Raw genomic sequence first — 144,179 nt, 5'->3', positions numbered from 1 at the left:
TGCAGAAAAATACATAAGGTTCTTTGTAGCTATAAGCAAGAGTTAATTATCAAAGTCCATTAGGTGCAAAAGTGTGGGCAAAATCAAGGCTACATTTATCACAGAGAGATAGCTGGATGGAATCCAATGGGTTTTTTGTATTCGTTAAACTTAGTGAAAATATTTTGTTGTGGTTCTGTCTAATCATTATCATAAGATCATGACTGCAATTATCATAATCCTTTGAAATGATTCTAAGATTTAGGGCAGGGTCCTAATTTGTACTGCTGTGACTGTTTTTTAAAAAAACACCACTAAATAAGGTTTGCAAAAATGAGACTTCTTTTGAAATTCACTATGCATCACACTAAAAAGTAGATTTTGTTATTTTTTTTTTTTTACATTGACAGGCAGGGGGGAAAGAAAGTGAATAAATACCTTGACTACAACTTCCCAGGATTTTATAATATTATGTTAAATTTTCCCAATAGTTAACATATATGTATTTGTGTGGTCTGATATAAAAAGAAATGTCAAAATCCACACTTCTTTGTCTTGCAACTGGGTGCCTCTATCTTAGCTTCTTGTCAATCATTCTTAGAATCTCTGTCTTTTGCACCTAATAGTCAGTATAGTATACAGTATACAGAGAAGAGGGGAAATTATGTTTCTATTGATCCTCGTCATTCCTTGTCTGAACTGGATTATGAGGGTATTTGCTAAATCTTAAATATGAATTAAAATGAAAACAGAGTATTTTATGAAAAATAAGTTAGCACAAGTTATAGTTAATGTTCAAAGTTATATTCAGCTATGTAAATTCTAGAGAGGTGTCAGCTCCCCTTTAATTCTGGAACAAAATTAAGACAAAAAAAAAAAAAAATAACACAAGAAAATAAATACACCATAAATACATATGCTTACAAATATACACACTAAAACACAATTCTGTTTATGATGGGATCAAAATGGTATTGTTTCATAACGCCTTTGCCTGGAAGCATATTGAAGCAGATACCACTGTAGGCACCCCCATGGTTATTCAATACAATTGTCACGAACTGAGAGTTAATTTTTAAATTAATTACAAAATTGCCAAATTAGAAAAATTCTCCAAGTCAACTATGCTGCCAGTTTGGCTACTTTGACCTTGAGTTTAAAGTTCACTTTGTATTCCTGGCAATGTATTGATTAGTCTTTTAAGATGCCCTCCTTTAAATGGCTAGCTAGTAAGCAGCCAGCTATCTGGACATAAATAAAACAGATAAAAAAGGAAACAAAATTGTGATTTTGAGTTAACATCTGGACTTTATATAAAACAGTAATTTGTTGTGTGCAAATATATATTAATATTTGCATGTTTTGGAGGGGAGACGGGGGCATTATCATCCAGGACCCAGCTGTCCTAGACAGCCATCAAAATAGTTTTCTGTTTGACAGATGAAACAAAGAAATAGGGAGCAGCCGGACCAAATAAAATAGTAGAGCTGCAGATTAAATTTATTCTCGTTCCAAGCATTTTTGATGATGGTCCTGCAACCAGCTGTGAAGTGCTATATACAGACAATGCAGATAGAGCTTTAGGTAATTTCCTGGTTTAGTCTCACTGAAAAGCCTGGCTGATGTTTATTGCATCAACTGCACGCTTTTAGATATAGTTTTATCCAGTTGAAGACTGATTAGAGTCTCTCTATTCTACCATATTAAATCTCCAGGGGTTTATCCACAAACCATACTGTATTTTAAGGATTTCTTCTTTAAATATTATGCTGCTTCCTACATTCAGCAATTGTATAAACAAGAATAAACATAGAAAGAACATTGGCATTTCTTTTTTTTTCCTGCAGTGTTTCAGCCGTGCCTAATGGTTATATTGCCATACTTTACAAGGGTGTAAAAATGATCTTTCTACTATACAACCTCATCAATTAGGGACATTTGAGCTGATGTAGGAACTGGGCTGAATAATATACATGCCTCACTTTCATCATCTCATCCAACATTCACCCAAATCATGGAATAACAGTGTTTAGTAAAATAAAAATAAAAAATCTAAATGGTTTATTCACTAAACTCTAAATTGGGGGGGAGTGGAAAGGGAATGGAAAATTGAGACATAAAGTGAAAACCAAAATTGTCGATCTGTGATGTAGCCTTGGAGAATTTGTCCAACTCAGCTATTTTAGACTACATTTTACAAGATGACTTTGAATTGACTACAATTCACAGTTTAAGGAATAAACCAACCTGTCTCATATTAAATATGTGTGTGCAGGAGTAGACCTGCATAATTTGCCTATTTGTTTAACTCACTTGATATTCTGACAGGTTTCTTCCCGTATATCCCATATTTCTAGACCCTAGGAGTCTATTAGGAGAGAGAAAGACACCTCCCTGGACTGACAAGGAAGGGGGGACATGACTGCGGCTAGGATAAGGAGTCTTAAAGGAAGAGGAGATGGGAGGGGGATATATGGATACATAGTTGCTAAGATGGAAGACAGTTATAAGGACAGTGAGGGGAGGGGACTTACCAGTCAGCTCTTGGAAGTGCAGGGATCCTGACTTTCAGATTTTCAGTTTTGCATCTGTCTTTCTTTGCTGACCCCTTTAAAAAAAAAAAAAAAAAAAAAATATTATAGACATTATTCTTAAAAAGTCTTATACTTACCTGTTCCTGAATTTTGAGAGTGATGGACGTTTCCCAGGAATCGTTGGTGGCCCTGTTGCAGGCTTACCGGGCTGCACATGGTGCAGGCTCGTTAGCAGAGGTGTTGGCCGGCATGGATGGCGTCCCCGGGGGAAGAGGCTCGACCTGTGGAAGGTGGGCGGCGGGCCAGGCGTTCAAGGCCGCCGTCGCGACTGTCTCCCAGCCCGGTGAGAGGAGGTCGTGAAGGCCGAAGAAGCCGGCGAGCTGGAGTGGCTGGGAATGTGGAGCCGAGCCTGGTGTCGTCCCCCCGAGCGATCCGGTCCCAGGTGAGAGCTGCGGCTGCGTCCGGCAGCCATTTCCAAGATGGCGATTCGGCGGGAAGATCCAGGAGCCCTCCACCTTCTCTTCCGGCGCGGCCGGAAGTGACGTCACGACGCCGGTCGCGCACGGCCGGCGCGCCGGATATGACGACAGCAGCCGGCGACGGGCAAAACCCGGAAGTGGGTGCCCGCGCCGGAAATAGGACGCCGGGCACCCGGAGACCACAAGCGCCGGCGGAAGAAGGCAGCAATAGGGGTGCTGTGAGCCGGACAGCAGCCCCAAGGAGATGGGAGTCCCCAGGACCGGCCGGTTCATGGGGTGCCGCGGATCAGGCGGCAGCCCCAAGGTTGCAGTACTGCCAGGATGCCGGCGGTCGGGAGGCCGTGTCGGCTGCAGCCCCTCTGGGAGCGGGGAGGCTCCAGGGGGAGTCCGGTGAGGAGGAGGAGTCTGAGGAGGAGCGAGAAGGTGATGGAGGACGGCCCCTGCGCCTCCCCTCATTTGGTGAGTCAGCATGCGCAGGCGCCTGGGGTGCTGCAGGGGGTTCAGGTCAGGATAGCGAGGTGTTGCGCCTGCTGAGGATGTTAGTGGAGGGGCAAGCCAGGGGTACTGGTCTAGGGGCTCAGGGTCCCGGTAGTGCGGATAGTTTGAGGGGTCATGGGGTTGGGGTTGGTTCCTTTCTCCCAGGGTGTGAACTGGCTCCCCTAGGTTTACATGTGCCAGCGGAGGTGCAAGAGAAGATTATTCGTGGTGAGTATGTGGATCTCCTTTCTCTCGTTCCGCCAGACAAGGAGTCCGTGGACAGACCGCAACGTGGCGAACAATTGGAGGGAGAAAAGGGTAAGGCTATCCCGCGTACGTTCGGTAATTGGCTGCAAGGATTTAATATCTTTGCCAGCGTACTAGTGTGCCGTTTCCCTGAGAGGGCCCCCTCTTTATTTGGTTATTTGGACTTAATTTGGGGCGCCTACAAGGTTTATGGAGGGCAATGCTGGTTCAAATACGACCAGCAATTCCGCCAGAAGATGGCGGCGTGTCCGGGTATGGGTTTTGGGGTGCAGGACGGCAGCCTGTGGCTGCTACTTATGACCCCGTGTAGACCCTCTCCCTTTTCGGGGGCGGCCGGCGTCCCCACGGGTACGTCGGCAGGTCAGAGGAAGGGAGTCTGTTGGCTCTTCAACGAGAGCCACTGTAAGTGGTTTAGCTCCTGCAGATTCCGGCACGAGTGTGCCCACTGTGGAGGAGCCCACCCGGCTCTCCGTTGTTTCAAGAAGGGCAGAACAATTGTCTTCAAGGGCTCTGGTAGGGACAACGTTCCTCGCAGAGAGGACTCCAGTGAGCGTGGAAAAGATGCGTCGATGGCTCGTCCAGTATCCTAAGAGGGACGTTGCTAGCCTCTTGTTCGACGGTTTCACAACGGGTTTCTGGATTCCCTTTGTGCTGTCGGACGAGGGCCAGTTCGCGGACAATCTTCGGTCCACGCGGGGAAAAGAGGTTTTGTTACAAGAAAAGTTGGAGGCGGAGATTCAACGGGGCCGCATGGCCGGCCCCTTTGATTCCCCCCCATTCCACAACCTGAGGGTGTCTCCGCTGGGTCTGGTACCCAAAAAGGATCCGGGAGTTTTTCGATTGATTCACCATCTCTCGTACCCTTCGGGGTCGTCGGTCAATGATGACATTGACAGGGATGCGTGCAGGGTACGTTATGCGTCCTTCGACTCGGCATTGCTCCTCCTGCGGCGGGCCGGTCGTGGGGCGTTATTAGCAAAATCGGACATTGAATCGGCCTTTCGTTTGTTGCCGGTTCATCCGGATTGCTTTCACTTGTTGGGGTGTTTCGCTAACGGTTGCTTCTATTATGATATGTGTATGCCCATGGGCTGCGCTATCTCTTGTTATCATTTCAAACTGTTTTCTTCTTTTTTGGAGTGGGTCACGTCCAGAGTTGCGGGTTTGTGTTCGTTGACACATTACCTGGATGATTTTTTGTTTGTTGGTCCGTCGGGTTCCCAGGATTGTACAGCGTTGCTTCAGGCATTCCGGCGGGTGGCGTCTGAGTTCGGGGTTCCTGTGTCCGAACAAAAAACGGTTGGCCCGGTGTTGGTCCTTTCATTCTTGGGTATCGAAATTGATACCGAGAGCATGGTTTTCCGGCTTCCGGAAGAGAAGTTGGAGGGGTTGCTGCGGTTGGTGGACTTAGTCAAAGGTTCCAAGAAGGTTCAGTTGCGTCAGATGCAGGGCCTGTTGGGGCACTTGGTTTTTGCATGTCGGGTGTTACCGATGGGTCGGGCATTTTGTCGTAGATTGTCCTTGTCCACGGTGGGGGTGAAGGAACCTTTCCATTACATTCGGATCACGAGGCGCCTTCGGGCGGATCTGGCAGTGTGGAGCTCCTTCCTCAGACGTTACAACGGGCACTCTTGCTGGTTGAGGGAGGCCACCACCAATGCTGCCTTGGATCTGTTTACCGATGCCTCGGGGTCCGTTGGTTTTGGAGCGTATTTTCGGGGTCAGTGGTGCGCGGGGGAGTGGCCGGAGGAATGGCAGTCTTCCCCATTTCGAAGGAATTTGACCTTTTTGGAACTGTTTCCGATAGTGGTCGCGCTGGAACTGTGGGGTGAGGAGCTGAGAAATCACACGGTGGTCTTTCACACGGACAACATGAGTGTGGTCCATGTGATTGCCCGATCGTCCTCCTCGTCCCCACCAGTTTTGGCTCTTCTCCGTCACCTCGTGCTCCTTAGTCTTCAGTTTAATGTTTGGGTGCGGGCGCAACATGTCCCGGGTGTGCAAAATGTGGTGGCTGATGCATTGTCTCGCTTGCAGTGGGAACGGTTTCGCTAGGCAGCGCCGGAGGCGCGGCGGACCGGTCTGCAGTGTCCGGACTCCTTATGGAAGCTCGATTTCGAGGCCTGATGGGCTTGGTATCGGACTCCTTGGCGGAGGCTTCCTGGAAGGCATACCGGGCAGTGTGGAAACAGTGGCTGTCGGCAGCACGGGACGGGGATGTATCCACGGAAATGGGACGTACGGAGGCGACTCTTGTGTTGCTGGATGACTTGGTCAGGAGAGGTAGGTCTTGCGCAGTAGCGGAGAAGGCGCTGGCTGCCCTGTCTTTCTTGTTTCGATTTATGGGCTGGCGGGATGTTACTAAGGAATTTGGGATCCAGAGGGTGGTGAAGGGGTGGCGACTGCGGCGTCGCCCGGATCGTCGTCGTCCGATTTCGGTGGAAATGTTGCGGCGGATTCTTTTAGTCTTGCCGCGGGTCTGTGGCTCGGATTATGTATCGAAGTTGTTTCGCGTAGCCTTCTCGGTCTGCTTTTTTGGAGCCTTTCGCATCGGCGAGTTGGTAGCCCCGAGCAAGGGGAAGGCCTCGCCTTTGGCATTGTCGGATGTGCGGTGGTCTACTTCCTCCGTTGACATTTTTGTGCGGCGCTCTAAGACGGACCAGGCGGCCCGGGGTGCCTGGGTTCGTTTAGGGGCCACGAGGGATGTCGTCTGTCCTGTCGGGGCTTTTCACGATTTTCTGGAGGTGCGCCCGGAGCGGGGAGGCCCTTTGTTGGCTCACGCGGATGGGTCTCCCCTAACACGCTATCAGTTCTCGGCAATGCTGAAGAGAGCATTGGCCGCGGGTGGTATGGAAAGTCAAGGGTTTTCGGCCCATTCCTTTCGGATTGGGGCGGCTACCCAGGCAAGTGTTTTGGGTTACTCGGCTGCGGGCATTAAACGCATTGGAAGATGGGAGTCGGGGCGTTTTAAGTCTTATGTCCGACCTCATATGCTGTAACCCTCTTCTCGTTGTAGGTGGGCGGCCCCGGTACGTGTGGATACTAGGGCATTCCTACGTGTACTGGGCAGCTAGGCGAGCTGAAGACCGGGCCTATGGACGAAATTTGGGGTTCTCAGTGGACTTGGCCCGAGTCAGGTGGAAGGGCATTAGGGGCCTCCGATGGCAGCAAGTATATCCTGAGTTCGTGGAGCTCCGTAAGTTTGTGTCAGGGCCGGTGGTGGTGGTGGTTCATGCGGGCGGGAACGACTTGGGGGTATCCAGGACTGTGGACCTTCTCCACGCGATTCGGCACGACTTGGCGAGGTGCATGGCGCTGTTTCCGGACATGACCTTGGTTTGGTCGTAGGTGGTTTCCAGGCCATGCTGGCGCGCGCTGCCGCACTCGCGCGGTTTGGAGAAGAGCCGGCGCAAGCTGAACATTGCAGTGGGGAAATTTGTCCGGCGGCTAGGTGGGGTGGTCGTTTGACACGTGGAGCTGGAAGGAGAGAACCAGAACTTAATGAGGAGGGATGGGGTCCACTTAAATGAGATAGGGTTGGACATCCTGAACACGGGTTTGCAGAGTGGGATTGAGGTTGCGCTGTCGGCGGGGGGCGCGATGACGGCAGGAGGCGTGAGGGGAAGTCGTCATCGCGGTGGCGGGAGTCCTGGCCAGCGCAGGCAGAAGTGATGGAGTTGCCGAGGAGGCTTGGGGAGTCGCAGCCTGTTGGGAGCTGATGGCGGAGGCAGGCTGCTCATGGACTCATGGTTTGTGGGGATAGACCTGTCTGTTGGGCAATCACCCCAACAGCTGACAGTATTTATGTTGCTGGCATGGAAAAATTAAATAAAGCTGTGGCCGATGCCCTTACCCAACTTTATACGGTCTCTGTGTGTCATTGGGAAAGGGGGGCACCGGGTGGGTGGTACAGTCATCTAGACAGCAGTCAAGACACCTCCCTGGACTGACAAGGAAGGGGGGACATGACTGCGGCTAGGATAAGGAGTCTTAAAGGAAGAGGAGATGGGAGGGGGATATATGGATACATAGTTGCTAAGATGGAAGACAGTTATAAGGACAGTGAGGGGAGGGGACTTACCAGTCAGCTCTTGGAAGTGCAGGGATCCTGACTTTCCCACCCTCCCGCCCTTAGGACATTTGGTTATTGAAGGAATGTGGGTTTTGTTTCTGGTGCTTGTTGTTGGTTGTCTTTTCTTGTTTTGTCACAGCATGCGGGAGTCCTGGCCAGCGCAGGCAGAAGTGATGGAGTTGCCGAGGAGGCTTGGGGAGTCGCAGCCTGTTGGGAGCTGATGGCGGAGGCAGGCTGCTCATGGACTCATGGTTTGTGGGGATAGACCTGTCTGTTGGGCAATCACCCCAACAGCTGACAGTATTTATGTTGCTGGCATGGAAAAATTAAATAAAGCTGTGGGCGATGCCCTTACCCAACTTTATACGGTCTCTGTGTGTCATTGGGAAAGGGGGGCACCGGGTGGGTGGTACAGTCATCTAGACAGCAGTCAAGAGATGTTTTCTCAGCAGGGTGGACTCATTTATGGAACCGTCTACCAGAACAGTAGATTGAGAAGAAAATATGAGTTATTTATAAAGGGACATTCTAGGGAAGAGTTCTAAGAATGGAGCAATCACTATGGAAACCACAGGAACGTTTTTGTTGATTGCTATCCATTTATTTTTGCAATTGCGCTTTATAAATGTGTTACATTTTTAAAACATATTTCTAAATGTTTGTGTATAATAAGAACGTACTCAGCTAACACCTCCACCTACTTGATGACATGAGCAAACAATATTAACATGATATGATCAACACCAAAACGTATTTAGCTTGAAAGGTTACCTTTAATGAATATTGTGAATAATGCCCTATTAAGTCTCCCCTTCATGATCATTGCAAAATAGATTAAATTCAAATTTTACTCACCTAGAATCCACTTCCCCTACATGATGTCACAATGCAAGGTCTAATAATCGGCTTCTCTTAGAGCATGCACACACTTTGAGTCTTCTAGCTGAGAGAGAAAGTGAGGGAGGGAGGAGGGAAGTATTCAAAAATTCTCGTGTCGGGAGGGCTGCACAAAAGAAGGGAGTAAGAAGACATTCAGGCTTCCCCTTGCAGTCTCTGCCTGCTAAGGGAAGTACTATACATGTGTTTTCAGTGTGCTGTGTGTGCTGATGATGGACATATATTATGCACAGAATTGATATTTTTCAGTCTGGAACTGAATTCTAGACTGCCAAAGTCACATGTGTCAGGGGTGTAACTAGCCCCAAGGACACAAGTGCCAATACCTCAGTATGTGCAGTGTTTCAGGCTAAAACACTGCACATATTAACTCCTACCACCATGACCATTTCTAAAAGCAGAAGTAACTCCTTAATGACGTAGTTATGGTGTATAGATCATGACGCAGTTATGGTGTATAGATCATGCCCCTGCAGTCTCACTGCTGACAGGAGCTGCAGGACAGGTAAGTTACAGCTCTGCAGCCCCCCTCTCCCCCCCACTGAACTACCAATGCCACTGGACCACCAGGGAAGGAGAGCCCCCCTCCCTGCCATATATCAAGCAGGGAGGGGGGACGAAAAAAAAAAATAATAATAAAAAAAATAATAATAATAATAATTAAAAATAAAATAATAATAATAAAAAATAAAATAATAATTAATCAAATAATTAATAGTATAACAATCAAAATGCCCACCCCCCACCAACACATACACAAACACACACTGCATCACACACACTCACACTTCATTCATATACACACACTGCACTCACACACTGCATTCATACACACACTGCATTCATACACACACTGCACTCATACACACACACTGCACTCATACACACACTGCACTCATACACACACTGCACTCATACACACACACACACTGCACTCATACACACACACACTGCATTCATACATACACGCACTGCACTCATACACACTGCACTCATACGCACACACTGCATTCATACGCACACACTGCATTCATTATATACACACACTGTAAATAAATATTCAATTAATATATACACACACACTGCACTCATACACACACACAATGCACTCATACACACTGCACTCATACGCACACTGCATTCATACGCACACACTGCATTCATTATATACACACACTGTAAATAAATATTCAATTAATATAATTTTTTTTTAGGATCTAATTTTATTTAGAAATTTACCAGTAGCTGCTGCATTTCCCACCCTAGTCTTATACTCGAGTCAATACGTTTTCCCGTTTTTTTGGGGTAAAATTAGGGGCCTCGGCTTATATTCGGGTCGGCTTATACTCGAGTATATACGGGTACATTTCCTAATTTCTCATACTTTTTTTTAGATTGTATTCATATTAAAATATGTTTCATATATCAATGGATGTGACATGAAGGCCCTATTTCTGCTATTTTAGGCACCTAATATGAAAAAGGTGAATTATGGTTGAACCATATATAGCGCGAATTCCAGGTTTTGTTTACGTTTTGTTTTGATACTTCTGCGGCACATAAATTACTTACCTGATCACCGCCATTCTCCCGCCAGAGATCGTGTTGCTCCCGGCCTGGGGGACTGCCTGACAGCCCAGACAGTCCCCTCTTGGACAATTAGGCCCCTTTGGGCAATGTGATCGCACTAAAAGAGCGATCACATGGCCACAATAGGCGTCCATAGTGAGGCCTGCAGGTGGACTGCCTAAACTGACAGTCAGTCTCCCTGCATCTGTAAAAAAAATAATAATAATAAATGATAATAATATATGCATATATAAAATGTATACATCTATTATATCTATATATAATATGTATATATATATATATATAGTTCAAAATGATGGTCCGCACTCCCGATTTCAATAAAATAACTTTTATTAGTTACATTTAAAAAAGGTGCCAATAATTAATTGACGTTTCAGTCCCGATTTGGAACTTTCCTCAGGGCAGCATGCTGTCAATGCTACATGCTACAATGTCACTATTGATACATTTTAAAAATATATATATATTTTAAAACAGAAATGTCTTACTTGTACTTATAGCCCTATAACTTGCAAAAAAAAATCTAAAAACATGTTAACATTGGGTATTTCTAAACTCAGGCCAAAATTTAGAAACTATTTAGCACGGGTGTTTTTTGGCGCTTGTAGATGCTTAACAGATTTTGGGGGTAAAAGTTAGAAAAAGTGTGTTTTTAAAATAAATTCAGCATATTAATTTTGTTTATAGTAAATTATATGATATGATGAAAACAATGGTATCTTTAGAAAGACCATTTAATGGTGAGAAAAATTGTATATAATATGGGTTGGGTACAGTAAATGAGTAAGAGGAAAATTACGGCTAAACACAAACACCGCAGAAATGTAAAAACAGCCCTGGTCCTTAACAGTAAGAAAATTGAAAAACGGTCTGGTTGCATAAACAGAAACAAAATGATTTCACTCCTGAATGGCAGCAAATTGAGCAGTGAGACTACAGTGCATAATATATACACCCAAACTGCTTCATTAAGCTACACTTGTTTTGATGCCTATAGTACCCCTTTAACTAATGGTTAATCAATTAAACTCATTTAAGGAGAAATAAATCTGTAACTAAGAGAAAAGTAGCTAAATTGATAATGTAATAAATATCTGAAACAACAAATTAGAGTTACCTTAGAAAAAAACATACATACTGCAAATTACATGTGTAATATGATAGGTCAAAGACATACCTGTCACGTTTTAGCATCATCAATATTATTGGTTGTCTGTAAACTTCAACCTATGATGTTATTGAAAACCACTTAAAGGTGCCATTATTTTTGCTTGTTAACCTGTCAATATCGGATTATCAAGCTCAGCACTGCAAATTTATTGATGAAATCATGGTTTAAGCCTAGTTTTAAGAAGATATAAATTTCAGATTTTGACATTGTTACTGGAAATAAACAGGTTGTGAAAATATTGTGCACATGTCTACCTCTTTTGACTAATTGTTTCCCCACTGCCAACGTGGAAGTAGACATGCCAGTCTAGCTTGTTTAACCCCTTAAGGACCAAACTTCTGAAATAAAAGGGAATAATGACATGTCACACTTGTCATGTGTCCTTAAGGGGTTAAACATAATAACAACATAAAAATGTGCAGTCTATATGTGCCCAGTCGAAATCTTTGTTGTTTAACTTCTGTGTGCTGTTGTGGCACTTCACTTATGCCTGTAATCTACTTGCACAGAAAAATAAAGAATAATTAAAAAAAAATTAAAAAGGTTGTGAAATTTTTAGTAATTTGTAGCTTTGATAACTGTGATGCAAAATTGATCGGTTACCAATGCGGCATCGTAATGAAGATCATAGTGTGATAATGTATTATGCATACCTAACTTCCATTTAGAACCATCACTACTATTTAAATATGTGAGGGTTATATCTCTAGCATGCATTGCTCACTCAGTACAAATACAACACATAATACAATATAGATTACCCTGAGGTCGTATGAGTCCCCAATATCTAAACATCCACTCCTGGTTAGTTCCTCAAGCTACAGAGTCTTGCATGATTCCCAGGGTCGGATGATGTTTACACAATTAACCACACTAATATATTACACTTTGCTCATGGGCTGAAGATAAAGTTAGCATGTGATCAGTCTCTTATATAATGTGAATTCTTAAAAAAAAAAAGACAAAAAAAACTAAACAATGTAACTTGCTTTTTTTTTTGGTCTTAATTTCTTTACATTTTTACTTTGTGTTTTGCTATACATCTCATGTTTTTCTTTTACTGTTTTGTTTTGATATTTAACTAAACCATTCTTTGAATCCCAGAGAACTGCTACTACAGAAGTCTATCTCTGAGGACTGGAAATATGCTTTTACCACAGCCTGTAATATACATCTAGTGCTGGTTACAATATTTGGCACAGGCTTCACTACAAGAGAAATCAAAGTATTGGTACTGTGCCAACTACCATTTTCTTTCACAGTGGTTAGATTTGCAATACAATTACATCTGAGTTGTGAAACATACAATGTGCTCTGTGTTTCATTGTCTGGAGCCAATTTATTATGGCACAATATGAGCCAATTCAAAACAAAGTCATATGCCCCATATTTAGCAGCTAAATATGTTTGCCTGTTGTGAAATATCAGAAAGATTTCACTTTTTTTGCCCCAATAGCTTTATGTACATCACCAGTACTTGTATGGTGAGTACGGAAGATGGGTGCACATCATGAAAGTGTCTACCCTACATTACTACTTATTTAATAGATTTGTCAAGCTTCAGCTTCAGTGTTTCAGCCACATTCTTGGAAAAAAAACATGAATGGGACTATCGGTAAGGTCATTAAAGACTCTACTTCTATTGCATTGTACAAAGCTGAATTTATGTTTTTATGTTAATTAAATTACTGCTGAGTGGCAAAAACATATTTTTTGTACAGCATGTTTTATGAGATATCCTTACCACTTATTATTTTTATTATTATTAATATTATTTATATAAAGCCATCGTTTTTAGCAGTGCTTTACAATTATAGATACTTTTTTTTTTTTTTTAATTATTGTAGAAGCAATTTTTGTCAGACATAAGGGCAGAAGAAGGGCCTGCTCAAATTAGCTTACAATGTAGGAAAAAGGAAACTGCAGATGTTGGCAACAAACATCATGGACATTAAAGATATGTATTAATTTATATATTTAATTATTTAATTTATATATTTTATTGTATTTTTGAAATGTATTTTTTGTCTTTTTTTAAAAATATATATATATTTATTAAAAGAAAAATCAGCAATACACAGTTTCATATCTCACCATCAAATAGACATGGATAATTTAAGACCAAACAACTGCCAATCAATGTAGTCCTGCACATGAGAACAAAACAAAATGTGAAACGTATTTTAATAGTGTAAATGCATTAAATAATTGCATGAAAAAAAAATATGGTATTTCAATAAAATATATGAGAATACGCTGTTGTAGGAAATAATGCAATAACAGTCATCATCATATGCATTAACAAAATATAAGATTTTCATCTTTGATTTACTTTATGAATATAGTCGTAAAAACGGAACCCGGTCGGTAAGTAATGACTGCCTGTATTTAAAATTCATTTAGAATTCACTTTGAATTCTGACTTTAGTAAAATAGCTCTGTTAGGCATACTTCATGATCTATCAACTTCCCTGTTTGTTTTAACTTGGCAACAGAGGTAGGTACCAACGTTTCTTTGGTTACATTGTAAACACTTAAAAGACGGCCTAGGTAGCAGGAATTTTCTTATATTATATTGCTGACCCGTTAATTTCTAAAACTGCTTTTATATTTTCATAAATCAAATGTATGCTGTATAAATAACTGTCACAATGAATAAAATACATATAAAAAAAAAAATATAACACATGTACTATAACAAACAGAACAAAGGTCTCTGCAATATTGTGTTTAAAGTGAGATAGCAATGTCTTTCTCAGTAATTCTGTACTCCACCCAAAACACTGTGAGCTGCAGACACTTGTCACAGAACAGATTTAACTGTCTTTAATTATCACTTACAACTCCGACCCTCTGATCGCAGCTTGCAATTAATACTCTCTGTAGATTGCTCATTACTACAGCCCAAGTGCTCCATCATACTGTTTCATTTATTAAACATCTGCTTCATGTTTTCCGAGACAAGTTCTTGTACGATTCAAGAGCTTCTACAATGGTTTTTATTAAATCTATTATCCTGTCATTGTAGTGAACCAGGCTTTCTAAAGACATTATTCAAACAGAAATGGCTGCAAGACACACGTTTATATTTTTCTATACTGCACCTTTAAGGATCTATCCAAAATGTGTCTAAAGTAGGTATTCCAATGTTAGCTTAGTATGAATTAAAGAAGTACAGCTGACATGAAAATCAATGTTTTAATATTCAATTTATTTAACGCATATAATAAGAAAACTGTTTCTGAAAAATTTTCTTTGTAGGACAAACATAAGGAAAACAATGAAGATTGTCTTCCTTAGTGATATATCAGCGTCTTGAGTGGATTTATGCCAGTAACTATTTATCAGAGGCATGTTCAGCATATTACATTATAATTTTGCATCTAATCTATATGTAAAAAAAAAAAAAAAAAACTAGGTATAGAAAGAGGTAAAAATATACATTTTTGTTCTAGTGATATCTATTTTTTGTCAAAAACTCAACACACTTACCTGAATGAATGAATTAGAACACTGAGACCTAAAGAGGGTGCAGGGAAAAAACCGTGTGAGTCGCACATAATTTTCTAAAGCATTACTCTCTATAGGAGGCCCTCACAGTTTATCATTGCTGCTCAAGCGAATGCTTCCACATTTGTGAGGATGGCAGGAGAAAAAAAATCACACTGGAGCCTGGTAGACTGCACTTAAATGATAAACCATTTAACATTTAACCCCTTAAGGACAGATGACGGATATATTCCGTCATGATTCCCTTTTATTCCAGAAGTTGTGTCCTTAAGGGGTTAAAGGTAAGACAGTGCTGGTGGATTCCAGGTACCATAACCACGAATGAACTGAAGGCATAGCTGACAAAGAAGTTTTCTGGATTGGCTACTTTGGCCTGGACTTTGAAATTTACCTTGAATTGTCTTTGAATTTGCACTTTAGTGAATAACCTTGTGGGTGTGCATTTATGTTTACAAATGATCAGGCCAGCATGACAGTTTGGTCTCCTAAATTTCCACTGCTATCTAGTGCACTGGTTGATAATTCAGTAAGCGTTACTTTGTGCATGGGCCTCTGTCAATACAGTTCTGGAGAGCAGTGCATAAATGTGATTATGCAAAGAATGGATGTGAGCTACTCCTGTGCCCTCACACAGCAGAGATTCACACTATGAGCCAGAACTGGATTAACAGAGGTCATCCCAGGAAGCAGTGTGGGCCTCTAGTCCATACAATCATCATGGCTCTCAACCGTAACATTGTAAAGTGGAAATGGGAAAATAATGAAGCAGCAGATGGCTAGTGTTATAACCCAACATCCTACCAGGGATCTCCAGGCACAGATTTATTATATATTAAAATATTTGTGTATTATTGCTTAACCCAGAATCCCTTTAGGGTGGAAGCAAGGAGGCACAATAAAATTATCCTAGACTAAACAACAAACATATATATTTAACATACAGGTCTTTGCAAGCCTGTTCATCAGGGACTTCACCCCACAGTTTCCACAAAGGTGCTGTTTTATGCAAACAATATAAACAGTAGTAATAATAATGGTGAGAATTTGTACTTTTGAGATGTCATTTCAATCCAAACAATGACAACTATATATCATTCACATTTATTGTTCTTTGTTGGTCTCAGGGTTATTAGATGGGATTCACCACAAAGAGTGTAACAGTTACGAAATATGTTGATTCGGCTCCAGGCCCCAATTGTTTAACACGTCTGGTGACAATTAGTGTCAGAAATAAATTTAAGCCCAATTATGACTTGGAACAGGAATAATCAGGACTCGTAGAAAGAATAACTGGATACACTGGCTCATTAACGACTTACTGAAATAAAATGAAATCTTAAGCAGTAGGGTGGAATCCTTCGTACGTGGTAGCACTACTTTAATCTTTTTACAATAAAACATAGGAAATTATAATTTTATATAAAGCATTAACTCCTCTATTAACACTGCATCATCATATTGTTGATTTCTTTTCCCACTGCTATGTGATAAATAACCAAATATAAATTATAATCCCTGTCCTTATCTCTACCACAGAGTCACACTTATTCTTGTGGAGAAACTCATTTATGTACTGGAGGTCTGGTAAGTTCTTTTGTCTCCCCATCATCATCTACTGTACTGGAGCCTACATGGCTCTCAAAGTACTGTGCTGGCGAATAACACCCTCAGGGAAGGGTCAGTGAATATTCCAAGGGCATACAGTAGGTGCTGTCAAATCGCCCATTATGCAGCAGAGATTAGTTTGACCAGGTCATTATATTCACTGTATCTGGCCATTACGTCTACTGGCAGTGAAAATGTTTCTATTGGGCTGGCATTTTGGTAATAACATTATAAATACTCACAAGCATGCATTTGATCATCTTTATATATTTTACTTCCCCAACTAATTTGGTTCCCTCTGTGCTCCTCTGCTAGAACTTTGCTCTAGTTAATGGGACACTGTTCCCTTGTAACTGTAACTCTAGTCCCCTTGTAACTGGTTCATCTCATTAAAGTGGTTATTGTGTCTTAAACCATTTTTCATGTTTCAATGATTATCAGGAGTTATCAACAGAACACCCCTCTGTGGTGCCTGGGCTATTGATGAAGCTTTAGCGTAAGCAGCAATGGGTGGATGTGACTGGCTAACAGTGTCAGCATACTGCTATCAGCCTATCGCAGTGCCCATCGCTGGTATGGATTGGTGTAGATAGAAAGAAGTACAATGGGGCTCAAAAGTTTGCATACCTTGGCAGAAATTGTGAAATTTTGGCATTGATTTTGAAAATATTACTGATCATGCAAAAATGCAACAAGGCCCTTTAGTGAAAATAATACCAACCCCACTGTGAAGCATGGTGGTGGCTCACTGATGTTTTTTGGGGGGATGAGTTCTAAAGGAATGGGGTATCTTGTAAAAAGTGTTGGCAGGATGAATGCAGCATGTTGACAGAAAATACTGGGGCAGACAATTTGCATTCTTCTGCACGAAGGCTGCACAGTGGCAATCACGGTCTCCTGAACCTAATATAATTGAGCCACTCTGGGGAGATCTCAAACGTGCAGTTCATGCAAGACGACCAAAAATGTTGCATAACCTGGAGGCATTTTGCCAAAATGAATGCCCAGCTATACTACATGCAAGGATTAGGGGCCTCATAGACAACTATTACAAAAGACCGCATGCTGTCTCTTGATGCTAAAGGGGGCAATACACAGTATTAAGATCTAAGGGCATGCAGACTTTTGAACAGGGGTAATTTCATTGTTTTCTTTGTTGCCATTTTTGTTTCATGATTGAGCCAACCTGTTATAACCTACAGTTGAATATGAATCCTATAAGAAATAAAACAAATATGTTAATGTGTTTTGCCTGCTCACTTATGTTTTCTTTAAAAATGGTATATGTATATATATATATATATATATATATATATATATATATATATATATATATATATATATATATATATTACCAATTATCCAAGGGCATGCAAACTTTTGAGAACAACTGTATGTAATCTCTGCCTTAGCCATAACTTCAGTAACGGCTGGGGTGTGGGTGGACAAGAACACCTTTTTAGTGTTAAACTGCTCAAAATGGTTCAACGCTTAATGGAGAGATAGTGCTAGGGGACTTCAGACACTATAACTAATTCAATGGGATGAAATAGTTATCGTGTCTACTGTGTCCATTTAATTTACAAGGAATACCTTATAATCTATCACTACAAAGGAGTTGTGGTGGGGAAAAAGTGTGGATGAAAACCACTTCCACCTGTAGTAAGTGGATAGTTAATACATTGCTAAACACAAATACACACACTAGTAAAGCCATAAGACTTGCTTTTCCCACAGAAATCTCACTTTAACAGTGCTCTCACTATTGCAAGGGATTCTGGGTAGACTTTCAACTTATTTTTATGTACACTTGAACAGCATTCTACAAAAATAAAATACTATACTTGTCAATAATTGTTACTTTTACATTTTGTTTTTCAAAAAGAATATAATGGGAAACTACTGTCATGGCCAAGTATTTTAATATAATGTTTACATATCCATGTATTTAATAAATATGTACCTGTGAGCAGTAAAATATAAAATTAAATGTAGAAATCTACAGCTCTTTATCTTAGTCATTCATTTGTATAAAATCTCTCCCTTGCAACTGCCAATCAGCATTGAGAAAGTTTGCAGAGAAGAGGAGAAATTAGACATTGCTCATATTTCTGCTCTTCGTTGTAATGTTTGCCCTTGTCTGAACTGGACTAGAATATGATTTTATACATTTTTAAATTAAAGAAACTGAAAAATTTTATGAAAAATTGTTACCATAAGTTATTGTTGATTTTCAAATTGTTACTTAATTATGTAAATTCCAGAGAAGTGACAGCTCCCCTATAATATTATGGGGTATCTTCACTCCATAGCATCTTGTAGGCTTGTACCCAGGACCCTAAGTCTCCTTACCTTAAAGGGACACTATAGTCACCTGAACAAGTTTAGCTTAATGAAGCAGTTTTGGTGTATAGAACATGCCCCTGCAGCCTCACTGCTCAATCCTCTGCCATTTAGGAGTTAAATGCCTTTGTTTATGAACCCTAGTCACACCTCCGTGCATGTGACTTGCACAGCCTTCCATAAACACTTCATGTAAAGAGAGCCCTATTAAGGCTTTCCTTATTGCATGTTCTGTTTAATTAAGATTTTCTTATCCCCTGCTATGTTAATAGCTCGCTAGACCCTGCAAGAGCCTCCTGTATGTGAGTAAAGTTCAATTTAGAGATTGAGATACAATTATGTAAGGTAAATTACATCTATTTGAAAGTGAAACCAGTTTTTTTTTTCATGCAGGCTCTGTCAATCATAGCCAGGGGAGGTGTGGCTAGGGCTGCATAAACAGAAACAAAGTGATTTAACTCCTAAATGACAGTGAATTGAGCAGTGAAATTGCAGGGGAATGATCTATACACTAAAACTGCTTTATTTAGCTAAAGCAATTTAGGTTACTATAGTGTTCCTTTAATTCACCCTAACACTAAACACCCTTCAACCTATTCTTTTGAATGCAGTGATATTTCATATATCAATTAACGCTCAGTTTTTTAAATGCTCAGTTTTTTTTAAAAATGTGGCATTTCATTGGCAGTATTTTTGATAAACTAGTCTTTTCTTTACCTGCATGATTCAGCATGACTTCTTTTTAATAAAACCAATTCACCTAGAGGTCTAGTCACCAAAACATTTACAAAAAAATATGTAAAATGAATGGGGCTTTTAATGCTAAACCTGCAAAAATATTCAAAGGGAACTGTGCTATCTAAATGGTTCCAACCTATGCTACTGTAATAAGAGCCTTGAAACCATTCCTTTGGGGGTGCCACATTTTTAGCAGTGTTCAATGACTGGAAAACACTTGGCCAGTGCAGTGTCTCTACTACAATAATGAACATAACCACATAATTTAAGCATTTGTCAATCACCTGCTAATATAAACATGCATATTATTGACTTGCCCTGGATCCAACTTCTGTCTCTACCATTAATGATTTGGTTCTCAGAACAGAGTCAATCACATCCCAGGGGACAAATCTGAGTACACAAAACAGAGAGACAAGGCAATTCATTTCTCCCTCGTCCTTAATTCAAATTACTTGAATGTACATATTCAATAAATCAAACTGACTTGGGGGCTACAGAAAGGCCCAAACAATTTAGCCTAAAATGGCCTAAAGCAGGCTTCTACACAGTCCCAACAAAATGATATATAGTCAGTATTGTGATGCCTTGATGACCTTTAAAAATATAAAATATAGTTTAATTAAAAGAAGCAGGACCATTGGAAGTACGTAAAATCATACCAAATCAAACTTTAGATGTTCAATTGTAAGTAGCTGGAATAATTTAATAGTACAGCACTACGGAATTTGCTGGTGCTATATAAATAATAAAATAATAATAATATAATGGTCATCAACAAGGCCGATCCTGGGGTCACCGATGCCTGGGTGGAAGAATATTTTTGGTGCCCCTTGATGGGTGTGGCTATATTGCTACCCCCTCCCCTTTACAAACATAACACTTCTAACCACATCCAATTTCTATGGAAACCACACACCCTCAACCCAGGTCACATGTCACCCACTTCCTACAGTGCCAGCAATGCCATCAAAAAGCTTATTAGTACCATATTTGTTCCCAGCTTCCCAGTGCCGCCTCTGTCCACATACAGTTCCCCAGTGCCATCTTTCTCTCAAAATAGCTAATCAGTGCCATCTCTCTGTCCCAATATAGCTAATCAATGCCATCTTAGTCTCAAAATATTTTTGTCCCCATCTTATCAGTGCCACTTTTGTGTCCAAATAGCCATTTTTGTGGCCAAATCGCTGACCAGTGTCATTGTTGTCTCAAAATTGCTAATCAGTGACATTTCTTTTTCAAAACAGCTTACCAGTGCCATCTTATCAGCTGTTAGTGTTTTTGTATGAGCTGTGTGTAAGCTGGGTGTATTTTGCAGAAATATATACAGAAATATATTTACAGATGTATGTGAATTCAAATGAATATTTGTGTATAATATCAATGTGTGCAAATGCAGTTATTGAATATTTGTATGGAATGTATTTGTAAATGCAAGAATCTATTTTTAAGACGCGTGCGTGTATGTGTGTGTATGTTTGTATGTATGAGTGTCCTTCACTTTACTGTGACGTTACTGTGTGTGCATGCATTGTTGTTTTCAGCAGTATGTTTGTTTATTTTTCTGAATGTCTCTGTGTGACTTATCTCACTATTCTCTTTCACTTTTGGCTTTATCCCATCCCTAGGGGTACTGCTCTGTGGACTAGGGACTTCAGCCCAAAAAATACATTTGATAACCCCTCCTATAGTTGACATGAAGCTTGCCCAATAATCCACCTCAGCTGCACATCCTCAACAAAAGCATGCACACCAAAGCACGACCACATCTATTATTCCATGCAGTGTGTGTAGTGTCTGAGTCTGGGGATGCAGTGTGTGTCTGTGTCTTTGAAGGGAATGCAGTGTGATTTTGTGTGTGTGCAGGGAATGCAGGGGGTGTGGTGTGTGTCTCTCTGTGTGTGTGTGCACGGGATGCAGTGTGTTTAAAAAAAAAATATATATATATATATAAAAAACACCCACAATTTTTTTTTTCAAGAATATTCATTCCGCAAATATGTAACCTGTATGTTAAAAATAGTCCCCTCAAGGCAGAGTGTTTCTCTAAAATGCTGGCCCCCATTCACTATATAGTGCTATAATAAAGCTCTGTGATACCCAGCTCAAGCTGTCTATTCTCACCTTAACTACTGTTGCTGGTTGGCTTCTGTGACTGGCAGGCTGCTTTGGCCAGTTGGCTGCTGTGGCCAACTGACAGGCTGCTGTGGCTGGATGGCAGGCAGGCTGGCTGCTGCTGGCAACTGTGGCAGCTGGCCCCTTTTTCCACCAGCAGGCATTTATTTGTACCACCATTCACTTTGTCTCTTTTTTCCCCCTCCCTTCTGTGTGTCTCACCCCCAAGCCCTTCTGTGTTTCTGTTCATCCCTGCAGCCCTTCTGTGTGCCTCTTTGTCTCTCCCACCCCCATTGTGTGTCTCTTTCTCCCCCAGCCAATTTGTGCATCTGTTTGTCCTCAACTCCGTTGTGTGTCCTCTTTTCCCCCTTCCCCAGCCCCTCTGTGTCTCTTTGCCCCAAGTGTTTTTTGTCCCATCACCCCTTCTGTGTGTCTATGTACCCCCAGCCTCCTTGTGTGTGTCTCTATGTGCCCCCAACATTTTAGCCACCTCCCCTCCTGGAGACTTGTTAGCCACACTTCCCTCCTGTGTCCTCTTTAGCCCCTCTCCCCTCCTGTCTGCTTATGCAGCCCCCCTCTCTTTATGTGCCCTCTTTAGCCACTTTCCCCTCCTGACCCCTTATGTAGCCCCCTTCCCTCCTGTACACTATTTAGCCCCATCCCCTTCTGTACCCTCTTTAGCCCCCTTCCCTCCTGTCTAATTATGTAGTCCCCCTTCTGTGCCCTCTTTCGCTGCTTTCCCCTCCTGACCCCTTATGTAGCCATCTTTCTCTCCTGTGCACTCTTTAACCCCCCTCCACTTCTGTACCCTCTTTAGTCCCTTGCCCCTCCTTTCCCCTTTTGTAGCCCCCTCCCTTCCTGTGCTCTTCTTTTGGCCCCTTCCCTTCTTGTGCCCTCTTAGCCGCCTTCCCTCCTGTGCCCTTATGTAACCCCTCCTCTGCCCTTATGTAACCCCCTTTCTTTGCCATCTTTAGCCCCTACCCCACCAGTGCCCCTATGTAACCCCTTTCTGTGCCATATTTATCCCCTTCCCCTCCTGTGCTTTCATCTAGCCCCCCTCCCCTTCTTCCCGGGGGGGGGGGGGGGGGGGGGGGGGCTCACCTTGCACTCACCCATAATTGGCTATGGTCATCAAACTGTACATTCAGAAATTCCATTGTGCGTACTAGAGGCAAAATGTAGAACCCAGGTTTTTAAGAAGTACAACATCCCTGGTTATGTGCCAGCCTTAATGTTGAAAAGTTTAATTATTTTCATATTAAGTTGGCATTTTAGAAGGGACTTACTGTTAACCTGGGCTAGCTATGGGTGCGTGCAGGAGGAGCTCTTCAACTGGCCCCATGGAGAATCCTCACAGGATGCAGGGCTGGCATTGCTTGAGCTACCACTGTCCCTTAAATAACTTTGTTTGCTTCCTACGACCAAAGATGTCAAACAGTTTGCACAGTAATGTCCTATTTTTGCCAAGATTCAAGTTCCACATCAGTCGCCCTTTGTTATGCTTACTATATTGTTTAAGCCTAACCATCGTTGGACTTGCATTGACATTATTGTGGAACTACTTCTCCAGAGACAATAGATGTTCTACTCATAGTAGTAGACAAGTTTATGAAAACCGAGGGATCCAAGTAACGGTTAAACAATTAAATTAAAATTCCTTGCAATGGGATGCTGCCAGGGGTTTTCAATCACCATAACCACTGCACATTCCTCTATTGAGTTTTGGATATAATAAAAGAAACAATTTCAAAATCTGAGTGGTTTATTCACTAAATACATAATGTAATGAATTGAGAGAAAACGTGCAATTTAGGCTATAATAGTCAATCTTTGACTATAGCCATGTTTAAGAAATCTAATAATAAGAATTGTTGCATATATTTTTAATTCACTACATTGCAGTATCTAATGAATAAACCCTTCTAACTGTTTCATAGCTTGATTTAAATAAAACATATGCCAGTGTTAAATGTTCTCACTTTGTAGTGGTATTATTTAACACATTCTTAAATTAACAAAAGCACACAATTTTAATGGCTGGTAAATTTTGGCTAATGCTCTTTCCATGTTTTTCTTGACAGACACAAAATGTACAGCAGAAAATAAATATGTTAGTCTTCAAATTAATATGGACAAATCTCTCCATTAGCACTTCCAGCTTTTTACTTCCTTCAAGGACCCTTCGCTCCCGTTCTGATTCCCTGACCTCCGGTATGCCTCAAGTTAATTGTTTTTATTGACAAATTAAATGTTTTCCTTTAGTCTGAGTGCATCTTAACCTGCAATAAAGTGTTGTAATTCCACGCTTTTCACACTTCCAAGCACATCCTTTAAATAGCAACTATTAATCCAAATGCATCTTCCTACTGAATCCTAATGTAACAGGTTTTTAATATGGAACAATACTCTCAGAGCTCTTCACAACATTTTGTTTATGTAGATATGTAGTGGGGGTCTTCCTATCCATGGAAAGTCGACTTCTGCCTTAACATTCTCTGCTGTGGTTGAGACTGATAGAAGTGGTGAGTGCTGCTGTAGCTCTGATTAAATGGAAGACATGTTTATCTTTTTTTTTTATATTGCAAGTTTTTATTGGTGGAATCGTAGATAAGACATCCAACATATAATGCACTCACGATACATTGTGGATGCGGTACATTCTACATTGACGTTATAACATAAAACTGATTCACAGAGCAGAAGCAGACGAACAGGTAAAATGGTGTTAATTAACTTTGTGTGTTTTAAATGCACCACCATTTTTAAGTAAATGCTTTAGATTAGGTTCATTTTTGGTGGCATCAAAATTGATGCATCCAGCATTTAGTGTTTTGTTACCTTGTCAGACTGTGTGCATGGAGACATGTTTATCTTAATATACTAGCTGTAAATACGCAAATACAAAACAACCCATTATTTCTTAGGTTATATACTAAACAACTTGGATGCTAAGATTAGTGATGCCTGGTATTGGAGCTGAATACTGACTCCCACATTTACTCTTATGATAGTATCTGTGTTTATTGTCATACCAAAGTACAAAGGGTACATAAATCAAGGACTTCTTCCTTTCTGGACTGCTTGATGGTATCCAATAATTCCATTCCAGAACTATCTCAGATGGCTGTGTCTTGACAAAAACTGTAGAAGGTCACAAATGTAGCACGTACACGGGAGTTGTTTGCAGAATTATCTTATACTTTTCCTTTGTTTTACAGTAATTTAAAAATACATTTTATTCGATTTAGTAGACCGTCCAATGCAAGACGTTATTGTATGTCCTTCTCCCACTTGCTCCTACATTTGTACAAGGCACATTCTCTTAATTCTGTCCTACATCCACATTTCCATTGGTTTTGCATTGCCTGCATGGGGTTTCAACCTCCAAGGTTGTTAATGAATTGATGTGTGCTTCCTTTTCTTCTTGAAACATTTCTTACACAAAACAATTTTACTGCCCACTGTATATCTTTTTCTTTATTATGACTCCACGCACACTAGAACAAACAGTTAAAGTCATAGCAGTATTTCAATTCAACATTTGATGCCCTCGACTGTTTTCTTATGGAGAAGTCATTGGCCTGCACAGCAGTTTGTCGCAAAAAGAGAATCAGACAAAGAGTCTCATCACAGGATAACATTCCACAATCAGGGACTGATTATTGGGAGAGAACCCCCTACACAGCACATCTTCACTTTGAACAAGCATCACTCAGAACCTCATTATCAGAAATGCATTATGTGTAAAGAATAGCATACTGAGTTAGGGAAGTGATAGAAATTATGACACATAATACCCAAGTCAAAGTCCAAGAAACGTTCCCTACAAAGTGCAGACAATTGAATATGAACTATAGGAGCTTCTGAATAAACTGTCCTTATGAATATATAAGTTATGAGACTTGGTTGAAATACTGACAGCTAAAAGCATGCACGTGCTTTACTTGTTGTTCTCTGTGTTTCTCATTTAGGTCCCCAACTTTATTCTTGCATGCAGGGCTTCTAGAAACATTGTAGAATTGGGCCTGCAACTGGTTTGTCAAAATAAGTGTGCGGAGAGAGACACGTTCATAGCTTACAATATATTGGCCATCTCTCTGGAAACAAACAGTTACAGGACCACTATAGACACCCAGACCACTTCAGCTCAATGAAGTGGTCTGGGTGCCAGGTCCATCTAGGGTTAACCCTGCAGCTGTAAACTGTTTACACTAGGGTTAATCCAGCCTCTAGTGGATGTCTCCCTGTGGCTCTTGCCACGCATGCGCATTCAGCCCTGACGTCAGAAGAGGAAGGAGATTTCCCCAGCGCCGAGGGAGCACGGCGCTGGAGAAAGGTAAGTGATTAACCCCCTCCTGCCCCTTCAGCCCGGCGGGAGTGGGACCCTGAGGGTGGGGCGAACCTAAAGATCCTATGGTGCCAGGAAAACGAGTTTGTTTTCCTGGTACTATAGTGGTCCTTAAATATGATGCACTAACTGGGAAGGCTCTAAATAGGAGATAGGAGACAGGGGGAACAGGTGGAAAGTGAAAGAGGCAATGAGCTGTGACATGGTCAGAGAACCACAAGAGGGACAAAGGAATGCGAGTTAGCAAATAACAGGTAAAAAGAATATGAGAAGTATGGGACAAACAAATAGCATGAAATATAACAAGCCACAAAACGTACAGGGGACACGTGTTTTAGAGATGGTGAGAGTAACAAACTAGACAGGAAATCACAAAAGAGATAGAGGAAAAGAAGTCATAAATTGGACAGGGAATGTTGAAAGAGGCTGAATGATAAAGAAAACAGGTGCCGCCTAAAATTTTGCATTCCTTAAGGATCACTCCAAGAACCATAGTTAAAGTTTGCTTAAGTGGTTATGGTGTAGCTTGAAATGCTGCCAGTTTTGATATATTTTTCCTTCGTTCATGTGGTATAGTTTCATTGCTCCTATCAGTCAGTGAGCTGGAAACTTTGTGACCAAGCTGGCTGAGCCAGTTGTAGCTATGTTGTGCATGCAGAACTTGGGCTGAACTGTCTCATCTCCCAGGAGAGAAAGGGCCATGCTGCGGTTCATGCATGCTGAGAGCTTAATAAATCTCTCAGTGCAGTGCTGGGTATTAGTGGATAACAGTTTGTGAGGGGACTGCCTGGCCCACTAAACAGTGTACAAGGCTAACTTTAATGGTGAGTATTTTATGTTATTTTATGTTATTTTTTTTACATTTTTTTTTGCAGTATTTTAAAGCGTTATCTTAATAATGCATTTTGAAAATTGTGGGTAGATTATATCTTTCCTTTAATGCGAGTTGTTGATTGGAGGACTTTAAGGCTTGGTACCATGGGTCTAATTCAGCAATGCTACAGATCCCTGATGTCCAGATCTCTGATAGAAGGAGCACTAGGAGCTCTGAGAAGGAGCATTGGGGTTATTTAGAAGCAATGAGGCTGTGAAAATGCAGGTAGTGAGAATGAGCAGTGTGGTGAGAAGCACTGAGTGTTGTGAGAAGAAGCATTGGACAATGACAAGTAGCAGTTGGCAGAGGGAAGCAATTGGGGTAGTGAGATGGAATTGCAGACAGTTAGAAGGAGCATTGGGGAGAAGTTTTGTATAAATGTGTCCAATACACAAGAGTTTGTATAATTGCATTATTCATGTACAAATGCAGGCTTATGTTTCCAATGGTCAATGTCTGGTAAAAGACCAAGGAGGTAGAGGCCATTGGGGATTCTGAGGGATCAAAAGACAGTTTGAATAAGAAAATGGGACAAAGGGGTCCTAAAGTTTTGTTATGGGTCAAGCCTCAGGTTTTTTTTTTGTACATAGCAACACCCTCGCTTTTAACAAAAATACACCCACACACATCTTACGATTGAGCATTCAATAAAAGGCATATAATACACATTTTTATATTGGATACTTTTAAATACATATTTTTATACGTTTTAAATATATTGCAATGACATGTAGTTCCCCCTTGGAACAGTTTCAAAAAGACATGTTTTGTTCTTGTTAAAATTTTGATCTATAATTCAATACAGATACATGTGTTGTCTGCTTAATGGTCATTGTCTTGTATCCTCCCCATTGAACTATTTTATGAGGTTCCATCTTAATATTCCTTTGCCAAAAGAGATTAAATTAAATCTAAATATAGAATTTTTACTGCTCCTCCTTCTTTTCATTCTGTTGGTCACTTCCGACTTGATCTGTGAACAAAATCAACATTTAGTGGCTATCCCCTAACCATCAATCAGCTTTTTGTTTTTGATCCGCTCATAATGCGATTCAGACAAATCGCAATACCCTTGCTGATCTATATCTAATTATTCCTCCATGTCCAATGCAAGGATTTTGTATGTAATCAAATTCCTGCACCCTCTTCCCCTACACGTAATTTTTGTTTTGCTGTTAAATTGTCTGATGTTCTACGAGAAACTAAAGTTACAAACTTACTATATGTCTTGGGAACTGTCTTGATGCAAGCATTTAACTATTGTGAGCTAACATTCTAATCTTCTAACATTGTTTAATTTATTCATTATGTTAAAGTATTTACTTGGTTTTTTTTTCTACAAACATTAAAATGAACTCTTTTTTACATGTATTTTTCTTTGTCTGTTAAAAATGGCAAAATTTATAAAAAAAATCCCTATTAATCAAAACCATTATCTTGATAAATAATGAGATACTCTATTTACACATATGCTTGAGAATGTCAATACTTGCTCACCTTACAGTCAATACATAATCAATACTTTGTTTTATTCTCACAGAAATACCTGCCGTTTATAACACTGCCCCACCGTACACACTAAAAAGATATTGTGTAGAATAACTATTAGAGAACGTGTAGTATCTCAAACACCTATCTTTCACCCATCCATCCTATATTACATATTCTATGTTCATATTCATATTAGCCTTGGATGCCTAATGGGTTAAGAAGAACAGATGGTAATTTGCTATGCTGGGCCATGAGGAGTCTGGATTGTACATTTAAATAACTGGAGGCTTTTAAATGAGGATTTGGGATAGTGTCCATGTAGCTTTTTTTTTTTAATTGTATGGATTGGGTCTATTGTCATTGCTGCTGCCCAGGAGTAAGGGGGGTTTGAGTGCAGGGCTTAGTTTTGTATGTTTGTATCACGCAGGGATTGTTTGCGGAATATTAGTTTATGTTGTATGCTTGAATCATAGGCAGTAACTGGGCAAATGTGCGTTATCTTCTAAAAAAAAAAAAAATCATTTATTTTAACCCTTCACTCTCCAAAATGTGTAGACAGGGTGTACATTCGGAAAATAAAATTTAGTAGATTATGTTCCAACCACATTCCCGCTGCTCCAGCACTACTTTTTTTATAAACGTTTTTTTTTCTTTTTTTATAACTAGGTAGTATATGGGGTTAATCGTTATTGAGTTTTTAAAATAGAATTTATTATGCTCGTTTGTTGGTAGAATTTACAGTTTCAAGAAAAAGTATATATGTTCCTGTCATCGCAATAAAATAACAAAAAAAACATTGCTACATCAAAGACAAATTGTTATACCTATATATTAAGTTGTGAAAGTGTAATTTAATTGCTAACCTTATTAAAATTTGCCTTAGTGTGAGAAAATAATATACCATTGATATATCTGTCTAAACCCACAACCCCTTGGGAATTGCACATAGATGTATGACCGTATACATATAAATCAAGTCTCTCTGTGAGCATAGTTCGTCTTCACCCGCATAAGTTTCCTTGTGTTTATCTGTGGCATTGTTAATTTCTTTGGTCTTGTGTCAGTGTCATCTGGGTTATTGCTGCCCTTTTTAGGTAAGCAGATCGAACACGGTTTGTGATTTATTGACTGCTAAACATAATAGTTACTTACAACTGCAAATAGATAAGATATAGTCAATAGATTTGGTTACGAAAGGGCAGGGAATTGAAAAAAAAAACATAAAACAGTCTTCAGCTCTCCAAATTGACAGTAGGAACTGTATTACTAATTATAACTATGAATTGTTAATGATAGCTATAACTGCAATGTATAGAGCAGTCATAATGTAATGTTAGAATAAAACGTTAGTTGTTTATGTTGTTGGGCAATGTTGGTGCCCCAAAGGCACAATACAGTTGCAAGAAAAAGTATGTGAACCCTTTGGAATGATATGGATTTCAGTGAAGACACTCAGTGAAGACTTAAGCACTGGACATGACCTGTACACGGTGTGTGTAACGGATTGTAATCTTGAGGTTTCATATCTTTCTTTACCCTGCCGTGATATATTTTAGATATGAACACATCTGATTTAGAACAAACTAATTGAATGTCTTAAATGTTATATTATCTGTTTCTTTTTGTACTTTCATCTTGTGCTTCAAAACCTTGCCTCACTTGTGCCAAAGGTTGTGCTATGTGGTGGTACACATGTGTAATATGTGTTACATTACAATCTTTTGCAAGAAATGGTTTCGCTATCAATTATGTACAGCATAGTTTCTTTACGGATTTAGCCCCAAAACTGGACTTTATAATTAATAATTAACCCATTAATGACCGAGACACCGATTGTCAGAGCTATTAACCCCTTAATGACTGTGATACTGAGAGTCAGAGCCTTTTATTAACTCCCTAATGACCGAGAGTCAGAGCTATTAACCCCTTAAGGACTGAGACACAGAGTCAGAGCTATTAAATAAAATCAATAAAAAAAATGTAATAAAATAAATGTATTAATCCTTCACCCAGTCATGTGGCTTCCAGTATTGCGCTGCGTTTCTAAAGGCTGTGCATCATGGGTCTTCTGGGGGTGTCAATAGCCTGCCTCATCATAGAGGCAGACTAGGGTCATCCAATCAGAGCTTGCCCCTCTAATAATATTTATTATTACTATGATCCCCATTTGTCTGGTCAAGTCAATATTAGTAAATATTGACTCTGATTAGTGTGGATCTCCCTCCCTCTCTTCACTTGTGTTTTAGTGAGAGAGAGTGATCGGTGTTTAGGTAGAGATATTTAGGTAGTTTTTGGTAGGGATTTGAAAAATTGTGAGACCCAACTTTTTTGCTGTCTGTGCATTTTTTTTAGGGGTTAATTTTTTTACTGATTTTTTTTTGGGATACCCAAAGGCTCTTTTCAGAGCTATTTACCCCTATCCTGACAGTGATCACTGTATAGATCACTGGCTCTTGCACAGCAACATTTATTTTGCGGTCTGTGCATTTTTTCAGGGGTTCATTTTTTTTAGTGATTTTTGTTTCTGACAGATCACTAAATAAAGTGATTGTGATCATGTCACAGAGGTCACAGGGGTTGTATAGCGCTGAGGAGGCGTATGCCATCCTTGCGTTAGAGTCTGACGCGTCTAAGTCTGACTCCTACTCTGATTTTGACCCTGCCAGGTGCTCAGATACATCACTAGTTACAGTGTCTGCTGCTAGTGATGTATCTAGTGATGTATCTGTGGCTGCTAGGCTCCCTGCCAGAAGGAGACGTGCTGCTCTAGCTGGCAGTACTGCTGAGGAGTGGGTAGTGCCTCATCGCCAGAGGCCAGATATCCCATCATTTACTGCAAATCCTGGCATCAATGTGAATGTCGCAGGATTTAGCCCCCAACTGTTTCTGGAGGTGTTTCTGGGTGATGATGTATTGGGGAACATGATCGCCCAAACAAATTTATATGCCCATCAGTTCTGTGCTTCAAAGCCTGACTCTTTTTTGGCAAAGCATCAATGCCCTCCCCCCCATCAATGTGCCAGAATTAAAAAAATTCTGGGCATTGACTATGCTGATGGGCATCATAAAGAAGCCCCTCATCTGCTCCTACTGGAGTACAGTGACTCACTAAGGGACTTGAATATCTATTAAGCTGCAACAGCGATAAAATATAGATAGGTAGAACAAAAAGAACCTTCAAAACTAGAGTAGGGGAACACATCCGCAACAATAAGAAAGGCCTCAATTTGCATAATCTTTCCAATCATTTCCAAACATTTTGACATAGCACATGGAAGAAACCCCAATGGATTAAAATTCTTTGAAATCCATAAAATGAATACTCCATGAAGGGGAGGTGATCTAGAAAAAGAACTTGATAAAGCAGAAGCCAAGTGGATATTCCAACTAGACACTCTGGCACCTATTGGTCTCAACGTAGACTCTGAGTTGAATGCATTTCTCTAACCATCATTTGTAACATCTACATCTATATTCTAGAGCCCTTCACAATATATTTATCGCAGCTATATATTCAGTTGTCAAAGCCTTTTTATTTAGTTCTCCAACTAAAAACTACCAGTTGCACTTACTGTCTTGCATTTTCAATATCTAAATGTATATTTTATCAATTGTCACTTTTTTCCTCATTTTTATCTCCCTTTTTTCATACATGAATTAGCACCCCACAATGTTGCATCCATTACATCTATTATTGCCTTGGTTTCTCTATAATGTATTGTTTTATTTATTTATTTTTGACTGCTTTGTATGTACACATTTTTAATGATTTATTATCACTGTATTTATGTACGAAAATGCCCAATCATCATTAACCTTTATTCTGATTTGTATGTAGATTTTTCAGAGACTCTCTGGACCATCAAGAGTTAACTGTTTTCTATAACGGCTATTTATATGAACAGACAGACCTCAGATGCCAGCCTCTGATGAAGTGAACCGACAGTTCATGAAACGCGTAAGGCTTTACGGCATCTGTCGCACATCATCCCGGTATCGGGTCTTAGTGGAACACAGGCACGGGATAAACTGGAAAGCACGCGAATACTTCTTATCTAATAACTCATCACGACACCATTTCCGAGCCGGCCGGAGGAGGACAATCATTGATCCACTTCAACATTCCATCCCGGAGATCTTGCTTATCCGATTTACACCCGATACCATTTCACTCATGTGAGTGTTTTTAATCCTTGTATCAATAAATTTCCAAGTTTTTATGGAGAGCACTATGGATGTTTTTTTCTATTTCAGATCGCAGTGAAGATCCTGCCACTGTAGATCTATCACTGTGATCTAATAGTGATTTTTTTTACATTTTGTACATTTGGATTTGACAGTACTATATTATCTGAGCCTGTCAGAGATATAACAGCTGTATATCTAGCTGTGATCCTCCTATACAGGCAAACAGATTACATTGTGACTTTTAATTGTATCCAATTATCAAGCAATATTTATACTGCATGTCTATTTTATTGCAAACTTCATATTTTGATTTCTATATATGTTGTGTATTGTAGCTGCCTTCACTCCATTTATCTCCAGATTTTAGTTGCCTGCAATATACCGTGCATGTTTTAGCTGCTTTTTACCTTATTTAACCCATTCAGTACTCAGGGCCGTCTATAATATGATTAGGACCCTGGGCAATGCATTTTCTTGGGCCCCCTGGGCCCTGCCCTACCCATCCGATCCCCCCAATTACGCCCAATGCACAATCACACTGACAGACGTAGTGTCACATACAGACACAGACAGACATTAAAACATTCACAGATACATACTGACACACAAATATATACTGGCAGACATACTGACACACACACAGACATACATACACACACAGACAGATACACTGACTGATATACTGACACACACACAAACACATACACTGACAGACGTATTGACACAAACACACACGCACACACACAGGCATACTGACATACACACAGACACATTGACACACATACAGGCATACTGACATACACAGACAGACGTACTGACACATACACACAGACAGACATTAAAACATTCACAGATACATACTGACACACACATACACTGACACACACATATATACTGACACACACACAGACATACACACACAGGCACATACACTGACAGATATACTGACACACACACAAACACATACACTGACAGATATACTGACACACACAGACATATACTGACAGACGTATTGACACACACACACAGACATGCTGACACACACACAGGCATACTGACATACACATAGACAGACGTACTGGCACATACACACAGACAGACATTAAAACATTCACAGATCAAGCTGAAGGCCCAGGTCCGAAACACCACAACTACCTTTCAAAAAGTATGGGAGCCATGGGAGCAATTCGACATATGATGCCCACTTACCAGGAGGGACAAACACAACAAAACTGACCAGACGATTTAGCCTCCCAGAGGACGAGCAGGCGGCAGAGACCTGAAACCGGACAAGGAAACGCTAGCACACGACAACAAAGGGTAATATAAAACAGAGCTCAGCTCACACATACCAACAACCACTATGAAACAAATATCACTTGTACTTATGTTATGATGTTTTTTCCTTTCTTTCTATATATGTTATGATATACTTGTTTATAGAAACAAAAAACAGACAGTTACAACACGGGGCTTCTGCGTAAGCCAAGAAAAGAATCACTACCGCAATGTAACTGTTGATGCAAAAATAAAGAATTATTAAAAAAACGAAAAACATTCACAGATACATACTGACACACACACATACTGACACACACACAGACATACATGCACAGACACATACACTGACAGATATACTGACACACACACAGACACATACACTGACAGATATACTGACACAAACAGACACACACACACTGACAGACGTATTGACACACACACACAGACACACACACACAGGCATACTGACACACACAGGCCTACTGACATACACACACACATACATACACAGACAGACATACTGACACACACACAGGCCTACTGACACACACATACTGACACACACAGACATACTTACACACAAGCATACATTTAGCCACCCTCCAGATTCTAACCTTTTTCTGGAGGGTGGTTTCCCTGGTCCAGTGGCAAACTGAGGCAGATGGGAGTCCTCCTCTGGAACTCCCCTCTTCCTGCCATTCTCCTCCCGCGCGGCTGTGATCTACGTCGGGAAGAAGTGACGTAACTTCCTCCCAGCCGGTTCAGGAAGGGGCCCGGTCGCGCTGTTTAAGCGTCACAGCGCACAGTGCATGGGCCACCCGGGGGGCCTCCTTAGTGTGCGGGCCAGTGCGGCTCTGTGCAGCCACACCGCCCGGTCCATAGGGGCAGTGCAAATTGCGGGGCCCACGGGGCAGCTGCTCTGGGGCCCCCCAGGAGCAACTGGGCCCGGGGCAGCTGCCCCGTTTGCCCCGCGTTAAAGACGGCCCTACTAGTTTAATCTAGTTTATTTTCATTGTTTCTACTTCATCTGGGCTTTTAGTGGGAGCCCTTGGATTTCAGGAGAGTGTTGTCTGGAGATTCCATTTGGTTTGCATACTTGAGAACATCTTAATAGTTTCTATTAGACATTATCTCTCTTTTTATATTATTCAAAAATATATGGTTTGATGGGGGTAAATTACATTGGCCAGCTTCAAAAGTGTCCCAAATAGGACATGGGTGCATGATGACCAGCTGTGAAAATTCCAAGTTGGATAACTGAACCCGGCACACCTGTACATGGTTGGTATCACTGTACTCAGGAGATGTTGCTGAACACATATTGGGGTGTTTTGTGGCAGTAACCCTTAAAGTTCTCAGTACATGTATTCTTACATTGCTATGTGTGTTAAAAAAAAATCACCTTTAAAAAAAATAAATAAAAAATTGGCATAGATTGGTGGTAAAATTATTGCATGAAAAGAGTCAAAATCCCCACGTTTAATACCTTAGGTTGTCTTCTTTTAAAAAATATATACATGTGAAGGGTTATTCAGTTATTCCTGACAGATATCAGTGTTACAGCTTTTGTTAATTTTGAAAAAAAAAGAAATGGTTTGGAAATAGCAAAGTGCTACTTGTACTTATTGCCTTATAACTTGCAGAAACAAGCTAAGAACATGTTAACATTGGGTATTTTTAAACTCAGGACAAAATTTTGAAACTATTTAGCATGGGTGTTTTTTGGCGGTTACAGATGCGTTACAGATTTTGGGTGTCAAAGGTAGAAAAAGTGTGTTTTCACATTTCAACATTGTATAAAAAAGTTTATAGTAAATTATATGATATGATGAAAATAATGGTATCTTTAGAAAGAGAAAAACGGTATATAATATGTCAGGTAAAGAGATAAATAACCCCTGAACCTTCCAGTGATGTTTTAGTGCAGCGCTGTATATTTAAAATTGGAACTCACCCTTCCAATTGTAAATATACATCGCCACACTAAAACATCACTGGAAGGTTCAGGGGTTATTTATCTCTATACCTGACTTTGTGTGTATTCTTTATATTCCGACTAGTGGGTGGTTTTGGAGTACCCACACAGTGTTCAAGCTGCTATAATACATATTACTTTAATACAAGCGCCTATATCTCACACATCTATTTTTTGTATTGTATATAATATGTGTGGGTACAGAAAATTAATAAGAGGAAAATTACAGCTAAATACAAACACCGCAGAAATGTAAAAACAGCCCTGGTCCTTAACAGTAAGAAAATTTAAAAACAGTCTGGTCACTAAGGTGTTAATACACTGCCCTCCACACAATTTAACACACTGTCCCCTCCCTCCCCCAATTTAATACACTGCTGCTCTTCCCCTACTTTAAGATGAGCCACACATCTTCCAGATCCAGCCCTGCTTTACTCTGCTCAAGCAGGCCAGTTCCTCCTCTGGCACTGCGAGCATGAAGGAAGGGCGAGCCACTCTGCACACTGTACCGCAGCCGCTGGATATGACTTTACATGCTGTTTGTGCATATCTGGTGGCTGGCGTGGACTAATGCTTAGCGCTCTTCGTCCGTCGGAGCACGCAAACGGCCATGGTAGGGCAGACAAAAAACAGACAGGAAAGATCTTTCCTGTCTTGTGGCTGGCCACAGCCACATCTCAATGCGGACTCTAGGCAGGCTGGCCGCGAATATGGTCATTGTGGGCTGCATGCTTGTTTTAGAGGGATTGAACATAATTTTAAAAGAAACATTTTTTTTCTGTTTTTGTTATTTTTTTTAAATCTGCAAAGACAAAGCACTGCCATGGGTATGTGGGTAGCTCCCAGTTATGCCAGCCTTTTTATGGCAGACTGGGAGGAATCTTTTATCTGGTCAATTAAAAAATTGTCAGAAAACCTTGTTTTATATTGAAGATACGTAGATGACATGTTTTTTTAATTGGGAAGGCTCAGAGGAAGATCTTAATTAATTTTTATTATTGTTAAACAATAATTAGAGAGGAATTAATTTAAGCACGGAAATCAGTACTACTAAAGTCAATTTATTTAGATATATATATTGAAAATAATGAAATAAATATAAAACTTTTTTGTTAAAAAAGTCCACACTAACACTTTCATGGACTCCACTAGTTGTCACCATCCCCCTTTGCTTAAATGTATACCAAAAAGCCAACTTAAAAGGCAAATACGCAATTGTACTAATCTGGATGTGTTCCATGAACAAGCTTGCCACCTCAGAGAACTTAACAAAAAAAAAACTACAATGTGAACAATATTGATGCTCTTATTATGGAAATAAAGCTAGTAGACAGAAACCACTTAATAGGATATATAATTCCTAAAATAATAAAAGTTTTTCCATTTTAATGATAAAAGTTTTAAAATGAAAACCTTTATGGCATCTATTGCATCCTATCAAATTTATCAGAATACCGGGGTTATCTTTTAAGATACACCAACAAAATTGGGGTATCTTAAAAGAAGATGACATTTAAAAAAAAAAAAACATTTCACCAGACAAGCGCCATATTGTTTTTAGAGGTGCCCCCAACCTAAAAAACTGGCTTACTAAAAATTACACAAAACTTACTACCAGTAATATTTTGGTGAACAAAAAGTTTTTTTTCATGGCAAATGCTAATGCTGCATAACATGTAAATGCGCAAATAAAGAAGATACCAAAACCTTAACTTTTAAATTTAAATATTCCCTGCAAACATAACATAAACAGCCTGATCACGTGTCATTACAAAAACTTTATGACAGTTGTCTCTTTTCCATGAGGATGGAGAATGGAGTATCTGGGTAGATAGCTATCTTGTGGCCTTCAATTGATACTGTCCCCATTTCTCTGGATCAGCACGATTACATCTCTAGGTGCTGAGTCTGGTGCCGCCGCTGACTTCCGCACTCTGAACGCCGAAGTGATCTGTGGTAGGTCGGGTTTGTCGGCAATGCCCATGGCTGTCAGGAGGCTGTGGGCGTAGGTCAAGTGCTGCGTGTTGTCGACTTTTTCGGGGATGCCTCTGAGGCGTAAGTTTTTCCGCCTGTGTCTGACCTCCATTGTGGTGAGTGTGCATTTCATTTGCTTTACCTGTGAGGCAAGCTCTTGTATGTCTCGGCCTGCGGTGCATATTTTTTCATCTCTGGAGGTTTCTCTAGTTTCTAGGGTGTTGACTTTCTGTCGTACCCCCTCCACCTCTGTCTGCATTTTCTGGAGGTCGCCCCTCCATATCTGTCTCATCTCTACCAGAAGCCGTTTTATATCGCCTCTTGCGGCAGGTACCTCATCTTCCTCAGATTCTGTGGCAAAGGATCTAGGAGAAGGCATTGAGTCTTCCTCTTCCAGGGAGGCTTCAGATGCCTCGGGTGTGCAGCAGGCCTCAGGCGCCATCTTAGGTCCCTGTGAGTTCGCCGGCCTGTTGGGGTTTGGCTGGACCTTGGTGCCTCTTATTTTTCTTCCCCATTGTCTCTGCTTTGGGGGGTGTCTGTCTCTCGGGTGAAAATTCCACAATATTGTGTTTTTTTCCCGTGTTTTGCTCTGGGTCTGAGCGGAGCTCCGTGAGAAGACGTCCGCTCTGTTTCGCTGTCAGCCACGCGCCCCCGTCATTCTTTTTATAGTGTATTAAATAAATAATGCATCAAAAACAAATATTAATTCTTCCTTTCCTGTTGTTACCTAGATCGGAGAGGTGCATGCTGATCTAAATCTGGTCTGCCCCTCCACTGGGTGCAGACCATGAGTAACTGTCTCGCAAGCTCATGACTTGCAGTGTTCTGTGGTAATCTGCGGCAGTGTTTTGATTGTCACATGCACACAGTCCCACAGTCAGATGCACACAGTTATACATATGCAATGTCAAATACACAGGATCAGGCAGTTACACAGATTAACAGTTACAGGCAGATAAACACACACACAGGTACAGGCAGACAGTCACACGCACACACAATTACAATCAGACAGTAACACACACATACACACACAGTTACAGGCAGACAATGACAAACACACACGTATAGACAGTGACATACATATAGCCACACATACAGTCACACACACACACACACACACACACACAGTTACGTGCTGACAGTCACACCCACACAGAGGCAGACAGTCAAACACACACACACACACACACATACACACAGTCACACAAAGACAGTCACACACACAGGCAGACAGTCACACACACACACACACACACACACACAGGCTAATACACACACACACACACGCAGACAGACACACAGGCAGACAGTCACACACACACACACACACACTCAGACAGACAGCAGCACACAGGCACACACAGGCAGACAGCCAGACACACAGGCAGACAGTCACACACACACAGGAAGACAGTCACCCAGGCAGACAGTCACACGGGCAGACAGTGACACACACACACACAAACAAAGAGCAGACAGCCCCACACAGGCAGACAGCCACACACACAGGCATATAGTCACACACACAGGCAGACAGCCACACACACACAGACAGCCACACACACACACAGGCAGACAGTCACACACACACACACACACACACACACAGGCAGACAGCCACACACATACACACAGGCAGACAGCCGCACACACAGGTACTCACACACACACACACACACACACACACACTAACACACACTCAAAAACAGGCAGTCATACATGGTTACCTCTGTCATTATGGTCTGGGAGGAGTGGAGGCAGTGCAGCTCCTGGGGTCTGGTTGTTGGGGAAGCAGGGACTCCTTCCTGCTTCTCGTGCAGCCGGCACTTTTAGCTCCGCCCCCGCCGCCATTTTAGCTCTGCCCCACCATCATTTAGCTCTGCCCCTACCCCGAGAGTTATTGGGAGAGAGAAGAAGAGAAGAGTAGAGGCAGTATGCTGGGCCCCCTCTGCTAATACAGGGAGCCGGGGGGTCCCCCATGCCACCGGACCACCAGGGATGGAATCTCCCTCCTCCCTGGACACAGCAGGGAGGGGGGAGAAACATTTAATTAATGAATGTGAAATGCCCCTTCATCCCCCCTCTGCCCCCCCAGATTGCACATTTAAACACACTGCATACACTAATACAACACACACACACACACACACACTGCATACACTAATACAACACACACACTGCACACACTAACACAACACACACACTAAATACACTAATAAAACACACACACTGCATACACTAACACAACACACACACTGCATACACTAACACAACACACACTCTGCATACACTAATACAACACACACACTGCATACACTAACACAACACACTCTGCATACACTAACACAACATACACTGCATACACTAATACAACACACACTCTGCATACACTAACACAACACACACACACACACACACTGCATACACTAACACAACACACTCTGCATACACTAACACAACACACACACTGCATACACTAATACAACACACACTCTGCATACACTAACACAACACACACTGCATACACTAATACAACACACACATTGCATTCACTAATACAACACACACACTGCATACACTAATACAATACACACTAATACAACACACACACTGCATACACTAATACAACACACACTCTGCATACACTAATGCAACACACACTGCATACACTAATACAACACACACTGCATACACTAATACAATACACACTAATACAACACACACTCTGCATACACTAATACAACACACACTGCATACACTAACACAACACACACACTGCATACACTAATACAACACACACTCTGCATACACTAACACAACACACACACTGCATACACTAACACAACACACACACTGCATACACTAATACAACACACACATTGCATTCACTAATACAACACACACACTGCATACACTAATACAATACACACTAATACAACACACACACTGCATACACTAATACAACACACACTCTGCATACACTAATGCAACACACACTGCATACACTAATACAACACACACTGCATACACTAATACAATACACACTAATACAACACACACTGCATACACTAATACAACACACATTGCATACACTAATACAACACACAATGCATTCACTAATAAAACACACACTACATACACTAATACAACACACACTCTGCATACACTAATACAACACACACTGCATACACTAATACAACACACACTCTGCTTACACTAATACAACACACACTCTGCATACACTACTCTGACACACACTCTGCATACACTAGTACAACACACTCTCTGCATTCACTACACATTAACACGCACTCTGCATTCACTACACATTTACATACACTCTGCATTAACTGTACACACATGATCCACTACACAAACATCCTGTATTCATAGTACACACACTACATCCACCACAATTTGAAACACTCTGCATTCACTATACACAGACACTGCGTCTAATACACCCACTACATCCACTGCAGACACTGCATCCACTAAACACATTTCATCTAGTGCACACAAACACTACATCCACTACACAAATACACACTACATCACTGTACACACACTATATCCACTACTCAAACACACTCTGCGTTCACTATACACACTGCATGCGCTACACAAACACACACTCTGCATTCACTACACAAACAGTATCTAATACACACAAACACTACATCCATTACACACATTCTAATTCACTTCCACTATACACACCACATTCAGTCCTGCATCATTGTCAGCGGACTAGGTAGGGCATGGGCGGGTCCGGGGGGGTGGGCGGCTTGGGTGGCAGACCTTGTGCTTTGTCAGGGCCCCCAAAATTTCTGATGGTGGCCCTGTCCCTTTGTCCCTTTTCCACACCATCCACGACCAGAAAGAAGAGACTCTGGTTTGGGTTGTTCACGCTGCCTACAAACAAGCTCTAGAGACCTTAGCTTTTGTACTATTAAATAGGTAATATCTATTGTCTTTTTTCTTAAGTTACAATATAAGCCCTGCATGAGAAAATATAGGAATATTTCTACTTATTCTGGACTGAAGAGTTTATGTGTGTGTGTGAAATGTATACTCATACTATTATATTATGTTATGTAATGGTCACTGCATTTTTCTAACTGTCAGTTGTGCAAATTCTATCAGAAACTCAAAAATAACACTTAAGGGCTTCTTCTACATTCACAGTACAAGAGAGATAATAAAAAAGATTTGACATATAGGAGACACCAAGTAATGCGTATGTACATTTATAATGCCTTTTTGTCAATTGGAACCCAGTAATGGGCTGACACTCTCAGATGATCACCGACACACAAATCTTGTATTAAGCACACAAAAGGGCTTACACACACCTACACAACAATGCACCACTTCACTTGCTCCCACGAATTTGATCAGCAAAAGTCCAAGAATTCAGCAAATTCAAAGAAAGGTCCAGGCACAAACAATGGCTTCAAGCAAACTTTAATTGGATCGCAGTAGTGACAACGTTTCAACCCTACTGTATTCTTAACAAAGGCTTTATAGTAGAGCTGAAACTTTGTCACTACTGCAATCTTCTTAAAGTCTGCTTGAGGCCAACATTTGTGTCCTGACCCTTCTTTGAATATCATTGGCGCCAAGTCCAAGGCTTCCTCATTGAAGCTGGGCACAGAGACCAGGAGTACGGGTGCCATCTAGACAACTGGGATTTTCACTATTGATAAATTATTAAACCCCTTAAGGTAAGTCAGTTCCCAGGCCCTCCATGCACCATAACCTAATTGATATGAAGTTGCTATGGTAGCCAGATTATTTAATGAACTATATATAAATTCACTAGTTACTATTCCATTCCATGGTTCAGTGAATAGATATTTTAACTTACTTTGCTGTAAATAGAAATTCCCTTTAAAATACAAATTATAATTACATTATTAAGTACATTCTATTGCAATAATTGGACAGAAAATAATGTTTAATCTCTTGAAAACACCCTGTTTAAAACTATTTTAAACCTGACTCATGCAACTATTCAACTGTAGCTTTAAGCACTTGTCAGTGATTGCTAAGGTAGGAGGTCAACTCATTAGCCTTAGATTATATTATAAAAACATAAGATTAATACAATTAGAGCAGTTTGCATGCATTGCACAAGAAACTCATTTTTCTTCCAGATGGGAAAATGCATTGTCTAAAACAACCCATTCAATCAACTTTGATTAGAGGTGAGGCTCTAATGTTTCTGTGAAAAAAATATAATACAGTAGATTGGAATTTCTTCTCCAGGTTTAGTAATGAGGGCGCACCGCCCGAGCGCAGCATGAGGAGAGGGGCTGACAGGAGGGAAGCGCTCAGCGCTCCCTCCTGTCACTCCCTCACTGTAGCGTGGCCGAGCCCTGTATGGTCCACCGGTACAGGGAGCTTTTGTTTCCTGTACCTGGCCGGACTAACAGGAAGTGCACACTCAGTGTGCACTTCCTGTTAGTCCGGCCAGGTACAGGAGACAGATGCTCCCTGTACCGGCGGACCATTCAGGGCTCAGCCACGCTACAGTGAGGGAGTGACAGGAGGGAGCGCTGAGCGCTTCCCTCCTGTCAGCCCCTCTGAGGATCTAGAGATTACCATGTGATTTCTGGTATCCTAACCTGGCTTAGTATTTGACTTGTGATGTCTGGTATCCTGGCCTGGCTGCGTATTTGACTCATGAATTTCTGGTATCCTGACCTGGCGTGTTTATACTCTGTGTATTTTTTTATTCCTGACCTTGGCTTATCCTGACCTTGTTTCTCGCTATATTAACACGTTAAGTTCGGCCACTCTAAGGCTTGGTAATACTTCTTTTGGTTCAACCTTTTGTGGGTTTCCACTTTTCCTTAGTGTTGGGGTACAACTCCCATGACAGAAGTGCTCTGTACAAGAAGCACATGTATACCCAGGATGCCAAGTTGACCATTTTACAGTCTGAAGAAGTTTGAAAATGTCTTTGCGGAAGGGTAGCAGCCAAGAACCCACTTTTTTGGAAGGGGAACAGGGTGAAAAGGCTAAGATTTGCAAAGATTGGAATGTATACTCTTCCACAAAGACCATTCCTGTGCATGGATGGAATATTCATATTCCAGCAGGACAATGGCCCTCAGCACACAGCCAAGACAATTCTAATTAGTCTTATGGACAACAGTGTGAATGGCCTTGATTGGTCCAGTTAAAGACTGGACTTAAACCCAATTAACATCTCATGAAAGGACTGAAAATAGCTGTCCACCAACTGTTCCCATTCAACCTGATTAGGAGCTTAAGAGGATCTGCTGAAACTACCCAAATCCAGGTGTGCAAAGCTTTTCACATCATACCGAGGACTTGAGGCTGTAATAGCTGCTAAAGGTGAGTCAACTAACTATTGAGTTATGGGTCTCAATTATTGTTTTAATGTGATATTTCATTTCTTCTGTTTAATATATTTGCAATGGTGTAAAAAAATTCACTTTTTATCTTGCTTTGTCGTTATTTGGTATAAGTGTAGATTGATGAGAAAAAAGGGCTGCAACATTAAACAATGGTGGAAATATGAAGGTGTCTAATCACTTTCTGAATGCACTGTACATGTACATAATCAAATGAAAATACAGTTTATAACATTAACATATTTAGAAGATTGATTTGCAAATGCTTCACAAATCCCACTTATTGTTTTAAAATCATGTATATAGTCAAATATTAATGCGGATTTTAGAATGTGCATATTTAAGCTGTAAAAAATTTGTAGCAATGATCAGCCTGATAACTAGATTTGAATATTAATTATGTCATTGTAGACACCGTGACCTTTTGACCCTCTGTAATAAAGTGATTTTGCGCCGACAGAGTGACGCCTACATAGTCGAAAAACCCAGTCATGGGCTTCCAACACAGCAACTGGCAAATTAAAAGATTTTGAGAAATAGACAAGCACTTTCCAGTAACTTTGGATAAACATTATTGCTTTGTTCCATGAGTGATATGTTACAGGACATGTTCATTTACAAAACAGGATTTATTCTTTTAACTTTGTACTTCGATTTTCCTTTACATCATTGGGTGGTGACAGAAAATAATCTTAAATATACTTGCAGACAGGTACAAATGTAAGTTCATACACATGACATAACTGTACTTGATTTGTTTAATATTGTTTAGAACACATTTGATTTCATACAGTTTTTAACCTTTATGGAATTTTTGGACAGGAGTTGTTAATATTAATGAACTGCATATAACTTGCTTTTGTAATGGTTCACCGTACTTTTTTTTTTTTTTTTTTTTAATATGTGCTAAATGAAAATTTCTTCTCTAGCATATTTTTTTAAATTATAATTTATCATAGATTTCATTTAGAAGACACAAACGTGTGCAATTGTTAAAGTAGAGATATTTTGATATTGAATACATTTACACTCTAAGGGAGTAGTCAGTGATTTTGAAATTATCCGGTTCTGTTCCAATGAGAATTCTGTTAAAACCTGGACAATCGAGGGTTAATAACATCTGGTTTGGTAACCGTTACTCTCTAGATGAGGTATAGCCAGTAGCAAAACTAGACATTTTTCCACCTGGGGCAAAGGCTCAGTTTGGCACCCCTTATTTCTTCTATCAAGTTCAGGCAGCTGGTGCGCTCTGGGTGCAGTGAGAACCCAGCATGCACCACCCTGCTGGCTTTCCATGCAGCCACAGTAGCTTTCAATGCAATTGCTTTTAGCAATCAGGTAGTTTAAAATGATTTAACTGTGATTGCTAGCCTCAATTACATTCCTCTCATGTCTAGGCAGCTGGTACATGCTGGGGTCAGGGAGTTCCCAGCAAGATGTACCTGGATATTGCTTCATTCTCTCTTCCCCTCCCATGCTTTTTACCCCATTCTCTCTCCCCCCTTTAATCCTCAGTATCCCATTCTCTGCTACCTTCTTCACTTTTATCTACCTGTAAGCATTTCACTGGGTCCCTTGTCTCAACCTGGGTCATAGATGACCACCTATGCCCAGTAGTGAATTTTGAAATGGTGCTGCCCTAGGCATGATAGATGTCAGGCACCCACTAATTTAAATGTACCTGCCCCTTCCTGCCAAGGCCACACCTCTTCCTGTTAACTTACACACATTTTGACTGACAGACACACACTCATGGACCAGCACACACTATCAGATACTGTCAGAATTGTATCCTGACAGCTATGTTTTATCTTCCTTTTGTTTCTGTTCCTTTAAAAGAAGTTCCAGCTCTCAACCACTAGTGGCCTCCCTAGCCACTAGTCACCTTATCATCCTCACCTGCCTGGACTAATGAAGAGGCTTCATAAGGCTACACCCTGCTCACAACAAAGCCTTTACATTGAAGTTGGTGATTTGCCTGAAATACTTCAGTTCCTGGCTCCTGTGAACCTGCTCCAGACTTACCTTTAAACCTGCTCCACTCTTACGTATGATTTTGACCTCTGCCTCTGTTACCAGCCTTCCTGTGTTACAAGCCTGCCTCTGCTATCAGCCTTCCCCTGTTGCCAACCTGCCTCTGTAACCAGCCTGTCTTTGATAACAACCTGCCTTTGTTTCAACCCTACCTGGAAATCACAGACTTTTTTTTATTATTTGCAAGTATCCTTTTTTTGTGGCAAATTGCCTAAAGTCTGTTTTCCCTCTAGTTGCATAATATGTCTAAAAGCACCAATAAAGTCTCAAATAACAACAATGGCATAAGTCTCCTATCTGACCTGCACAAGATCATGACAGATACACTGACATACACACACATACACTCACTGATTTGACACACATACAATCATTTGGACACTCACTGACAGACGCATACACTCACTGACAGATGCATACACTCACTGACAGACGCATACACTCACTGACAGACGTATACACTTACTGACAGACATGCACAATCACTCTGACACACATTCACTGGACACACACACTCACAGACACTCACTGACAGAGACACACACGCATTCACTGAAACACACGCACTCACACTCACTCAAATTCACTGACACACACACTCACTCACATTCACTGACACGCAATCACATTTACTGACACACACTCACATTCACTGACACACACACAGTCACATTCACTGACACACACTGTAGCAGAGAGGTAGTATAATCCACAGTATCTCCGCTGGGTAACAGGAACAACATAAAATAATCCAGGCAAATCAATACAGCAGACAATAATCCCAGTAGCGTTGTAAGAATCTTTCCTTCCCAAGAACTAGACGACACATAGGCTGGGAGTCAACTAAGGTCTTTATTCACAGTTCCAGTATTTATGCAAGTCCCCATGCAAGGGGTTTCCATACTGACATAACAGGGGCATTCTGCACATTTCTCCCATCAGGCACTGCTGGACAAGAGGGATACTCCCACTAAAATATACAGTTAAGTGGATTATCCATCCGTGCAGCAGAACCGGCATTTTACACTAAAATGTATAGCTTTTACATTATTCACCTTATTATAATGAATGGACGTTCAGTAGATAGCTGAGGTCTGAGCGTACATTTCGTGAAAGTACCGCTCAGATCCCAGCATAAATAACCGAACGCCGCACGAAACAAGTATTAGATTCAAGTTTCCTTCAAACTACCGTTTGACTGTAGGGAACCACTTTACCGAAGGACCAGGGCTCCCGAACGGCTTGGAAGTCCAGCGGTATTCGTGCCTTTGAGTAGCCGATTTTAGTTCCAGGCGCTCGACAACAAAATACCGCTGGGCTAACAAAGGATCCAAGATGGCCGACCGCCGCGTGGTCGGTAGCCAAACGGCGGCCACCCTGAATCTCTCTAATTACCGACACGACCTCCTGTGTGTGGTCTCCCTTTGGTAGTTTGGTTCGTTTCACGAACAGTGTTGAAATTCACTGTTCGTGAAACAATTGTATGAATGCTGGCGGTTTTTCATGCCGCCAGCATACGAACGCTATTGTTCGCATAGAACCTACATAGCATACACATACTTGGTTTTTAAAGGTACATACACAGCTTTATAACAACACAATAAACAGTGGCTAATCCGCCACACACACACACACATTTCCCCCCAACAGTCAGAATTATTATTATTTTTTTAAATTTAAATCCATCCAGCCTCCCTACTTTTAGGAAAGCTGGGTGGATTTTTCCCTTGGGGTCCAGTGGGGCTGTTGGGCAGGAAGGCGGCCGGACATGCAGACGGGCAGGCGCTCTACGTTTTCAGCGAGGGAGCTGTGATCTCACTTCTCAGCTCCCTTGCGCGCCACAGGGTGATGCTGGGAGCCGAACTGACGTCATATTCCGTCTCGTGGCATCACTGCGGGTTGCGCAAGGGAGCTGAGCAGAGAGAGCTCAGGGGAAAGTGCTCCCTCGACGCCCACCCAGGAAACAGCTGGCCGCCTTTCCCGCGGGAGACCAAAGGTGGCCAGCCAGTCAACTCTTTGTCCCCCATAAAACAAGGCAAACAAGGCATTAGCCTGGGCATTTGGGGGAAAAGTTTTTTGCCGCCCCCTGGAAAATGCCGCCCAAAGGCAAATGCCTTGTTTGCCTCGCGATAGATGCACCCCTGCCTATGCAGTCTAATGGGTAGCTCGTCTGTGATGCTCAATTAGACAGGATACTAAGTAGCTATATTCACATGAACTGTGACACAAAGTAACATGAACTAAAACACAAAAATTACACAGAAATTAGAGGCAAGATTACCATTAACCCCTTAAGGACCAAACTTCTGGAATAAAAGGGAATCATGACATGTCACACATGTCATGTGTTCTTAACCCCTTAAGGACACATGCCATGTGTGACATGTCATGATTCCCTTTTATTCCAGAAGTTTGGTCCTTAAGGGGTTAAGGGGTTAAAAAGGAGGCTGAGGTGATCGTGACAGAAGGTTGGCGGGTTGCATGAAAAATGCTTATCTGAATAGGTGATATTTTAGAGAACATTAAAACCTGTGGAATATGGGGGATGGTCTGACAGAAAGCAGTAAGGGATTGTACAGGAGATGCAAAGCATGGAAGAAGCTCTGAAAGCATGAATGGGATGAAGTAATGTAAGAAGAAAAAGTCCTGGAGAAAGGATAAACAATAAATGGGCAGGCCTAGCAGACCTGAGTTGAAGTATTCCAGATTGGAGATTATTAAATAATGAATTACATTTTGATTGTTTTTGTTGTTGTTGATAATACCATGGGAGGACTGGTTTTCAAAGGATTGGTCATCAAAGATCTGATAGAACGTTCATCTTAAATGAGTTTGACTTTTCATTACGGAACATTTCATCATAGTAGTGTTCATCACAGGACTAGTTTGTAAGCCTATAACCAAATGTATATTTGCACATGACATGTTGAGCAATATCATTTTCTCTGGCTTTGCAGTGATACTATTAGCATTCTATTTTATGTAGTTTTTTCAATAAAGTGATGTTTAGAATAACATTGTGCTACAAGCTCAGTTTTCTGTTGTGGACTACTAGGAACACCTACTTCATACTCAGCGATACTGTTTCCTGATGTACTGGTGTCAACAGCAGATCTAGTGGCTGCATTTGATTGATATGTTCAACATAACCCAAAGAACTGCATGTAAAGCATTTAAGACACTGTATCTTTGTCCCCGCAGTCCTTAAGAGGTATCAAAGTACATATATATTGCTACTGTTCGTCTAAGGGTTGTTCATCATAGTTGTTATTGATCACAGCCTTCTTTATCATATTTATGATTCATCGTAGGACAGCTGATCATATATTATAGGTATTGATCACAAGACACATGCCTTTAAATATTTTATTAAAGAGCTATAATTCAACATTGGCACAACTGTAAAAGGGTGTTTGGTGTCTGGGCAGAAAATATGAAATGTCCAAGTCCATGATGGTGTGAGCAAACAATACATGAACTAAACTTGTATCCTTGTACATTGTTTTTAGCTTTTTACTGTTTTGCTAGGCAAGCTTGTACTACTTTCATTAAAATCCACAAAATACATTTATCTTAGGCTCTCCATTTTTTTAACAATACTCTAAATATTTGATATGACAAAGTAACCTGTTTTTCAAATTGCAAACCTATTGCATCTAACACAAATTTTTAAATGTTTTTTTTTGTAATGATATATAAAAGAACTGCCAAAAAAAGAGTCCTTGTAAACTATTTTTGAAATAGTTCACAAGGACTGGATTTTATTCCTATTTAGTCCAGAAACTAGATACTTTTCTTGTTCATGTTGGCTTTGATAGGATACACAGTACAATGGCATTACTCTGCCTATACTTGTGATGGGGCAGTCACACCGTTGTCTAATTGAAGGTTCCCAAAACTTTATTTATCAGAATTAAATCTCTATATTTTATATTTGGTTTTGTAGACAGATGGTAACTTTTTATTAACAGGAAATTACTCTTCTATTTTTGAAAATTCTTCTTCCTGCTTTAGGGAACATGTGTTTTGAATTTAAAATGCAGATAAAAACTCAGCAAAATTATATTTTCTTTATTATTCAAATTTTCAAACGTCCTGTGTGTACAAACATATTGCAGACTGGTTAAAAAAATTGGGTTTCTAAATTCTAATGGTGAGCAGAAAGCACTGGATTTTGACTTTTTTGGAACATCCACAATAGCAACCTTTTTTTCCACACAATGGATTAATATATTTGTTTAAGCAGGGGCTTCTCATCTACCAACATTCACTCCTTTGTTCAGACCATGGAATAGCTGGGTAGAAAATAATAAACAAAAATTTTAATTTTAATTTCTAAAATGCCTCCTCTTTCCTGTGTAATACAGTCAACATGTGGTGGAGGATGCAGAGTCATCCTCTGTATTTACCTATAATATAACATGGTTTGAGAAGCCTAATTCACAAAACATATCTTTTCCTGTAGCTAGAAAATTATGAAAGATATGTTGAGTGTAATTACCACAATTTGCTATTGAAAATTGTGTTAAGTGGATTGTCCATTACCCCTGTGCCTTGACCACAAACACTGTTAAAATGAGTGTTCTCACAAGCAGGGTTGAACATCTCAAATGAAAACCTAACTGAGATTGCCACCCTAAGGCACAGAATTGTAATCTGCAATCCATTGACTAATGTATAGGCAGACACTGTACCTGAAAGCAAATGGAGAAAGAGTTCTTTACTGGAAAATCCAAAAACCGTCTTATTTCAGTGAAGTCCTGAAGTGACTCTACGAACTGAACTGACATCAGCAAGTTCTTAGGTAGATGAATACACCATCCATTAGGCATGTGCATGGGGAAAATTTTCGATTCGGTTCGGCATTCCGAAATTCAGGACTTCCGCAATTCGGGACTTCGGCAATTTGGCACTTCGACACTTCGGAACTTCGGCAACTTCGGCACTTCGGCACTTCGACATTTCGGAATTTCAGGACTTCGGGACTTCTCTTGCAGCCGCTTAGTAGATAACTCCCTAATTCCCACGGTATTAGGGAGTTATCTACCACAAGGATGAAAGACCTAAATAGTTTTTTTTAGCTAAATTTACTAATACTAAGTAAAAATTACTTAGTATTAGTACATTTTGCCCCTGCTCGCTATGCTGCGAGTAGGGGCATGTCTATTGAACAGTGAGCAGCCTATGACTGCTCACTGTAAAAAAAAAAAGGGTCCCCCCTCCTGAGCCCCCACCTGCGTCGTGTGAGTGGGGGCTTTTAAACTATTGCCCCTCCGGCCCCCACCCCTGAGCAGTGGGTGGGGGCCCTAAGGTAAAATGATGCGGGGACCTATTGTCCTCCCTCCAGCCCCCACCCATGAGCGGTTGGTGAGGGCCCTAAATACTAATAAGGGGGGGGGACCTAATGTCCTCCCCCCTGGCCCCCACCCATGAGCGGTGGCTGGGGGCCCTAAATTAGAATAAGTGGGGGGACCTAATGTCCTCCCCCTGGCCCCCACCCCTGAGCAGTGGGTGGGGGCCCTAAATTAGAATAAGGGGGGGACCTAATGGGAAAATTGCAAAGAACTTTCCCACGCTGTGTAAAATGACACAGAGCACTCTGATTGGTGGATTTCAAGCCAACCAATCAGAGTGCTGTGACAGGTAAATGTAGAGACTTACCTGTCAGTCTCTTCATTTACCTGTCAGAGCACTCTGATTGGATGGCTTAAACCCATCAGAGTGCTCTGAGCCTATTTGCAGGGTGGGGCAAGGCTTTATAAGTCTATCAGTCTGCGTCGAGCCCTCCATGGGTGAAGATGGATTTTTTTTCCACTCTTTTTTTATTTCATTTTTTTTTTTTAAAGTCCGTCGTTTATTATGGATTTTTTATTTGGGGCTCAAAAAATAAGATTTTAGAAGAAAGAAAACATCAAATGTTTTATTTTTTACAGGTACTTAGTTAATGTACCCCCTCATTATTTTTAGGGTGAGGGGGTGTAGGTAGGGGTTAGTTATTTTTTGGGAGGGGGGTGACAAGGGGTCTGGAGACCCCTAGTCACCTGGGGGGTTACATTTTTATTTAGGGCCCCCACCCGCCGCTCAGGGTAGGGCCATCGGGGAGGACAATAGGTCCCTCCCCCTTATTTTTATTTAGGGCCCCCACCCGCCGCTCAGGGGTGGAGGCCAGGGGGGGCATTAGGTCCCCCCCTTATTTTTATTTAGGGCCCCACCCACCGCTCAGGGGTGTGGGCCAAGGGGGAGGACATTAGGTCCCCCACTTATTAGTATTTAGCGCCCCCACCCACCGCTCAGGGTTGGGGGCCGGGGGGGAGGACATTAGGTCCCCCCCTTATTCTAATTTAGGGCCCCCACCCACCGCTAAGGGGTGGGGGCCAGCGGGGGAGGACATTAGGTCCCCCCCTTATTATTATTTAGAGCCCCCACCCACCGCTCAGGGGTGGGGGCCAAGGGGGAGGACATTAGGCCCCCCCTTACTAGTATTTAGGGCCCCCACCCACCGCTCAGGGGTGGGGGCCGGGGTGGGCATTAGGTCCCCCCCCTTATTAGTATTTAGGGCCCCCACCCACCGCTCAGTGGTGGGGGCCAGGGGGAGGAAATTAGGTCCCCCCCTTATTCTAATTTAGGGCCCCCACCCACCGCACCATCTTGACCTCCCGCTCCATAAAACCCCTCTCCCTGTGTTACAATGCATGAAAAGAGGCTTCGTTACACAAACTTCCATATATGGAACAATGGGAAGGGGACATTGGGCGTAAACTTACTCTACATCAATGGCAAGAGGCCTTCACCCTCACCAAGTGAGCATCCAAGAGTCTTTCCCTATGGGAAGCCTACTGCAAAGTCACAATGTGATGGTACCTGGTTCCCCATAGCCTATCCAGGATCTACCCCGCTGCTTCCCCAGTATGCTGGAGATGCGGAAAGGCATTGGGTACGATGCTGCATATTCTCACTTTCGCTAACCCCCGAAAGCTACCTACTCCATATCTTGCCCATACCAAACCCCACCCGACACTCCACAGTTACCATTAACTTATTAATGACAGCCAAGATAGCAATATCTTTGCATTGGAAGAGTGATGCAATCCCCTCCCTGGAGGAGGTTTCGAAGAGAGTGGACAACATACACCTTTATGAGCAGATGACCTTCAAAATACGGGGGCGGCCTGCACAACACACAAAACTGTGGGGCAGTTGGCTACGATTACACGACATTGACGGGGTGGACACTGACACAGACTGAGCAACTGTTCTGAGTATGTGGGGAGTGGTGGTCCGCAGGAGAAACGGGCCTAGAGGTCGGTTACGAACAAACTGAGGTACACAACCCGCTGAACGTACAAAAGATTCTACCCTTGTTATAAAGTTGATGGTTATACATGTCCCCATCCTATTTTTTTCTGTACCCTGTCTGCATGACCCGACTGCCACATATGTAAAGCCTACTCACATGCATTGGCTGGCAGGAGGGGTGGGAAGCCCATGACTATACTCAGTAGACTGACTCAGAATGTATATATGTGACTACCTACTGACCTACTGATCTGCCGAGGATGTAAATTGGTCCGTGTATGATTCCGTATGCTATATTGCTATGCTAGCATGTGTCATGTATACCTGTGTACCACCCTGACCAAAAAAAACCAATAAAAACGAAATATGACAAAAAAAATGTTTTGATTACCTATGATGGAACGACACTAGGCAATCCTTCCATCATAGCCACTGCAGCTACTGTATTCAATGCTTCTCTGACAAGCATCTGATTGGCATAGCATGGTTATTGCCGCACATGCATTTTCTGTCCTCTTTTTGAAAAGCATTGGATTGCACAGAGGTCATTTGACCTATGAATTTACTGGAGATGGAGTAACTGCTCTGCGGAGACTGATCTGGCATTGGTATAAAGAAAATACTTTTAAAGCCTTACATGTGAAACACGGTTTTATGAAACAAGTCCCCTTGTAAAGGTGCACTCCAGGCATCATAACAGCTTCATCTCAATAAAGTTGTTATGGTGTCAAGAGGTTCATGCGTCATCCTACCTTAAGGAGTAAAACAATTTTATCTCTGAGATTAATTTGTTATGGGACATGGAAGTGGCTTACCTTGCAGCAGGGGCAGGGCTAAATGACAGTGGGTCAGAGCTAAAATGGCGGCCGGGGGCGGAGCTAAAAGTGCCGGCTGCACAGGAAGCAGGAAGCAGTCCCTGCTTCCCCAACAACCAGACCCCAGGAGCTGCACTGCCTTCACTCCTCCCAGACCATAATGACAGAGGTAACCATGTTTTTGAGTGTGTGTTAGTATGTGCAACTGTCTTCCTGTGTGTGTGTGTGTGCGAGTACCTGTGTGTGTGGCTGTCTGCCTGTGTGTATGTGTGTGGCTGTCTGCCTGTGTGTATGGCTGTCTTCCTGTGTGTGTGAGACTGTCTGCCTGTGTTTGTGTGCGGCTGTGTGCCTGTGTGTGGCTGTCTGCCTGTGTTTGTGTGTGTGTGTGTCACTGTCTGCCGTGTCACTGTCTGACCATGTGACTTTCTGCCTGGGTGACTGTCTGCCTGTGTGTGTGTGACTGTCTGTCTGTGTGTGTGGCTGTCTGCCTGTGTGTGCCTGTGTGTGTTGCTGTCTGCCTGTGTGTGCTTGTGTGTGTTGCTGTCTGCCTGTGTGGCTATCTGCCTGTGTGTGTGTATGTGTGTGTGTGTGTGTGTGTGTGTGACTGTCTGCCTGTGTGTGTGTGACTGTCTGCCTATGTGTGTGTGGCTGTCTGCCTGTGTGTGTGGCTGTCTGCCTGTGTGTGTGGCTGTCTGCCTGTGTGTGTGGCTGTCTGCCTGTGTGTGCCTGTCTGTGGCTGTATGCCTGTGTGTGTGTGTGTGTGTGACTGTCTGCCCGGGTGACTGTCTGCCCGGGTGACTGTCTGCCTGTGTGTGTGTGTGTGTGTGTGAGACTGTCTGCCCATGTGACTGTCTACCTGGGAGAGTGTCTGCCTCTGTGTGTGACTGTCAGCATGTAACGGTGTGTGTGTGTGTGTGTGTGAAGTGTGTGTGTGTGTGAGACTGTTTGTGTGGCTGTATGTATGTCACTGTCTTTCTATACCTGTGTGTTTGTCATTGTCTGCCTGTAACTGTGTGTGTATGTGTGTGTTACTGTCTGATTGTAATTGTGTGTGCGTGTGACTGTATGCCTGTAACTGTGTGTGTGACTGTATGTAACTGTGTGTGTGTTTATCTGCCTGTAACTGTTAATGTGTGTAACTGCATGATCCTGTGTATTTGACATTGTATATGTATAATTGTGTGCATCTGACTGTGGGACTGTATGCATGTGACTCTGCAGTCTGACACATCTGGCATGCACTTCTATTGGCTGCAGACCATAAGTAGCTGTCTTCCTAGCTCCGGCCAATCAAAGCACTGCCACAGATTACCACAGGACACTGCAAGTCCTTGAGCTTGCGAGACAGTTACTCATGGTCTGCACCCAGTGGAGGGGCAGACCAGATTCAGATCAGCATGCACATCTCCGATCTAGCTAACAACAGGAAAGGAAGAATTAATATTTGTTTTTGAATCATTATTTATTTAATACACTATAAAAAGAATGAAGGGGGTGGGGGAATGGGCGCTGCGAAGATTTTTCGCACAGGGCGCCTAAGGGCCTAAGGCCAGCCCTGAATGGAAGCCACCTTGTACATGGGCTTCAACTGAGGAGCTACATAGAAAAAAATGCAATAATTTAGTTTTCTGTTTAAATTCTTGCATCCAAACTGAAGCGGCTGTCATTGTTTTTTTTGTTTTCTTTTGTTTTCTTACATAATGCAAAAATGTTGATAGTTTACTCGAAGAATGGAATGCTTTTTTTGACATATGTATCTTTACCTGACTTTAAATAAAGAATTAAAAAACAAAAACAAATCAGTTATAGATTATGCAGGAAACGTGTAACAAGAGAAACATTCTTCATATGACAAATAAAATACATGTTCCTTCTTTTCAGGTAAACTTTGAATTACGTTCACACAATAAAGAATGTGTTAGTTTTATTTTAAGAGCAATTCTAGGTCAAAGTTTTAATAGAAAAAAAGGCTATGTGAATATTCCACTGGTTACCATCGTGATTGTTCCACATTTAGAATTTGACCCCAGAGTTGCTCTTTATACATTTCTCCTATAAATCATTTATTTTTATATTTAGACAAATGCTAATATGAGGCCTCTATGAAACAGCAGGAAAAAGTGAAAAGAGAAGGAATGAAGGGGAAATTAAATTCATTCACAGCAGTAAATAAAAATGTTGCTTTATTTCACTGCTATTTTGACCCTGTTTTCATGCAAAAATATTGAGATTAGCATTCTAATATTTCTATTTAAAAACAATAAAACTGTGCACGGGAAGACTGATATATTTACCTGTACTAGTTTAGAGAAAATACATTTTAAATATTAAATTTTTTCATGCAATACACTATATGAGAATAATTCATAAACCATAAATCATGTAAAATCGGATGGGTACAAACAGAATGCAAAAATAGTCTTTTCATGTACAAAAAAAGGGAGGAAAATTGAAAATATATCACAATACAAAACATGTAACTAAATTTCAATTCATATACAGTGTGTTTATTGAAGGAGTTTAATTCATAACTACTAACAATATTCAGGAAAACAAAGACTAGAAAAAGCAGTATGGTGTTGAACTTGTAAGGTCCTTGGATTTGAAAGCACCTGATTACATTTCATGAATGTTGGATTAATGTGCATTATAAAATATCTCGAGCCTTAACAGATAACGAGGCATTAATAGGAAGGAGTTTCCTGCAAAATCACAAATGAAATGCTAAGTAAAAGAAAAAATAATTCATATTTAAACTCACAATTATAATAACCATATTATTTATTCCAAAGTAAACACAACAGTCTGGAAGCAATATGATAAACATTATAACATTCATGAACATTATTTATTTCAGTCTTAGGGTATAGTCAACGGGCTTTCATGGTGTGAAGGTTAACATAAGGTACAATACGCAGTAGATTCCAACCCATAGAATTTTTTTTCCAGTCTCTTTTCTTTTACTGAGTTCAAAAATATATTGTATATTTTGTTATAAAGGGTCCACATTGTAGAGTATGAACCATATGTTACTTGAGTTCTCTGATTTGCTATTATTTAGTATATCTGTCCAATATACTCGTTTTGTATGGAATATTGCTTCTTCTAATGTTATATTATCCAATAGTCTTGATTATCTGTTTAAGTGAATTGCAAACTTTTTTAGACATTCACAGACTATGAGTTTTATTTACCAGAGACTAAAAAAAATCCAGTTAGCAAAGAAAATAAATTATATTTGGATCTCAAAAAATAAAATCCCCTTGTATTTACCAAGTTAGCTCACTGTGGTTTGACGTATCAGTGTAAGTATAAGTATGTATTTATCCAAAAATCCTTTAACTATAGCGTGCATGCTTACTCAGGCTACTCTAGGTGGGACTTTATGTGTGGTCACAGTAGGCAAAGGATTTTGCACATGCAAAAGGAAATATATATTCCTTGACTGCAACTTAATGTCCAAAATAACTCATGGAAGTGCAGTTTCTATGGTTTCCTATAAAGTGGTTTCACTCTGGTCTGAGAGAGTTTTCTCTGGAATAGTGGTTGAGATACACCAGGTAGTAAATCCCACTTTGGTGTAAAGGAATGCCTTTCTCTGGTTAACGTACCTCTCTTTGTTGATGGGTGGTGGGCTGAAGTTCTAGGTCTAATACTATGGATCACCAATTTTACATTGACAGAGCATGATAGAGCATGTTTTATTGTTTTCTATGTAATGTGTAGTTCTGGATGCACATAGCAAGCCCATCATCTGCATTACAGTTTAATTTTGCCCTTAATTCCTAAACATTGCAGCTCAGTGGTTGACTACCAACAGAGTGCACTATGGAAAAGTTAATGGAAAATGCCTGAAATATCATCTTATATCTATAACGCATGAGCAAGGGAAGCTATAGAAGGATGCAGAGATACAGCATCCTGCTTCAGACATGACCCCAGAATGTCCCCCAACATCACAGCAGTATGGTGATGTAATGTAGGAGGGTATTAGGAGACATACAATGTAGACAGTATTTATTTCTTGTTTGCACTAGGAAGTAATTAGGGCCCATCATCATAGGAATATGGGGCTATTTGAATATTATCCAACAAAGAAAACATAGATTTTATACAGTAGTCTTATTATCATACATATAGTATATAGCATCAATATAATCCACAACGCTTTACATTTTTAGAAAAGGGGATATTAGAGGTAAATACGGCCCTTTTCAAACAAGTTTGTTATCTATAAGGAATTGAGGTAAGCAAATGTATATTATTAGGTGTCTAGTTCAAGGATACTTACTAGTAAGGTGGTCTGATGGGGATTAAAACCTAGGTTTTCCAGTTTTAAGGGAATGACATTGCCACTGCTATAACCAGCTAATATGCCAGTTGTTTTTTTTTTTTTTTTTTTAAAAAGGTGAAAATCCATTAATTTATCTCAACAAAGAGATGCTGTACAATCATGAAAAATCATGGCATTTATCTTATAATTATTTTACGCTTATCATAAAGCATCTTATAGTTGCAGAGCAAAAGAGTTTACAGCCTCTAATTACACATTTGTTTATATCAAATAGTATGACAGGGATACTAATTTAGCTGGAAGCTCTAAATTAGTATAACTGAAATACCTTGAAGCCAAACAGATTGATTGTAGGTGATGCTATTCTAACTCATCTACATATTAAAAATCACTGTCAGGGGATGTAGATAAGCATAATACAAAATATCAAAGGTTTATCTGTTGCTAATGAATGCATTGAGTAATTAGAAATGTTCTTGGTAAAGTCATATTCCCATTTGTAAACTGTTACCATTTGAAAATTCGGAACCTACGAGGGCACGTGATTGGACATTTTAATAAATTTGTAAGGCCCTAAAAACATGTCTTAACATCTGTGAAAAATGAGAATTTCAAGAAAAACGATTTTATATATTATTCCTATAGTAAATCATTGAGGGCAGGTTTTTTGAGAACATTGAAAAAATCCATCGTGCATGGCTTGTTGGGTTGTTTTAACATATAATAGTTTAAAAGCATGTGCTAACATCTGTGAGGTATAAAACCATCTAATAAACCTACTTTACATAATATTCTAATAATGAATAATTGGGAGAGCGAAGTGTGGTGTTGTGTTTTAAAGTTCACCTGAAGAAAGCCTTTGTGAGATTTAAGAGCTTGTAAATGTTGCTATGCGTTAGCCCAATAAGTAATATAATACCATTAAGCTTGGTTTCTACCAACCATGTAAGGGGAGTCAACTTTGCCCACACACCCTGCCTTCTGTATCCTTTGAAACTTGAGAAGAGTTTTTGCTAAGCACAAACTCAAGCCACCAACCTTTTTTTTCCTCTATTATCTCCAAATTTCCAAATTTGCTCCACTAACAACAGATATGCACCTTGAGATCAGGGGTGCCAATGCACTTACTGCTTAACAGAAGGTTCTAGGACAAGGCACACCAAAGTACATACAGAGTGTAGAGCATTTACTCAAACGGCTTTAAGAAAATTATTCAAAAATAATACTCAATGCACCATAAACACGACAGCGCACTGTAGTGGATATGGTACCATGATTGCCCTGGCACCCACCCCCATGTTATTAGTTAAAACATTTTATAACTATTTTAGGTCAGCCAGGCACCACTCCTCGTATAAACTACCTCAACCAAGATAACAGAAGCTCTCTTTCTGTGCTAAGCCTGGCAGAACTGAGCTTAGCCTGAGCATGATCAGCTGATGCTCTAAGCCAATAAGCTAACCCTGAACTGCTGGGACTTACCTCAGGAGCTCTTTGGCTGAGACAGTGGAGGCAGGCAGCTGCCAAATATAGTGACCCTATGCTGAGTGATTTGACAAGCACTGAAAATGAATACTACCTCATCTCACTGGCATTGTGACATCCTCTTGGATGTCCTTGGATGTCGCTGCGTAGGGTCAGACTTGAAACTAAAGGCAGCATTGGAACAAATATTCTATATATGCATTGCACCAGCATAGTGTGCAGATATAGAGATGGAAAAGATAACTTAAAATTGAAAACTGGGTCTTGCCATGTTAGCCTAGTGCTGGGGTAGGCAACCTTCAGCACTCCAGATGTTGTGGACCACATCTCCCCTGATGCTTTGCCAGCATTATGGCAGTAAGAGCATTATGGGAGATGTAGTCTACAGCATCTGGAGGGCCGAAGATACCCTACTCCTGGCCTAGCGTCTGATAACTTTGCCTGTGTGATCAGTCTTAGAGTGTCCACGTGTATAAACACTATATTGTTTAATTTGCCAGTTGCTGAAAATAAGCGGCAAGAGGAGAGAGACCTTCGGGTAACTATATTTCTCCTGCCCCAGGTGCCAACATGCAAGCAGATATATCACACAGAGGCAATCTCTGCAAGAAATGCAGACCCTACTAGTGATAGTGCCGCTTCAAAGTCATAACTGGACTGCACTCTAGAAGCTTCTTGAAAAGAAAATCAACAACTTAGGCTATAATAGTTGACATCTGTGGCGGAACCAACCTCACCACTGGCCACTGGAGGAGCCTGGTCGCACGCCTCCTGCCGCTGGACTATGGCCCCATGTTTAACACTGTTCTTTTTCCCTGCAGAAAGTCTGGTTTGTGCCTTTCTGTGGACTGTTAAAGTCACGAACACCGCTGAGCCGCCGACCTCCCTTCTCCTACCTGCAGTCAATTATCCGAACAACGGTCCATTCGAAACTTTACTGTTTAAACCATGCTACCCCAGATAGCTATGCCATGGAGCCCAGCAGTATACTGAAAGACTGTATGAAAAACTTTGGCTCCATGGCGATTGAACTGTATGTATGTGATATGAGCGCCATCCGGTAGTTACGTGCGCTCAGATCTAAGCTATCTGGGGATTGGTAGAATGTGAATGTTTTATGTGATAAATGTAACAGTATGTATTTTTATGTCTTTTATTGTCCTTTGTCTGCCATGTGGTTAATGGAGTTTTGCCTCTGTCCTTGGAGATAATTGGAGATCAGTGTAAATCCATAATATGATTCTATAGGTTTTGAAAACAAAATAATATATACGCACGGAAGAATCTAGGATTAAGACTAACCTTTTTTTTAATCAATTTTATTTTTTCCCTTTTTTTCCATGTCACATAATTTTTCATCTCATTTTAGTCTGCACAAATTATGTTTGTTTTGAATTATTTTTTAAATTAAATAAAAGGATAAACGACTAAAATTAACTAAAGGTAGTAGATTTTATATAGAGGAGTTGAAGAGTGAACACTAATGTTAGTCAAAATCTTTAAAGCTTATTCTGTGATTTAAATTTACTGTGACAGTGTTCAGTGTTCTGGCAGTGCATTGATGACTTGCTACATGACTGGGACATTCTTTGTACATATACTGTTATACATACTCTACATATTAGGTATGTCTTCCTGTGCATTTTTACAATAAATTGTGTATTCTCAAAAATAAAATGTAGATGAAAAATAATTTAATATATGGACATAAATTTGTATTGGATTTTAGCTTAAAATTAACAATTACAATTATATATTAAAGCATTCTATATTTATTCAACTGATGAAAAAGATATATGTATTCAAAATATAAAAAAAAACATTCTGTAGTTAAGTCTAGGTTAGATCTCACCCAAAAGTATACAAGGAGGCCTCCTGATGGACAATCATAATGTATAGATTCTCCTGAAAGTAGGAAAAGGATGGATTCATCCACTGTAGATCTCCTTCACTTTGTCTGTAGGAGTTCCTTATGTAGTAGCAGGATGGAGGTAGGCAGATCCGGGGCTGCGCGCTTGGGACGTTGTATCCCTTCAAATGGCCCTGGTGTAAGAGGTAAAATCGGTCTGTTATGATAACCGACGTTCCCACCATTCATCTGAGCGGAACATCATGACGTCATCATTGCGTCTATAATGCGTGATAAACTAGATGCTGTTTTCTGCATTAGCCTAGTACTGTTCATTCTTGTGAGGGTGCTGAGGTGAACTGTGGTCTTACTCTGGGATAAACCTGGTTTTGCTACTTCAAGCTTTCATTTATAGCTACTGAGCAAAGTGTCAAATGGATTTTGTGAATGTTTTCTGGGGTAAAGTTTCTGCAAATTGACCAAATACTTGCCGGTTTCCAATCAAGGAAAACGAAAGAATCCAGAAAAAAACATCCTTGCAATCTTAATGAAAAAAATATAATTTTTTTTTAAATTATGTATTTGAATCCAATAGATGCAAAACAGGGGAGGGACACACTGACTGGCAAATGCTAGTGTCACGAAACACGTAAGTGGTTGCCATGGGGTGTGCCCCTCTGTTTGCACTCTATATTCCATCTATTCAATTGAATAATTGTTTTAGACAATATATATTTATTTATTTTTCATTAAGATTGTGAAGATATCACTTGTTCCCCAATTCTTTCATTTTCCTCAACTGTAAACCGGAAAATATTTGTTAAAAGTCTATGCAGGAGGTAGCCTGCTCCAGAACACAGAAGTGAACCCAGTAACTTATGCTGGCTTTGGATTGTTGATGGGGATGACCTTCGGTATACATTATGAATCTAAAGCTGCTGCATACTATGTCTCTAACAAGCAGCTGTCGCCCTAGACCTGAAAGTGGTGGTCAGTCAAGCGTGTAGGGATCTATTCATATGCCAACTCTAGAGCATTGGGACTTCAGTGAACTTGGTATGTATGGAGTCATGACTTGATGGCTTGTGTCGTTCAATGTCATGGAACCGAAATTGTCCATCATGTAGGATAGTTCTGTGACAGACAAAGTATATTTCTACATAGGCATGTTATGGTTTGCTAGCATTTCTTTCCCTTGGTAAAGTGATCAAAAAGAAGCAAAAAATAATACCGGTTAGTAAAGTATTAACATTGTACATTATGTATTCACACCTTATCATTTAGCTGGTATTGAATAAAATCAATCTGCATTTTTTTGATAACTGGAGCAGCACTCAAGAGAATAAGTTTTTAAAACAAGACAGTGGCCAATTAGCTGAATGTTAAGGAAGACAAGTTAGAATATATCGCTAAAATATTATTTAAAATATATTTAATAACGGGACTATTAATACAATGTAAAGACAGTTTCACACACCACTGACTAACAAAGTTATTTTTTGAAGACAGACACTTTAATAATAACCTTGTATTAAATGATAAGTTTGTACATGCATGAGAACTTTTAGAAATGTAATTGGTGAGCATTATTAAAAAAAAAAAATTCTGAAGAAATGTGTTTTAAACCTAAAATCTAACTTAATATTTAACTATTATAAACGCGGCTCTGTCCCCAGAAAAAAAAAGTTCTTTGAGCATTCGTTAAAGATAAAATCTTTAACAAATGCTCATAAAGACTGCATTAGAATTTCATTAAAATCCCAATGCAGTTAAAAGATTTCATAAAACAACTTAGGAACTACATTGACAAAACTTGACAAAGTTTGAGAAAAGATGGAGCTACAGCCATCAGGCTTCGTCAAGCACTAGCAATGGTTGTGAGAATAAGGCATTATCTTGCTCATCGCGAGATAATATCCAAGGAGACTCCGGTGGGATCCCTGTGTGATGAAGTGCTGTAGAAATAAGATGGCAATACCCCCGGAGGACAGCACCTGATAAGTATAACTCACCATAGCTGCACCATAAATGGTGATGTCACCATTAGTGGTCTTTTCATAATATGCAAAGACCCCAGAAGGTGACAGAGAGTCTTAAACTCTTATCCATGAAACGCTGCGCAATTATAAAATTAAAGACTATTATATGTCTGTCCTTGGTTTATTACATCGTACTAATATATCTATTTGCAGGACATCAGCTGTGGAAGGGATAATTCTGCTGAATAAAATTCCAATATAGTTTCATTCATAAATGTTATTTTCTTGGTTGAATAGTTAACATGAATTATTATATCTGCTTTTTGGAAATTTAAATTAGATATTTTGTGTCTCTGCTCATTCTTCTCCTGTGATAGCGGCGTATAACTGCACATTTCTTTCAGGTCAGTGGCTCACTGATTTTCTCCAATCATTCCCTGGTTCTGTGAAGCATTCAGTAAAGCAGGCATCGTGGATGACAAGTACAAAGATCCATGCTGTTTTGGAGGATAATGTCTTCCGAGCAGTCTTGGTTCTCCTATGTAATGACATTGAACTTCTGATTCACAAGAAGATGGCAGAAAATTCTACAGCAATACTATCTACACATCTGTGAGCAGAGCTGGATTAAAACCCATTTGGGCCTTGAGCCGAAATAATGTGATATACCAAAGCTATCATTAAAGGAACATTGCACTCTTCAAAAAGTTGTTGTCAAAGTTGGCTCATCAGAAAAAAACAAAATATTACTTTATTTTTATTTATTTTTTTACTTTGAATTGTTTTCGTGATATTGGAATTTAAAAAAAAAAATATACATGTCATGCCCTATATATAATTTACTAGAAATGTTATTGTTAATGTAAGGAGTGTAACATTTTCCCCTAGTGGTTTAATGAGAAAGTACACCATTACTGTGAACTCATCCATTTGCCTTAAAGGAACACTGTAGGCTCAGGAACACAAACATGTATTCCTGGCCCTATAGTGCAAAACCCACTATTTAGGTGGCTTGCCCCCCTTAAAAGTTAATCAAACTCACCTTATTTTCAGCGCTGTGCGAGTTCCGCCGGTGCTGGCTCCGTCCCCTTGGTGACATCATCAGAATTGCCGTTATTTAGCCGATAATTTTCCCACAGGGAAAGCATTTTATTGGCTAAAATTGGCAAGGGGGTGGGGTTTTGGTCAATCAGCAGCTCCTCATAGAGATGCATTGAATCAATGCATCTCTATGAGGACATTTCAGCATCCCCATGCAGAGCATGGAGACGCTGAACGGCACTGCTGCCTACTGTGCAGCACTGAGCCAGGAAGCAACTCCAGTGGCCATCTGAGGAGTGTTGACTTGGAGGTGTCCCTAGGGGAAATTTAAACATCGCCTTTTCTCTGAAATGGCAGTGTTTGCATGAAAATGCCTGAATATAATGATTATACTCACCATAAAAACTACATGAAGCTGTAGTTGTTCTGGTGACTATAGTGTCCCTTTAACGTAGGTGAGCAACGGGCTTGGGTAAGAGCCCAGGCCTAATACTGTCCATACCTCCCAACATTTATGATTGTGAAATAGGGACAGGTGGTGGGCAGGCCTAAATGGGATATTGGGAGGACAGGGGTAACATATCTCCAAAACAGTTAAATACTATAAAGTAAGATACTGGATAAGACCTCCAGACCCCATAATAACTTCACTGAGATGATTTATTTTCAAGGGGCTAAAGTGTTCCTTTCATGTAGTGTACAAGGTTAGCTTAACCCAAGAAACCACACACCACCAGATCGTCTACCATCTCAAATTCACAGCCAATGGGAGCATGAAAACAACCAAGGCCCCAACTTCCAGCAACTGCATAAGACTGCAACTCACCTGACGTGTATCTACACAAACACACATACACATGGTATATATAATATGTGGTAGATATAAAAACTAGGATAGCTCTATTTAGATGCGTACCAGCAATACAATCCCCATCCAGGGATATTTGGTGTCTTCTATTAGTTAAAATGCTTCTGTGCAGGGGACAGCTCGAGATGAGTTACACCCACATATCAAGGCACTGCTAACTCTTCTTCTTCTACATACTTTTTACTGGACATGAACAGAGAGACTCTGGTTTGGGTGTTTGAGCTGCCTGTATGCGCTAGAAACCCAGTTTTTAATTATTTGAATATACAGGTGATCCTCGAAAAATTAGAATATTGTGCAAATGTTAATTTCTTTCAGTAATGCAACGTAAAAGGTGAAAATGAATATATGAGATAGACGCATTACATGCAAAGCAAGATAGTTCAAGCCATGATTTGTCATAAGTGCGATGATTATGGCTTACAGCTCATGAAAACCCCAAATCCACAATCTCAGTAAATTAGAATATTGTGAAAAGGTGCAATATTCTAGGCTCACAGTGCCCCACTCTAATCAGCTAAGGAAGCCATAACACCTGCTAAGGGCTTCTGAGCCTTTAAATGGTCTCTCAGTCTGGTTCAGAGGAATCACAATCATGGGGAAGATTGCTGACCTGACAATTGTGCAGAAAACCATCATTGACACCCTCCATAAGGAGGGAAAGCCTCAAAAGTTAATTGCGAAGGAAGTTGGATGTTCCCAAAGTGCTGTATCAAAGTGCTGTATAATAGAAAGTTATGTGGAAGGGAAAAGTGTGGAAGAAAAAGGTGCACAAGCAGAAGGGATGACCGCAGCCTGGAGAGGATTTTCAGGAAAAGGCCATTGAAAAGTGTTGGGGACTTTCACAAGAAGTGCACTGAGGCTGGAGTCAGTGCATTAAGAGCCACCACACACAGATGGATCCTGGACAAGGGTTTCAGATGTCATGTTCCTCTTGTCAAGCCGCTCCTGAACAACAAACAACGTCAGAAGCGTCTTACCTGGGCTAGAGAAAAACAGACCTGGTCTGTTGCTCAGTGGTCCAAAGTCCTCTTTTCTGATGAAAGCAACTTTTGCATCTCATTTGGAAACCAAGGACCCAGAGTCTGGAGGAAGAATGGAGAGGCACTCACTGCAAGATGCTTGAAGTCTAATGTGAAGTTTTCACAGTCTGTGTTGATTTGGGGAGCCATGTCATATGCTGGTGTTGGTCCACTGTGCTTCATTAAGTCCAGGGTCAACGCAGCCGTCTACCAGGAGATTTTGGAGCACTTCATGCTTCCTTCCGCAGGCGAGCTTTATGGGGATGTTGACTTCATTTTCCAGCAGGAAAAACCTGCCCACACTGCCAAAAGCACCAAAGCCTGGTTCAATGACCGTGGGATTACTGTGCTTGATTGGCCAGCAAACTCGCCTGACCTGAACCCCATAGAGAATCTATGGGGCATTGCCAAGAGAAAGATGAGAGACATGTGACCGAACAATGCAGAAGAGCTGAAGGCTGCTATTGAAGCATCCTGGTCTTCCATAACACCTCAGCAGTGCCACAGGCTGATAGCTTCCATGCTATGCCGCATTGAGGCAGTAATTGCTGCAAAAGGGCCCAAACCAAGTACTGAGTCCATATGCATGCTTATACTTTTCAGAGGTCCAATATTGTTCTATGTACACGCCTTGTTTTATTGATTGCATGTAATATTCTAATTTACTGAGATTGTGGATTTGGGATTTTCATGAGCTGTGAACCATAATCATCGCACTTATGACAAATCACGGCTTGAAATATCCTGCTTTGCATGTAATGCGTTTATCTCATATATTAGTTTCCCCTTTTACGTTGCATTACTGAAATAAATTAACTTTTGCACGATATTCTAATTTTTTGAGTATCACCTGTATACTACGTAGGCATGTTATATGTGTAGGCTGCATACAAATATCCAGTTCCATTGCTCCACATTAACAACATTTACAGTTACGTACAAGCAATGACATTACACGTGTCGTTACATACATGCATAGATGCATTGCTGCACATTACATATTCATTTGCATATTGCATTACATATTCAAATATCCTGTCACACATATGGACACATTATTATTATTATTGCCATTTATATAGCGCCAACAGATTCCGTAGCGCTATACACAATCATTACATTATATTGGATGTGGCAAGGGCAGGTTGAAGATTAGGTGTTGCGTAATAATGGCATGCACAGGGTAGCAGAGAAAGGTAAATATAACAGCGTCTTGGAATATTTATTTGGAGGGGTATTGAATGTGTAAGGGGGCCACAGGATTTCTGATGACAACCATATGAGTGTTTACAGTAAGCTGGAATTCCTCTGTTTATTTTCATATTTCTTACAATGTAGCTTTCAAACCCAAGGTCAATTTCTATCTAAAGATTTTGAGGAATCTATTCACTTCACTTAAGAGCAAACTGCAGTGATTTGGAATCTACTTTTGCAAATTAAGGCTAACATAGCCAAGCTGCCAGTACTTTTTAACTATGAACTGTAGGATGTAGAAATCAAAAAGGCAATATTGAGGTAAAAATAGCCAAGCTGTGGTATTAGTTGAATCTGAGTATTTTTTTTTCCAAATCTTCTTTAGCCTCAACTTTGCCAATCAGATTTTAATTTGCTACAATGTAGAGTTTCATTATTAAAACCCTGATTTTTATTTTCCAAAATAAAACCTTCTGCCTGCATTTGTTTTCAAATTGCTATATGTCAGTGTTTAGTGAATAACCCCTCCTGAATTTGTTTTAAATTATATACAAATAAATAAAAATAAACATAAACCCCTTAAAATACACAGTAACATTGAGAAAATAATCTCTAATGGATATCTGAGGATTTTTTTTAAGCACTGTCCAATTCTGACACTATAGTTTACTAAATCCTGAAATTAGAATTTAAATTGCAATGGTGTTGTCTGTGTGATACTTTGTTTTGTGAGCAATGAAGTGTAACATTTGCAAATCCAAGCATAGCCTGCCTTAAAAATCCCAAACCCTGTGTCAGCTGATCATTTATTTTATGCCATATTTATTATATTAGGTAATATTATATGCCATTTATGCTGTTATATTTACTAAATCATGCTATATTATATGCCATTTATTATATGTTATATTATGTGCAATTTATTATATGCCATATTTATTATATTAGGTTATATTATATGCCATTTATGCGGTTATATTTATTAAATCATGCTATATTATATGCCATTTATTATATGTTATATTATGTGCAATTTATTATATGCCATATTTATTATATTAGGTTATATTATATGCCATTTATGCTGTTATATTTATTAAATCATGCTATATTATATGCCATTTATTATATGTGATATAATTTATGTGCAATTTATAAGATGTGCCTCATTTCCCATGTGATATTTTTGGTGTTCTGGGCGCTGTATACTGTAATGGTCACCATGATACAGTTAATCCTCCCCAGCCAGGTTTACAGCCCGAGGTAACACCAGCCCCAGGCTCGGGCTGCTATGTGTCCCTCCTCTCCCGCCCTTGTCCTGCTCACTTCGCGCCTTTCCTAACTGACCCCCCTGGGACTCAGTGAGGGCCTGCAGCCGGGGCAGGTGTTCAGGGAGGGTGTGAGGTAGGTGCAGGTGCTCAGAAGACGAGGAGGCAGCGGGTATAGAGCAGCGGAGACAGGCGGTGTACATGCAGGCTGAGGTAAGGAAATCACAAGGTTCGACTCTTAGAACAGCAGGTGTTTGTTTGGAACTCGATACAAAGTTATACTTAGAGCGAGGCTAGCGCAGCATTCCTTAACCCTGTGTTTGCCTGTGAGGCTTTCAAACCTTTTCTTAACTCTGTCAGTTATGGCTCAAACTATTCCACTAAACGAGTTAAAGTGAGAGTTTCGCAGCATTCCTTAACCCTAAGTGTGCCAGTGAGGCTTTGAAACTGCTCATTAACCCTGTAAGAAAGGCTTTCAAACTATTTATTAACCCTCTGTGTGCTAGTTAGACTCACAAATTAATATTTAACACTGTGTGTGCCAATGAGACTCTCACATTGTTTTTAACTCTGTGTGTGCCAGTGAGACTCTAACATGATTTAACCCTGTGTGTGCCAATGAGACTCTCCAATTACTGTTTAACCCTATGTGTTACAGTGATGCTTTAATCAGGGGTCACGTCCTGGGGAAAAAAGTGTGGGAGCTCACCCATGATCCATCCCCCCTCCCCCTCCAAAAAAATTACACGTATGCATATATATATAGCTGGGTGAAAGGATGACAGTTTGTGGGGGTTGCAAGTGATTGGTGATGGTGATATTGTATGGAGGGGGTGTCAGTGTGTGTGTGCGCGGATAATAGAGTTTGTGGTGGGGTGACAGGGTGTGTGAGGGGGCTATGACGGGGTGTGTGACGGGGTGGATGGTGTGTGGGGAGACAGGTGGATAGGGGGCTGTGAGGTGGGTAGGGGGTCTGTAAGTTGGTAGGGTGGCTGTGAGGTAGGTAGGGGGGTCTGTATGGTGGGTAGGGGGTCTGTATGGTGGGTAGGGGGTCTGTATGGTGGGTAGGGGGACTGTGAGGTGGGTAGGGGATCTGTATGGTGGGTAGGGGATGTATGGTGTGTAGAGGGACTGTAAGGTGGGTATGGGGGCTGTAAGGTGAGTAGGGTGGCTGTGAGGTAGGTGGGTAGGGGTTCTGTATAGTGGGTAGGGGGGCTCATCGACTTACTGACAGACAGACACACTGACAGACACACACACTCATTCATTCACACATTCACTGACAGATATACACACACAGACACACTGACAGACACACACACACATACACTAACAGACAGACACACACACACACACACACATTTCCCCCTAACACTCACAGAATATTTTTTAATTTTAATTTAAATCCACCTAGCCTCCCTACCTTTGGGAGAGCTAGGTGGACTTTTTATCTGGGGTCCAGTGGGGCTGCTGGCCGGGCTGTTTGGGCAGGAAGGCGGACAGGAAGGTGGTCAGTTGAGGTCCATGCGGGCGGTGAGGGAGCGCTGATTTGTGAGCTCTCCCTGTGACATCATTTTCCGGCTCCTGGCATCACTCTGTGTCGTGCGAGGGAGCTGACCAGGGAGAGTTCACAAATCAGTGCTCCCTCGTCGCCCACCTGGACTTCAACCGGCCACCTGCCCCGAGGCTAACAAGGCAAATGCCTTGTTTGCCTATCGGGCAAACAAGTCCTGCAGGACCACTAACGGTAACAGCGTTTCTGCTGTCGAAAAAGTGCAGGAACGCTGTTCCCATGCGTTCCTGCAGGACTCGAGCCCTGGCTTTAATGCTGTCCCTTTTTTACAAGTTATATGGTCAAATATAAGGCTTGTATTTCTGATTTTTCACATAGAATTTTGCCGGATATGTTGCCTTTGAGATCGTATGGTAGCCCAGGAATGAGAACTACCCCTATGATGGCATATCATTTGCAAAGGTTGACAACCCAAGGTATTGCAAATGGGGTATGTCCAGTCTTTTTTAGTAGCCACTTAGTCACAAACACTTGCCAAAATTAACGTTCAAATTAGTTTTTTGCATTTTTCACATACAAACAAATATGAACGCTAACTTTGGGCAGTGTTTGTGACTAAGTGGCTACTAAAAAAGTCTGGACATACCCCATTCGTACAATGCCACGCAGAACTAAAAAACTTGAATTTTTTCAATTTCTCACATTTCTTTATATTTTATTCATATTAAAATATGTTTCATATATCAATGGATGTGACATGGCCCTATTTCCCCTGAACACAATTATATATAATAAGTGGGTGCATTTAAAGGAAAGAGGGGAATTATGGTTGAACAGACATATAGTGCAAATTCCAACTTTTGTTTACGTTTTGTTTTGATCACAACTTGTACAATTGGCTCAGTCCTTAAGGGGTTAAACTACTAAAAATTATTGTAATCTAAAATTATTGCAATTAGATCTGGACTGCATTTATGGGCGGGATCAGCCTGATATGCCAATGGTATAAGTCAGGGGTAGTCTATCTTGAGCACTCTACCCCTGACTTATACATTGGGTTGGATGAAGGGCACAGAGGAAGGGAGAAATGGGGGTCAGAGAGAGTAACAGAGAATAGCACAATGGGCTCTATGGGGTTGGGGAAATGTTGGTAAAATTCATTCCATTCAAACCAGATTTTCACAAATTTTGGGAAAGAGTTCAGGTTATGGTGAGTTATGTCTTTATGGAGCTGCATTGTTTCCAACGTTTTCACTACCTGTTCTATGACTGGTGGTGTAGGGGACTTCCAGTTGAGGTGCATCGATGTCAGGACATGTCCCCCAAATCTTGTGAGCTAAATACAGGATATTTTTGGGGACATATATATTGTTAGTCTGCAGTGTGCAATCTGTATATTTCTAGGTTTTATGTTCACCGTGTACTCAATGAAGAAGAGAATACAGATTCATCTTTACTACATATAAGAAAAGTCTTGATAATAAGACTTCAAACCTCTATTACTGGACTGTACACCAATTCAGTTATATTTGTGGCACATCTTTTTTGTTTTGAGCACAGAGCACTACATAGCTGGAGCAGTTGTGTATCTGATTTTCTATACTTAGGACAAGTTAGCACTATTTTGCACACTTTTTTTTCCTATAACCACACAAGCTACACATGTCACCCTATCTATTTCTAACCATTTAGCCTCACGTCAGTCAATGCTGTCACTGATGAAGGTTAGAACACAAAAGCATCACTCTGACTCATTGCACCTATGTAAGCACTGTAGGTTCCCATACCAAAAACTCTTACCAAAAATAGAGGTAATTTAGAGTTAATATACCAGATAGAATAAAAAGAAAACTAAGATATGTTGCAGGGAAATAACAGTATCAATTCCAATACAGGGCCTGTGCAATACATCTGCACCATAATACTTTTGTGAATTGAGTAATCAAATACAATTGATTATTCTATAGATTGGTAAAAATAAAACTTGTATCTGCTTAGTGCTTGTGCAAATTCAACTCCCATGATGCTCAGCCAGCCACAGACACTCTTGTTATGATTGTGTTTGGGATGTTTAATTCAACAGCAGATAGAATGTGCTACGATGTAATAAGTATGCATGTTCAAAGTCAAAGTTGGCCAATTCCAGTTACTGCTATCAAGACTGCTGGTACCAAGACTGTTGTTGGGAACATCTTGCCACCTACAGTAGCTTAATACAATGGTTCCCAACCCAGTCCTCAAGTACCCCCTAACAGTCCAGGATTTAAGGATTACTCAATTGTGTCTAAGGGTTTTTTGGTTAAAAAAAAACAAAAAACACTTTAGAAACAACAGGGTATTCCCTAAATCCTGGACTGGTTGGTAGGGGGTACTTGAAGACTGGGTTGGGAACCCCTAGCATAATAAATACCCTCTCTATGTTTTATTTTCCCTTAAAAAAATTAATGTAAATATGGGAATGTCTATTTAAATTTAAATAGTAATCCCTATTTCACCTCACTAAAGGGGACCTCTAAGCCCAAATATGTTAATGTAGTTGTTTTAGTGCATAGTACAATGTAAAATATTGATGATTATGAGGAATGACAATGTTTACATTTTGCCGATAAAATGTCTCTAGTGGCTGTCAACCAGACGGCCACTGGAGCAGCTTCACATCCTTTCATTTTCTGCTCTCCCTGTCAATCATTACTGAGGCATAGAACCTATGCTGAAGAAATGATTGACAGCTGGGAGAAAGACTTCTTTTTAAATAGGCTTTCCCCCCAATTTGCTTACACAATGCATAGATTACATTTTAAAAAATAGCATAGTTTTGGCCATGGCAGTTTCCCTTTAAAACTATGTTGAAAACTAGAGAAATCTCAATGTATCCTTCCCAGTAAAATATTTTATAAATAAATGTTTTGACTCACTGTTGTAAAGCTTGTGTGTATATTTTGGCTTTCAATGCAAAATGCTAGCTTTATTTTGATATCAAATGTATATAACAACATGTCTATTCACTAAAGTAGAAAAAAAAAAGTACATTCAAAGTCAATATCAAATTTAGGGTCAAAATAGCTGGATTGGGGTAATTCTCTAAGCCAGCTATGCTCCCTGTTCGGCTACCCTGGCCTTTACTTGAATTCACTTTGAATTCTCACTTTAGTAAAGGACCCTGTTAGTGTCCAATCGTTTACAGAAATTAACTTCCCTGTCCCATGTGGGATTCTACCTACTTGTCCATCTCATGCCGGTGTTCCACTAAAGTCCTTGATGTGTGGTGATAGCAACCCTTGCTTTCAATAGGTCAGCTGGTGATGTAACAGCACTCGGAGGTGTAGGCTCACAACTACTGGGATCGGATGTTCTAGCTGTGATCTTCTCAGTCTGTCCTTATAAAAACAAAAAACTCATTGCCGGTGGTGGATGCAGTTTAGGTAGCAAAACTAAAACTAATAAAAGTCTCATGTTTTGCAAACCCAAATTAAGCTGCCCCTCGTCAGCCATAATTTTTCCATTTAAATATGTTTAGCAATATTTCATTTTATCTATAATTTTCTAATTTCTCTAAGGATAATCTTGTATCCATCATTATTGTAGAAGCTGTTAAAATGTCTGGTTATTCAACGGCCAAAGGTATTATGTCCATTCATCAAAGTCCAATATATTCACTGCTATCATGGGTATTCTTCTAAATGTTTGCTGAAGTTGCAGTAATGTTTGCATATTCTTCACCCTTTTACAGTACTCATCAGGACCAAGAATCACTCCATCCCATAAAAAAATGAATTTTAAATGACTGCTGTTTGAAATGTTTACAGTTCAATGTTCAGAGCTTAGTTAGAATGATTCTTAGAAATGTATGAATGTAATCACAAGATACAGGGAGTTTGACAGTTTTGTACTGTGTTTTTGGTTTGCTGTCCTTTACTTGGTTTGTGTGTGTGTATCTTTGTCATTGGCAAATACAGTGACATCTGAATCGTAGAATACTTGTGGCTGTTATGGAACAGTTTTTTCTCTTTTTAAAGCTAAATTATTTATAGAATGCTTCTTGATAGTTTGCATCATTGCAACATTTGTTGTATATAGAGTAACCTGGCCCCTGTCTCTCTGTCTCTGTGACTTATTTTCTGTGAATCACTGATGTTTAATGAGAAAATGTACTTACTTCTTTGACTTCTAATATCTGTCTAACTTGAGCAATCAAATAAACATACATTCCTGAGCCTTAAAGGGTCCCAAAAACCGACTCCAGGTTTAGAACTCCAGACCTCTCTCTATACCAGGGCTTGACAAATCCCAGATGCCAGGTCGCCATGTCAACCTGGGATTTGTGAGCCAGTTCAGCCCCCAAGGTGATCGGTTGCCTGGGAGCAGAAGCGGGCAGGGGTCTCATGGCGAGTGGAGACAGGCAGCCAGTTCATGGAGAGCCGAGTGCGGAGGGTGTCTCACAGACATCTGAGGGAGGCGGGCAGGCTGGCAGTTGATTGTGGAGGCGGCAAGGAGCTGCCATCTCCCTGCTCTGCTCTCTTGGACGCCCTCCATTCATGCCAGATGCCGGAATAAGACGTCACTCAGCATCACTAAACAGTGCTCTGAGGAGCAGAGCAGGGAGATGACAGCAGCCCCCTGGACCTCACTGGACCCCAGGGAAAGCAACCACTCAAGCTGTCCCCTAAAATAAAACAAATAATAATTTGTGAGTGTTGCAGTATCGGTGTGTGTGTATTTAAATGTGTCTATCTGTCATTGAGTGTTTCTGTGTGTGTCAGTGAGTGTGTGTGTGTCTGTCAGTGAGTGTGTATGTTTAGGTGAAATGCCACCCTACAATCACATAAGAAAGGTGTTTTTATTCACTTTTTTCCCCCATGCCTTGCTGGTGAAGCTGCGGCTGGCCCCAACTCCGTGGCTGAGATTATCAATCTTGACAATCTCAGCCAATCCATTGCTTCCCCATAGGAAAGCATTGAGAGACTAATGCGCATTGACAGCAAAACAATACGCTGCGCCAATTGACTTCTCCTCATAGAGATGCATTGAATTAATCCATCCCGATTGGGAGCTTTAACGTAGGTGCTGCACACTACAGCACTGACCCAGGAAGCACCTCTGAGTGACTGTTACTAGTGGTGTTACTAGCTAACAATGTAAACACTTCCTTTTATCTGAAAAGACCGTGTTTACATTGAAAAGTGTGCATGGACAGGATATAGACACTAGAACAACTACATTAAACTATAGTAGTTCTGGTGACTATAGTGTCCCTTTAAGAATTATTATCATTTTATTTTTTATATATAGCGCCAGTTTATTGCGCAGCACTTTACAATGTTATAAAAAATGTAATAATAAATGAGACAAGTACAAAATGTTAAAGGAACAATATGTTAATGAGGACCCTGCTCAAACGAGCTTACAATGTAAAGTAGGTGGGATATAACAAACACAATAGGAAGGGCAGAGTGAGGGATAGCAACCAAGCAAAAATGTGGAAAAGTTCTTGGTCCCCATTTGTTTTCCCTTTATACTCTCTTAGCAAACGTATTAATTTCTTTGGATTACACTACGACATGTATTTCGATGAGAGCTAGATATTTCTCTTCTCCCCGATCTCTCTCCTAGAACATTGCTGGTTTCCTATCTTCCATCTCTGATCGGATGTCCTCCCGCTTCCAGAAACGCACTCTCTCCAAACCTAAGCTTCTTATTTTTCCTCCTTTTAATATTGATCAGCCTGTCCTTGCAAGCTCCTCAGCCCAGCATGTCCCTGCTTAGGATTCAGTGGGCCCTGGAAAGTAATACAATGCCTAAAGACCACCGCTAATCAGTCACCAGGGTAGGAGGTGAGCATGAACACGGTACCTTCCCAGCCATGCACCTGTAACGAAAATATACCCCAACACGCAGGATTCAGCTAAACAGAAGACAACACAGAGGGGAGATACGTCTACCGGACCTTAGAGTGGCCGGACACAACGTATATAGGAGAAGTACAGAGTCAGGAACGATCCGAGGTCAAGGGCACAAAGATACAGCGTAAACTAGGACTAGCCGGGGTCTGGTACACAGAAAACAGCAAGCCGGCAAACAGAACAGATAAGGATAAAGAGATATCGTAGTCAGAAAACAAAGCCAAGGTCAAGTACGAAGGAACACAACTGAACACAACAAGCGCTAAAGGGAACTGAAACAGAAACCACGATAGGGCAAGGAACTAAGGGAAAAAGGTGAGTATAAATAACTAAACACCTTTTTGATTGGCCCCTGTCATATCCACGCCCCCAAAAGGTAAGTGTATGGGGAGTGTGGCATGACAGGGACCAATGGGTGGCCTTTTCCAATTTAGGCTCCCACTGTCCCTTTAAGAGCGCGCCCGAGACCCGCGGCGCGCTCTTAGAGTCAGGCGGGACACGTGACCGCTTCTCGTGGTCACTGCCCGCCCTCCTGTTCCAGCCGTCGGATGAGCCGCGCGCGGCTCGTGCAGCAGCAGGACCGCGTGCGGCTCGAACAGAGGACTCCGGCCGGTCCCTGGAAAGGGTACGTACTGCTACAGCACCCCAGGTGTAGGAATTTAAGGAGTGAAGGTGGCGCAGGGGGGTTAATTTCCAAATGCTCTCCCAAGAATGTCTGATGTGTGGGCCCCAGGATCCCCAGTAAGTTGCACTCTATTAATGCATGACTAGTCCTTGCTCTTTTGCGTGGTTGCTGAGGCCGGGATGATGGTAACTTCAGCCAAAAGTTAGTGTAAATCCAATCAAAAGCCTCCAGAGTATCTCTCCAAGGCTCAGTGGGTAGAACTGCCATGTTGCGGCAGCCACTACGCCATGTCGCCTTCAGCCATCATTGTTGTAAGGCACCGGTAGACTGATCTTGTGCTGTGGGTCCATAGGTTTCTGCATACACGATTGGCCAATTCTCTCACACCCGAACCTCAAGAAGGCCGCAGAACTGTCTCACGTTATTAATGCCAAATATGAATGGGATTAGTGTTGAGATTTGTGTGGAGAGAGCATATTAAGGTGCCGAAAATGTCTTGAGGTTATAGTACCTGGGATATCTGGCTATTAAACCTCAAAAAGGTTGAAAATATATTTGGCATGTAAATCAAGCAAGATGCGTCCGCCCATTATGACCTTAAAGCCCTGACCTCAAAACACCTAAGTAATTTTTCATTAATAACTTAGAAAGAAATTAAATATATAATTTATGAATAAGTAACATGTATTAATTGCCTAAATAAATGCTGTGATTTAAGTGTTTTCTCGTTGAGTGTTGCAGTTTAAAGGGATCCCCTGCAGAGGTCATTCTGCTTTATTAATATTTGTCATCACAAGTTGATTTTAAGCATTTTTACAAAAGTCTTTATTTACTTAATAGTGAATCAACATATATTTACAGCCAGCTGCAAAATCTAGACCAATCAGAACTTTTAAAATTTCCAGTTTTGATATATGTCAAGATAGCTAAATGGAGCTATGGTTTTCATCTTGGTTGTAAATGCATTGCTTAGTGAAAATAAAATAAAACAGACCGAACAAGCTTATGATGGAAGGTGAAATAAGAAAGTGAGGGTTACTCTTGTAAAACTAAATTAAATATAAATTAGCATATATGAAGTGCTCTAATGTTACATTAAAGTGAAGAAACAAATTTAAGTGTAATTCTTGAGAGCGCTTATATAAAAACATCTGGATTTTTAAGGATGGGATATTTTTAATCTGGAAAATAAATTAAAAAGAATAATGAAGAATTAGTGTTGTGGAAGCTAATCAAATTTTAAATGTAGACGTAGGCATTTACAATGTCTGATTTGTAACAGATGTGTTCTCATTTTAACAATAAGTGCGTGCCATCTGCAGTTTAATTAGCTGGCAACTGTCTAATTTTGTAACTAAATTCTATATTTACTCATGTGGTGTGTAAGTGAATCTGACATTTTTTCACAGTCTTTACCTCACCTTTCAAATGTAATTAAACTGTTAAATTGTTAAATATGGTTCGTGCATCTCTGTTTGTTATTATAAACTTGCAATTAGTAGATTCCCGTACATGATTTTCATGTTAATGGTGCCATGCCTTGTATAATGATCATTAAATAAAAGCTTTTACATGTTTAATTGTGGCAGTGCAGCAGCTCTGCCCTTTCTTTTTCTCTTCTAAAAATTTATTTTTTCCGGGTGTGTATCCAGCTGTGACCAGGCGTAGACATTCTCAAGCTGTGCTCTGTATCTATGCCTGCTTTATAATACAAAGAGGAGTCCTTTTTTCTGTGTTTAGTTCATCACTCACCCATTTGGATCAAATGATGGGTTGCAAACACAAGAAGGAATGCAGAGTAGAATGTTCTTGTTTGTGAGATAGCAGACACCTCTGGTATAGATCTATCTTAGGCACATCATACTTAATGGAGATAGACACCACATTTCAGACCATTTCCAGTAGACATGTGTGACGAGGGCTAGGGACCTCCAGTGGGGAAATTCAGTAAGCAGACATTGATGTTTAAACTGGTCACTATTGGTGATATAAATACCTTGCTCACTGAATTATATGAAATAATGGCTTACATAGAGTAAAAAGAAGATTGGAAAATTTTTAGACAGTCTAGGTGATTGAAACCAGGGTTGATATTCTTCAGTTCAGATAGACACAAAGGTACAGGGAAACTCTGCATCATTCCATAGACTCTCCAAGACAATAACAATACAGTTGTTGAGGGTAGACTCGGCCATATAATATGAGATTAAATGAAAACTGGAGAAGATTGCCCAGATTCTATTGGGTCCCAAATGGCAAAAGTGAAGTTCTTATGCATTTTTTTCAACATTACTTAAATCAGCCCCAAACACATTAAATAAATCAACAGAGATACATTATGTATTTAGCATAAAATTGTGAGTTCTCACTAACCATACCCCAGTGCCACCATTTCTTCAGCTTCGTGAATGCAACACTTATGTAACACCCACCTTCACTTTTCGAAGGAGAACAAGCCTCCCTTGTGACACCACATAATAACTTTGTTGCCAGCATGCCGTTGTGTGAACTGAAGTCACTCCATTCCTTTACTCCCTTGACAGCACTAACAGAGTTGTCTAGAGAGTTACAATAGTAACCACAGCACATGCTATAGAATTAACTAATAGGTGATTGAAAGACTTATTTTCAAATCTGCTAGTACAATGTATAGATAAACCTGTATGCTTTAAAATGAACATATGTTGTAGGCACCACGACAGAGGTACCCTTTAATAGACTTAATCAGTGCTGGATTAAAAGACTCAAAGGCCTAGAACTTAATTGTGATCAACCTAATTGCAGAATTTTACAGATGGAAATGCCAAAGCTACAACAGCACCTCACGGAGAAGACCTAAGAATTCTGTAATAATTATATGAGTGGCTGCATCTTTAATGCAAAGTGCCTAGCAAGGTATTTCAGTTCTAGATTTCCCTTGTGCATGAGATCAGACAACTAAAATTGTTGGTTTCCTTTGGCACTACTGGTGGGCTAAAACTTGCTAATATGTTGATTTCAGTTCATAATGTTCTTTTGCATTTTGTTTTGGCTTAGTAACAGTAGTGCACAAGTAGTCTCAGCAATCAGTCCGAGGGAACGCAGATCTGATAAAATCCTGCCAGACGCATTCTTCAAAGACCAAGGCCGCCTTCCAGATCACACTTTACGAAAATAAATCACTAAAAATTTCTAGAATGAATCTTCGAAGGAGAACCACGACTTCTCAAGATTCTTAGTGTTTACTTTTATCATGTATCTTTCCCTCCTATTGTTGGGGTTTAATGTTTGTGTCCACAAAAATAATGGACAGCTCTGTTAATAGCTATTCATATTTCGGGAGAAAACCATGGAAGCTGACTTTTTCACTTATTAACCTGTTTTTCCCAGGGAGTTATCACTATAAGTCGAGGGTTCTATACTTTAAATGCACAAAAGGGTGCCCATGTGTCATCTGTGGCTAGTTTGAACATAAAAATATACATAACAATACACAGCTTTATTTATTTTTTTTCTATTTTTTTTCTATATCTTATTTTCCCTGTTAGAGAATTTTGGGAAGTATGACAAAATGTAACTACAATCAGTGAGGATCTTGTGCACCATACCAGTACTCTCATAGTTTACAGTAGAAATTACAATTCTTCCACAAAATACATCCTTAAAAATAATCAGACCACTAAAAGTATGTTATAATTTGTACAGTGCTATGGAATTTGCTCCCGCTATATAAATAATAATAATTGTAGACAAAAGCGTAGGCACAGTCTTTTATCATCTGTACAACTCTTTCTTGGGTGCAGGTTATGAATTTATTGCAATAATTTTATTATTTTGGAAAATTTAGGTGTAATGTAACATGTATTGCGTTGAAAAGATGTACTCGTCTAAATTTTAGAATAATTAAGGAAACTTTTCATTTGATAGTCCTATGGAGACATATTTTGCATATAATTACACTTTAGAATCTTCCTGAAAATTCATTTATTTAAATTCAAATAACTTTTTGAATTATTGGTGATTGGCAATAGTCAATTTCTGTATATTTCCATATACATTTGAATCTTTCATAAATTAAACATTTTTATGGTTTTATTTTTCCATTTATTATGCTGCCTTGAACTGTTACTTGTTGTAAATACTGTAGTGCTGAACTGTTAATTATGTGACTTTTCCTTCTGTGCGACCTGTGTTTTAAAGGAAAATCGTTGTGCTCATAGACATTCTGTGACTTCATAATCTGTAATTCTATTCAATTTGACAGTGTTTACACTTGTTAATGACTTTCTTTATGAGTGATAATTGATCTGCTTCATTATCATATTAAATCCTTGATCTTATGCCATTACTAGTGAGTGTAATAAATGGTCTATTTGATTTTTAGTGTAATGAACTAATTAAACTAATTAAAATCAATATGTGTGCCAATATTAGTCTTTCAATCCAAATGATGTTGCTTGTAGTTCTCCATGCATTTGGGAAAATCACCAACTCTGAAAAGGAAAAAAGGGTATAATACTGATTTATGAGCACTCCATGGTTGTAAGACAGAATAAATTGCTTGTAGTGGCAGATTCAGCATTAGTGAAGTACAAGATGCTTAGTACATTATAAGGTCAGTGATAAGGACATACTTACATATGTAGCTATGTGGCGCCCTAAACCTTCTGTAATATATCAGGTTGGCAAGTAGCAATAAAGAACAGTTCCATTATATGTAAAAATGTTGTCTCATAGAGGAAATACAGTTCAACATATATTTACTCTTCCACAATATGAGGACTTGCTCTCTATTATCCCAGTTGCTTTTATGAAGAAAAATACTTTATTCTTCAAACATATCCCCGATAAGCATTGCTCTCGCAAAACATTATGGCTGTAATGTCGTTTTTATTCTTAAATGTAGATGTTATTTGTTGGCTTCCTCTTTGGATTTTGATAGCGTTGATGTGACATTCTAGTGTATCCTAGTAACATATTATCTGAAGCATAGATCCATTGTTTTTAAATATTCTAAACCCTTCTTCCAATCTTCCTGTGGGGATGCTATGAAATTATATTAGAATAGAATAGAAGTATAGAATAAGTGGCATTGCTCTAATATGTTCAACATGCCGGTAGAATGGGTTACAGTATCACAAGACAATATGTTATTATTTATTATATTACAGTACTGTTGTTTTTACTCTGTCAGGATTTTTCACAGGTGTGAGAATTTTCAGGAATCCAAAGCCATTTTCAAATTTTATTTTGACCTACAATGTGACACTTTAAACTTCCAAAAAGTGATTTTTTTATGAATAAACCTGTACAGCAATATATTACATATTTTTGAGCAACTAAAATAAACTGCTTATACCACATCTTCTTCAATGCAAATATTTCTCAAAATAAGCAAATTATATTTGTGAATATTTATTATTTTCAAATTCAGATGATGACACATTTTATTATAATGGTCCTCTCTTCCCAAAAAGTGGACCAAGAGCTGATTAAACTAGGTTTTGTTTTTTTTGACAGAGACTCAAATTCTAGATATTTAAAGTTAGTTCAGTCCTCAACTGTAATATGGATAAAAAAAAAATATATGCACAAACACCATTGTTATATTTTTCACACTATTTAAAACTGTCTCCTTTACACTGGAGAAATATTAAATTATCTCCATCTCTTGTAAATGTTTGCCTGTGCCCATTGCAACCATTAGGAACCCACTGATGCAGCATCGCAACACAAATTTTGGTCCTTACCCGGGTTTTATGAACCACTGGATTAAGATAATTGACTACTTTGTTATAGTAACTGGAAACTACCCAATGAAAATATGGCTATGAAGATGATCTGTGTCAAACGTGGTAGTGTTTGCTTGATTCCTATCTTCTTCCATTAGATCTTTCTTGTTATATATTTTCCATCTCAGGGTTTCTGTGTTTCCTGATTATGGATATACATAAGCACTATTGATATGTTTCGATGCCTAGATATATTCTGGCTTTGAATTAGTTTATAGGTCTTGCTTAGTGTAAGTGCAAAATGTTTTTGCTGGCTAATAGAGGTTCAATGGTTATAAGAATTGGGGAGAGAAGATGATTGAATAATCATTTCTCAACTAGAAAGGGGAGATTTGGCTTTATGACCTGGACACTGGAATAATATTTCTATTCTGGAACAAAACTAACTAAACTAACAACTTGCACAATGTATTTATTTTCAGTTACTTCTTGCCTGAAAACATGAAACTTGACCTAAATCGCCGCACATGCTTTACGGAAAAACAAGCAGAACTACTTTTCCCAAATATTCAGCTTGTTTTGTTGCAACTACTTGCTTGTAAGCTCACCTATTTTATAGCACAGCAGAATATGTTTTTGCTTATAAATAACAGCATACAACTGTGACAGTTCTTCAGGTTAGAGTGCAGTAACTGACACAAATGCATAGCTATAACAAATAGATTTCAAAAACAAAAATGGACTTAGGTTTTCTTCTGAGAAACTTGTTACATGTCTGTGGTTATGTAGTATAACATAAGGAGCTTGTGTTCTGACGAAGCAATAGTAGCGTATAAACATGAAATAAACTAATAAATGTATTGGTAAGATATATGTATGCCATATACTCATTCTACGAATGACAGAAGTCATCTTAATGACTTGCCAACTTCTTAGTCCTAGTCTGGCTCGTCCTGTGCATTAAATTCTTCCTTAAACGCTGCATATTTGTGGGTACTGTTAAGTAGCCATATTTGTAAATGTATTTTGTATGTTTGAGAGTTTTTTGTAAATTAACATTTTTATCTCTCAATTGTGTAATTTCAGTACGTATTGTACATTCAATTGTATCCTTTCCATCACTGAGATTACATTTATTGTTGATTTTGTCTTGATTTAATGACATCATCTAGAAAGCAATTTAATTCCAAAAAGGTATTTTACTCATAATGTAAATACCAGTAATAATAATGGCAATGGCTGACTTTAAATACAGAGAGCAAATAGTAACAAACATTTTTTTTCACACAAAGTTACAAAAACTGCAATATACATCTTATTTTCTAGCACATTGTGCAGTGAGTATCTATTATATATTTAGCAGTTAATGGTCACTATTACAGGACAGGTGCCAGAAGTATTTAATTGAGCACTATAGGGTCAGGAACACAAACATGTTGATGACTCTATAGTGTTAAAACCACAATCTAGCCCTCCCCCCTCCCCCCTCCCCCCCAGACTTCCTTGCTCCCCTAAGTATAGTAAAATGTACCTTTATTTCAGTCTTCTGTTGCTGGCTCTGCCCCTGATCTACCTCCCTGAGTGACATCATCAGAAGTGGTGATTTGAGCCAATTACAATGCTTTCTCATAGGAAAGTTTTGATTTGGCTGAGAATGTCAAGGGGGCAGATCAGGGGCAGAGCCAGCAAATGCCAAACAAAGCCCTGGATAATCAGTATCTCCTTATAGAGATGCATTTACCAGTGCATATCTATGAGGAAAGTTCAGCGCCTCCATGCAGATGGTGGAGACTCTGAATGGCAGCACTGCCCCAGGAAGCACCTCTAGTAGCCATCTGAAGAGTGGCCAGTGAAGGTATCCCGAGGCTGTCATGTAACCACTTCCTTTTCTCTGAAAAGGCAATGTTTACTGCAAAAAGCCTGAAGGGAATGGCTCTACTCACCAGAGCAAATACAATGAGCTGTAGTTGTTTTGGTGACTATAGTGTCCCTTCAATTGATGAGTCTAATGGAAGGCCAATGCAGCTGTGTTGGTGTCAGGATTATATTTATCCAGCACGCAGAATAGTAACGTCTTACCTTAGAATGGCCGGATTTAACATACCCGAAGATGGTCAGAGACACAGAACGAGACACAGCGATAAGGAAAAGCCAAAAGTCAAGGGTACCAGAAACCAGGGAAGTCAAAACTAAGCCAAAGTAAAAAAAACAGAAAAACACAACCAGAAACACACTCTCGGATAACCAGCTAGTGGAAACTCTGACAGGGCACTGACCAAAAAGTAATTTGGGTTTAAATAACACTCTTGAGGCTGTAAATTGTTGTCTCTGGCCTCTGACCCTAAAATGTGCATGCGTGTCTATGACGTGATGTTGCATGCACATTGGCTCCATCTTTGATATTGGCGATGTTGAGTCTCCTATTTAAACTGGAAGAACAGGAATGGAAGGAGGTTGGGCAGCGGTTTGCCGCGACCAAGGTAAGTATACAATATTTCTGGTGGCGTGGCCGCTTAGTTTATGTGCGGCCACGCCGGCAAAATAACGGGGAGCCGTGACAGTAGGTGGCTGCAATATATCTTTTGAACAGAAGTTTTACCTTAACATTTACAGATGCATTAAAGGGACTCTTCTTTAAAAAAAAATGCATTTTTAGGACTATAGTGAAGTCTTACCTTAAGGCATTAAACCGTTTTCAAACAGGTAATGCTCTCCTTTCCCTTCTCTGCTCAGTTATTGCACTGTTCTTACAATTGGGGGGCCAGAGACTGTCTGAAAGCATCCAGTGTAATAAACACGCTAAACTATCTGTGTGCATATATCCTTAGAATTTGGGTAAAACAATTAACAAACAGAAATCAAGAAAGGTGGTATGTGTATAATATAACAAACTTACACATTATCTTTCTTCTTATTGATATGTACTTAGAAGGACACTATAGTCAACCAGACAACTTCACCTCAAAGAAGTGGTCAGAGTGCAGTGTCCCAATCCTTTAACAGGTAAAACATTGGAGTTTTTTTTAGAACTAAGTCCACCTCTAGTGTCTGTCAGTGTGACAGCCGCTAGAGGCACTTCTGCAGCACTAACCGAGGAAAACTCGATCACGGGTAAATGGAAAACCCAATAGGAAAGCATTAGTTGGCTCTATAAATTGTGAGTGAGCACATCACAAGTTAATATTATCACAATATTTTAAATACAGTCTATATTATGTTGTTTATATTTTTTTGGGAACATTTTTTTTTAACAGAAATATATATCAATACAAATAAAAATGTGTAAGTTTGTACTACCTTTTGTTTTTTGTTTTTTAATGCAATCTGCCAGTTACCACCGCCCAATGCTAATTTAACAAAACTATCCACCATAGCTTTTATAAAGTAATTCAGTTGGTTAAACTGATTATATTTCATACAACACAGAAAATGTATTAGTTTTTGAATGAGCCCAGACTGTGAGTGAAAAACTTATTTTAAGTGATTCACATTTTATCCTTTATCGTAAAATAAAATGATTATCATGTGAACGGTAATGATTATTTGTTTTTTGTCAAGGCATGGGTGGGCAGGCAAGGTTTTGTTTCTTTCTATTTTCACTTCTATATAATAGGCTGCCTGGGTTAATTGGTTTACATTCTTGTAATTACTATGGAAATTGGTTGATTAAATGATTTACATGATGTGTTACTTTATTATCCCCTTGTATTTCTTGCATACTTCTGCTTGATTGTTGCATTGTGGCAACTGGTATTGGATATTGTAGCAATAAAACAGCCATCATCACTTCTGGGACTAAAAATCCCTTCTCTTTGCTTTTCTAGCTACCCTCAGCTGGAAAGTTTTGACATCTGCTGGTTTGGGACATTGCTGAGCAGCTGTCAGTGGCAGGGTAGCTGCTTTCCGCAGCAGTTGGTGCAATGGCAGGGTGCCAGCTTATACCATCTGTGTGCCTGACATTTCCTTCTAATTAACAGTAGGGTTAATTGTTCTGGCAGGCTCAAATGTAGTGTCTAACATTACCCAAGGGAAGCATGTACAAGTACAGGAGTGGCAGGGAGCTGGGGAGAGCATTCTTAACAAACCTATCTAGCAAAAAAAAACAAAAACGCTAACAGCCACTGATGTTTTTACTAGCTAGGTGCTTAGAAGAAAGTGGGAAAAAAAGGCTGATGTATTTTACATTTTTTAATTTTTAAAAAAAAAACATTTGTTGTTGCTTTTCTTGATGAATTATGCCAAGCCTCTAATGATGTCGAAAGAATCAAGCTAAGAAAGGCTGAGACTGCTGCCTTGGGCAATTGTGAGAGAATAATTTGCATGTTATTACTGCATATTCATACCTAATTGTGTTAGCCTTTGCTAATAGAGCAGGGTGACAACATGAATAATCATGCAAATGCTCTGTAGACTGAAAATGAAACTTACCACTGTACGCAATTTGTGTCCTGTGTGATCACGCTGACACTTTCAAGATTGATTTACATTTTGTACTTTTACCATTATACACACATGTACACGTTTAGGTATTTTAAATATTTTACACATATGTTCTAAATATATATATATATATATATATATATAAATACAAAATAGAATGGCTGCACTCACGGAATTTCTTCAGTTTAAAATATAACTTTTAATGAAATCGCATAAAAATCGACGTTTCAGTCCAGCCTGTGGACTTTCATCAGGATATATCCTGATGAAAGTCCACAGGCTGGACTGAAACGTCGATTTTTATGCGATTTCATTAAAAGTTATATTTTAAACTGAAGAAATTCCGTGAGTGCAGCCATTCTATTTTGTATTTGGATATTTGGAGCCCTGGTAATGCACCCGGTTCATTGCAAGAACTGAAGGACAGCTTGAGTGCAAGGTATTATATATGTTTATATATATATATATATATATATATATATATATATATGCTTCATGCTGCTAGATAAGCATACCTGCCTTCAGGTAATGTAAATTGTTTAATATCCTGTATTTTAATATAGATATAATTGCAAATAAATCTTTTTTTTATTCTTTTTTAATGTAAACATTATGATTTGTAATTTCTGAAATTTATTCTGAAAAATATATGTAGCTTTAATTTTCGGCAAATAACAAAACAGAATTTATGGTGTGCCAACTTGTTATTAGGTTTCGAGGCTTAAAGCCTATTTGAAAAAAAAAATAAAAGAAGAAGAAGAAAAAACAAAGAACACATTTAATTAGAAATCAGTATGTGCTAGAGCATTTTCTAGCCACAGGTTACCAGTAACAATGTCCTTTATAATGCTATACAAGTTGTTGCTTTCATATCTGTCACAGATCAAGTATTCTCCTGGGAGATTAAGTAAGTGTACACAGGATCTGCACAAATCGTATGTCAAGAGGAGGGTAATTAACAACCCTTTCCCCAAACCACCCGTTGAGGGAGATCATTATATACCACCCATCGCTTCTCAACACACTGACCCTGAATAGGGACCTGGTAACAATACTAAGAACATTCAATGCATTCAACAGGGTTTCATATTCCCGTCATAGTTGCTTTTGCTATAGAAATTACAAGAAAAAAGTTGTCTCTCGAACCCGTTGCCAAAGTTTTGAAATGCTTGTGGCAATTTGTACATGGGATAGCATAGTCATATGTTTATTTTAATCATCTTTTGATTTTTGAGTAGAAAAAAACAAGAAAGTCAGTATAGAAATGTATTTCAGATGAGATTACATTTGTATATTAAGATTAGGGTTTGGAGAAATTTCCATCCCAAGAGATAAATCTGTGAGCTGTTTCGCAAAACCTCTAAGTTTAATAGCCTTTCCTTTTTTTTTTTTTGATGAGGTGACTTTTAAATTTTTTGATGAGGTCCATGAAATTTCATACAAACTTTTGAAATTCTTAAGGGCATCCTGCTGCTAAACATTTGTAAGACCTTTTGCTTAAAATTAAAAATACCACCCCCAATCTAGTCCAATGCACGGGACACTTTGGATTGGAGAATGCATGCATGATATGCCGCACTCCTCCAATCAAATGCTATGATCAGTTTTACTTGATTTTGGAGATGGAAGTGTCACTAGAGAATTGCTTAACCTAATAATGTAAACATTGCTGTTTTTACAAAACAGGCATCATCTTCATCTGATCATTACTGATGATCTTGCAGTGGGTGTAGAGGCTGCTAACGTGAGACATGAATGGTCCTGAGTTAAGACTGAATTTGTTTTGTTTTTAACATTAACAAATGGGAGAAGCACTAATAGTTAAAAGTTATATTTATTTATATCATTACAGTGCTCCTTTTTATCTACAAAGGTTCTATAACAATGTCTGGGTGAGTGGAATAATTTAATACTTTACTACCATCTTCGAACTCTAACCCCAAACAGTTCTATATGCACCAAATATCCTCTGTGACTCTTAAACAGTAATTTTCCAATTAATAGGTCAGCAACAGTTTTCATCATACTTCACACTTATCGGACTTAAAATAAATTTTCTCATCCCTCTTTGGTGTTATGTTTATTCCTCATTCTTGGGCCTTCTACCAAAGGCCTGGGAGTCTGGGGGGTCTGTGTAGTATCTTAGATGTTCCTAGAACTGCACTTTTCTGGACAGCAAACTTGGATGTCCCATCTGGAATCTGTTGAAGTGACTCCCCCAACTTGTCACAAACCCGAGTGGTTCTATCACAACTGGAGCTACTACTGCCTTTACTTTCCACATCCTTTCTAACCCTTATTTCAGTCCTTGGTATTTGTCCATCTTCTCCTGTTCCTTCTTCCTGATGTTATAGTCATTGGGCATTGCCACATCCACCATGACAGCAGTCTTCCGTTCCTTGTATATATATCCTTTTGTTTTTCAATTTATAGTTGTTTAGTTCCACCCTGTACTATGAACTCGTTATGGTGTGCAGTGTGTTATGAACCAACAAAACAAGATGACTTGAATGACAAAAAAGCATAAAGGCACTACATTGCACATTTTTTAATATTTCTTAATGGGTTTAGTAGGTTTGAAGGTTTGGGATATTTCAATATTTTAAGGAAAACTAATGTACTCCTTTCCATGTTTTCCATTAAAACCTGTATATATTTAGGGTGTATGTATCTAAGTACTGGTTAAACATTATTGTTTTGGAGAACTGATCGATGTCTTTCACCAGTCAAACTTCAGGTTCTCAATATTTGATAGTTTCTTTAGAGAGAAAGAAAACAACTTTTTATTCCCTTATATTTGATTTGTTCTAAAATATTTTCTCTTCACTTCTAAGATGAAACTAAATGACACAATAAAACACACTGCAGATGATATGAAAGATCAGCTGGAGGCGAAAGATCAGAAGATTTTTTCCCTTCAGGAAGATCTCCGGAAGGCTGCAAATGAGGAGGAAGCACTGTTGGAAAAGGTATGGGTAAAACCAATTTTTATCATTTTAATTGCTATTGTTGCATTAGTTACATCACATGCTAGAACTAAAATGTATTTAAAATATAAAATAAAATTAGAACTCTAGAGATATTGAGACTATACTAATATTAATTATAAAACAGTCCTGATTCACCTATTTTTAAGGTAAATTACATACATATGCACAGTCTGGCGCTGCGCCAAGCACTATTAGTGAACAGACTGATCCAAAATAAGTGTAAGTACATTACGGAAAGTAGAAGATTCATGCATAGAATTGCACATCTTAGACAGCAAAAATAGATAAGAAATGTCCTGCACTGCAAGACAATAAAAGGTATCTCATAAGTAGTCTTAAAATTCTCAATTTCTTTTTATTCCAATGAAAGTAGTGTCAGAGTGATTCATACATAATGAAGCATACGAGAACAGCCATACAATCTTACGCGTTTCACCTCAATGGCTTAGACATAGATTCGTATTTTAATAACACACAATGCAAATAAATCTTGTGGGGTTCGGGGAATAGACTTCCTAAAGTTCTGGTACATTGCCAGTATGATATGACAGATAATTAGCTGAAGAGACAATTAACATGCCCCTAAGAAGATATGTCAACTAAAATCTGTATTCACAGTTTGTAATTAATTAATACATGTTCTACCCATGAGCATTGAAAGCTGTAATATCTATGTCAAGATTTTTTTCTGTTTTTATTTTTTTTATTTTTTACTTTGATGTAATGTAGAGAATTTTCTATTTCTGTCTCTCTTTAAATCCATGCAGTTGCAGTCAATCATAGATTAATAAATGAACTATAAACTAAACAGACCACTGCAATGCTGCAGGAAGAGTAAATCTAGCCAGCTAGTTTTAGCCAATATCTTAACATTTAGTGATGAGTACATAAAGTCAATGGACATAAAGTGGATATCTATCTATCTATCTATCTATCTATCTATCACATTATCAAAACTTATATGAAAATGTTTAATTGTATAAACACTGATGAATAAATATTTGCAATAAATAGATAAAGACAGAATTATCATTCAAATTGGTTCAGACACAAAAAAAGAAAATAAATTGTTGTGTTGGTAGAATAGTGATCTTTATATAATTGCATTTATTCAATTAGGTACTATAGGAAGGTGTTCTGCATCTGAGCTTGTAATTTTATAAGGAGGTGGCTTTAATTCCCATCGGACATGCATGATTGAGAGAAATAGATATGCATACTTTACAATGTACCAAGTTGAATTTCAGTTTAGGCATTGTTCACATGGTGTCATTTGTCACAATGATATAATCTCTGTGACAAATTACACCAAGTAGTGTGAACGGGGACATATGGACCCATTCAAAGGACGTAACAACTGTTTCATCAGTCAGTCTGCTGCATATTCTTTTGTTGTGGTGGTGTTCTTATGAGATCAGCCAAGATAAACCAAAGAGGTCAACCAATAACTTCCTCACTGAGAGCACAGTTACTTGGTTACAAAACACGACAAATAGCAGCCAATATCAACAGGTGCACCCCTACAACATGCTCCAAATAGTAAACTAAAAAAGATCACCATATATATATATATAAAATCGCACAAAAGGTGATAAGCGATTACACTTTAATGCTATGAAGCACCAGAAGTGCAAACACATCATATAAATATTCATAGCTATTTAACATTTTTAATCTTCACAATGTTTTGTACTAGTTATGGTGAATAGAGCAACTTTGACAGAAACTGGGGCTCTCCTGTTACACAAAGAGGCTGGCTACCTCTTGGATAATTCACAAGTTCTTCTTCTGTTGTATTCTTACAAAGCCGACAAAATTCCAACAATAATTATTGATTGTGAGCATTAGGCTTAGCCGTTCCTAGCCGCAACAGCCTATCAATGCAGTTCAAGGATGGATGAATAATGTAGGAGTTAATCTCCCTGAGTCCTTTGGGTCCAGAAATAGTCCTATTTTTGTTATGTTGCTCAAAAGTTATTTAGCATAAAATAGCGAACAGCACTTAAACATTCCTTTCACCCAAACTACTGATACAAATTGTAGTGGTTATGGTGATACAATTGTCCCTTTAAATGATTCATTTTCTCACTCAAACTCTTTCTTATTGGTTTATTTTGAAGTAAAGCCCTGTAATCTACCCAGCCTATGTTTCAGGTTCCAAAAGCTATGTATACTAATTGCATATATGAGTTATGTATATGAGACTTTGTAGCTGCTAGTGAGATCGGCAAGTTTAGTTGTGCAATTAAACTTTCTAAGATAGTCCTATTTGCTCTTGGGTTAACCTTTGAAATTACTCATAGTTTCGATTTGTTCACTATACTTGGACACATCCATCCTTCACCAGCTTAATTACTTGTAGCTGTGAATTATTCACAGCTCTAAGGTTCAACTTTGTAACAAGTCATATGTCATCAGTGTGATTCTGATCATTGTCACCTTCAAAAGTAATAATTACATTTTATTTTTAGGTTAAAAATGTAAAAAAGAAAAAAAAATTCTTACAGTTTGAATTATTAGTTAAGCAGAGAGTTTATTGTTGTTAATAAATGTATGCTATAAAGTCTATCAAATGAACGATAAGATTGTTTTTGATCCATGGCAGGTCACCATATCAAGGACTGTGACAATGTTTGCAGCAGCTTTTAAAAAATAATGATGATAAAACAACTTCAGTGTTATATGTGCCCACAACTAACTGGGGTACTAGACTTTAACTTATTTTATTTTCTCAGTTATTGGTTTACCCCCTAAAATGTTTAAGTGCTATATAAATTCAAAAAATCCTAATAAATTATAATGTGATACAATTGCTTAAATATATTTAAATAAAATCTACAGCAGCTCTGAAACACGTGCAGAGTAACCGTTCTTCCCTCACCAAACAACAACTGATCTAAAATATATTATAAGTGATAACTTCTAAAAGTAGTGAAGCACTATAAATAGAGGACTTTCTTACTCCTTATACAATGTAGATAGATGGGGATATCAGTACAGCACAATAGGAAAAACAAACAAATAGATATATAGTATATATAGTGTGTGAAAAGTGAGCCATATATGTAGGCTCCATTCCATGTGAGTGAATCCACAGTGTTGTTTTCTAATTCATAAATTCATTACAATCTACACTATATATTCTATTTGTTTTGTTATTCATGTGGTGGTGTACTGATATCCCCATCTATCTATATTGTATAAGGTGTCAGGTATCCCCCCCCCTTTTTTTTTTAAAGCACTCAACTACTTTTATAAGTTTTTACTTATAATGTATTTTAGATTAAGTGCTATATATTTGACTAAATACGGCTATAAGAAGACAAATCCTGGATTAAACAACTGTTAAAATGTTAGTAAAGGAACACACAGAGCATCATCATCACTTTAGTATGTTGTAGTGGTTTAGCTGCACTGGCATCACCCTCCAATGTGTAGTAAATCATTGTCAAGCCTCCACTGCAGCTTGCTATCTAGCTGCAACCTCTTTGTTTCAACTAGGCCCTCAAGTTTTCAGCCAATGAGCCAGCTGGAGAATTAATGGAAGCTCCTGAACAGGAGATTCTAGCTCTGCTGAAAGCTGCAGAAAGGTGTAGAGTACCACCCTGGTAAGAAGTCAAACCTTTCTAAAATGGTTTGACTACTTACAGGAGGTGGGTCTGCCATATAACTACTTGGACCATAGCAGCCTCATTTGGAGTGTTCTTTTGCTTCTTCTTCTGTTATATAAGACTTCATGGTGTTCCATAAAGAAGATGAAAACAGCTTCTGTGTAAATATAAATGCATAAACTGAACTCTGTTTAGATCACTATTTATGTACTCTTCTTTAAAAAAAACAAACAAACAAATAGTGACAAAAGCATTAATGCACTTTTACTTGTGCATACCTTTGGAATGTAATATCTATTGTACGGAACAAATATGCAGACATTAGTACTGGTCATTCTTCTGCTTAAAATGTAATTTCATTATTTTGTAGAACCGTGTTTGCTTACTTTAGGCTCTGTCTCAGTATTGTTTCAATCTGTAACATCTTGTCCTTTAATTTTAAAGTTCTAAGTAATATATTTAAAAAAAAAGAACAGGACTGCACAAATGTGCAGTTATTCATTTTAGTTATATTATTTCTTTTAAATCCTGAGATTTGCATAACTTACTCTACATATTTTTGTTATGAGGGACTATGCTGCTAATGATTTGGGGGATTGTAGTTCAATTTCCTCTTGCTATGCCTACTGGAAAAAAAATGTTTAGTGAATAAGGCAGTGTATGGGTAACATATGAGTGTAATGCTTGAGCAATTTCCTTCGTCTGTGGATTGCATATCCCCTTCCAGCTGTGTAAAAAGCAATGAAACAGGTCAGACTTCAAATATTCTTTGAAAGTACAATTTGTTGTTTTGTAAGTTTCCAGTGGCACGTGAAAAATGTTTTTTTGTTTTTTTTATTATTAAATTTGCATGGTTTGGGGACATAAATATTTTATTTTAAATTTGCTGTTAATGCATACCGTTTAATTTTATTTTTTGAGACCATTATATTAAGTTTATGGCTTTGATATACTATTTTTTTTCTTACTACATTCTACAGAAGTAATGACTAACAGTTGGTTCCCCTGCAGTTATGGACTACAATGCCCATGATGCTTTGCCTCACAGGAAACAAATGGCTTGATTCCCTAGATTCCAGTGATAGAAAAGTGACACGGTTAAACCAAACAGCCTTTTTGTTAGCTGGTGCATCACAAAAAAAGTTCAAATTTATACTTTTAGTGCCACTATTAGAGCAATTTTCTTCTGCTCTTGTTTAAATGCACTTTACAACTGAAAAAAAAATACATAGAGTCAATAGGTCCACAGCATTTAACATGACAGACCTATTTAGATATCGTAACCTCATCAGCTGTGTGGCAACAGAGTATTTAAAAAAAAAAAAAAAAAAAAAGGATTTGGGGGTCCTGTCATCCAGTATTAATCAAGGGGGATGTCAAATGACCCCCTCTTCTTCCTCCCCTTTGCGGAGGCAAAGATAATACTAAACTGAGAAGAGGCCTGTAAAACAAACTTTACCCCTTCAAACACCCATGCGAGGAACATATTATTAGGTGAATGCCCCCTACCTTAAATAATGGAGTGGAGTGTATAGTGATAGGGCTAAGTAGTTCCTAAGAGGATAAGAGGATACCCAGTTCCTTGGTCCTAATATTCATAAAAACACAGGATTTTTATTAATCTGGTAAATTAAACAATTAATCCTCACTTCACCCCCTCCTCCCCCCCCCCCAAAATAAATAGGCACCTGGAAAGCCCACCCCACAGGACATCATCTCATAACTAAATATGCGCCTATCTATTCCACTATTATAATAAAGAATAGTATGGTTGTGTATGCCAAAAAAAAAAAAAAGGTATATTTCCTGTTTTAATGTTTTATTCTCTTTAGAGAAAAAAAGCATAATTGGAAGGAGTGTGTGCTATTCACAAGCTCTTTTATGGTTTTTATACCCTCCAACCCACCAAACACAGGGTGGAGGAAGTGACATGGGTTGCTTTAAAGATCCTTACTAGTTTTATTATTCCCTAAACAATCCTGTACTCTCAGCTCTCTCACAGTTATTGCTGATGTCTCTCAGATCACAGAAGTGTCTCGTTTGTTACTTTTTTTTTTATTTATCTAACTCATAGTGTTATGGCTGTAAAATACTAGGATTCTTTCAATCCAGAAACACCGTAAGTCAGTAGCGCAGTGGGTCATCAAACTGTAAAAAAACAGAACTAAACTAAAACCAGTCCAGGATATGACTTCAGTCATGATATTTTAAAAGATTGAACATATTGTTTCATGCTTGTTTTCAGTTTGGGGGTGGTTTCCTGATACAGAAATTCCAGAGACCTGTCTTTGCAAAGTAGGAAAATAAATAAGATTCTAGGTCTCCAATATTCAGTATTTATAAAAAGCTTTTTAAAGACTCCGGGGTAGATTTCTTTAACCATTTTTATAGATTGCATGCAATACATGAGTTTTTAAAAAACCTACAAAAACTATTCATATTTTACAAGTTTATCCAGGATTTGCCTTCTCTGAACCAGCAAGAGGCTTAGATACATTGATCAAGCCATGATCCTTAATGGATCCAATTGGAGATGTACTTTGTTTCCACATAGAAATAAATAGAAACTGCTCATACATTTGCAGTGTAGCCATGAGGTATCCTAGTCATTCATTTGAAAATGGCTAGACAAATACAGTAGTACTTTTTATATCAGAGCCCACGCGCTAATGACTTTTAAAAGAAAAGCACTTTTATCTCTCCTCTTTTTACACATTTCCTAAAATGTCTTCCAAGACATACTTCATTTTGCATTTAAATATTCAACTCAAATATCTAAGCTGCTGTTTCTCGAAAGTATAGACCATATCTTTTTGTGCAAATCGAACAACATGGTAATGACTATTTATGAAAATATCTTTCTTGTACTTCTCTTTTGATATATAGATTTTGCTTCCCAATATTGCTTCCTATTAATTTAAAAATGCAAACTTCCTCTGTTTAAAAATGAAAACGACATGCTTTAGGATGTTCGAATTCATCTTCGCTGGTGTAAATTCTTTTATGTTTGCTTTTTTTATTTTATTAGGAGTGTATAAAATCTTCTCTAATAAAAACCTACCTTAAAAAAACAAGCTTGACATTTGATACACTTTAAAACAAGTTTAATGTCTTTAGAACTTTATAATAATGATGTATCTCACCTACAAGTCAATGTTAATCAAGTCATCAAACTTCATTTGAGTTCTGCCTGACCAAAGGATGAATATATTTATTTGTTTGTTGTGTTTAGAAATTGGAATGCATTATATAATCCGGTTTCCTCATTCTTGTGGTGCTATGTACTGTTTTACAGAACACACATTTATTAAGCTATTGTTGTATTTGTTTTATTTTGTCTGGTTTAGCTGGCTACCAGACAATCAAAAATCAAGGAAGCGAACAAAACAGTCAGGCAGATTCACATAAATATAGAGGGAAATTAGTTAGAATACAAGTATTTACATAACCGCCAAGCCTTGGAAGGTACAATCAGAATGCTGACACAAGAGGTAAAAAATTCAATTCTGCTCATTGCTTTGCATTGACAGTAGTTTGGATTTGTCACATTTTCCACTTCACGTACTGCCTTTTTTAATACAAATCCATAGTTTATTTATTTCAGAAAAAGTTATATTTTTTAAGAATATCTTCTTAAACTGGGGATTGAGAAATTCCCCTCTTCTACCATAAGATAAGCACTGTGCAAAATGATTATGGTTATTAATTTTATTATTAACTTTTATTTGTAGATAACATTCGAAAGACTTGAATACAGATGTTTCCAATGCTTTGTGTCCTCAGACACTCCCCAACTCTGTAAAATAAGCAGAGCTTCAGGGTGTGTAGCCTTATTAAAGTAATTGTTTCTTATTTTGATTATTTGATTGAAAGATTATCATGTTTTTAGCTTTTTTTATTTAAATACTTTGCAAAGGGATTAAGAAAAAAATATTGTGCAAATAGTGTAAAAAATAAAAAAAAAAGTAGCACTAACAAAGAGAACTCAATTTGGGGGAACAGACAAAGTTACTTAGATAACTGAAATGCTTATTTGATAATTTAGAGATTATATAAATATACTTCAGATAACCATTGTCATCTGCTGCTATCTTCAACGCACACTTATAAAGCATGTATAGTTACATAGTTGCAGAGTATTCTAGCTTGAAAAAAAAATGAAGTCCATTGAGTTCAACCTTGAAATCCATTGTTTTATGCTGTTGATTCAAAAGAAGACAAAAAAAAAAAACCCAAACCCAATTGTAGCCACAAAAAATCCAATTATTGGATGGTAAAAAAATCCTTCTTGACTTCTTAACAGCAATCAGAGTGCTCCTTGGATTAACAATGTGTTCACATACGTATCAATTATACACTCGAATATTCTGTTTACGCAAAAAACACTTCTAAGCCTTTTTCAAAAATATCTAGAAAATCCGATGAAAAAACAACCTCTATAGGTAGAGAATGCCACATTTTTATTGTTCTTACTGTAAAGAACCCTTTCCTCTGCTGTAAGCAAAAACGCCTTTCTTCCAGTCTCAATGGGTTACCTCTTGTCTGCTGAACGAAAACCCCAAAATAGTGTTGCACTCCTTGTCCAAGCCCTTTAATTGAGAAACGCCTCACACTTTATTGGGATTTACTGGGTTTTTCTCTGTTGTATATTCCTATTAATGAACAGGTTAGCACATTTTTGACCCTGTAAGATAATTCAAATCAGTAGTCAACTAACTATTCCATAGGACGCCGGATATAAGAGAGATTTTCACTCAAATTCAATTCAACATTCCAGTGAAGTTCATTTTGCTGGCTTATAGAAAAGGGGGCGATTTACAAAGGCGTCCACTAATTTATATCCCAATATATTTAATTCCATGCAGTTAAATAAAATCTCTGTATAAAACATTGTTGATAGTTTCATTTTAATAGAAAAGGGCAGACTAGCTTAATAAAGTTGTAAAAAGTTATCTATTTTCTCCCAACCCTAATAAGCCAGCTTTTTTTCAACATGTATTTTTGCATTTTATAATGCTACATTTTTTTTATTTTTACATTTTCAGTTTTAATTTTGAACTGTAATTACCATAGCAAAGTGCAATAATTATTGTGCATATTTAAATGGAAAATTCTCTTTCACAAATGTTGCCAAATCGACGCGTGGGAGGGAAAAATAATCTAGGCAAATGTGACGTGTGAGTCCTATCTAGCTAATTTGTACATACTTACAATACAAACAAATATCCTAAATAATAAAAGTTTGTGAAAACCAAGTTAAAATTGTCGCTTGCTTACATGAAAGTGAGCGTGAACTCTTCACCATTACACGCTCTGTTGCTTAGAGAGAATGCATTCTTGGTGGTTGTGTGTGGTTGACAAGCTCTGGATACACTGTAGATATCAGAGTATTATGTAAAATGTTAATGAACGGAGAATACTAACTAGCTTTAATTTTTTGCTTCTGCTTTGTCATGTTTGACAACTGTGAGCTCTATTCTTTACACATAATTCCTGCTTCAGTGGTTTCCCTTGAAAACGTGCCAAGCACAAAAGAGAAGCCAATTGAATAAACTGCTCATTTTTAATAAGAAGCATAATTAAATATGCAAGTAATTAAATGGTATCATTAACCTTAGTATGCAGATAAGCTTCTTAAAAGCTTTTCCTGCTGCATTTAATCTACACATACATTAAGATCAAAGTCTCTCGTTGTTGATTTCTTGAGTAGGCTATGAAGTGGTTAGTGCTTCATAGAAGTGTTATTGGCCTTTAAAATACTGGTTTCCATCTGTCTTTATTTTTTATGTCGATTCAACGCATAATGCCTCTTGGAAGAACATGTCTTATGAAGAAAATGCAGTAATAAAGTGAAATATCGCTTTCACATAAAATAAATCTTTTTTTTTTTTCTTTCTTTTTTTCAAGTGCACTGTTGGGTGTCCCACATGTTAGAGTATCAGAATTAATAGGATACAGACTTTGTTTTTTTAAGTCCCACTGGGCTGCTTATTTCAGTAGAACTAGGTTTGATTACTGTTTGCTGGTGGAGATCACAATTTTTTAATACATTATATGTTCTGTCCTTACGTTTCAATTTAGCATCATAGAAAAGATAGATATCATATGATATCATATATGATAAGTTTAGCATCATATTATATAATATTCAATCAACCATATATGTTCCTTAAACTTCTCAACACGAACAATCTTCACCCATAAAAGTGTAATAACAACCGAATAAATTAGATTTGTTATAACTACATCTCCCCATCTATTGCTTATAACCGTTCATAGCAGTTCACATTTTTTTTTTTAATTAGCACTAAATGCATCTTATCTGCATAAACTCATCTTGGTTAGTGTAATTTTTGAGATAAAATACTGGGAAGGAAGTGTTTAGGAGTTTTGAATAAGAAACATATCAGGAACACTAGTATTAGACAGATTTCTATTTTCAGCACCAGTTGATATCCTCTATCAAAGCAATGTTTTAAACTGTTGAATTATTGTTAAGTGTTTGCAAGTTTGTAGGCCAAAATGGAACGGAAAATGTGTCTAACTTGGAGCAATTTTCCAAATTTGTTATTTAGGCTAAAATGTGAATTCCTGAAAGTTTACATTTGTGAAAGACTAACACTGTTTACACTTTGTTTACAGAGTTATGGATTATGTTGAGACCGCAAGTTATAAACAAACATTACGATACAAGTTCTAAACATGTCCTAATACGTAAAGGTTAAAAAAATATAATTGATGCTCAGGAGATAAAATGCCCTCTAAGCCGACCTCCTTATGCTACAAACTTCTCCAAACCCACACATACACACAGTTACCATACTTTACCAGACTATGGAGGGAACATTTAGACAAAGACCTAGAGGAAGGAGACTGGAAGAGTATCTTTAAAACAATTTTTCATGCACACTCTAGTGTTCCGCTACAGGAGATTAACTATAAATTTGTCTCCAGGTGGTATACCACCCCAGTAGTATGACCCTAACACATCCCCCAACTGTTGGAGATGCGACTCAGACAAAGGCACCTCCACCACATATGGTGGACATGTAGCTGAGTATTGGGCTTCTGGAAAGAAGTTTGGAATACCGTCAATTTAGTAACAGAAATGACCATACCCTTTAACCCCGAGGCTAAAATACCACACTGAAAATTCAAACACTCCCTTATTTATTTCATGCTGACAGCAGCTAAATGTACAATAGTGAACAACTGGAAATCGACAACAGTGCCCTTTAAAAAAGACTTGTATCTAAAAATTGAACACTACCACAAAATGGAGGAATTGAGATGGGGGTCCTTAGAAAAATACCATAGATAAACAGATATATGGCAGCCTTGAAAACACTTCCTGAAGGGAATATAGGCTCAAGACCAAATCCGGACACACTGACCCAACAGGTACATAAAGACAAAAGAGAGATGTGGGACAAAGAGAAGGGGATAGGGGGGAAAGTGGGGACCGGACCACAAGTCCACTGTCTCAACCCCAATGGCTAACTCACCATGCCTTAACAGGTTTGGAACAGAATGAAAAAAGAGTAAAAAGAGGCGTGGTCGCAAATGTACAACATCGCAAAAACAGTCCAGTCCTTAAGGGGTTAATGAATATTAATATATAAATATAGATTTTTAAAAAATAAATTTTACTGCTCCTCTTTTTTTTCCCTTCTATTGGTTACTTCTTATCACTTGATCTGTGAAACAAATGGCAGATAAATTAGCCTAACAGTGCACTGCAAAATATATACATAATATTTATGTTATCTATCTATTTAGAAACAACTGCATGGATAAAATTTGCATGAATTCTGAATTAACTAAGCCAATTATTTTTTCATCCAAATTGGTTTAGCTGAACTGAATATTTCTGCCATAGTAATATGTGGTAAGGTGTGGCAATGCCCCAAACTGCCTATTTGAAGGATGAACACACAGCCTCCCTGGTCCTTCTTTCCTCCCTCTGCTGAAGCGAACTGCCCGAAGGCTGGTGAGGAATATCTTTGATCTCCTCACTGGCCCGAGAAGGCATATATTAAAGCTGGTTCTGCATGGACCAGCAGGGTAGATGAAAGGATCTTCCCAGTCAGCCTCAGCCCATGGGCATCATGGGGGGGCCCCTAATGCTTGCGGGGTCCCCAGGCAACTGCCCAGCGTGCCCATGCGTAAAGACCCTACACAAGGCTACTGAACATCATTTACTACTCTTGATGTTATCATGTAATTCATTCAGCTGAATCTCTTTCCCCGAACCAATGAACTGCAAAGTATAGTTTTTATTTTTATTTTTTATAATTCTTTATTTTTGGTGTAGAAGTAAACATACAGCAATCATAAGGTGCAATAAACAAGCATACAATTTCCGCATTTTTGTTGTTGTAAATGAGCGTAACATGCACAGATAATGACAGTGGAGTAACAAGTGCTATGCTGAGCCGAGGTATTAAGGGTGAAATAAGCGGGGCCCCTGGGACCATGGTGAGTATATTCTTGCGGTGAGTAGAGTAGGCTTAGGGCATATGACTCCAGTAACCTTAACTGCTGGTAGGTGCTGGTGGATGAGGGCTAGAAGTGGTGTAAACCAGGTTAACCTGGCTCGGATATGCGTGCAGTAGGTTATCAGGGAGAAGGTGTCCCACACCTTTGTATGGGGGTTTACAGACCCTGTTGTCGGTGGGGGGGGCATGTCCCTATAGGGGCCGTGATGTAGTGTTTTGTGTTTATACCTTCAGTGATTGGATTGTCTGCTCATGCTGCTGTCAGCAGCGGGTTCCAGCCATGTAAGGGTATGAGCCTATGGCTTTCTGAGGTAAAGTGTGGATAGATGTGAACTCTGAAAGGCGATTACAAATGTAGACTTAAACTTAAAACCAGCAGTGGCTATATAAAATGTGTGACAAAGCCTGTCTAGGGGCGAGTCCACAGTGCATCCTTGATGCCAGGTATTGACAGTTCCTGTAGTTCAGTCGACTGGACCCGCTGCAGTGGGGTAGGAGCCTCTCCTCGGCTCGAATGGGGTGATGTTATCCCCATCCCATCAATAGTGACTGTCTCTCAATTGGTCCATTGGCGTGGTCATACCCTGCTGGAGCAGAAACTGCTGACCTCTGCTGGCAAATTACATTTGTAGATTGTCCCATCTTTGGTGACCTATAAGGAGTGCGGTGAGCCCCAGCGGTATGAGATCTTCCTCCTTCTCAGCACGCTAGTGATGGGTCACATCGATTGCCTCCAGAGCATGGTAGATCTGGACAAATCATTATAGAATGCCAGAGTGTGTTGCTCTTAGGCTAGGGAGGGTGAGTCCTGGACAACTGACATGACCGCTATCTTGTCCAGGTGCGTGACAAATTAAATGATAACTGCGCTGTGTGCCTGCTGGGGTGACCTGCCCTGTCTGCAGATTCTCTAAATATTGTCCACGAGAATGTTTTTAGCCTGCTTGTGGGGTAACAAATGCTGTAGCAGGCGTCTCAGGAATTGTGGCAGTTCAATCTGCTCCACGGTGTTTGGTATGCTTCTGATTTTAAAGTTTTTGCGGCAGCTGCGGTCTTTGTATTCTGCCATCTTTTGTGCCATGTTTGTTTAGGATGCTTTAATCTGCTTCTGTTCTGCGGCAATTGAGACTTGCTCAACCTTGAAGTGGGAGGACGTCTTCTGTGTGGCCTTTATTCTCCCGGTGAGCGAGAGCATGTCCTCTCGTGGGATCGCTAGATCGGCCTGGAACATCTTGCGGATATCAAGTAGCAGTATTTTAATTGCGCCCTTCATGGCTGGTGTGTTGGCTTTTGGCTGAGGGGATATCCTCCAGTGTATCTAGGGTTCCTCCTTCCTCCGCATGTTGCTCCGCCATCTTGGACGCCATGCACGGGAGGCCTCCCTGCATGTTATCCCCAATATTTCGGGATCCAGAGCCAATAGCCGCTTTATTGTTGTTGGCCTGTTTTCCCATGGCGTTATGGTAGGTGCAGGGTTGGTTTTCCGCCAAACACCCGGTTTGTTGTGTTTTAGTGGCTTAGCGATACAGAGCCTCAGTTCTGCACATCTGCTCGGCTTGCTGGTCAGCTCCGCCCCCTACTCCCCCCCCCATAGATTTTGTTTTATCCCTAGCTAAACAGCTGTATGCTAGAGAATTGCTTCAAAAGAGTACATGTCTCAAGCTATTTAGTTCAAAAGGATACTAAGCCCCAAAGATTAGTATAGCTTAATATAGTAGTTTTGGTGCACAATCTTTGTCCCTTTTCTCCAGTAATATAAAACATTACTGTTTCTGTGAAATTATAATGTTTACATTTGTTGGAGAGCACACCTCTAGAGGCACTTCCTCATGAAGACCTTTGAAAATTGAAGGTCTTAACAATTTCCATTATCACCACAGCATGACAACACTGAAAAGTAATACTTTGTCAAACAGAATCACGGGTTCTCTATAAGAGGCACTGGGTTGTTGTGGCACGGTGATTGCACATGACCCTTAAGTCCCAAATGTTGGGGTGATTTTTATAATTTTTAAATGGAAGGTAGTATTGTAAATCAATAAAGGAACACACTAAGGTTACAAATAAGTGTATTTTTGTAGTGTGACACAGACCTTTTGAAGCCACAGTTACCTAGGGTCAAAGAATGCAGATTTCAGTTTACATGTGTTATTTCATGTCCTATAGACAACTATTACACCAACAGTCACACAAAAGAGTCCATATATTGGAAACATCCTTTCTCTCTTCTTTTGGAGCAAAGGTTTTAGCAAATAAAATCTGTTTTCTCTTAGTGTAATATTTTTTTCTTGGCTGAATAAATCTAGTCTAGCTCCTTTTTCAAAACGTGGTCTGGATTCTAAAAACTACAGTTAATACAGTATGTGTGTGAAATTGCTCTCCCACCCTGCTCTGTACATTCTCCACACCAATGACACAGAACAATATTTATTCACATACAGAATCGTATAGACAACTTTCCCAGTGGTATCAATTGGGGAAAACACAGCTAATCAAAGTTGGTTTGATAATTTCCCAGCCAATGTCAAACTAGGTTTTCTGTCATATTCTTTCTTGTCTTAAGCCAACTACGTCCTTGATTTAATAAGCTTTCTAAATTATTTAATACTGTTAGAAAACCTTTCAAACGGTTTATCTACAAAAATTGCTCATAGACTTTAATAGTGACTTTTCTATGTAAATCATTTGGAACGTTTCTTAACAGTATTGAATCATTTGGAAAGCATATTAAATCGAGGCCTAATTCAGAGAATGTGTTTTAAAAATAATGGTTCCTTTCAAGTAAATTAAGATTTCTAGTTACAATTATCTCTTTAATGTGTTACCCAATTTTGCATCCCTGTATTACTAGCAAACCAATTTTCAAGTTGCCATTTAGTATTTTGATTACTAAATGATCAAAGTAATTAGAACGTTGGTTGCCAGCCAGAGCCTAATAATTGAGGAAATTATCCTCTTGGTGCGAGTTTCTTAAATTAGATTTTTTTTTTCACTGCAGCATTAATCACAGTCATAACCAACTCAAACAGTTTCAACTGATATGTTTCACATAAACAAAGGCATTTGTAGAGACATTTGCCTGATTGATCTCAAATTTCTACTTATTCAGCAATTTTACAAAATTATATTTTTTGTATAATAATAATGCATATTAATCGGCACAAAGATTTTAAGATCCTAACTGTAGAAGAACATTTATATGTTTATGAAATGTATTTGTTTGTTTCTCTGTCTGTCTCTCTCTTTATGTCTAGATTGTGCCTTTCAAGCTCATCCCACTCTTCACTGAGTGACTTATCAAAAGACTGAGAGAGTGAAGACTCATTTCATTATCTGAGCAGGTAGCTGCTCATACAGCACTGTTCAAAGCTCATCTCTTATTAGGGAAATCAAATCCCCACCAACTGGCCCGACTTTATGGCCGGCGAGAGAGCACTTTGATTGTGATTGTTTTCTGTCACTTCATAGTTGACAGTAGTTTTTTGTTTGTTTTCTGATGGTGTCACATTGTATCATTGGTGCAAAGATTATGTGAGCAGCAAATCTCAAAGTCCATGTCTGTAAATCAGACATCACCAAAAAAGAGGGGGGCCCTTATAATGGCGTGCTTGGAATTAACTGCTCCTATTGTGCCAAAATTGGGATGGAAGAATATGTGGGTGTTGGGTCTGAAAACATGAGAGTTCAGCTGGAATACCAAGATGAAGTCTAGAAACAGGAATGAGAACCTGGAAAAATAAGGAAAGGTGATCATTTGAGGGAAATAGCTGAAATATGAGTCTGGAGTATAATAAGGTAGAAGGCTGATAATATTAAGATGAGTCTATAAAAATATCAGAGGAGCTTGAAATATAATTGCTTTCTGTACAGCCTCCATAAGAATGTCCCGAGTTCTTTGCAAAACCACTGACTGGGCCCTCACCCCACCAGCATATACATGAACAAACCCAGAAACACAGTACTTTTCTGGCGGGAAGACATCACAAATTGCTGCTATTTTAGGCCCTACCTATCTCTTGTTTTGACACTTTTCAGAAATCCGAATCACTTTGGCACTTCGGCACTTCCGAACTTCATTACTTCAGAACTTCGGCACTTCGGGCATACGAATGTCTGAATGGACGTGAACATAAAATTTTCGGTTCGCGAACCGCTAATGCGAACTCCCGCAAATGTTCGCGCACCGGGCGAACCGGGCAAACCGCCATAGACTTCAATAGGCAGGCGAATTTTAAAACCCACAGGGACTCTTTCTGGCCACAACAGTGATTGAAGGGGGGGGGGAGATCTACTCTCCTCCCCCCCCTGGCCCCCACCCCTGGTCGGCGGGTGGGGGCCATAAAGATAATGAGGGGGGGACCTACTTTCCTCCCCCTCTCCGGCCCCCACCCCTGGGCGGTGGGTGGGGGCCATAATGATAATGAGGGGGGGACCTACTGTCCTCCCCCCCTCGGCATCCACCCCTGGGCGGTGGGTGGGGGCCATAAAGATAATGAGGGGGGGACCTACTGTCCTCCCCCTCTCCGGCCCCCACCCCTGGGCAGCGGGTGGGGGCCATAATGGTAATGAAAGGGGGGACCTACTGTCCCCCCCGGCCCCCACCCCTGAGCGGTGGGTGGGGGCCCTAAATACAAAGGAGGGGACCCTAGTCACCCCCTCCCCCCCAAAAAAAATTATACCCCTACCTACCCCCCTCACCCCAAAAATAATGAGGGGGGGACATTTAACTAAAAACCTGTAAAAAAAATTAGATAAAAGCAACTTACCATTCAGTTTTCTTTCTTCTAAAATCTTATTTTTTCAGCCCCAAAAAAGGCCAAATAAAAACCATAATAACACAATTAAAAACAAAACAAAAAAAACAGGCTGCTTTTAACAGGCTGCTCACTGTTTAATGGACATGCCCCTACTCGCGGTATTGCGCGAAGGGCCACAATTTACTAATACTAAGTAATTTTTACTTAGTATTAGTAAATTTGACTGAAATACCACAAAAAAATAGGGGGCGGACCGAACATCGCATGTGTTCGCCGTCTGCAGCGAACGCGAACATGCTATGTTCGCCAGGAACTATTCGCCAGCGAACCGTTCGGGACATTACTATTAGGAACAACTCTTTCTATTATTTCTCCCCAGTACCTCGTATTATATAGATTAGTCCATTCTACATAGATAATTTTTGGAAGTGCCTGAACTGATTTGCAAGCAGTCACAAAAGCCATGTGTATATATATATATTGAATTTCAATGCCAATGTAGCACACCATATTTAATAATATATAAATGGTAATATGTGGCTTGCTTTCAGAAGTTGTGCATGAAGAGCAATTCTGGGTTGATGTACTATTCGTGGAGAAATTAGCAGTGACACTATATTGGTTTCCATGACTATTGCAACACTTAATACACAATGCTAACGGAAATCACTTCAAAGCACTATGTGAGTTATTCATTCTCTTCTAATGCCTGGGATAGGGTGTCTTTAAAATAGCTTACTTATATTAAGCTAAAGCAAATAATTTGCAGATGTAGAATGTAGCTATTCAATCATCTGTCAAATTTTGGTCAAGCCATACACTTACTAACCTGTACATGTGCACAAACATGCGCATTGTAGCTCTACCATTGCGTCGCAGCCAGATATGATATGCGGGAGTGCAGACTGGTTGCAGCCACAGCTCAAAGTGGCCCCAGGGTAGGCATAACAAATAACTTTCCAGTAGGCCAGTCTGGCCCTGTATATATACATTTAAATTGAACTTTATTATGATGTAATTTAGTAAATCTTAAATGTAAGCTTAAAAGAAAAAGCAGCATCTCATGAAAAAGGTCAACACAAGTTATAGGTGGAAATTAAAAGGGGAACCATCACATCTCTTAAATTTGAATAAAACATGTAAAAAAAACAAAAAAAAACCCCACAAAAACTTTGAATTAAACATTGAAAATCATCCGTAAGTTATGTTGACCTTTTTTTCTTTGATGGTCATTTTTCTTTCAAATATATATTAAAGATTTAGCCAATGTCATCACTAATCACTAATGTTCAGTCAAGGCACAACCAAGGTACACAGTGTAAATGAGGAAACAAAATAGAAATATTGTGTTATTTATGTTCCTCTCTCTACGCTTTTCTTATGCTGTTTGCCAGGTGTTTATCAAAACAGCTGAAAGGGTGCCAAGATCGAGGCACTCAGATTCAAGAGAAATAAGTGTGAATTTCTACAAGTAATTTTGTTTTTTCGAACTTCACAATTAATATTTTTTAGAATAGGGATAATTGACAGTACCACTGTAAGCAAGAAAGGATTTAAAACAGGTTACCTTATTCCTTAATTTAAAATGACTATGGTACTATGATGTTTGTACCACTTTAGTCACTTGATCTGATGGCTAATTATCTAATTGTAGCTCATATGTTTGTGCACCTATATAGTATCTGTGTTTGTTTGTGTGGATACAGCTGAAAAACACTTCTATTTATCCACTTCAGTGACTGGTTCCTTCTTTGGAACACTATCCTTCTTTGAAACACAAGTACAACTATAATATATATTTGTAAGATTCTATGCAGTCTCAATAATAAACAAAAACAAACTGTTTTAACAATGCATTATGAAGGTTAATACAGGTTGCAAAAAAATACAATTGATGGTTATATATGCGAACTCAAGGCACCCAGAAGTATTAGTTATATAACTCTCAACCGCTTAATCAATATTAAGACCCCATTAAACTTAATAATAACTATTTCATAGTACAATGCTGGATACTTTTTTGGCACTCCATCTTACATGAACTAATGATTACATTTCTTCAGCCAATACAAATAGCTGAGCATCTTGAGAACCATAAAACATATTGTAGCGAAAGCCACTTCGCCACTGTGGTTTGGAGGGGGCTGCTTGCCCGCCTCTTACCCTGTGACTACGGTCCCTGGACGATTTGGCCCTTTATGCACGGTATTTGGGCATACTGTGGGTTATTGGGCTGCCCCAGGATTATGGGCCCTCTCATCAGCTCATACGAAACTTAAACCCCATGGCGTTTGAACTGTGTTTGTGGCATCTAAACGCTGTTTGGATATGTTGAGCGCTCAGATCCAAGCCATCTGGGGATGGGTTGAATGTGGTGGTTCTGTTTAGTATAACAGGAGTTATGTATTTTTATGTCTTTTGGTGGTTGCTGGTAACATGTGCTTAATGGAGGCTGTGTTTGTCCCTGGATATAATTAAATCAGCTTCTCCATTGTCTCCAGGATAGAGGATTCTGGGGAACTAGTTTGAGCTTCTAAAAACCATGCTTCCAGAAGGTCAAATGCACATTTGTACTAACTTTTGAACCCCTGGTCCAATTCGTATGATTTTTGAGTATGTTGTTCCCCTGAATGGATTGATTGTGTATATGTATTTTTATGCGAATGTGATGTATATTTTGGGAGTTATGAATGTTGTGTAAAAACTGTATTTTCCCTACCTAGGATAATTGTATTTTCCTGTGTGTACAGATAATTAGTTTACAGGTAGAGGGGAGGGCTATGTGTGGGATGTAACTATTGTGTGATTGGTTAATGTACGTTACTGTGTGTGTCCCTCCCCTTCATGGGAGCACCTAATAAAAAGGGCTGCAAGCTAGCAGCCAGAGAGTTCCTGTTTTACCCTCAACTTGAGTCCTGTGTCTTATTGGGGGAATCTGCTACAAGGGATTGCTATGCTAGGCATATTCCCTTGCTATAATCACTGAGCTCTTGTAAGAGCTTGTTCCTGCTTCGTTCTGAAGGGAGATAGCTGCAGCCTGCGGTGCTTATGGTGTCTGGTGGAGTGCTTGGAGTCCTCTGGAAGCGCTAGGAGCATCTTTCAACGGAGGTACCCAGTCGGGGTGCCAGGCGATCCGTTACATTGGTGGCAAGCGGTGGGATGGCGTCCTAGTGCGAGGAGAAGCAGCTCAGAGACACCGGTAACGTGTGGAGTTGTGCAGCGTCCCTATCTTCAGCAACATAATGGAACCAGCAGTGGCTACAGCAAGCATGGCGTATAGCTACTCCGTACTAGAGTTTGGCACGATGGTAGGGTTGCGCCTGAAGTTTTACGGACCCAATCCAGAGGAGAAATACGTGCGGTTCGTGTGGGACATGGTGACCCGGAACCTACAACACAGGGCGTTGAGGGAAGGCCAGTGGGCACGTTGGGAGAAACTCCAGCCACAGGTAGAGTGGGACGAGGAAGAAACCGAGGTGGTCGGTGGAGATGGGACCGAGGTCTCTCTACCGGCCCTACAGGGATGCTGGGCACCCGGCCCAGATCCCCAGCGGCAGTATGTTTTACAGGGAGGGGAGACAGTCGGTCTCACTCCCCAGCGGCAGAATGTGTTATTGGAGGAAGAGACAACCGGTCTCCCTCCCCAACAGCAACCAGAGGTACCCGAGGTAGAGGACCTCATAGACTGGTCCTGGGAGGACCCCCTGCAGGCAGGTGGAGATGGGACCGAGATCTCTCCACCGGCCCTACAGGGATGCTGGGCAATCGGCCCAGATCCCCAACTAGAGCTGGAGTTACAGAAAGTGGAGAGCATCGACCTCCCCCCCCAGCAGCAGCCGGAGTACCAGGGGGAGGTAAGTGATATTTCTCCTCCCCAGTCAACTCCTTTGTTCCCTGACCCCCCAGCAGAAGAGCTGGCAACTGGGCAGAGCGCCGCTGGCCTCTGTCCTCCCTTGTTTCCTTCCCCTGAGCCTGACTTTCTACAGGCTGCCTCAGCGGAAGAGCTGGCAACTGGGCAGAGCGCCGCTGGCCTCTGTCCATCCTTTTTTCCTTACCCTGAGACTACCCCAGCTCTGACCCCGGAGCAGAGCACATCGGGCATCTGGCCCCCAAGTACTCACAGCCATTTGCCCAGCAAGGCCGAGGGTGCCACAGTTTCACCCCACAACTTGGGACCTACAGGCCAGTATGACTTATTGTTGGGGGGCTATTCTGTGAATTCTTTATTGTGGGGGGGCTACACTGCTAAATTTGTTTTGTGGGTTATACCCTCTGTGAACTATGTACCGTGGGTGGGCCATTCTGTGAATTCTTTATTGTGGGGGGGCTACACTGCTAAATTTGTTTTGTGGGTGGGCTACTCTGCTAATTTTGTTTTATGGGTGGGCTGCCCGACTAATCTAGGTACTGACCGGCAGAAGGTCAGGTACCTGGTTAGTCTACCCCCGAATGGGAAGATATGTAGCGAAAGCCACTTCGCCACTGTGGTTTGGAGGGGGCTGCTTGCCCGCCTCTTACCCTGTGACTACGGTCCCTGGACGATTTGGCCCTTTATGCACGGTATTTGGGCATACTGTGGGTTATTGGGCTGCCCCAGGATTATGGGCCCTCTCATCAGCCCATACGAAACTTAAACCCCATGGCGTTTGAACTGTGTTTGTGGCATCTAAACGCTGTTTGGATATGTTGAGCGCTCAGATCCAAGCCATCTGGGGATGGGTTGAATGTGGTGGTTCTGTTTAGTATAACAGGAGTTATGTATTTTTATGTCTTTTGGTGGTTGCTGGTAACATGTGCTTAATGGAGGCTGTGTTTGTCCCTGGATATAATTAAATCAGCTTCTCCATTGTCTCCAGGATAGAGGATTCTGGGGAACTAGTTTGAGCTTCTAAAAACCATGCTTCCAGAAGGTCAAATGCACATTTGTACTAACTTTTGAACCCCTGGTCCAATTCGTATGATTTTTGAGTATGTTGTTCCCCTGAATGGATTGATTGTGTATATGTATTTTTATGCGAATGTGATGTATATTTTGGGAGTTATGAATGTTGTGTAAAAACTGTATTTTCCCTACCTAGGATAATTGTATTTTCCTGTGTGTACAGATAATTAGTTTACAGGTAGAGGGGAGGGCTATGTGTGGGATGTAACTATTGTGTGATTGGTTAATGTACGTTACTGTGTGTGTCCCTCCCCTTCATGGGAGCACCTAATAAAAAGGGCTGCAAGCTAGCAGCCAGAGAGTTCCTGTTTTACCCTCAACTTGAGTCCTGTGTCTTATTGGGGGAATCTGCTACAAGGGATTGCTATGCTAGGCATATTCCCTTGCTATAATCACTGAGCTCTTGTAAGAGCTTGTTCCTGCTTCGTTCTGAAGGGAGATAGCTGCAGCCTGCGGTGCTTATGGTGTCTGGTGGAGTGCTTGGAGTCCTCTGGAAGCGCTAGGAGCATCTTTCAACGGAGGTACCCAGTCGGGGTGCCAGGCGATCCGTTACACATATCTCTTGAGAGAATTCAGGGTTGTCTGTGAACCTCGACAATTATGCTGTCTTGCCTGACAGTCCCCTTTCTAGGTGCCTCGGTGTCTGTCCTTTCCAATTTCTCATCCTATCCATATAGGTATGGTGCAATGTATCTCACATTGGCAATTTTGATGTAGTGCTACAGTTGTCCATGAACTGTTGTTTGCCTTTGAAGTGTAGAGAGCTAAAATAAATTAGTAATTCTGGCAAATATTTAACATACTTTCAGATCAGATTCTCCTTAAGCATCCCATATGTTTTTGAGATACATTTTCCATGATGCCATGCCAGATGATAAATATTGAAGTACATTTACTTATATAATGTTTAATAATAATAATAATAATAATAATAATAATAATAATAACTAAGCATCCGCACTAAAAAATATTTTAAAAAAATGTGTACTAAAGATTGTCTAATGAAAATAGATGTTGACACCACAGTTACTACATGTTTGCATGTAATGTTTAAATATAAAATATAAACATTTGAGATTTTGTACTATAAAACCAAGCAGAACATTAGTGATTGAACTACCAACTTTTTTTTAAAATGATACATCTGTAACAAATGTTTTCAACCTTTAATTACATTAATCTGCACATAGGAAAAATATGTGTGCGCACGCACGCACGCACGCACACTTTCTCTCTCTCTCTCTCTCTCTCTCTCTCTCTCTCTCTCTCTCTCTCTCTTCAGACCTGGGGAAGAGAGGAAAACTCTTGAAAGCTTGTCTTTGAAATTTCATGTTAGTCCAATTAAAAAGGTATCATTGCATACTGCAATACTGTAGTATTTTTGCATCTTATATATATATATATATATATATATATATATCCACACACACTGTTTTGGAGACTCACATGCAAGCCTAAAGGGGAATTACTAGCTTCACTGTTCGCAAAGCATGACATTTCAATTGTGCAGCCAATAAAAGAATTACATGAAGATGACTAAAATGATTTAGTGTACAGAGAGCTACATTGCTAGGGTTACCATGGTGAACTACTCTCTGTGCAGAAAAAGGTCAAGTGAGGGAGACCTATCAATGGAGAACCTTCGGATGCATGATAGAAAAAATAGATACTACTCAAACAATTATTTAAAAATATTTTTCAACCAATGAAAGCAGTAAATGGACATGTTGAAACAAAAAATGCTGAATTAGAGAAACATATCAAGTCTTTGAACTGTGCATACATTGAGGTTACATATAGAGAGTCATTCTTGGGCAAAGTTCTGAATGAAATGTTCTCAGTGATTGCTCCATGACATAGAATGTTACCCTGAAATTGCTCTTTATATGCAATCACTAATCTATTTATCTGTCATCATACAGATCAGTAAGATGAGAATTCTAAATCTGATTGACCAAGTGTATGTGTTCCTGCAGATGTGATCATTTTAGCTTCTTTTTTTGTTTACCTATATATGTTTTGTGCTGTTTCAAATCTATCTATCTATCTGTCTGTCTGTCTGTCTGTCTGTCTATCCTATCTTTGCAGCGATTATTATTATTATTATTATTAGTAGTAGTATTTATAAAGCACCAACAAATTCCATGGCGCTGTACAACGGGTGGACTAACAGATACGTATTTGTAACCAGACAAGTTGGACACACAGGAACAGAGGGATTGACGGCCCTACTCAATGAGCTTAAATGCTAGAGGGAGTGGGGTCTAGTGACACAAAAGGTAAGGCTAGGGTAGAAAAGTAGGTTGCTATGATAGTATTAATTGAGGGTTAAGTGTTTTGTTTTGATGACAGTTTCAGTAGAGGAATCAGGGTACGGGGAGGGAAAGCTGTTCACAGTTTAATTGATATGCTTTCCTAAAGAAGTACGTTTTCAAAGATTTTATGAAGGAGTAGAGATTGGCTGAAAGTCTAACAGAGAGGGGAAGGGCGTTCCATTGGATGTTACACAGCTATTTATGTAGGAGAAGATTATTTTTGAATGGATGACAAAGCTGAAGCAATTATCAAACAAATAATTATTATTTTTAGGCCAATTTTGTTTGATTAATGTTGTGTTAGAATATGCTTTTGCACCAGAGAAAGTTCTATGTTAATACAGTAACTGTCTTCTGAATTATGAATGCTGTAAGAACATGAAACCCTAAGGGCGATGCATCTACAATCGAGAGAGGTAATCATCAAATATTTAAGATCAAAATGCAGTAACACATGCTAGCTGTCATGTGCACATTTGCTTAATGTTATGACAAGGTTTTATTTTTATTTTTATTATTAAAAACATCATAGTAAAGAATTTTTCTGAAAATAATAATTAATTCAAGAACAAATTTCATATCTAGCAACATGAATCTGGATAGAGACGTTTTTGGATATCCTAAGAAATTGTATATTCTATAAAGTAATGTGAAATATTCTTCTTTTATGTCTAAATTTTATATTGTAATGTATACATATCTAGCTGTTGTCATAGTATGCCTTAAATTTAGTGCATAAATCAGTTTGCCGTAATTCCGATGTTGCCACAAGGCATAAAATATGACATAGGAATAGGCATTTGGATATTATCATGCTTAATAATTCACTGAGCATTTGTTTTATGCAAATTAATGTCTACTAATAAAAATGACATGCAAGTTACAACTATGTGACAGTTAAAAATGTTTTTTGTTTTTTTTCTCAAGCATTATGAAATATGAATTATGCATTTTTATATCTATAAACACCAGCATACCATCAGATTATGTTACGCCAACGAAGCCGTTATTGATTTTTGTAATAATTTTGTAATATTGCTACACTGCAGTGTTGAAGCTGCTAATATCATTTTTGCACTGAACTGTATGCTTTAGAGACAATATTTGATATCTCATAAACAGCAGTTAAAACATTAGCTTTCTACCCGCAATCACTGCTGTATATACTTTGCATTTACTTTTATATCTATAGTAAATGTCAGAGAATTTCTAAAAATTGGAGCTGATGTTATTTTTATTTCTCGCCCAGATTTTCTAATTATTGTGCTATTTTACCACATGATTACATCAGTTACTGGAAAATATATATATTAGAAACAAAACAGCAAACACGTTGGAGGTGTTAGCTCATAACTAAGCAATCCACAACTATGACTATTTTTGTTGGTTAAAGGAAATACGGAAATTCTTTAGAAGCAATTTTAACTTTTAACCCCTTAAGGACTGAGCAATATGTACACGTTGTGATTAAAACAAAGCGTAAACAAAATCTGGAATTTGCGCTATATGTCTGTTCAGGCGTAATTCACCTCTTTCATATTATGTGCACCCACACTTATTATATATCATTTTATTCTGGGAAAACAGGGCTTTCAAATTTTTAGGTATGAAACATAATTTAATAGGAATAAAATATATATAAAAAAAGGGACCAAATAAGAATTTTTTTAAATGTTTAGTTTAACGTGACATTTTAATTGTGACATTTTTAACCGTGACATAATACTGTTTGCTTTTACTGCAATAAAATACACATATTTGTATTCAGTGATGTCTTACGTGTACAGGTTTTATGGTGTTTTGGGAAGGTACAGGGTCAAATGTAGCATGTTACATTTTCAGTTTATTCACATTGAAATTTGCCGGATTGGTTACGTTGCCTTTGAGACACTGGCCAAAGTTAGTGTTAATATTTGTTTGTGTGTGACAAATATTAACACTAACTTTGGCCGGTGTTTCTGACCAAGTGGCTACTAAAAAAGACTGGATATACCCCATTTGCAATACCTTGGGTTGTCTATTACTGCAAATACTATGCCATCAATGGGGCAATTTTCATTCCTGGGCTATCATACGGTCTCAAAAGCAACGTAACCAATCTGGTGAATTTCAATGTGAAAAAAATGAAATGCAAGCTTTATATTTGACTCTGTAACTTTTGAAAACACCATAAAACCTGTACATGAGAGGTACTGTTATACTCGGGAGACTCCGCTGAACACAAATATTAGTGTTTCAAAACAGTAAAATGTATCACAACAATTATATTGTTCGTGTAAGTGCCATTTGTGTGTGAAAAATTTAAAAAATGTCGGACAATATCGTCGTCGTAATACATTTTACTGTTTTGAAACACTAATATTTGTGTTCACCGAAGTCTTCTGAGTAAAACAGTACCCACCCATGTACAGATTTTATGGTGTCTTGGAAAGTTACAGGGTTAAATATAGTGCTAGCAAATTAAATTCCCTGGACTTTCGGCCTGGGTTGTCAGGCAGGTCCTGCAAATTGTAATTAATAAAATTACTTAATTATGTACAATTATTACATAAATATATACATAGAATTATTATATATATATATATATATATATATATATATATATATACGTGTGTGTGTGTGTATATATATATATATATATATATATATATATATATATATATATATATATATATATATAAATATATATATATATATAATTTTTTACAATTATTTTTATTTTATATAGGGGTATATATAATGATTTATACGTATATACTTATGTATATAGATATATATTATTTCATTCTACGTGTATTTTTATATCAGTATATATCTATTAATTGTAAAATACAGTTAGAACGAAATTACACATATATATTTTATTTATTTTTATTATTTTTTTATTTTATTTTTTAATGTATTTACATATTTATTTTATATTATATATATATAATAATTTATATATATATATATATATATATATATATATTTAATCAATATCATTCTACATGCATTTTGATATTAATATATATATATAATTATATATATATATATTCATATCAAAATACACTTAGACAATGTATTTGTATGTACGTGTAAATGTGTATATATATATATACTTAGTTCAGATATATATAATTATATATATATATATATATATATATATATATATATGATTTAAGTATATATAATTGTATTTTACACTGTTTTAAACAGTTTTTATATATTTTTTTCAGGCAGCAGGGGGAGTACCTGTCATTACAGGTACTCCCCCTGCTGGCATTGCTGTTGACGGCTATGCCGTCTATGTGATCATGAGGTCCTCGCAAGGACCTCACGATCACATGGCCCAGGGGGGCCAGAACGGCAGCAGGATTACTCCCTGGGTTACCCACTGGGTAAGTACATAGGACGGCAGGGACGTGCTTGCCGCCTCCCGGCATTTAGAGCTGGGTCCCCAAGGATGGCATAGCACACCCGCCATCTTTAAGGGGTTAATATACACTGAACACATTTATAAACGCAACTCTTTTGTTTTTGCACCCATTTTTCATGAGCTGAACTCAAAGATCTAAGACTTTTTCTATGTACACAAAAGGCCTATTTCTCTAAAATATTGTTCGTAAGTCTAAATCTGTGTTAGTGAGCACTTCTCCTTTGCCAAGATAATCCATCCACCCCACAGGTGTGGCATATCAAGATGCTGATTAGACAGCATCATTATTGCCCAGGTGTGCCTTAGGCTGGCCACAACAAAAGTCCACTCTAAAATGTGCAGTTTTATCACACAGCCCAATGCCACAGTAGTTGCAAGTTTTGAGAGAGTGTGCAATTGGCATGCTGACTGCAGGGATGTCCACCAGAGCTGTTGCTTGTGAATTGAATGTTGATTTCTCTACCATAACCCGTCTGCAAAGGCGTTTCAGAGAATTTGGAAGTACATCCAACTCGCCTCACAACCGCAGACCACGTGTAACCACACCAGCCAAGGGCCTCCACATCCAGCATCTTCACCTCCAGGATCATCTGAGACCAGCCACTTGGACAGCAGCTAATACAATCGGTTTGCCTAACCAAAGAATTTCTGAACAAACTGTCAGCAACTGTCTCAGGGAAGATCATCTGCATGCTCGTCGTCCTCATCGGGGTCTCGACCTGACTGCAGTTCATCGTCGTAACCAGCTTGAGTGGGCAAATGCTCACATTCAATAGCATCTGCCACTTTGGAGAGCTGTTCTCTTCACGGATGAATCCCGGTTTTCACTGTACAGGGCAGATGGCAGACAGCGTGTATGGCGTTGTGTGGGTGAGCGGTTTGCTGATGTCAACGTTGTTGATCAAGTGGCCCATGGTGGCAGTGAGGTTATGGTATGGGCAGGTATATGTTATGGACAACAAACACAGGTGCATTTTATTGATGGCATTTTGAATGCACAGAGATAATGTGATGAGATCCTAAAGGCCCATTATTATTATGAAGGGCCATTGTTATGCCATTCATCCAAGACCATCACCTCATGTTGCAGCATAATAATGCACGGCCCCATGTTGCAAGGGTCTGTACACAATTCCTGGAAGCTAAAAACATCCCAGTTCTTGCATGGTCAGCATACTCACTGGACATGTCACCCATTGAGCATGTTTGAGATGCTCTGGATTGGCGTATACAACAGCGTGTTCCAGGTCCTGCCAATATCCAGCAACTTCGCACAGCCATTGAAGATGAATGGATTAATCTTCCACAGGCCACAATCAACAAGCTGATCACCTCTATGCGAAAGAGATGTGTTGTGTCAAATGCGTTAGTCAAATGGTGGTCACACGAGATACTCACTGGTTTTCGGACCCCCCCCCAGACCTCCCCAATACAGTAACACTGCACATTTTAGACTGGCCTTTTATTGCGGCCAGCCTAAGGCACACCTGTGCAATAATCATGCTGTCTAATCAGCATCTTTATATGCCACACCTGTGAGGTGGATGGATTATCTTGGCAAAGGAAAAGTGCTCACTAACACTGATTTAGACAGATTTGTGAATAATATTTGAAAGAAATATGCCTGTTGTGTACGTTGAAAAAGTCTTAGATCTTTCAGTTCAGCTCATGAAAAATGAGGGCAAAAACAAAAGTGTTGCGTTTATAATTTTGTTTAGTGTATATAACTTTACGCAAAGTAAAAGAAACTGGTTGTTTAAGAATATCCAACTTGCTTCTGATTTTGTCAGTTCAGTTGTGGTCTCAAAAACATATTTTTCCTTTGTTTTGAACATGAAACTGAACTTTTGAAAATAAATACATTTCCTCTCTAGAGTTGTCTACAATTAAGATATTGCAATTTATGCATATATGTCAATTAAATCTTGTTCTACATAGTGCTAAGCATAAATTGCAATATCTTGAACACTATATAATATATAAAGAGAGAGATAGAGGTTGGCTAATAGAGGAGATCTATATGGCCTTTTCTTTTATAAATTGATATGTTATCAAGGTGTGAACTAACCACTACTTTTCAGGTTTAAATAAAATTGATCCTGATATACATGAATATATGGATGAAAAGCCACCTTTGAACATTCTGAAATGTATCTATATATAGTGGTTCTTCTGCAATGATAAGTGTAGCATCCTACTGTGGCTACACACTAGGCATTGTGGGAACTCAAGACAATTCATGCACTTACTGCAATCACCATATATATAGTTTATACATTTATTCTGAAGGCTAAAATCTTGCAACAACTACATAAATACAATAAAAAAATAATGCAATTGTATTTTATGTGTTTTAGTTATTGTTTTGTATACTAAGCAGATTAAATAAATTTTTAATGTTTAGAAATGTTATAGCTGTATGACAAGTGCACTTTAAAATCAAATCTATTTCTTGTATATATTTATTAAGGATCGAATGATAGCATTGTACGGGTGTTAGTGAAAAAATTGTGTATTGATTTAATTAGTGCTTTATACTATTTGATTTCATTTTAAGCCTGTTTGTCATTCTACATGAGTCCCTTTAAAATGCTTCCAAACCCTGTATGGGGTATTGGTCTGAAAAACATTTGTGAATTACAAGTTGGCTTTTTCTACTAATTAAAACCATCACAGATACATTCTCTGTTTTGTGAGAACCGGCATTCATTATGAGCATTCATTCATCATACTTATGGGTATGGTCCTGTTTAATTTGTTAGTTTGAAAAATCATCTTTCAAAGTGTGTAAATATGCAGAACTGACTAAATGTTAATCATGCGGGGAGGAGAGGTGAGCTAAATGTCTAATTAAAAAAATGAGGTTCCTCAAAAGATGGGCAGCAGAGAGAGAAAAAACAACCTAATTTACAATTCACTCATAAAAATTCTAGATAAACACATTAGTGTTTGCACTCTTGAGTTATTAATTTCCCCCAATGTTCTAAGCTAATGCATTCGTTCTCCCCTTCCAAATCACCATTTCCATGTTTGTGCATACATGCATTTAGTTTGTATAGCATCATTGTAAACTAACACAGTTCTAATATAAATAAAATTGTCCGAATGAATGTTGTTTTTAAAACTATTACACTATTAATATGTTGTACTGTTTTTTTTACATTTTATGATTAAAATTATTGTGACCTCTGATTTAAAAAAAAAAAAAAATCATACTTTTAATAATTTCCACAAATATAAATTTTCTACAATATGGCTACTATATTCTTTCTCTTGGTTCCAGTTATAAAATCTTTAGATTAATTATTCCAGTCCTAATGTACTAATATATTCATTGCACCAAAATAAAATGGTTTGTGTGTTTGCTGAAGCACAATGAACAATGTAGCACGCAGAGTACTTACTCGCGTGAGGTGTTCATCCAAGAGAATTATATATTCAAAAGTACTATTGAAGGGTGAATCAGTGGGAGGCTAGTATGACTCAAGGCATTGCGATACACAGCGGGTATCAGAATTAAAGCAATACAAATAAGACTTGCATTTGGAATCCTGCAGTTCAAAAAAACACAGTGCATGGTCCTATAGACCTATGCATTGAAAGAGAATGTAAGACTGACACTAGAAGCCATCCTTTGTTCATACTATGGGCATTAGAGATGGATATATATTTTTAATAGAAAACACAGTTGGAAATGTTATCCCCAAAATAAAACAGTAAGTCTTTAGGCTGGAGTTTATTAAACTACCCCCTATTATGCTTTGACATTGGAGTAGTACTCCATGTTTTAAAATATATCTTGTTGGGACATGTCAGAGTAAAGGTAACATGGCGCATCAAGGAAGTGGTATATGGAAGTTAAAAGGTGTGGCCTAATGTGAACTCACGATACAATATACTGTCTAAATACACTGGGTCAGGTTTTATGGTAGCTTAAAGGAGCACTATAGGGTCAGGAGTACAAACATGTATTCCTGACCCTATATTGTTAAAAACAAACACAATCTAGCGAACCCTGGCAATCCCTTTCCCCTCTATATATAGTAAAATCTTGCAGATCCAGCACAAGCCAAACACAGCCCTGGTCAGTCAGCATCTCCTCCTAGAGATGTATTGGATCAATGCATCTCTATGAGTAAAGGTCAGTGTCTCAATGCAGAGGGGGGAGACACTGAATAGCAGTGCTACACCATCTGAGGAGTGACCACTGGATGTGTCCCTAGGCTGTAATGTAAACAATAGCTTTTATTTGAAAAGACCTTGTCTACTGCAAAAAGCCTTCAGGAACTGACTATACTCACTAGAAAAAGTACAATAAGCTGTGACTATAGCATCTCTTTAATGTTCATACATGTGTGTGGGGGGGAGTGGGGGGAAGAAGGGAAGAATAAATTAGAACACTTTAGCATAATATAGTTACAATGCAAACTGCAAACTCACATGTGGCATCTCCAATGGGAGGGAAGGACCTGAATATGCTCCTATGCATTTCATCTATTTAGAATAGACTTCCTCAGGGACCTTGCAATAAAACATTGGTAGATCCATGGGTGTGTGGCTTCTTTCCCAGCTGTGTCCACTCCATTGGCATTCCTTTCCCCAATTGTATCTGGCCAATCCCTCGCTCCCATCTTCATTTCTCTTTAAGTCCGCGTCATCCCATTGATACGGGGGCGTTCCAAATTCGCTAACATGCTTTCCACTTTGCTTTCAGAGTACTTTTATCTTTCCGGGTTTCCCTCAAAGCAAATTGTTACATTTGTCACTTACAGTGTATGATAAATGTATTCTTCATATGTCATATAGTTATATGCATGTTCGAAAGTTCTTTTTCTATTTTACCAGTATATTTCTGACTGCACAAATTTGTACCAAAACCATGTTAATCTCTGCGATAAATTAATTTCTTAGATGTTTCATATATTAATTATTGATTGCTTTCTAAAGTACAGTGGGACCTCGGTTTACAAACGCCTCGGTTAACATAATTTTCGGTTTACAAATGAAAATCCATTAAAAATAATGCCTCGGTTTACAAACTTTTTTCGCAATACAAAGCAATTTTCCCCAGGATGCATTGCACCTGGGAGGTTTATAGCACCGCCCCTGCATTTTGGAGCCTGTGGGTAGCCGTGGAGGTGTTGGAGCGGCTTTTGCATCGAGTTTTGGAGCCATTTTGGAAATAGTTTGCAGTTGTTTTGGGACTTTTTGGTGCATTTCTCAAGCTGTGGAAAGGTAGGGAGTTGAGCTTCGTCGTATGCATGCCTTTGATTGTGTGTTCTGCATTGTGGGTTGGTTTCCATGCCAGGTAATTTTTACTTTTTTTTAAACCTCCAGAACGGATTTGGTTTTCAATGCATTTCTATGAGAAACCGCGTTTCGGTTTACAAATTTTTCGCAATAAGAAACCTCCCGGAGAACGAATTAAATTCGTAAACCGTTGTCCCACTGTATTATAGTTTATTTAATTTATGTTGTCTATATATTTCAAGATAGAAAAATAATAAATAAACAAACAAACAAACAAATAAATACATGTGTACTTTATACTTTTATTTCTTGGTTACTTCCTAAGCGTTTAATTTACTTTATATTATTATTTTAAGTTGAGATTTATACCTTCTTTTAAGAAAATTCCAGTGATTTGTGCATTGTGCTACACCCTGCAGCATTTTGTTCTCAACGGGAATATTGGTGATCTATCTATCTGTTGGTCTGTCTGTCTATCTTTGTATAGATAATATCATGTTATTTGCTTATTGTTTCATTGGTTGCTAATATGGATACAAAAATTAAATAGGAAAGAAACTGTCTGTTTCTTTAAATTGAATAAATAAAGTTAAAGTATAATTTATAAGCTACAATTATACTCTCACAAATAGTGTTAACTGAAATATCTTGCTCTGGCTATATCTCTTACTACAAATGTTGTTTCCATTGGTCTGGTCCAGTCTTGTTACTTCCAGTTCAACTTCTATAATTCATTCCAATTTCCTTTTACTTAACTATTGCAATGGAATTATTCATATGCAATTTTGATACAATTATGTTTCTTCAGTGTCCTGTTTATTGTTTTACTGGAGCAGTTATTCTTTTACACAATATAGTATAACATTTTGTTTAAAACCACATGCCTAATATTGTGTAGGTCCCTCTTGTGCTGCCAAGACAGCTTTGATGCATCAAGGCATGCACTCCACAAGACCTCTGAACCTGTTCTGTGGTATCTGGCACTAAGACATTAACAGCAGATATTTTAAGTCCTGCAAGTAGCGATATGGGGCCTCCATGGATTGGATATGTTGTTCCCGCATATCCAACAGATGATCAATTGGATTGTGATTTGGGGAAATTGGAGGCCAAAGCAACACCTTGAACTCTTTTTCATGTACCTTCAACTATTCCTGAACACTTTTTTGCTGTGTGTCAGGGTGCAATATCCTGCTGAAAGAGGCCAGTGCTATCAGGTATTATCATTGCCGAGAAGGGTTGTACATGTTTGCAACAATCCCTTGGTAGGTGGTACGTGCCCACTGCCTCAACCGGCCTTCCTTCTTCCAACAGTGCATCAGGCTTCCATCCTCTCTCAAAGATTAATGACACACACTCACTCAGCCATCTACCTAATCTAATAAAAATATGATTTATCAGACCAGGCAAACATGTTGCAGTGGTTGAAGGTCCAGTTCTGAACTCCCCATTGAAGGAACGTTCGGTGGTTGACAGTGGTTAACATGGGCACTCTTACAGGTCTTCGGCTATGCAGCCCCAAATGCAGCAATCTGCAATGCACTGTGTTTTCTGATACTTTTCTCTCAGGGCCAGCAGTAAGATTTTAGCAATGTGAGCAGTAGTAGCTCTTTTATGTGATCTGAGTAGGTGGACTAGCCTTTGCTCCCCATGTGCATCGATGAGACTTGGGTGCTCATGACCCTGACACCGGTCTTCCTTTCACCACTTTTGTAGGTACTAACTACTACATACAGAGAACACCCTACAAGACTTCCAATTTTTAAGACGTGCTGACCCAGTCGTCTAGCCATCATTGTTTGGCCCTTGTCAAAGATCTTTTTGCTTGCCTATTGATCCTGCTTGCAACACTTAAATTTCAATAACTGCAATTGGGCGGCACTACCTTGTTAGTCTCGTGCCCTGGGGGGCCCAAGGCAAATACCTTGTTAGCCTTGTGGTGAATACATCGCTGGGCACCCTACCGGCAACCTATGGCCGCGTGCCCACAGAAATGGCCACCTTTTGGCATCCCCCGAGGTAGGCGGCAGCTTGATTTGCTGTCGGGCGGCGAGGGAGAGCTGTAGTCTGAGCTCTTGCTGCTCAGCTCCCTTGTGCGCCACTTAGTGATGCCAGGAGCCGGAATATAATGTCAGACCCCAGGTGAGGAATCCACTCCAGTTCTCCCATAGAGGCTGGGTGGAATTAAAATAAAATAAAATAATAATAGTAATTTGTGAGTGTTGAGGGAAATGTGTATGAGTGTGTGTTTGTCAGTCACTCTGTGTATGTCTGTCAGTGAGTGTGTGTGTGTGTGTGTCAGTCACTCTGTGTATGTCTGTCAGTGAGTGTGTGTTTGTCAGTGTGTGTGTCTTTGAGTGTTTGTGTGTATGTGTCTGTCAGTCATTCTGTGTCTGTCAGTGAGTGTGTGTGTTTGTGAGTGTGTGTCTTTGAGTGAGTGTGTCAGTCAGTCACTGTGTGTCTGTCAGTGTGTGTGAGTGTGTCTGTGAGTGTCTGTGTATCTGTGAGTGTTTGTGTATGTGTGTGTCAGTGTGTGTGTATCTGTGAGTGTGTGTATCTGTTAGTGTCTGTGTATCTGTGAGTGTGTTCAATTGCCATGTTTGCACTTTGAGGGGAAAAAGTTGGTTTGTATTGCGGTTTAGGCACTCAGGCTCAAAAATATTCACCATCACTGCTCTAATGCATATTTCCAACTGTATAATAATCCTGTGTCACATTAAGTTGGTTTCACAAAAATGATATATACTTCAATGTACTCCAACGGCCTTCACAGTCAACATACCTCAATCCAACAGAGCACCTATAGGATTTGAAGGAACAGGAAATTCACAGTATGAATATACAGCCAAAAAAATCACATGCAACTGGCTTCAAGATTTATATATACTTAAGTGCCCATACTATCATTACTTGACTATGAGCCATGAGCATGTGTGTATGTTGATAATTAAAGAGTGAAAGTACATAATTGTAATATGTAGAGTAGTTGGCTTTTGCACCTGCGAGTGAGCAGCTTCCTCATATTCTCTCTTTTTGCTCCTTCTGTTTGTGAAAGTATCAATGAAAAAAACACGTAAATTGATTCTTTCTCCCTTAATTGAATTGCAGGTGTTCTGTAGTCAAGGTTTGTGTTCCATAATGTATTGAACAGACATATACATACAAGCATTTTTGCTTAATTTATAAAATATATTTATGAATTTGATGCAATCGTAGCAATTTTATATGTAGATCCTTTTTATCACATAAAAGAATATAAAAAGGTGCTACATGAAAATATCTGTCCAATTAGTTTTATTTTCCATTGACCATTGTACTTTGTAGATATCTCATCTTCATTACCCTTACCGTGATTCCAAAATTAAATTGGCTAAAGATTCTACAGCATCAAATTTGTAATTTCTTCTTATATTATGTTACTGTAATTCCTTTAATTATCTTTCTACCTGTAAAGCATGAAAAAAATCTAATCTCTACTTTTTTTTTTTTTTCTGCTGGTATGGGGGGGGGGGGGCACGACGAGAGAGGAGGAGAGAGGGGCTCATTTTTGTATTTCTAACACTACAGTGTTCCTTTAAGTTCTTCTTTAACAGCAGAACTGTATGCAAATGTATCCAAGGGTTTTGTAACATTATATAAAAATTAACTACAAAAACTGAGAATACATTAACCAAGGGGCAAAATGTTTGAAAAGGTGAATCATCTTTTTTTGCTGTTCTATGCATATGCCAAAACATTACATCATTTAATTTGTTCAATAAGGGTCTCTTATACTTTATTTTATGGGGAGACGTTGGAGACATGGCTAGAAGCAGGGCATTAAAATGGATAGTTAGGTGACTTTGTGACCTATTGATAGCTATTTATATAATTGGCTAAGTCGTTTGGATCGAGAACAAACAAAGTATCTTATTTACACAAACTATAAATGCATTTACTACAGTATAATCACACATTGTGAATTTTATTGCTGTAAATTGCTGTAATAGGTTTATACTTACCACACATTACGAGCTTCTAGTATAGGACGATAGGTTGTGGTCTCAGAGGGATCCTTGAGTATGACAGAATTATTTGTAGAATGTTTTCTATTCTTGATATGTATGGTGTTAATTTTATTTAGGTGACATCATTTATTTAACTCCTTAAAAACCAATAATAGTCATAAAATCTGGTGTAAGAATCTGATTGTAAAAAGGAATTGCCAGTCATTTAACAATGACCTGACTGTAGAGTACTACTAATGATAAAGAAGTTGGATATTCCAAGAATAAGAATGTAGGAACTTGCAGGGTTCTATCAGTGATTGGTTAAGGGTTAAATTTTGGAATGTTGTTGAAAATTAGTTATGGTATTTGTTTAAACTGAAAATACTTTAAACTAGTAAATCAAAGAAACGTTTGTTCCAGTAAGTGTTGCAGTCATGGTCGAAATGTTGTCCACTGCTCATGGTTTAAGTGTTGGGTTATATAGTAAAAAAAAAAAAAAAGACAGCTGAACAAGACAGCTGAGAAACCATGCTAGATTTATTTGTTTTTAACATTTTCTGTGCATAATATTTGTAAATAATGCAGTCCATATATGATATATTGCTGCGAATGATTAGCCCCTCTCTGTTTACAGCTCACTTTAATTGCTATAAAACACCATTTGTCAGCTTCATGTTCTATTGACAATGCTATCGATTTATCTGATTTTGGCTTTGTCTTGCCTTTTGTACATAAAACTCACATATGCAGTTCAAATGGGAAATGGTTGCATTGATTTTCTTAACTTGAGCCCAAATGCTAAAGATTTTTGGATAAGCTTTCTCATTACTTAAGCCGAAATCAATAGGAGAGAGCATCTTTTAATGAAAGAGTCGTTTGAGCATCGAACTTCAGAAACGGGGTCCTGTTCATTCTTTGCTTCACAGATTGATCTTTTAAGATTCTTAAGTGAGGTCCACTTGGTTGACATTGCGTTTTCTCTTGATGTGTAAACTTGCAGATTCAGGGACGAGCCTTCGAGCTACAGAATGAACAAAAGGAAACTCTTGCTCTGAAGCAGAAACAAGAAGGACTTCTTGCCGAGGTACCCAATTAATTATTGAAATTGATGATTTAAGGGTTCAGCTGCCAATTCTAAATGCTTTTCTTTAATTGCATTTCAATGTATTTTAAGTAGAGATAATATATCAACAGGAGTATATATATATATATATATATATATATATATATATATATATATATATATATATGCACGTGTACATGCATGAGAGCACACATGTTTTATTTGACACATGTTACATTCACAAGTAGCAGTTATTCAACTGTAAAGCCATGGTAATTAGCATTTGTGTCTTTGTGCTTTTGTACATAAAGTATAGAGTAATTAATTGGTTTACTGTGTGTGCGTTTTGCCTAATCCGTTAGTGTAACTAGGCTTCTTTCCAGCTACAGGCTCAGGAGCACACCATTTACCAGCTACGGAGTGAGGAGTGTAACCTGAAATCCCAGCTTAAGGACAGCAAAGCGAGACTTGAGCATCTGCAGAACAAACTTGACATGTCAGACAAGTTATATGGCCGTGCCAAGCAGCAGGTACTGTACAAAGATATCATTTACTGCCCTGCGCTACATAAATTAAGCTGATTATGTCTTCACTTAATTAACTGAGAATGACCTATTGATGTATAGACAAGAAAGATAAAGACTGCAAGAGCACTGTACAGAATTTATTGGCTTCCAATTAGTTCTACGATTGACTTTAACACTTAAGAAGAATAGAACACTTTGTGTTAATGCTGAGTGCAGGTATGTGTGTACGTTAACATGTATTTCTCCACTATAACGTAAAATTAAAATATTTTCTCTCTAGTATGTATGGATGCCTTAAAACTACTATCATTCTATTATTATTATTATTATTATTATTATTATTAATATAGATAAACCATTGCATGTAATATAGCATCATTTTGTTTGCACTCCTATAAGCAAATAGCTTTCTTTAATGATTCTCCTGGCTTCTCCTTGCCCAAAGAGAGTAAGCCCTCTTTGAACAGAAGTCTGGCTTACTTATCCAAAAACTAGGCACTATCTGTGTATGGTCACTAAATCTGACAATATGTTCAAGTGCTGAGTATCTGAAAAACATGATATGAAATAAAGGTGGTCATTCCCATAGAGCAAGCTTAAGCTAGAAAATGATATATGGATATGTAGAGCCAGATTGCCCTTGTAGCAGGGGCGTATTAGCCGCGAGGCAAACAAGGCATTTGCCTTGGGCGGCATTTTCCAGGGGGCGGCAAAAAACGCCGCCCCCAAATGCCCAAGGCAAATGTCTTGTTAGCCTTGCGGCTAACAGACATGCTGGGCTGGTTGCTGGTTGCTGGGCGGCCGGCGAGGGAGCTCTTCCCCTGAGCTCTCTGCTCAGCTCCCTCGCGCGCCGCCCGCAGAGTGAGACTGGGAGCCGGAATATGACGTCATATTCCAGCTCCGCCTCCCAGCCTCACTCTGCGGGCGGCGCGCGAGGGAGCTGAGCAGAGAGCTCAGGGGAAGAGCTCCCTCGCCGGCCGCCCAGCCTGCCCGCCAGTGCCGCCCTACAGCCACTGGACCACCAGGGAATGGGAGAACCCCCCCCACACCAGCATTCCCAAAGGTAAGGAGGCTGGGGGGGGAGTAAATAAAAAAAAAAAAATGTGTTAATGTGATTGTGTGTGTGTCTCTGACTGTGTGTCTGTTAGTGTGTGTGTGTGTGTGTGTGTGTGTGTGTCTGTTAGTGTGTGTGTGTGTCTGTTAGTGTGTGTGTGTGTGTCTGTTAGTGTGTGTGTGTGTGTGTGTTAGTGTGTGTGTGTGTGTGTTAGTGTGTATGTGTGTGTCTGTTAGTGTGTGTGTCTGTTAGTGTGTGTGTGTGTGTGTGTGTCTGTTAGTGTGTATCTGACTGTGTGTTCGACAGTGTGTGTCTGTTAGTGTGTGTGTGTCCGACTGTGTGTGTTTGTTAGTGTGTGTGTGTGTGTCCGACTGTGTGTGTTTGTTAGTGTGTGTGTTTGTTAGTGTGTGTGTCTGTTAGTGTGTGTGTGTCCGACTGTGTGTTTTTGTTAGTGTGTGTGTGTCCGACTGTGTGTGTTTGTTAGTGTGTGTGTGTCCGACTGTGTGTGTTTGTTAGTGTGTGTGTCCGACTGTGTGTGTTTGTTAGTGTGTGTGTCCGACTGTGTGTGTTTGTTAGTGTGTGTGTGTGTCCGACTGTGTGTGTCTGACTGTGTGTGTGTTAGCTAGTGTATGCGTATCTCTCAGTGAATGTGTGTGTATTTAGAAGGCGGGGCAGGGGGGAAGGGTTGGGTGGGGGTGGCGCGCGCGCGGGGGGAGGGGGGGTGTCTGAGTTTTGTCCTGCCTAGGGCAGCACAAACCAAGATACACCACTGCCTTGTAGGGAACAACATTTTGCCTTCTATACCACCTTCAAAGAGATTCAAACTACAAGGGGTCCCTTCATGCTACACCTGGATTCGTGATGAGGGCAGGATTACTATGTGCCAACTCTGCCCCTACCACTCCAGGCTTCAGGAGACAGTATGGCAAGTTAAGTGTTGTGTCTGTGAATCTGCATTTATGTGCATCTGTGAGTGTGTCTGTATGTGTAATTGGTGTGATACCTTTGGGGCATTGTGGGGAAAATGCCAAAGAGGGGGGTGGAGGTGTTGTGGGGGATGCACATCTTAACTCAGGGAGATGCATGGGATGTGGTGACAATGCATTGGTAGATGTAAGGGAGGGGTAGGTGGGTCAAGTGCGCAAGTGTGAAGTGGGAGAAATGCACATGAAGGGGAGATTTGGAGGAGTTACACAGATAGATATGGATTGATGCACTAAAAGTAATGAGAAATGATTAGCTGGGAGGTAAGAAGCAATTGCTTCACACGGTGGTGTTTTGGTAAAAAGGGCAGGGACTACACTTTGTCATTGGACCTGGCAGCACAATGTATGTGTGTGTATGTATATAGTTTTATCATATATTCTATCTATCTATCTATCTATCCCATTGTACAGCGCTACAGAATTTGCTGGCGCTATATAAATAATAATAAAAAAATTCAATAATTATCTATCTATTCATTTTATATATATATATATATATATATATATATATATATATATATATATATATATATATATATATATATATATATATATATATATATATATACATACATACATACATACATACATACATATATGGTTTTGTATTATATATATATATATATATATATATATATACACATGTATGTATACATGCACAAATATTTATATTTCTGTATTTGTCAATCATGAAGTAATAATCATTTTCAATAATAGTAAGAAATTACAGACCAGATATAAACCACTAGCTGCTATTTAACTACAGCACCCATTTTTCTGCAATTCAGAACAGTGATTTTACTTTTATTCAAACAGGTTCTGCTTTAAGAACCCTGCATGCACTTTGGCAGAAGCAATAATATTGTGGCCTCCGAGTCCCATTAATCTTTTCCATCTCACAGACTTTTGTCAGCAGGGGAGGGCTGGCAGCCTTTGGCCTGGGGGGCAAATCCAGTCAAGTGGCGCATTGCACCAAGAGGAGAGTAAAAACACCTTTCCCATGTGATTGAAAGGGGGGCGGGGGGAGCAGTCACCTAAACAGACACTCAATGACAAGCACAAACACACTTGCTGATTTGGCGCACACTAAAAAACACAAACTCACTGACAGGCACACGCACACACTCACTGACAGGCACACAGAAACACACAGAAAGACACACTGTTACAGGCATACTGACACACACACACACACAGGCATACTGGCTGACATACACACACACAAACTGGCACACACAGAGACATACTTGCACGCACACACAGACATACTGGCGCGCACACACACACAGACATACTGACACACACATACACCCAAACTTTACACTTTTAAAACCAGTAGACAGTGGCTGAGTAAAGGGACAGGGCTGTAGTGGGGGAACAGGGGCTGTAGTGGAGGGTATAAACTGTAATTGGGGGGTTTAGGAAATGTAGGGGGGGATAGGGGCTTAAGTAGGTTGATGGCTACAATTTGGGAAAGGGGTTGTGGTGTGGGTGATATGGGTTGCAATTGGGGGAAGAGGAGCTGTAGTGGGGATGTTATGGGGCTGTAGTGGGAGGCATGGGGCTGAGAAAGGGGGCAGGAGCTGAGAGTGGTAAAAAAGGAGCAGGGAAAGGGTGGGACAGAGCCTTACTAAGGGACCAGAGCCTGACTAAGGGACAGGGGATGGCTGAGGAGGGGGACAGGGATTGAGGAGGGGGGGAGGGGCTGAGGAGGGGGACAGGGGCTGAGGAGGGGGACAGGAGCTGAGGAGGGGGGGCAGGACTGAGAAGGGGACAGGAGCTGAGGAGGGGACAGGGGCTGAGGAGGGGGGACAGGGGCTGAGGAGGGGGGGCAGGGCTGAGGAGGGGACAGGGGCGAGGAGGGGGGCAGGGCTGAGGAGGGGGGGCAGGGCTGAGGAGGGGGGAGAGAGGGGGCAGGGCTGAGGAGGGGGGAAGAGAGGGGGCAGGGCTGAGGAGGGGACAGGCGCTGAGGAGGGGGGCAGGGCTGAGGAGGGGGGAAGAGAGGGGGCAGGGCTGAGGAGGGGACAGGGGCTGAGGAGGGGGGGCAGGGCTGAGGAGGGGGAAGAGAGGGGGCAGGGCTGAGAAGGGGGCAGGGACTGAGGAGGGGGGCAGGGCTGAGGAGGGGACAGGCGCTGAGGAGGGGGGAGGTAAGGCTGAGGAGGGGGGAGGTAAGGCTGAGGAGGGGGGAGGTAGGGCTGAGGAGGGGGAAAGAGGGTGGCAGGGCTGAGGAGGGGAATAAAAAAAAAACTAAAGTGTATTTTCCCCCTCCCTGAGTCTTACCTTAGGCCAGGGAGGGGTGGGCAGCAGCCAGCATACAGCAACAGTCAGTGAAGTCTGGAGCCTGCAGTGAGTGGAGTCGGCCAGGCCTCTCCTGATGATGTCAGGAGGAGGGGGCGTGGCTTCCTCTGCTCCTCTCCCAGACTCCCCAGCGGTCCTGTGAGAAGAGCAGTGAAAGTCACACCCCCTCCTCCTGACATCATCAGGAGAGGCCGGCCGACTCCACTGACTGCAGGCTACAGGAAGAGTGAGGTAAGTTGAAAGATCTGAGTCCTCAGCCACAGGCTTTCCTTTTTTTGCTGGATGTGGGCAGCCCTGGCCCCTGGGTTTAGGGCGGCCTGGGGGGCAATTGCCTCCCTGCCCCCCTTCCCAGCCCGCCCCTGTTTGTCAGTTTACCTTTTTTTTTCTACTTCCTTCTATACTCACATCTTTCTGTTTCTATCTAATGAATAAACAGGGCAAGCCTTGATTCTACTTGTTTAATATTAGTTACCGGTATGTTTTTAAGATATTAAGATAAGATGACAGAATTGCATTCTATATGGAGTACAATGTGAATGTATCTTTGTAGATACACCATGCTTTACAGGGGCTGCAGGCATGTGCATACAATGTCACATATGCCAGTGCCTAGTCATCTGCAGCTATCTTCTGTTTTCAGATTGTAATGGTTATTTATTGCTATTGCAGTGAGAGAGCTTCATTATTTTATGCAATTAATACAGGGCCCTAGCTAGCGTAACTCTATTCTCTATAAATTAAGTCTTAAATGAGTCGCTCAATGTAGGTTGCAATGAATGTCAGGAACATGGGCAGCCAGTGAGCTTGTATGACGGGTGTAAAATCATGAAGTACTTGTCTATTTTTTAGTTTTTGGTTCTAGCAAAACAATGTGTGATTCTGAAATCCTAAAAACAGTGCCCAACACTAGTCAAAACTAATACAGAATTTATAAAGATAGTCCTATTCAAGATACTTAATTAAACAAAACAATACAAATAATATAGTAAAAGCACTGCACAGAAATGGAAATATACCTTTCAGATTGGCAATGAATTTCAAATGACTAAAGAACAAGAATAAAGAGAGCTTAATACAGTTCAAGCAAGGGTCCAGAGTGGAGAGGTCCAGCAAAGTCAAAAGTACAATCCATGGCTTCTCCTAGGTCCTGAGTCCCCTCACAATTATCTCTGGTGTTCACAAGCAGGTAAAATAGCAGAAGAATGTTATAACAATCAGTAGCATGTTAGATGGGAATTTAGGTACTATAAAGAACTCACCGAGCTCAGTAAACAAATGGCAAATTCGGAGCAGAGGAAAATCAATCCACACGTATAATAGACATGTAGGTAAAATAGCTGCCTTTAGCGTGTTGACACGAGGCAACACATTTCCTCCAACAAGACCATCATGTGCAGAGCCTCCCAATGCCGGTTTAGTTATCTCGGTTTCACATTAATTGTACCAATCCCCACTTGATACAAATGTATCAAGTTACAACTAAATAGCAAGATATACATACAAGAAACTACCTGGAGGAAAAGGGGACCATCAAACTAAGCAGTAATTTAGATAAAAACTGTGCAATAACATTGTAAAATACATAAAAGCAGCCAGTGCTTTCACAAGGATAAAAATACGAGTTCATTTTTGATGCTGGAGACAACCAAATGTATTAAGTCAAAAGTTACCAAAACTGGATTTATACAGTATATATTTTTAAAACTGACTAGGCTATGTGTTTGTTAATTTACATTGTACAGTTGGTGCTCCATTCACATGAAAGACTTTTTTACATTTACTGCATGCTGTAGAGGTGACTTATAGTGTTTATATATGTAATTATTGCATTGGCCTTGACAACCATTCAATGCATCTTATTTAGTATCGTGACTGTTGTAATGAAAACTGTCTAAAAATACATTCAATTAGAAACCTTGTGATTTTACAACTCTATTGTTTGAGAATGGCTCTTACAAAGTGATTTATTACATTGTTTAGCATAACCATTTGTTCTAAACAGGTACAACAGTTAGGTACAGATGCAAATTCTTCTTCATAATGTTCAAATAATGTAAATCACCGTTTTGCTGATTGGGGGTTTGATATCAATATCAGCTAAAGCTTTTTGAGAAGATGTTATTTAAAGCCTATGTTAAAATCATTATGCTGAACTGTAATGTTGATTTGCCAAGTGATTAGTTTTGAAAGAATTGGATTTCACATTTCTTTACAGCTTTCTTAAAGCTTTATAGTGATACTTGTAGGTCACCGTATACTCTCTGGATTTTCTTTTCTTGTGCTTGGTTTCCTATTAAACATATTAAGCCTATAACTGCCAATATCCTTTTCCATTCTTCACAATTTCTTTTTTAGTGAAACAACCACACAGTGTTTGCTAAGATTTGGCTGTCACCAATCCTGATAATATTATAACAATGTGAAAAGGATGTATGGCAAAAAAAAAAAACTTCTTCATCCATTCCCTTCCAGTAGGGGCTAAACAGAAAATAAACAGCAGCCCCCTAAAAGGTTTTTGTTTTTTAATTTTGTCCTTTTAAGGAAAAAGAAACACACACTATTTTCCATAATGTCTATTAGTGACTGGTGAGGGCTCTAATTCTAATACTAAATGGAGAGAGTACCTATTGTCCTTTCACAGGCCCCACCTATAGGCGGTAAGTGGGGGATCTAACTATAGTATAAAATGACGGTTAACATGCCACTGTACACCCCCTCAAAATTGCCATTGCTTCCCCTCTCCCTAGGTGGCTAAGGATCCCCAATCCCCTAGCTAACTCCTCTTTAAATAATTTAAACCAACTTACCCCCTCATGCTCATGATAGTGAGTGGGGACCAATAAAATAAATACCTGTAAAAAATGAGTTATACTTACCATCTGAAGACTACTATCTTGCTGAAGTCTTCTATTCTTCAGCCTGAAAAAGGCCAAATAAAAAAACATAATGCCGGGACACAACTCTTGAAGATAAAATTGAAAATAAATTTGCAAAAAAAACAATAAAAATATATCCATCTCGCCCCCAGAGGACTATTCCCATGACATTCTGCAAGAGAAATTATACTTGGCTGTCTTGTCTGTTTTGTTCTGAGTATAAAGATAAAATAGTCATCTTCATATACAAAATACAGATGTGTTTGCTAAGATAGGTGATTTTAAGCAACCTTGCAAGATTTAAAACTGGATTTTTTTTGTGCTCGCTTCCCTTAATCTATATTTTACATATACTTTGGTATATTCAGCACTGCTGAGAAATGTAGGTTCTAAGTATGCTCCCAAATCCCTCTTTTGTTCTGTGTATATTTGGAATCCAGACCAGATTCCTTTTTGGTTGAGCACTCTGTCTCTGCACTCCACGTGCCCCTTTAGAAGTGAACACAGGAAAGCATAAGAGTAGAGTCAGTGGAAGTAGTTTAAGCTGTAAGTACTGCAGTTAGCATGTTTATCCCCCATGTTCAAAATTAGTGTATGATCCAACGATATTGGGGTACTGTGACATAGTGGTGGGCTTAACACGATATGGCTATATAGCGTAACTGAATCCCCATATTTGTTTGCTAAGATAGTTGATATTAAGTAGCCTTGTAAGTTTTCAAACTTTTTTGTGTGTGTGTGTGCATTTGTGCGTTGTTCAAATAAACTTTATTATAAAATGAATGATGCAATATTTTTTTCATGAAAACAATACTGCAATGAATGAATTAGTAATGCAAAGTTTATTTTCCAACAGCTCAAAATGCCCAGTGTTTAATAAATAGTACCGCCATTTAACATGTGTTCATGCGATGCCCAGTAAAACGCAATAACACATTTTAATATTTTATTTGCATAGCTTTTGGAATTTGAAAACAAGATATCTGATTTGGAATTTGAAAATCTTGAGCTAAAAACAAGTAAAGAAGAACAAACTGTTCAGGTAAAAAATGTTTAATGCTGTTCTATCTGCTCAACATTGCTTTTTTAACTTACACATTAATGCTTTCGATTTACTTTAATTTTAAAGGAAAACCTTTAATGTCTTAGTAACACATATTTTCAATAAAACATAGTTTCATGACTAAGTACATGCAACCCATGAATTGGTGAGGATTACACGTGCAGTTAGTAATGTATTTCTGGCATGCAACTGTATTAACCCTTAAAGGATCAAATGTTACCCTTTGTCACAAGCCAATCCATGAACACATCATGCCTGCATGCAAAGTCGTGCTTATTTAGCAGCTCCATGCTGTACTGCAGGTGCTATGTTCAGGAATATGCATGATTAATTTGTTCTTCGCACAGGTGCATTTTATAATTAATCTTGAAACCTGTGGCTGTCAACCAACATTCTACTCATGTTCACCTTACCTAATAGTATACCCGAGAAAAAATAAAATCTCAGAGATTACAGTGATGATCTTTTCAGAAGATGGGACTAATATAATTCAATTTTGATCAAACTAAATTTAGGAGGTGTTAGCAGACTTTTGGGCTTGGGCAGTCACTCACTACCCCATTCTTTTGAATTGTGTGGTTTTAGATTGGTCATTGGCATTATTTTGTTAACAAGTTAACCCAAAATGTCACTATTGGGTATAATCCACATTTTTTCGTTTGTTAAGCTTTATACTTTATGGTACAGCAACACATATGCATTGGACCTGTTTAGATGTCTGTAGAATATTTGAACTTAGTTGGAATATGGGGGATTTTGAAGTGTTCCTTCATTCTAACTTGGTGACATTTGGCAAGGAGAACTAGTACAGTTAGGATTATTGTAAAAGTTATTCTGGTCCTTTTATGCACACAGACAAAAATCTAAACAGTTCACTAGATGCTCAGCCTATGTAAAAATATGTGCAGTTATGGCTAATTTGAGCTTTTATATACGCTAATTATTTCTAAAGCGATTTGCCCTCTGACTGTTTAGCTGTTAGACAGAATAATTAGAAAAATGTACTTTAAAGGGTTTTCTGCTTATTTCCTTCATCATTATTCTAGGTAATAGTCTACTAAATGTGGTGTGGTTAAGAAAAAAAAAAGTATTTCACTGTTTGTTTCCTTCTGCCAAGCCAGACTATTTTTCTAAATTTTATAATGTTTTAATTTATTAAACACATTTTGAGAACAAAATATTTTTGCAAAGAGATTTTGTCCTTAAATTTTATATATATATATATATATATATATATATATATATATATATATATATATATATATATATATATATGTTAAAGTTCATTCATTTATATATTTTATGCCATATTTATAGTGAAACAATTATTTTTGATCATGTATCTTGCTCAGGCCATGCAGTTTATACATACATATTGTTAACTGGTACATAGGATATTTTATACTTTAAAATTGTGCAATGTATATGGCTAAAGGGCTTGTCAAAGCACCATAAAAACTTTGTACCATTAAGAAAGTTATGGTACAAAGAGTTGCCTGCAGCCTGCCTCACTGTAGAAAGTGGTACATACCTGCAGCATAGACTAAGCCTGTCCTCGAGACTTCAAAAGCAGAACTTTTTTTCATCCAACTTTGCTGTGTGATCCATTCAATTTATTCATAAGGTTTGCATGTGCCACACAGATAGATATTACGGTACTTTCATCTCATTGAAGGAGGCAGGCTGCACCCACATGCATGCACAGTTGAAGTATCATCACATAACTGCACACATCTATTTTAAAACCTTTGAACAGGACAGTGTATGAACTAATAGCAGCCATGGTATGGCATATTTCTTTTTTTTTATCAGCTAACTGAAGAACTATCACTTGTTCTGTGTAACAGGTGGGGGATACATTTGCAATCCCCCAGTAGACAGGATGGGATACGATCAGACTATATACTGCACAATGATAGGTTTCTGATGGGTGTGTAATAGACTTGTGCATTTGGCATAATTGCAATTAGTCTAATTTTAGAATCGTCCATATTCTTTTTAATTCTGAAGAGCTATAAGGATGTATAACCAAACAAACAAATCCCCATAGAGGGCATCTATTGGAGAAGGAGTTTGAATACTTTTTTTCCCTTCTTCTTTCTCTTTTTGTAGTTCTAGTTTGGTTTGTTTCTTAATATAGATGATCCTGAGTTTGGACTTATTTCAGTTTGGCCAAATTCAGGATCATTCATATTCTTTAACTCTCAAGCGCCATATGGATGTATAACCGAACAAACGAATCGCACAATATACGAGCATGCTTGTTTGATTTGTAATTTGGAGTTCCATCTGTTACTCCAAAAAAAGAGATGTTTGACGGGGAAAAAACATGATGGTTAAGAAACAGTCACTAAATGTTGATTTTTTTTTTTCAAACAATTAAGTGAGAAGTAGCCAACAGAGAGGAAAAAAAGCAATACTCCTACTTTTTACCCCCTATATTGGTCCCTCAAATGTAGGGATGTCAAAGCCTGTGCACCATATGATGGGAAAAATATGCCTAATCAGTCTGCTGCAAAATATATACATGATGTTTAGATTATCTATTTTTTGTACACTGATTTGACCATTTTTTGTAACCCTTGATTTAGCAAAATCATTCCCTGTAATATTTTTCATGGGCGATATTCAGACGACCCAAACCATCACATGGATGATTATCGGACTACCTGAACTAAATTGCATTTTGGGACACAGTGATTTGGCCAAACCAAATTTTTCCTCTGTACACAAGTCCAGTGTGTAGCCTCTTCTGATCAAAAAGTAATCCGATTATTGCAAACATTTGTGTGTGCAAGTGCAATATTCTTATGAGTTTAATAAAACTTTAGTATTTTTTTTTCATGCATTAAAATAAGGGAAACATTCCTTTTACTTGCTTTTTTAATTTGAATGATTGGCTAAGCCGCTTCCTGGACTGGACAGAGCACAGTGCAGAATTTGCTAATTCTGTGAAAATATAACAAATGAAGGGACTTTAATTTTTTCTGTAATTTAAGATGAAATATTGAACTTACCAAACTTTGAACCAGTATTTTCCCCTTTAACATAATAGTAACAAGAAACCAGATAACAGTGATTGTGAAGGACTTTTATGCAATTGCCTATATGCTTCAGTTTAATTCTCTCCCTGCTATTTTAAGGTCTATATTGTTCGGTTCCAAATGTCAAGAATGAATGTATTTTAAAGTGTTTTATGTCTTTTTGCAACCATGTGGTTAATGGAGACTGCCTCTAGCCCTGGATAATTGGATTACTTTCCCCTTTGTCTCCAGGATAGAGGCCTCAGTAAAACCGGTCTAAACCAGATTGCCATGCTGCCAGCCAGGGACCAAAATATACTTTTACTAACTTTTGAACCCCTGGTCTGATTCATGCCATTTTTTAATATGTTGTTCCCCTGAGTGGATTGATTGTGAATATGTAATTTATGTGAATGTGATGCATGGTTTTAGAGTTATGAATGTTAGGTAAAAAGTATGTTAAACTGTAAATGTTCTGGCCAGCAGATAATTGAGCTATGTATATTGCTAAAACTCAATTATCTAGCCTGGCCCAGAGGAGGAGTTTTGTGTTGCATAAATTGTGAGTTCTGTGTGCCAGTAAATCAGTCTTGTTCCAGTATTAAGTTTTGGCTCATGTGTGGATTATTCGGCGATTCCAGGGATATTTCTACTTGTGGAATATTGGGTGATTTTACTTTTATGGGAAGAAGGGAATGCTTGACGGGGATATTTTCTACTACCGTCACAGTGATTACTACACTATTGTTCATATTCCATAAATGGACATTTATATTCATCATGATACCTTTGTTTTAGAGAGAGAGTAGGTGTTAGAAAGTAAATGCATACATTCTAGCTTCCTTTTTGCAGATTTCCTAGGATAGGGGGGTTCCCACTCCCCATTGCAAGTTTCTCACCCCAAAGCAACAGCAGCTTGGGCCCATAATGAGTGCTATATTTGGTTATAATGCACATGCAACTTGGAATCAATGGTTCATCGATGGCCTCTTAAGAAACAAAACCAAACTACAACTACAAAAAAAGAGCGAAGAAGAGGAAAAAAATCCTCAAAATCCCTCTCCAATAGACACTCTTTATGGAGAGCAAAATCTGAAGGACACCAGCTCCCTTGATAAACGAGGGATAGGGCATGGTGGGGGGGAGAAGCAAGGCTCCAGTAATAGAGGGGAAATCAAGCGAAGCAGAAATGAATGTAGGGAGTAGGAAGGGGTTTAAGCAAGAGCAAGTGTAGCCTGAAAGAGTAGGGTGATTTATGACTGTCCCTTTTTATTCTAATGTTGTGAATTTATGTAGGAGCCCTTGGGTGTGTGTCTTTAAAAAAATATATATTTGGACAATGCAATTTAGGAATTAATTTGAGGATCTTGCATCCATATGTCCCAGATTTTGTGAAATCTTTTAGTGGAGTTGTGGAACAGGGCTGAAAGTCTGTCCATCTCCACTGCATCCCTTACCTTGCATAGAATCATTTCTACTATGGGTGTTGTGGAACTTTCACAGTGTTCTGCTATGGCTTTTCTTGTTGCCAGTGCCACTCTTGCCACAATTGTATTTTGAGCTCTAGTAAGTTCCGACACGTAAGTAAGTGCTCCTGTAGATAGATTTGGCACTATAAAGTGATTTTTTTTGGACTGGATATTGCATGCATGTCCTCTCAAAGATGTTTAACTTGAGGGTGCCTGCTGTTCAATTGGACTGGGATTTTAAGAAGCTGTACATTTGTTGATACCTAAAATAATCAAATGCAGTAAAAGGATTTTCTTTTTGAATGGGAGATCCTTGAATAAGGTGATTTGCAGTAATGAGTATTTTTTATTTATTGTTATATTTCTGTTTTATTATTTTTCCATACATTTTAAATGCATTATCTATAAAATATGTTCAAACAAGGAAAGAGTCAACTGTAGAGTGAAGCGTTCCTTCAAACAGAACCTAACCATGGTTTATTGATTCATAAAACATTCTAGTAATGTTGGAAGGATAGTTTTTAAAACAGATATCAGATAAAGTTTTGTATGCATTGAAGAAACCTACAGCCATATCATTTACGGATGCACTGACATTTTCTTTTATTTTAAGAAAATATATAAATAAAAGAATGCAGTCGCTTGATTTAGACTAAAATTCATAATACACTTTAATCTTTACGTATCTTGTCCCAGATTGCTAGTCATAGAGAAATTACATTTACCAGTGCATTTTATAGTCGTGTAATCTTCTAATGGTTACAATTATAATATAAACATTTTTTTTTAATAGGCATACGTTATGGAACACATAAAATGAGAACATTTTATTGGGGATACATTTGTTTTATTATTACTTTTAATCATGGTATTAAATGAGGATACAGCAACCTTTGATTGAACCTTCAGAGTTGTCACTATTGAGGGCATTAGAAGACAAATGATTCAATATAAAATTAGGTGTATCTTGTAAACCTGGTAGTCAGTGACCTTTGTAGAGAGGTGATTGTATCACGGAATGGATTCTTTAGGTGGGCTCAAAATGGTATATTCAAAACATTTTTAGTCCCTTCTAGATATGGACAAGGTTTCCAGTTAATAACCTTTCTCAGAAATACCCATATGCATGTTTTGTGTGAGTGTGAGTATGTGTATATATATATAATTTTGTTTTAAATTAATGAATATGAGGATAATATACATATAAACAACATACTTAAGAACCATGTGAAGTGTGAACTGAGACCAAAGGTATTTTGAGTTTTAAATGGCCACAGAGCAAAATGGCATTATTTTTGGCATACATATTTTTGCCATTATGTATCTTTTTATGTTACATGCTTTTTTTTTTAAGTCTATGGTCAGGAATAGGTTGAAGACGGGGCAGTGTGTTTGACTAGTGTAGGAGTTGAAGTTGGGGTAGTGTAGAGGTTAAGTGTTATTGTATGGTAACTGTAGGCAATATAACTGATTCATCTCAGTGAAGTGGTTATAGTGTCTGAAGTCCCCTGGAACCAACCCTACATTTAGCATTACATTTTTTTAATGTTTTAATGATAAAAGACAGTCACCAGCAGCCCAACCCTCTTGCCTGCTTTGATTTAGGAGATATTATTAGCCTTAGCAGCAGTGGATGGCTTTGACTGGCTGAGAGTGTCAACATCTCAATTTCAGTCTATCACAGTGCCCATTGCAGTTATGAATTCGCATAGCTACAAGTAAGTGTTATCTAGTAGTGGCTGAGTTTTGAGTGGCAAGGGACACTTTTTTTTTAGTGTTAAATTGTTTAAAAATGATTTAACACAAAATTGAGGGACAGTGTGAAAAGACTCCAGGCACTATAACACATTACATGGAATGGTTATAGTGCTTATATTGTTCTTTTAACCCCTTAAGGACACATGACGTGTGTGACACGTCATGATTCCCTTTTATTCCAGAAGTTTGGTCCTTAAGGGGTTAAGAAGAGGTGTTTATATAATGGGAGGGACTAGAACATACATTTCCGTATACCGAAATACAGGGAATGGAGCTGGGGAGACATGGCAGTGTTATTCTCTCTCCACAGGTTCCTTCTCAAAATACAGCTAAATGGAGAGGAATCCAATATATGATTGTTACCAAACTGATAGTTCCTGCCATGGAGAATGTGGGCATTATTTCTCTTAAAAAAGAAAAACAAAAGATCAAAGATATAGTCAAATATGTATTGGTTACAAATGTAAACATACAGAGTCTGAACAAATAATGGAGACAACACATTAAAAAAAAAAGTTTAATGTAACATAAATGTAATTTTATAAATAAAATACTGGTTTAGGTTTGGTCCGATTAGCAGAATGTGCAGCAGTTAACTCTTTGAAAGTAATTAGTAGACTTGTGCATGGCAAAAAAATGTGGTAAGTCCAAATCCATTCAT

General features: G+C 39.3%; 1 protein-coding gene across 1 annotated transcript; it reads left to right on the top strand.

Moving 5' to 3' along the window:
• The first annotated feature begins 69,606 nt into the window (after positions 1–69,606).
• LOC134609334 (GRIP and coiled-coil domain-containing protein 2-like) lies at positions 69,607–139,386 on the top strand. The gene is made up of 6 exons (XM_063453015.1): positions 69,607–69,655; positions 90,466–90,600; positions 128,402–128,485; positions 128,848–128,994; positions 137,164–137,247; positions 139,381–139,386. Exons 1-6 carry the CDS (start codon positions 69,644–69,646, stop codon positions 139,384–139,386), a joined length of 468 nt encoding a protein of 155 aa, XP_063309085.1. The 5' UTR covers positions 69,607–69,643.
• The last annotated feature ends 4,793 nt before the right edge of the window (positions 139,387–144,179 follow it).

The sequence above is a fragment of the Pelobates fuscus genome, chromosome 4 (assembly GCF_036172605.1).
Source record: "Pelobates fuscus isolate aPelFus1 chromosome 4, aPelFus1.pri, whole genome shotgun sequence".
NCBI lineage: Eukaryota > Metazoa > Chordata > Amphibia > Anura > Pelobatidae > Pelobates > Pelobates fuscus.
This window is presented reverse-complemented; position numbering and strand designations above follow the sequence as displayed.

Excerpts from the sequence above, each read along its gene's own strand:
- LOC134609334 (XM_063453015.1), top strand. Across the intron at positions 90,601-128,401 it reads AGGAAGCACTGTTGGAAAAG|ATTCAGGGACGAGCCTTCGA; the intron begins GTATGGGTAAAA and ends GTAAACTTGCAG. Across the intron at positions 128,995-137,163 it reads ATGGCCGTGCCAAGCAGCAG|CTTTTGGAATTTGAAAACAA; the intron begins GTACTGTACAAA and ends TTATTTGCATAG.